The sequence below is a fragment of the Phocoena sinus genome, chromosome 1 (genome assembly GCF_008692025.1).
Source record: "Phocoena sinus isolate mPhoSin1 chromosome 1, mPhoSin1.pri, whole genome shotgun sequence".
NCBI lineage: Eukaryota > Metazoa > Chordata > Mammalia > Artiodactyla > Phocoenidae > Phocoena > Phocoena sinus.
Genome location: NC_045763.1, coordinates 152,188,643 through 152,329,704, shown reverse-complemented (window position 1 = coordinate 152,329,704; position 141,062 = coordinate 152,188,643). Strand labels below are relative to the sequence as shown.

Genomic DNA, 141,062 nt, shown 5'->3' with positions numbered 1-141,062 from the left:
AGCCCCTTCACTACACTGAGTCACACTGCTGGAGTATCAGTCACTTCATGAGGCACATTCAAAAAGTGGGTAAGTAAGAACTTTTAGGGTTTAGAGTACCACATGCAATTGCCTAAGTGCCAAAACTTTCATGACATATAATAATTAGATAGGCTAGAAGAGAATCCCAAGAACTGAAAATTTATAACAAGATAATTACAGATGACAGTGGTTTTTAAAAATATTTTAAAAATTGCTTCTGACTTAAGTAAATATCTTTTTAAAGGTATAAATCAATCAAACTTATTATAGAAATATTAAGGGAAGAAAGCCTAAATATTCAAAACCTAAGTTAAGTGTTGTTTAGAAAGTTTTCAGGAAGAATTTTGTCGGCTTGTTTATTTGATGGATTTTCTTAAAATTCTAAAATAAGCTTCCAGGTTTTCCTCAAAGGACCATTTTGTGTGTGTAACACAACCATCAGCCAAAGCTGCCACGTCCATTTGTAGAACCAATATCCTTCGTAAGGGACAGTTGACTTTATTTGCTCATAGTTGCCAATTCATTTTTTAAAAAATGGATTCAGCGGATAAAGAAGATATGGCATATATATATACACACACACACACACACACACACACACACACACAGTGGAATACTACTCAGCCATAAAAAGAATAAAATTTGGCCGTTTGCAGTAACATGGATGGACTTGGACAGCATTATGCTAAGTGAAATTTGTCAGAGAAAGACAAATACTGTATGATGTCACTTACATGTGCAATCCAAAAAATAAAACAAACTAGTGACTATAACAAAAAAGAAACAGACTCACAGATACAGAGAACAAACTAGTGGCTACCAGTGGGGAGAGGGAAGGAGCGAGGGGCAAGATAGGGGTTATGAGGTACAAACTACTATGTATAAAATAAATAAGCTACATGGATATATTGTACAATACAGGGAATATAGCCCATATTTTATAATAACTATAATGGAATACAACCTTTAAAAATTATGAATCACTATGTTTTATACCTGTAACATATAATATTATATATCAACTATACTTCAATTTTTTAAAATTCCCCCAAAATGAATTCTGATGGTAGGTACTGCCTGGTACATTGGCACCTAGAAAGAAGTTGTCTACTCCTAAATACATCTTGTACTAAACAAAAATGGATAGAAAACAAGTACCATGCTCTCTCTTCTCCGTTCCCCAGTTAATTAACTTGTGCAGTCGGTCTCACTGTTCTGACTACCAAGACTGTTGGAAGACAGGCAAAAAGAGCTGCTGGCTGAGACCCTGGCAGCAGTACAAATTAGACTGGAATGTGATATGTGATTCTGCAATACTCACGGCAAAGGGATGACTCATGCCTGACGGTTATAAACAAAAAGGGAAGCCATCACTGTCTCCTGGAGACAGGGAGTGAAAAAAATTCACAGAGAGGATGAGCCCTGTTCTGGGTCCTATTATGGCCACCTGAGAGGGAAGACTGACCTCAGACTGTTTCATGGAAGGCTGTGTTCCTTCCTGGCACTTAGAACAGTGTCTGGCTCTTAATGAGCATGCAATAAATAAATGTGCAGTTGGACTTCCCTGGTGGTCCAGTGGTTAAGACTCTGTGCTTCCACTGCAGGGGGTGTGGGTTCGATCCCTGGTCGGGGAACTAAGATCCCACCTGCTACTTGGCGTGACCAAAAAAACAGTAATAGTAAATAAATAAATAAATGTGCAATTACTGGATGAATAAATGATGCCTTTACTACTTGCTCAAAACCACTTTCAATCATCCTATATAAAATTTTCTATTTTTAACCCATATCCCACACATTTATCTGGAACTGCTATTTGCATCTACTCCAAGAATGAAGCAGTGAGTAAGCATTTTGCTCCTAACTCAATCAAGGAAGAAGAATCCCAGGGAGTCATGAGAGTATGCCATAATTCCCATTTTGAGTCACAGCAAATTCCTAAAGAGATTTCTCTTTTAGAATACATCTGCACAAATCTGTCGAATCTACATAAGTTGATATATTACCATCAATTTTCTTGGCAAGATTAAAAGAATGTAATAGAAAAGAGATTGCTACTCTGCAAACACCAGAATTTACCTCTCTGGTTTTGTTTTTTATGTAAAAGCTTTTTATGTAAAATGACACTACCTTAAGTGCCAAGAAGAAATGGCTCAATCACTGAAGCCTGACCATTTCCTAAGAATGTTGGCTCTTACTGGTGAGGACTCCTTACTCTGTGGCTCATGGCACATTACTGAAACTCAGTGATAGCTAAGGATGATTATCTTAACTGATGGTTCAAACAGAAGATGATCACGTACTCAGGTAGGTCATAAATATCTTTGTTTTCCCTATAGTTCTGAAGCCTCATTACATCACACAGAAGAGAAGTACATAACTATATAAGAGTCCTGCCCTTGCCCAGCAACTGACACAGCCTCGACTCCAATCCCTGTCTCTGTATTCTACCTATCGTCACTATCAATTCTCCTCCCATGCCCACTCTCACAGGGCAATGGGAGGTTTTTCCCATCTGTTTTTACACAGGATTGATTTTTCCTCATTTTTATACAGTTCCCTGAACTATCACTCTTAAATGTCAATTACATATAAAGGCAAATACTCCCTCTTCTTGTTACACTGTAGAAAATCCCTTTACTCTTGGTACAAACACTCTCCATTGGGGAGCTGCGACTGACTGAGCTGCTTTCTAGAATATAACAGGCCACAAGCAGCTGTGTCAACCCAGAGCTTCACCCCAGCAGTCAGCATAGACCAGATACAAGCTCATCTCCCTACCTAGCAAAAAGTAGGGAGTGGTAACTCAGAGGCCATAACAAGACTTGGGAAAAACCATAATCCCAACCAAAGCCCTGAACTAGCCACAGAAAACATGAGGCCATCATGCTAAAAGTGGAAATATGTTTACAATCCCAAACACCCCAAAGTAAAGGCTTTAGGTCTGCGTCTCAACTCATAAGCATGAAGCCCTTAAGGATCAGAACTATCTGATTTCATACTGTGATGAATGAGATAACAGACAAGTTGACAAGAATGTACTGAACAGCCTCTGTGTGGGCTATTGGGTTGGCCAAAAAGTTCGTTCGGGGAGGGACTACATTGTTTCATAAAATTCTTGGTGAAAATGAAAAACGTGTCTTTTATTTTTACTTAAAACCAAACAAACTTTTTGGACAACTCAATACCTTGTGGATATTCAAACATCCAGGTACCCACATATACAGATAAAAGTAGGAAAGTGAAGCTTTATTCTCTTATCACTTACTAGACCCAATCAAGAGAGACCATAGTAGAATGGAGAAGAAGGAAGAAGGGGAAACTTTACCTTTTAACTTTATAACTTTAACTTTTGTATTTTTTACCTTTTTATAACATCTCTCATTTTATTATAAAAGTACTTCATAATAATTATGAAGAACTTTGCTTCTCACTAGAGCAGAATAACTCTAAGTAAGCTGGAACCAGAAGGACTTAAGTTTGACAAAAGGAAGGAGGCCCACCATGGATGGCTGTCAGGGAAGGGACAGGTGACTGAGAGAATAGGAAATCCTCTTCTCAAGGACGCTGATTAATTCATTCAAAGGGAGACTTGCTAAGTGCCTGACACTGTTCTAGATGCTTTACACTTAGTCTCTTATTTAAGCCTCACACCAGTCCTAAAAGATACAGATTACTACTTCTATTTTACAAATGGGGGACACCCCAGCACCACAGTCACACAGTTAGTTAAGTAACCAAGCCAGGATGTAAGTCCAGGCCCACTTAACTACAAAGACAGTGTTTAAACAGTAACTGAAGGTCCACCGTGTCAGGAACTGTCTGGGCTGGTGTTAGGAAAGTTCTGAAAGAAGAATAAAGGATGGACAAGATGATTTCAGGGACCCTAACAGTCCTACTGTCTATATTAAAAAGTATACGCTGGCTATAAGTAAAAGCCCTGCTCTGCTATGAAACAATGCTGCAAAAGAAGTCAAAAAGAAAATATTTTTAATTGCCCGAATAACAGAATTTCTGCCTGCTGACAGTACTTTCAACCTTTGCATCTCTGAATCAGGGAGGATTCCCTACCGCCACCATCCATTACCGAAAGGGAAACACAAACAGATCTTTGAGATAGTGAAACTAGAAAGGGATGCCATTTGGTGCAGGAAAGAGGTAGATAGGATCCTTAAAAAAGGGAGAAAACAAGAGAGGAAGACTAAGACCATAATCTCTTGCCAGATTTTCCCCCAAAGAGCTAATCTTAGAAGGCCAAAAATGAATCAGTGGTGGTGAATTGAGAAAATATAGCCTCAGCTTTAAGCTGTTCTTTTTAAGAGGGATCAAGGCTACTACAGTGAGCATAGGGATTTTAAAAAGAATCTTGCCTCTAAACCACATATATCCTTAATAGGTAAAATTAACCTATTAAAAGTATTACCAGGTTTCTTGGCAAAGAGCAATGTATCGGTTATATTTCACTATGTATGTTAGTGTGTGTTAGGGGAAAGGCAAGAGCGATGCTAAATTCAAAGAACATAGAATTACTGCCTAGAAGGAACTTATAATTTAGCATTTGCCTGAACTTCCCATATCCTTTTTTAACACATCACTTTAGTTCCCCTTTCTTTTTGCCCCATAAAATCAGGGTTTCTTTAATTATGTTTCTAGAATAGCATTATTTCTCTTATACATATTACCCCAACTTTGTTTCTTTTCCCTTAGAAATGGCCATCTTTGACCTAATTCCATCACTCTTTCCTCCCAAAAGTATCTGCTTACCTTGAAGATAGTCACCCAAGCTTCTTTCCAACTTTTTACCAGTCAACTGTTAACTTTCAATCTAGATACATTCAAGAGAAGACACGGTATCTAACTAAAAGTAAGCAACGCATAAATTTAGTTTCATAAGGCACCAAAACAAATACTAAAAACTAGACAAAAATTGAGAGAAGCTAGTTTTCTAGCCACAAACAATGTTTAGTAAATTTGGGGGTTAAAATGTTGCATAAATTTGTGATTTTTAGTAAGATACTTTGATTTGGGGTTATGAAAGTATTAACTGCTGATAAATTAAAACTAACAATGTCTGTATGGATCAACAGAACAGAATAGAGAGCCCAGAAATAAACCCACACACCTACGGGCAATTAATTTCTGACAAAGGAGGCAAGAGTATACAATGGAGAAAAGACAGTCTCTTCAGCAAGTAGTGTTGGGAAAGCTGGTAGGTCAGTCACCCAAGGCAATAGAAATAAAAGCAAAAATAAACAAATGGGACCTAATCAAACTTATAAGATTTTGCACAGCAAAGGAAAGGATAAACAAAATGGAAAGACAACCTACGGACTGAGAGAAAATATTTGCGAATGATGTGACTGACAAGGGCTTAATTTCCAAAATATACAGACAGCTTGTATAACTCAATAACAAAAAAACAAACAACCCAATCAAAAAATGGGCAGAGGGCTTCCCTGGTGGTGCAGTGGTTGAGAGTCCACCTGCTGATGCAGGGGACACGGGTTCATGCCCTGGTCCAGGAAGATCCCACATGCCGCGGAGCGGCTGGGCCCATGAGCCATGGCCGCTGAGCCTACGCGTCTGGAGCCTGTGCTCCGCAACGGGAGAGAACACAACAGTGAGAGGCCTGCGTACCGCAAAAAAAAAAAAGGCAGAAAATCTAAATAGATATTTTTCCAAAGAAGACATACAGATGGCCAATAGGCAGATGAAAAGATGCTCAACATCACTAATTATTAGAGAAATGCAAATCAAAACTATAAGGAGGCAACAGAGGAATGGATAAAGAAGATATGGAACATATATATAATGGAATATTACTCGGCCATAAAAAAGAACAAAATAATGCCATTTGCAGCAACATGGATAGTCCTAGAGATTGTCATACTGAGTGAAGTAAGTCAGACAGAGAAAGACAAGTATCACATGATATCACTTATATGTGGAATCTAAAAAAATGGTACAATTGAACTTATTTACAAAACAGAAATAGAGTCACAGATATAGAAAACAAACTTATAGTTACCAGTGGGGGAAAAAGGGGGGAGAGATAAGTTGGGAGACTGGGATTGACATATATACACTACTATATATAAAATAGATAACTAATAAGGACCTACTATATAGCACAGGGAACTCTACTCATTACTCTGTAATGACCTATATGGGAAAAGAATCTAAAAAAGAGTGGAGATATATATGTATAACTGATTCACTTTGCTGTACACCTGAAAGTAACACAACATTGTAAATCAACTATACTAAAATAAAATTTATTTTATTTTATAAAATAAAAATTTTTAAAAATAAATGAATAAAATAGATCACAACAGCAAAACAAAACTGTAATGAGGTACCACCTCATACCAGTCAGAATGGCCATCATTAAAAAGTCCACAAATAACAAATGCTGGAGAGAGTGTGGAAAAAAAAGAACCCTCCTACACTGTTGGTGGGAATGTAAATTAGTACAGCCACTATGGAGAACAGTATGGAGGTTCCTTAAAAAACTGAAAAGAGAGTTGCCATATGATCCAGCAATCCCACTCCTGGGCATATATCCAAAGAAAACTATAATTTGAAAAGATACATGCACCCCAATGTTCATAGCAGCACTATTTACAATAGCCAAGACATGGAAGCAACCTAAGTGTCCATCGACAGATGAATAAAGAACATGTGGTATATATACACAAGGGACTACTACTCAGCCATAAAAAAGAACTAAATAATGCCATTTGCAGCAACACAGATGGACCTAGAGATTATCATACTAAGTGAAGTAAGAAAAATAAATACCATATGATATCACTTACATGTAGAATCTAAAATATGACACAGATGAACTTATTTATGAAACATAAACAGACTCACAGACAAAGAAAACAAATTTCTGGTCACCAAGGGGGAAAGAGGGTGGGGGAGGGATAAATTAGGAGTTTGGGATTAGCAGATACAAACAACTATATATAACACAGATAAATAACAAGCTCCTACTGTATAGCACAGAGAACTATATTCAATATCCTGTAGTAAACCATAATGGAAAAGAATTTGAAAAAATATACATATATGACTGAATCACTTTGCTGTACAACACTGTAAATAACTAAAAAATTATAAATCAAATTAAAAACTTTAAATTTTTAAAAATTAAAAAATAAAAATATCAATGTCTGTATGAAATTACAAACAGATTATTTCCATTGATGGCTACTGACTGAGGGTTATAAAGAGAAAATTTTACTACTCCAAATGGTTAAGAGTTCAAAGTAGTAAAAAAAAAAAAGTTTATTTGCAAGTCATTAGACCTTTCCTGGAAACATTAGTCTACTTTAGTTCCCTGAAATACACCCTACCAGACATCACCATGAGCCAGTAACCATGACAGTGTGTGGCAGCCTGGCTGCCAGGTGACATGTACATTTGTCCAGAGGGCCAGAAAACACCTGGTAGGGATAAACAGGCTATGATTAGAGCAGAAAACTGAGAGCTATGAAACTGCCACAGAAAATGAAATGCCACTGCTAGGCTGCAGGAATCCCATCTTAGGCTGAGGAAGTTTAATCATCTCTGCTTCTTTTTATTCCTTTTCTTAGAGGTGTTCATAGGGAAAAACATACACACTCACGCATCAGATTGAGGCAACTCTAAGGCAGACAGCTGTGTTCCACTGGACTTGTAAAAGGAACAAAAAAGAAAAGGAGGTGCTGTATGTACCAGAAAGGGGGTGAAGGTTAGGAAGGGGAAGTATGTAAATGAAGACAGAACTAGTGAATATGGTGAATGGCAAAATGTGTTGCCAACTGGAAAATGACTATGTTTTAACACTAAATGAGGTTTCAGAAACTAACAGCTTGATAGTATTCCTCTATTATTGAATTATGAACTGAGAATCTCAGGGGACCCAGAGCTAAAAAGCCGGGAATACTGTGGTATTCCATGCGGGTACCATGTGAGTTGGCCTATTCCAGAACAAACTGAAAACGGCTAATTTATGAGGCCTTTAAAGTAACGTATTAGAAGAATGACCATTGTATAAGAGGGTAAGGGGAAATTCTGTTTTAATAATTTGACAGTTAAAAATGAACATCTCACTTCCCCTATTTCAATCTTGGTTTCCTTTAGCTAAATGTTTCCTTTCTTTACCACTCCCTTTACAAACCAAATGGAAGGGCTGTTTAGAGCTAACTCCCTGGCCACAGCCCTGGCTGTTTAGAGCTAATATAACTGGAGCTAAAAAAAAAAAATCTTTCTCACTGGCACAAAGAATCTTCAAGGTAGTTAGGAAATGCTCCCAGCAGTAAGCTGAGCATCCCTGATACACTAAATGGAGACAGGAGCCTGACTACAGTGACTGAGCAGGGCCTGAGGGCCCCAAAGGCTGCTAAGGCCCCTCTGAGGCTCAGCATCAAGGGATTCTAAAGTTAGAAATGCTGTTTCCACATCAAAACCAGTGGAGAATAAAGCAGATCCGGAGAAACACTAGCTAAGGAAGCCTCACAAACCACGTGAAACAGAACAATGAGAGGCTGGAGAATTCCACAAGAAAAGAGAAGAATATTTCTCAAGAAAGAGAATATATATTTCAACTGTGCAGACAGAAAGTTAATTAGGGGTCTCAACTTCCCTCCCAGCCAAGTAGCCTCCTCAACTGTTAACTCAGTTTGAGTGCTTACTTACTACATATACCTGGAGCAGCGATGGGAACTCTCACCAGTAAGATACGTGCTCAGGTATGCACTTGGGAAATGGCTCTCACTTTCTTTTCTGTGACTTTACTTTATCGCCTCAATTCATGGGACCAAAGTAAATGAGCATTAAAAATTAAAACCACTAAAGTGAAGGGACACAGAAAAATCAATCAGATAATGTGCCTGTCCTGCAGATGGCTTTGTTCACATTCCAAGACTTTACAAAAGGCAAGAACAGGAAAAATCACCACCCAACCAATAGCAGTCATTTCAGCTATTTAACAGTGTTTTTTAAGTTGCAGGTCACAATACATTAAGTCAGATCATCAATTTAGTGGGCTGCTACCATCATTTTTTTAAAAAAGAAGTCAAACAGAATAGAGAAGAAAATATCAGTGTGTTTTGCAAGAAGTAAAAGTATTGTCTTATGAAACTTTATTTCAAATGTATGTGTGTATATATGTACTGGGTCCTGATAATAAAATGTTATTTCTTAGAGTGAATTAAAATCTAAAAAAGTTTGAAAACCACCTAGCTATTGGACACTGAAGGAACTAGACCAGAGCAGAATACTATACAGATTATGTATGGATCAAATACTTATGAATTGTGAAGAAGTTTGTGGGTCAACTGAGCAGGCTCAGTCAATAAACAAAGATCACTGTCAGAGTTATCCAAGAACTCTAACATCGTCCTGGAGATAAGCAGTGCACGCTCCCAGTCTGAACACAGAGGAAAGCCACCACTGAAACTGAGCTGAGAGGAAATGCTGGCTGGTATACATAGCCCCCTCTAGCATTTATCAAGATAAAAGAAATCTGGACTCTGGAAGGAAATGAGATGACAGTTTCTACTTCTAGAGGATCATAGGCCGAGGCCACAACCAAAGGACTCACTCACTGACTGAGATCAAGTCTTCTAGAACAGGGGTAGGTGAAGAGAAGAAGAAACCGTTCTCCTAGTCCTGCCAAACTAGCCCTTTCTTCCTGGCACAGCTAACCAAGGTGATGGATGCTCTGTTTTGAGCACATCTGCATTCTTTTATTCCTACCAGCTCCTGATCCCTGACATAGTCACCTTCCCTGCCCATCCCCCCCATTCTCCTGACCGCCAACATAGTCACATCCTCTGCTCATCCCCATGTGGCCTAATCAAAGAGCCCAGTCCTAGCTATACAGTAGCCCAGTCCTAGCTATACAGAGACGAGTCCTTCCTAAATGGAGATCTGAATACCAGATAGACAATATGATCTTTTAGGAGATGCCGCAAGACCTATGTTCTGTTTGGGAGTTGGAAGAATATCTTTGAGAAAAGCAAAGATATTCTTCAGATGACGGGATCTCCATATCTCCTTACATTGAGCCAGACCTGTCCTCAAGTTCTGAAGTCCCTTAGAAAGTAGGAGACATGATCTGTCTCACTTAGTAAATAATGGCAGGTCTAAGGAAAACTTCAAAAGTTCTTCACTTGTTCTCAACTCAAGTAAGAACATTAACCATCTTATCTGCACCTTTCAGAAAGGGATGGCTAGAGACAATTCTAGCGACACCTTCCTGCTAAGAAATGAAAAAAGGATTTCTAACCCTGATCCTAATTCTGTCAAAGCACAGTTGAGATGCAACTAACACATTCCTTCAATTTTAGACAGGAATTAAGCAAATTGCCCAGGGCCTTGCAGCATGGTAGTAGAGGCAGCGATGGGCACTGCTACAGCCTTGTCTGGTTTTCAACTTCCGAGATCATGTTCCTTTGACTCTGAGCATCAGCTGATGCTCAGAGCCCAGAGTACATATTGCCAAATTATTTTCTGAGAAAGCTCAAATACAAGGAAAGCTGGTATGTATCTGTGCAACTATATAAGTATGAGTTTGGTACCTGTAAGAGAGCATGGTGCATCGTCACCTCCAGTTCGGCTAAAACATGGGCAGCATTCTCACTGTCCTCTTGGACCTCCAGGTCCTCCTCAGGGATGGTGTCCCAGTTGCCCTGGTGAGCAACCAGCGTGTGCACTAGTTCATACTGGCCAGGGAGTGCCAGGCTGACCCGAGTCTGAGTCCCATAGGTGAAGCGGAGGCGCCGAAGCTTACAGTTCTCCTCACTGCCCAGCTTGGTGGTGGGAAGCACCTGCACCCCCAAGAGCAGGTTCAACAGCTGGCACTTGACATTACAGTCCTGGCCGAGGATCAAGATGCAGGGGAGGCAGTCCACAATCTGCTGGAGGTACTTCTCTTCCTTAGGTGGGAAGGAAATGCAGCTCAGCTGGCCTGGTTGGGGAAGGGGAGGGTGGAGAAGGAGAAAGGAGTACAGAGAGAAGAGTGAGGAGGGGTAGGGAGAGACTTCCAGGGAGATCCCATTAGGATGTCAGGCTCCTAGAAAAGAAATTTCTAGGAAGCTCTTGGCTGAAGGAGGTACCAGGAAAACATCCCAGTCAGAAAAGGTTCCTCAAATATCAAACAGGATTCCCCTCTCTGGCTCATTCCCAGAACAGTTGTTTCTATCCAGAAAGGTGGCAGTGACCTGATCTACCCTCCCCTCTCATTTTTCAACCAGTGGAGGGACAGCCTAAGGAGTTTACAAGGACTCAAGTACAAGATCATTAAATTGACAAAGCCAGAAAAGACTACACTAACTGGGATGTGAATCCAAGAACCGAATATGTCAAAATGAAAACCTTCCTTGTGACACAAGACCTAATACTTGAACATACAAAGGCCCTTTAAAATGACTCTACCACATGCAGTTTTAGCTTATTTTCCTCACTTATAACATATTTTATAACTAAATGTATCAGCCAGTCTTTAAGTACGCATGTATTGAAATAAAATGTTATTCAGGTGTGTATAAGCTCTAGAATCTTTTCTGGTTCATTTCACTGATGGCTGGTGACAGCATCCCAGCTGCCAAGTCATCTGTTTTCTTAAAACATTGGGTGCTCAATTAAGATCAATATCTCCTAATCAAATCACATTCTTTCAGTTTATGGAGGATGAGACCCTGAATAAGACAAAGGGAAAGAACTACCTGTTAGGATAAAATCCAGGCAAATCTAGGAAGAGATGTGATCCATCTCAGAAATATCCTTTCAGGACACCATACTCATCTAAACAGATCAAATAATACTCAAGAGAAAACAAGGGACTTCCCTGATGGCACAGTGATTAAGAATCTGCCTGCCAATGCAGGTGACACGAGTTCGAGCCCTGGTCTGGGAAGATCCCACATGCCTCAGAGCAACTAACCCCGTGCGCCACAACTACTGAGCCTGTGCTCTAGAGCCCGCGAGCCACAACTACTGAGCCTGCGTGCCACAACTACTGAAGCCCACGTGCGTAGAGCCCATGCTCCGCAACAAGAGAAGCCACCACAATGAGAAGCCCGTGCGCCACAATGAAGAGTAGCCCCCGCTAACTGCAGCTAGAGAAAGCCCACATGCAGCAACGAAGACCCAATGCAGCCAAAAATAAATAAATGAAAATAAAAAATAAATTAAATTTTTTTTTAAAAAAGAGAGAAAACAAAAGTCTTCCTAAAGTATGAGAACATCTATTTGGGAAAAAGAACCAGAAATTAGTTGACTAGAACTCTCATATTCTGAACTCGATCACTCCCCAGCTTGTTCAGTGCCAGTGCCTGCCCAAGTCTAAGATTCAGGCAACTTTGTGTTTGTCCAGAAAGGCACAGACACACAGTTCTTAGGCTGTTAGAAGTCCAATCTCCGAGCCAAATACATACATCTTAATTGAAATTTCGGGTGGCACCAAGTGAAACAGTATTTGCTTTAGTCACTTAACCATGAGCTATTCATTTCGTTTATGTAATTGAAGCAAGAGAGACCTGATTCATTTAAGAGGTTGTCCTACTTCAGACTCTACCTATCCTGCTTCAAACTCAGTATTTCAAATCCTCAAATCTTTTTCTCTCCCACAAATGGCACCACCAAAAGATTTAAGGAAGTTGGCTTTCACCCAGCCCCCTTTATGAATTTCATTAAGCCCTTCCTTTCACATCGGCCTATAAGTACATCACCTGGCCAGCACATGTAAACCAGTAATACGAGACACTGAAACAGGAAATCTGTTCTCCTGGGACAGAGATGAGAAAGCAAAGTGTTAACTGAGTGCCCAATTCTGTGCAAGGTATTTACTAAGCTCGAGAGTAAAACACCAGACCACTGGTCTAATTTTTGACCCACTGATACAATCTAAAAGCAAGGGGACACAGCCAATTGCTGTGCTACCACTTAGCAAGTAGTGAGTCCTGAGTCCCTTCATATCTTATTGACAACTAAACAACACTTACCACAGTTGTCAGGGAGGAAAAACAATTTTCCTCTACCCTTTTAGTTTCCTCTGGCTGGGTCTAAGAATTAAATTGACATGAGACAGATTACCAGGAGAAAATGAAATTTCATTAGGTACACATGGGGAATCCGAACATGCGATTCCAAAGACGGGTTAAATGAGATACATATGTCATCCTGGACTAAGGAGAGGGGGTAGGGGGCTCAGTCTTCAAAGGGAAACAAGGCAATCCACAGTAAGAATGAAGAGTAAATGTTTGGTAAAATGTTTGCTGGGTCATCCAGAAACAATGGGACATAGAGAGGACTTTGACCAAACAGGCCTTGCTAGGTTCCTCCCCTGACTACTACACCTGGTTCATATTACACTGTAGCTAGCCCTGGTGATAGCTCTCTTTCTAGGATAGACCCTCTATCTAAATTCTTTTAGGCAGTTAAGGCACAGGAGATAAAAGCTCTTCCTGAGCCTTTTGTTTCTTTAAAACAACGAAGCCTAAAGTAATCTTCATACCACAGAGACACATTTTGAGATGGCAAATTTTGCTCCCCTTATACAGACTATTCTAGTTGTATGTTTATAATTACCAAAAGCAGGAAGAACCATCATATTTCCCTCTGTATCTTCAACACCCAACACAATGACTAAAAAATAGTTAGTGCTTTGTTATACGCTTTCTTGCTTTGTGTAAGAATCCATTTACCATGGAGAATTGTCTACAGAAAGCCAGAAGTGGTTCTACTAAGTACTCAGAAAAGTCCAGTAGCATGATGAACAGTCCGGTACCATGAATAGCATAGGAGCAACTGTCATTCCTAAAAACCTCCTTCATCTCAACATGGAGAGTAGAGGTGGACAACAGAATAGTACCTCCCCATTCACCTGCAGACCACAGTCCCAGCCTGAGCAGTGAGAAGTCCAGTTAGATTCACTCTTATCTACCCTTCCTGTTCTTTCTCTTTTCCCAGTCTTCCTCAGATCTCAGACGGGTGTCCAAACTCCTATAACAAAAGTTATAAAAATAAGTCTAAATAAAAACCATAATAAAAATAAGCTTAAATGAGTTTTGTGACTGGTGCTGCTGGGAGAGCAGGTAACTGAGAACAAAAACCAACTAACCATTTTTCAGGACCAGAGGGAGAGATCTTAACACCTCTGAGACCTCAGGGTCAACTATAGGAAAGCCAGTAAACCATGCTGCGTTGGCCAAAACCACAGCGGACATACCCCATTACTCATCTGGTCCAAATTATCACACCCCCATCTCTGTAGTGACAAAAATAGTCACTTATAAATAAACCCGCTAGAGTCTAACAACCATAGGCCAGTGCAATGGGAGAGGGGGCTGACAGCGAAACCAGTTCTAATTTTCGTTTCCACGCACTCTGCTAGCGTTCTGCATGCAACCCACTGGACTGAGAAAAGGTCTTCAAAATGGATATCGCCATCTGTTTTTCAAAACGTCATTATCCAAGGCTTTTGCTTCTCCCACCAATCTTTAGCTTTTTCATTGCTCTTCAATGTGTCTACAAGATTTGAACAAGAGCATGGAGAGAAATGAAGCTGAAACGAGATCGTTTCACTCCTTGCTACTCTCGGCAAATGCGTTGGTGAGGGAGGAGGGCAGCGAGGGAGTGGGCAGAGCACCAGCCGAGGGCAGACGCTCTGATCCCGGGCTTCACCACTTACTGGCAATCTACTTGCTTCTCTCAGCCTTGGATTTCTCATCGGTGAACTAAGGGACTTGGATTAGATCATCTTTAACACCCCTTCCAGTTCTGAAATTCCAGGATTCCATCAGGTTTTAACTGTTGAAAGAAAAATAACTGAGGGGGATGGGCAGTTGGTCTGATTGTTTTTATTTTAAACTGTACGTGAATTTAATTACTCGAGCTCTCCCTGGACTACTATAAGGGCAGATCAAAAGCTGACTGAATTAGCCAGGGGCTCTGAGGACCTACCAGGCAGTTTTAGCAGTTTTCTTAAGAAGAGATTAAAAACTGTAGACTGAAGGTAGGAGGGAGGAAGAAAATCTGTTTCAGATTTGAGCAGCTGCCTCACGGACAGTTAAAGGACTTTCGAGTTAATCAGGTTTTCTTTTGTAATTAATATAACAGCATCTGCATATGGGGCTGCCGGAAGGTAACAGCACGGCCTCTCGGCTGGAGCGCTTTAACCCTGCCAACTCTGGCTGCAGGAGAATTCAGATTGTCTTCAATGCAAGCCAAGACTTCTTTTTTTCTTGACGATTCTTAAAAACAGATTATCTTGATTTGGGTTACTTCTAAACAAACGTTTCAAACTACAAGGAGGAGAGCAGCTAAAGCAGCAACGCATTTTATCTGTTTTAGATAATGAAGGGGAACGAAATATATCATCCCAAAATATGCCTCTTTGACATATTATTTTGAACAGGTTATTTTTACGAAACAGCAGACACAGGTGAAGCTCTGGAAACTGAGAAGTCACCCTTTCGTAAGAGACATATTTAAAAGAGAAATCTCCATTTGTAAGGGGGTCTTCCTCCAATACCAGGAAGAGGAGGGCTCAAAATCTCTAGAAACTCTTATCAATGCAGAAAGCAACCACTTAAAACTGCATAACCACCTTACCCTTCTTTACTGTGCTTTTCCTGATAAACGCCCATAAATGACTCCCCCCACCTCACCCTACCCCAGTAGTGTTTTATCTTTAGCTGGAAATCGTATTTAAGGTAGTGGCTTGGGCCATTTTGGAGTCACGCTGTTTTTCCAGGGTATCTCCCACGTGTACAGGAGGCACACATGTTATTAAATTTCTGGTTGTTTCTCTCCCATTAATCTTTTTATAACGGGTGTCTCAGCCAAGAACCTAGAAGGGTAAAGGGAAAATTATTTTTCCTCACCCACAATAATATTTACTGAGCCCGTTCAAGTACATCACTTTATTTGCCCCATTTCATTTAATGCTCACAATTCTACCAGACATAAACTATTATTATCCCCATTTGTAGATGAGGAAGCAGTAGCTTAAAAGGCAAAACAGAACAAAAAAGAAGCCATGTTTCTCCATTTCGCTAAGCAGATAAAAAGTGGAACACAGGGCAGAGCAGGAACTGTTCTTAAGTCTCAGGGGGCCAGGTGAATACTTAATGGTAAACAATGTCCCTGAAGGGTGGCAGAATATGCCATCCCCCCAGAATGCCACTTTGGCATAAGGATTATTTTGAGCTAAAGGCACTCGACAAACAGCAGGTATAAGAAGGGCACTCTGACCTCCCCTTTATCTTCCTGAAAGCAAGATAAAACCCCCATTGGGAAGATGTCCTCCCTATAACAGAAGGAAAGCAAACTTCGTTATCACCAGAGACTGGGAGTCGAGATCAAGAAAAATCTGTACAAATAAGCCTTGTTAAACTAGCCAGTACCTTCCTAGTTACTTTCCCACCGTTAACTTCCCTAGCTCAAGCCCCTCTGTCTTGTCACGCTTTCATAATTTACTTCTTTGTCCACTTCAACTCTGTTTCTTTGGGTCTTCATTCTTTTGTGAGGACTCCCACGTACATGTAAAATTTAACAAAGTGCTTATGCTTTTCTCCTGTTTATCTGTCTTATGTCAGTTTAATTCTTAGGCCCAGCTGGAGATAATAAGAAGACAGAGGAGAAATTCTTCCTCCTCCACCCGCCCTACCACACTTTCTCCCAATGTGGGGACAAACACAACTCAGTAGTTGTAGGACCCCAATTTAAAGCAGACTGACAGAGTCCTTACAAAAACTGCCCAAGACGATGAGGCCTGGGAGAAAAAAACAGCATTACCACTAGCGGGTGAACACTTTTAAAAAATGTTATTGTTATTCTACCCAACAGCTCTAGAGTCCCTTTTCTAAAAGAAACAGTAGGTACTTTTCAGAGAAACTTTTAATGTTCCCCTCATCAGTTAGTCTGTATTACCCTTTGGGTTGAGGTTAAGATTATTCTAAAGAGGAAGAATTGGCAGGAAGTAATGTTAATGACTTTTAATTTATTTATTGAATTCTTGAATTTTATTTTTTTATACAGTAGGTTCTTATTAGTCATCAATTTTATACACATCAGTGTATACATGTCAATCCCAATCGCCCAATTCATCCCACCCCCACCCCCACCCCCGCCGCTTTCCCCCCTTGGTGCCCATTCTTTTGTTCTCTACATCTGTCTCTCAATTTCTGCCCTGCAAATCGATTCATCTGTACCATTTTCCTAGGTTCCACATATATGGATTAATATACGATATTTGTTTTTCTCTTTCTGACTTACTTCACTCTGTATGACAGTCTCTAGATCCATCCACGTCTCTACAAATGACCCAATTTCATTCCTTTTTATGGCTGAGTAATATTCCATTTTATATATGTACCACAACTTCTTTATCCATTCGTCTGTCGATGGGCATTTAGATTGCTTCCATGACCTGGCTATTGTAAATAGTGCTGCAATGAACATCGGGGTGCATGTGTCTTTCTGAATTATGGTTTTCTCTGGGTATATGCCCAGAAGCAGGATTGCTGGATCATATGGTAATCCTGTTTTTCGTTTTTTAAGGGACCTCCATACTGTTCTCCATAGTGGCTGCATCAATTTACAATCCCACTAACAGTTCAGGAGGGTTTCCTTTTCTCCATGCCCTCTCCAGCATTTTTTGTTTGTAGATTTTCTGATGATGCCCATTCTAACTGGTGTGAGGTGACACCTCATTGTAGTTTTGATTTGCATTTCTCTAATAATTAGTGATGTTGAACAGCTTTTCATTTGCTTCTTGGCCACCTGTATGTCTTCTTTGGAGAAATGTCTATTAGGGTTTTCTGCCTATTTTTGGATTGTGTTGTTTGTTTTTTTAATATTGAGCTGCAAGAGCTGTTTATATACCTCAGGGATTAATCCTTTGTCCATTGATTCATTTGCAAATATTTTCTCCCATTCTGAAGGCTGTCTTTTCATCTTGTTTATGGTTTCCTTTGCTGTGCAAAAGCTTTTACGTTTCATTAGGTCCCATTTGCTTATTTTTGTTTTTATTTCCATTACTCTAGGAGGTGGATCAAAAAAGATCTTGCGTGATTTATGTCAAAGAGTGTTCTTCCTATATTTTCCTCTAAGAGTTTTATAGTGTCCAGTCTTACATTTAGGTCTCCAATCCATTTTGAGTTTACTTTTGTGTATGGTGTTAGGCAGTGTTCTAATTTCATTCTTTTACATGTAGCTGTCCAGTTTTCACAGCACCACTTATTGAAGAGACTGTCTTTTCTCCATTGTATATCCTTGCCTCCTTTGCATTGACTAGTTGACCATAGGTGCATGGGTTTATCTCTGGGCTTTCTATCTTGTTCCATTGATCTATGTTTCTGTTTTTGTGCCAGTACCATATTGTCTTGATTACTGTAGCTTTGTAGTATAGTCTGAAGTCAGGGAGTCTGATTCCTCCAGCTCCGTTTTTTTCCCTCAAGACTGCTTTGGCTATTCGGGGTCTTTTGTGTCACCATACAAATGTTGAGATTTTTTGTTCTAGTTCTGTGAAAAATGCCATTGGTAATTTGATAGGGATTGCATTTAATCTGTAGATTGCTTTGGATAGTATAGTCATTTTCACAATGTTAATTCTTCCAATCCAAGAACATGGTATACCTCTCCATCTGTTGGTATCATCTTTAATTTCTTTCATCAGTGTCTTATAGTTTTCTGCATACAGGTCTTTTGTCTCCCTAGGTGGGTTTATTCCTAGGTATTTTATTCTTTTTGTTGCAATGGTAAATGGGAGTGTTTCCTTTATTTCTCTTTCAGATTTTACATCATTAGTGTATAGGAATGCATTAATTTTGTATCCTGCAACTTTACCAAATTCATTGATTAGCTCTAGTAGTTTTCTGTTGGCATCTTAAGGATTCTCTACGTATATTATCATGTCATCTGCAAACAGTGACAGTTTTACTTCTTCTTTTCCAATTTGTATTCCTTTTATTTCTTTTTCTTCTCTGATTGCCTTGGCTAGGACTTCCAAAACTATGTTGAATAATAGTCGTGAGAGTGGACATCCTTGTCTTGTTCCTGATCTTAGAGGAAATGCTTTTAGTTTTTCACCATTGAGACTGATGTTTCCTGTGGATTTGTCATATATGGCCTTTATTATGTTGAGGTAGGTTCCCTCTGTGCCCACTTTCTGGAGAGTTTTTATCATAAATGGGTGTTGAATTTTGTCAAAAGCTTTTTCTGCATCTATTGAGATGATCATATGGTTTTTATTCTTCAATTTGTTAATATGCTGTATCACATTGATTGATTTGCGTATATTGAAGAATGCTTGCATCCCTGGGATAAATCCCACTTGATCATGGTATATGATCCTTTTAATGTGTTCTTGGATTCTGTTTGCTAGTATTTAATTGAGCATTTTTGCATCTATATTCATCAGTGATATTGGTCTGTAACTTTCTTTTTTTGTAGTATCTTTGTCTGGTTTTGGTATCAGGTTGATGGTGGCCTCATAGTATGAGTTTGGGAGGGTTCCTTCCTCTGCAGTTTTTTGGAAGAGTTTGAGAAGGATGGGTTTTAGCTCTTCTCTAAATGTTTGACAGAATTCACCTGTGAAGCCATCTGGTCCTGGACTTTTGTTTGCTGGAAGGTTCTTAATCACAGTTTCGATTTCATTACTTGTGATTGGTCTGTTCATATTTTCTATTTCTCCTGGTTCAGTTTTGGAAGGTTATACCTTTCTAAGAATTTGTCCATTTCTTCCAGGTTGTCCATTTTACTGGCATAGAGTTGCCTGTAGTAGTATCTTAGGATGCTTTGTATTTCTGCGGTGTCCGTGTAACTTCTCCTTTTTCATTTCTAATTTTATTGATTTGAGTCCTCTCCCTCTTTTTCTTGATGAGTCTGGCTAACGGTTTATCAATTTTGTTTATCTTCTCAAAGAACCAGCTTTCAGTTTTACTGATCTTTGCTATTGTTTTCTTTGTTTCTATTTCATTTATTTCTGCTCTGATCTTTATGATTTCTTTCCTTCTGCTAACTTTGGGTTTTGTTTGTTCTTCTTTCTCTAGTTCCTTTAGGTTTAAGGTTAGATTGTTTATTTGAGATGTTTCTTGAGGTAGGCTTGTATAGCTATAAACTTCCCTCTTAGAACTGCTTTTGCTGCATCCCATAGGTTTTGGATCATCGTGTTTTCATTGTCATTTGTCTCTAGGTATTTTTCGATTGCCTCTTTGATTTCTTCAGTGATCTCTTGGTTATTTAGTAATGTATTGTTTGGCCTCCATGTGTTTGTGTTTTTTATGGTTTTTTCCCTGTAATTCATTTCTAATCTCATAACGTTGTGGTCAGAAAACATGCTTGATATGATTTCAATTTTCTTAAATTTTGAGTCTTGATTTGTGACCCAAGATGTGATCTATCCTGGAGAATATTCCATGAGCACGTGAGAAGAAAGTGTAATCTGCTGTATTTGGATGGAATGTCCTATAAATACCAATTAAATCTATCTGGTCTATCGTGTCATTTAAAGCTTGTGTTTCCTTATTAATTTTGTTTGGATGATCTGTCCATTGGTGTGAGGTGTTAAAGTCCCTCACTATTATTGTGTTACTGTCGATTTCCTCCTTTATAGCTGTTAGCGGTTGCCTTATGTATTGAGGTGCTCCTACGTTGGGTGCATATATAATTGTTATATCTTCTTCTTGGATTGATCCTTTGATCATTAGGTAGTGTCCTTCCTTGTCTCTTGTAACATTCTTAATTTTAAAGTCTATTTTATCTGGTATGAGTATTGCTACTCCAGCTTTCTTTTGATTTCCATTTGCATGGAGTATCTTTTTCCATCCCCTCACTTTCAGTCTGTATGTGTCCCTAGGTCTGAAGTGGGTCTCTTGTAGACAGCATATAGGTGGATCTTTTTTTTGTATCCATTCAGCAAGCCTGTGTCTTTTGGTTGGAGCATTTAATCCATTCACGTTTAAGGTAATTATCGATATGTATGTTCCTATTACCATTTTCTGAATTATTTTGGGTTTGTTTTTGTAGGTCCTTTTCTTCTCTTGTGTTTCCCACTTAGAGAAGTTCCCTTAGCATTTGCTGTAGAGCTGGTTTGGTGGTGCTGAATTCTCTTAGCTTTTGCTTGTCTGTAAAGCTTTTGATTTCTCCATTGAATCTGAATGAGATCCTTGCCGGGTAGAGTAATCTTGGTTGTAGGTTCTTCCCTTTCATCACTTTAAGTAAATCATGCCACTCCCTTCTGGCTTGTAGAGTTTCTGCTGAGAAGTAAGCTGTTAACCTTATGGGAGTTCCCTTGTAAGTTGTGTTTTTCCCTTGCTGCTTTCAATAATTTTTCTTTGTCTTTAATTTTTGCCAGTTTGATTACTACGTGTCTTGGCGTGTTTCTCCTTGGGTTTATCCTGTATGGGACTCTCTATGCTTCCTGCACTTGGGTGGCTATTTCCTTCCCCATGTTAGGGAAGTTTTCGACTATAATCTCTTCAAATATTTTCTCTGGTCCTTTCTCTCTCTCTTCTCCTTCTGGGACCCCTATAATGCGAATGGTGTTGTGTTTAATGTTGTCCCACAGGTCTCTTAGGCTGTCTTCATTTCTTTTCATTCTTTATTCTGTTCCGCAGCAGTGAATTCCACCATTCTGTCTTCCAGGTCACTTATCCGTTCTTCTGCCTCAGTTATTCTGCTATTGATTCCTTCTAGTGTAGTTTTCATTTCAGTTATTGTATTGTTCATCTCTGTTTGTTTGTTCTTTAATTCTTCTCGGTCTTTGTTTTTGTTTTTGTTTTGCGGTATGCAGGCCTCTCACCACTGTGGCCTCTCCTGTTGCGGAGCACAGACTCCGGATGCGCAGGCTCAGCGGCCATGGCTCACGGGCCCAGCTGCTACGCGGCATGTGGGATCCTCCCACACCGGGGCACGAACCCGTGTCCCCTGCATTGGCGGGCAGATTCTCAACCACTGTGCCACCAGGGAAGCCCTCTTGGTCTTTGTTAAACATTTCTTGCATCTTCTCGATCTTTGCCTCCATTCTTTTTCTGAGGTCCTGAATCATCTTCACTATCATTATTCTGAATTCTTTTTTTGAAAGGCTGCCTATCTCCACTTCAGTTGTTTTTCTGGGGTTTTATCTTGTTCCTTCATCTGGTACATAGCCCTCTGCCTTTTCATCTTGTCTGTCTTTCTGTGAATGTGGTTTTAGTTCCACAGGCTGCAAGACTGTAGTTCTTCTTGCTTCTGCTGTCTGCCCTCTGGTGGATGAGGCTATCTAAAAGGCTTGTGCAAGTTTCCTGATGGGAGGGACTGGTGGTGGGTAGAGCTGGCTGTTGCTCTGGTGGGCAGAGCTCAGTAAAACTTTAATCCACTTGACTGCTGATGGGTGGGGCTGGGCTCCCTTCCTGTTAGTTCTTTGGCCTGAGGCAACCCAACACTGGAGCCTACCTGGGCTCTTTGGTGGGGCTAATGGCAGACTCTGGGAGGGCTCACGGCAAGGAGTACTTCCCAGAACTTCTGCTGACAGTGTCCTTGTCCTCACGGTGAGACAGAGCCACCCCCCGCCTCTGCAGGAGACCCTCCAACACTAGCCGGTAGCTCTGGTTCAGTCTCCTCTGGGGTCACTGCTCCTTCCCCTGGGTCCTGATGCGCACACTACTTTGTGTGTGCCCCCCAAGAGTGGAGTCTCTGTTTCCCCCAGTCCTGTCGAAGTCCTGCAGTCAAATCCCAGCAGCCTTCAAAGTCTGGTTCTCTAGGAATTCCTCCTCCTGTTGGCAGACCCCCAGGTTCGGAAGCCTGACGTGGGGCTCAGAACCTTCACTCCAGTGGGTGGACTTCTGTGGTATAAGTGTTCTCCAGTTTGTGAGTCACCCACCCAGCAGTTATGGGATTTGATTTTATTGTGACTGCGCCCCTCCTACCATCTCACTGTGGCTTCTCCTTTGTCTCTGGATGTGGGGTATCTTTTTTGGTGAGTTCCCGTGTCTTCCTGTCAATGATTGTTCAGCAATTAGTTGTGATTCTGGTGCTCTCGCAAGAGGGCGTGAGAGCACGTCCTTCTACTCCGCCATCTTGAACCAATCTCTCGTTAATGACCTTTTGATGTCTCTAGTGACCCATTAGGTTAGATACGTTGCTTAAATTGTTTTTGGAGTAATGGATTTATATCATCACACTCTCCTTCTTGCCTGTTTTCCATCCCAGTCAATAATATGAGTGAAAGCCGGGTAAGGTATAGTCCGTGGCCAAGGAGGGAAGGCACTATATGGAATAAGTGAAGTGGAACTCTATCTTTGCCTTATCCTATTCTTGAAACTCATAAGGTTGATGGGGCTTCAGAGTCAATTCAGGTCTCAACAGAGTTACTACTGCAATACTTGTTCCTGATACCCAAGGATTTCCCTCCTTCAGTAAAATTTTTTACCTCACCTTTAACACTGAACTTGAAGTCCTCTCTGAAAGTGAGTTAAATACAAAGGATTTTATATAAGTCACTGAAGTAATCAGTGACACAAATATGCATTTCCACAAATAAGTAGTGATGTTTTATTTGTTATTAACTACATGTGCCAAGAGTACAGAACAAATCCTAAATTGAGAAATGAACGTTATACAGTCTTTCTACTACAATCAATTCTACTACAAGCTTCAAAGTATTGAGCTACAAAAACCCCAGGAGCTGAGAGAGAAATAATTCTGCCAAGAAGCATTTATTTATCATTCCCAAACAAGCTCTCTGACCTTCAGCTAAATTTAAAGGATTCTGAATTTTAGAAGGGGCATCCCCATTTAAGGAAAACATATGCTTAGGGAGTCTGGGTTTCAGAATCTTCAGGACCAAATAATACAAGGTATTTTGGTTGAAGGGGATGGTTTTTGGAGATTAGAGATGGAAATGTACTCAAGCAGCTAAAGCTCTTGTTGGAAGCTGAAAGTCAATCTGGCAGAAATGTCACTCAAGTTATCCTACCTGGTGGTCATGTTAAGATCTTGAACAGCTTTTGGAAAGCAGACTGTACTGGTACCTGGGAAGGGGGACATAACCTCCCCCCACCCTTTCCCCTGCCCATACCACCCCCCCCCCAGGGCTTATATGTCCTAGGAGCCATGTGACATGAAGAGACCATACTCAGCAGCCTGCTGACAAGTTCCCTTCTGGGAGAAACTGCTCCTGAGGCTGGTCGAGCTGCAGAGGGAATAGAAAGGCAGCTGGCAGCTGAAGCTGTAATTTACGGGATGCAGAGATGGAAGCGGTTCTTCGAGGAAGCCAACCCCATGCTTCACTCAGGGCTTAGTTTCCGTCATTTGGAAGGCAGCTTCTTTCAGCTAGTTACATTAAGAATGATCCAATGGTGGGAATGTGTTAAAAATGACACAGGAGCCACCTCAAAGGGGGGCTTACTCACCGGACTGGGGACAATTTAAGCATAAAATTTTTTTAAAATGATAATAAGAAATTATAATCCATTGAAAAAATTCAGAAGTCCCACACTGATATAAATAAATAATAAACAAACAATGGAAAAGGAATGCTCTAACTTTGCAAATACCAACTAAGAAATATAGAAGAAATAGTGGATAGAAAAACCACCACTGAGGCAGGTGGGCGCTGTCAATGGATGCTAGGTCTAGTGGAGGGAGGCATTTTCAGGAACAAGATCATCCGTGAAACCTTAGAACACCTTCCCACAAAAGACTAATCAATTGCAAAAGGAAAAAGTGTGACTTTAAGGTGGCGAAATCTAAAGGACACCAACATGACCAGAGATCAAGCTTAACATCTCCAAGGGTGGGTGGGCCGACAACATGTACCCCTGATGTGACTGCACATCACGTCATTTCTGTGCCTAGTCCTGCTGAGAGCTCACGACCTGAGTCTAGTCATGAGGAAGCAGCTAGATCCAGGCTGAGGGTCATCCCATAGAATGTAAAGCCTGCTCTTTAAACCTGCCAAAGATATAAATGCCAGGGAAAGGCCGAGAGACTGTCCACATTCAGGGAGTCTGAAGACACATGATAACTAAATGCAACATGTGCTCCTGGACAGGATCCTGGATCAAAAGAAAAAGACACAACTGGGACAGTTGGCAAAACTTAAATGGGGTCCGTGGACTGGATGGTAATACTGACTCAATGTTGATTTCCTGATTTGGGAAGTTGCATGCTGATAGCATGTCCTTGTTTGGGAGAAATGCACACTGAAGTGTTTAGAAGAGATAAGACAACCTATCTAGAGCTCACTTTCACAAGGCTCCAAAAAATATATACATATATTATAATAGAAAGAGAGAGATTAGGTGATGGGGCAAATGCAATAAAATCTTAACAACTGGAGAACCTGCGTGGAGTGGGAACTCTTTGTACTGTTCTGGTGACATTTACATAAATTTGAAATTATTTCAAAATAATTTTTAAAATATTGGCTAAAAAGATAACCAGCAAAATGTATCCAGGTCTGGATCTCAGAGAAAAGAGATAAAGAGACAGAATTTTATTCATCAAAAAAACCAGGCTTCCCTGGTGGCACAGTGGTTGAGAGTCCGCCTGCTGATGCAGGGGACACGGGTTCGTGCCCCGGTCCGGGAGGATCCCACATGCCGCAGAGCGGCTGGGCCCGTGAGCCATGGCTGCTGAGTCTATGCGTCCGGAGCCTGTGCTCCGCAACGGGAGAGGCCACAACAGTGAGAGGCCCGCGTACCGTAAAAAAAACAAAAAAAAAACCCAAAAAAACCCAAAAAACCCAGCAGGTAAAAAATACATCATATACAGTAATAATATAATTTAAACAATAAGTTTCTTCACTGTCCCCACTTCTGCCCTGCACATTACCTTCTTTCTCCTCAATCTTCCTGTGATCATTTTCTGATGCCAGTTCTGAGTCTGGGGAGTCCAAGGCACTCATCTAAACAAGTAGTTCAGGATCAGATTTAGAACCCAAGTCCTCAAGACTAAGCAGTATAGACAAACACCCACTCCAGGACAGGTCACTTTGATGAAAGTTACCTATAACCATCCAGTTCATTGAACAAGAAGCCACCAGAAGAAGCTTGACCTTGCACTGCCTGAAGCGGCCTCCTGATGACTCAGCGGCAGGGAACACACCTCCACCTCTTCTGCAGCTCAGGCCTCTTTATCACATGCCAACTAACTACTTTTATCCTCGACTAACCAACCACGTTTCCAAGTTGCAACAGCAGAACTTCTCCACTTCTCTCCATGGAATATGAGCCAGCAGAGCAGGCCAATTGTTCAATCAGGAGAAACTGAGATAGGTTTCCCCAGGGGGCTTCTTATATGCCAAAAGAATAAGAATGGCTTCTCCTACTAGCTGTTTTCCCCCAAGTGCTCCATTCCTTTTTGCCCCTACATATCTCCATAATATTAAAAGTTAAGGCTACAGAATATTGCACAGAATATCCCTAAAAAGTAAGCTCCATATTGGTTCAGTCACTGTCCCTCTAATTTGAATAAAAACAGAGCTTTTATTCAAATGAGTCTTGTTATCCAGTTGCTTTTATGATGCGGCCTTACTTAATCTTTAGTCTGGAAAGCTTGGCTTAACCAAGAAAATCCTGGGAAATATAATTCTCTCCCATTATATAAACTAGAAAGGGTAAAATCTGTCTGGCATAAATAACACACTGAAGTCTTAATCTGATGAAGCTAAAATTAGACCTTTTTTTATATCTGAGTAAAATAAAAGTGATAAAAGCATTTTTTTAAAAAGAAGTATGAGGGTTTTTTTTTAAATAGTCAAGGGCTTTTATGAATACATAAGCTATTACTATTCTTTGGGATAGTTTTGATGTCTTATTAAACAAGTGAAAAGCAAAACAATCCTCAAGTTCTACTTCCCATCTTCCTGCCCAGAGAACACCACCCCAGGGAATGGAAGCACATTATAAAGCCCAACTCCAAAGACTTGTGGTCAAAAGGTTCCCGCAGCCACATGGCACCCCACAGGCTGGGGACACGTCCAAACCACTCACACTGCACACTGCCTACTAAATACGACAGAAGAAGGCACCGCATGTGATGGGCAATTCAACCAGGGTCCCACAGGGGATTCTGATGAGTCCCCATACTCTGACCAACTTTCCTTCAGAGAGTTTTGGTTTGGACTTTGGAGGAATACTATCTATAAGGAGACTTTCTCAGAGAGGCTGATTTATAGCTTTAAGCAAGGGGGCACATAACCACTGCTACATCTGTTCTCCTCTGTTAAAGTGTCAAGTTCCAGGATCCCCAAGATTACCAGACTCCCCATTTGGCAAAGAATGGAATCAATTTTCAAGCATGGGGTGGCCTATACTTAGACTGAAAATCCTACAGGGGACTCCAGTCAGACCTCTGAGAGTCATGAAAGAAAAGCTGCATCTTTCACAGGGACTCTATACTCTTGTTATGAATGACACCATTCAGATTCCCTGGACCACGCAGGAAGCAAAACCCACTATCCCTAGAGGTGAACTATTTTTCTACAAAAAGTAAGGAGCAAATTCACCTTAGGTCTTAAAACAGTTAGGGAAAAAACCGCATCCACCCACACTCCTCACACGCTTCATATTGGCATCCCTGTGAGTAAGCTCTGATGAAGATAAAAGATACTCTAGCAACAACCTTCATGAATGCATTCTGCTTTTGAACCATGCAAACAAGACAATTCTAGTTATTCCATCCCAGAGACAGACTGGGGCTAGTTTTCCTGTACTGTCAGAAAGTTAGTAAAGCATCTCAACTACTGTTTTTATCAATGCCATTTAATCTTAGAATTTCTCATATGCCTTATCCTCCTGTCCTCAAAGACTAATGGTTAAGCAGGAAACCAAAGTGTAGGAAATCCTCTAGAGGGAACATGATGAAACACTAATCCTTCTTTCTTTCATTCTAACATTCTAACATCTAACATCTAACAACATTCTAACGTGTTAGAGTTCTAACAATTCTAACATCAGCTTAGAATTTAAAATATCAGTTAGTTGGACAATGTTTCACCATTGTGTGTCCTGTACCCAATACAAAGTTAGGCATTAATAAAGATTTGTTGAGTGAATGAATATTTACTTCCCATATCATGGTGAAGCTCCGGTATTGCATGCAACTCATTCTTTGGGACATGAAAATCATTCTTTGGGATACTGGCAGCTCCAGCCTAATTAGTCATCTATCAAATGCTTATCATTGTTCTGTTTTAGGGGCCCAGAGAGGAAAATCTTGGCAAAGATACAAAATCCCATATCTTTCATGGGGGAAAAATTGCCCTTCTGGAGTGGAAAAAAACATCATTCCAATATCTACCAGATATGTAAACGATCTAACAGATACTTGCCTGTTACGTACAAAGCACTATGGTAGGCACTGCAGGGGATACAAAGATGAGCAAAACACTCTTTACCCTTAGGAGTTCACGATCTAGTAAGCGAGATAAGACGAATCTATCCATAGCTATCACATGAATAAATAAATAAAAACATGACCTGTATGTCCAGAGCCTGTAGGAATTGAGCAATAGGTTTAAGGTGAAATTCATATTTCCCTTTACTTCAGTAACATATTTTTTGAGGTTTTAGTTTCAAAAGATTGCTTTTGAGAAGTCCATTTATTGCAGGAAGATTCTTTGTTGACTTAACATAGTGAGACAGAGAAGCATGGAGAAATAAATGCTGATGCTTGGAAAGTGGACAGAGCATAACAAAATCTAAAGACCAGATGGATTTTTATTTAAATCCATGCTTTCTTTAAATGCTACTTGCAAAGCTGAAGAACTAACCATATTGAAATCAGTAATGCCTTTTAAGACTAAACTAAACATATTGTAAATGATAATAATCTTAAAGGTAATAATGTCTTTTCTTTCAAGAGCAGGCAGAATTATCCAAGCCTTTTTAGTAGTGCGCTGCCCCGTGCCATGGGAAACAGATTATCCTAGCAAAGGAAGATTAGGAAGGGGAAAGGAAAGGGACTGGAAATTGGTATAAAAGGCTTGAGTAGGTAGTGTCACATTATACTCGCTCAATCAGAAAAAATCTCCCACTGAAGTAGATTATGGTTCCATGTCAAGGTATGGAGCCTGGGTTATGACTCACTTGTAACGTAATCTCTCCATTGCCAGGGTGCATTTTCTATTCCCATGGCCAGATCAGGAAAGAACAAGGGAGGAGTCACAGAAGCAGAACGGGACTGGGAGCTTAAGAGACCTGGGCCTCAATCTGGCATCAGCTCAAAACTGTTCTGTTCCTCATTCCATTCATCACTCCTCTTATTCTCCCCCCGACCCCCCTGTTCCAGCCTCCTAATCTAATGTTCACCAAGTACATACACACACACATTCAAATGTCACGTATGTTTAGAACTAACTATATGCCTGTGCTAAGTGCTTTAATGTATATTATCTCTAAATATCACAACTTTGTGAGGTGACACTATCACTCCCATTCTATTTATTTATTTAGATATAATTCACATATCATAAAACTCACACTTCTAAACCACACAATGTAGTGGTTTCTAGCATATTCACAAAGTTGTACAACCATGACCACTGTCTAATTCTAGAACATTTTTATTCCCCAGGAAGAAATCCCATACCCATTAGCAGTTAGTCCTCATTTTCCTCTCCCCCCATCCCCTGGCAATCACTAATCTACTTTCTGTCTTTATGAATTTGCCTGTTCTGGACATTTCAAATAGATGCACTCATATAATATGTGGCATTCTGTATCACTCCCATTTTACGTATGAAGAAACCAAGACTCCAATAGGTTAAGTAACTTGCCCCAAGCCCCACGGCTGATAAAAGGCTGCACTAGAAGAGGGACTCAGGTCTGACTCAAGTGCTCATGCTTGCTTTTGACTACTTTTCTTTCCCCACTTGTTACACGAGAAAACAATGGTGGTTGAAACTTTTGACTACTATATGCTGCTTCCATACAGGAAGAAAGTTGAGAGAAAGTGAAAGTTTTAGATATAATTGGGGAAATGGGGTTTTGTTCATCTAAGGTAATACAAGTAACAAATAAGAATCACAGTTATAGCACCATCTCTGCTAAGCTTCTGTTGAAATGCTGAGGCAGCTCTTCTAAACAGATCATGGCAAATTACTAGAAAGCACACCCATCCCAGTCTCTGGCTGTTTTACCCCACAACCAACTTCCCTCCACCCCTCAGCCCCATGAAGATGGCAACTATAAGAAACCAGGCTGTAAAGAAAATCCTCTCCCCCAACTTTAAGACCAACGTTTAAATTTGCTTTTTTTGTTTGTTTGTTTGTTTGTGGTATGCGGGCCTCTCACTGTCGTGGCCTCTCCCTTTGCGGAGCACAGGCTCCGACGCACAGGCTCAGCGGCCATGGCTCACGGGCCCAGCCGCTCCGCGGCACGTGGGATCCTCCCGGACCGGGGCACAAACCCGCATGCCCTGCATCGGCAGGCGGACTCTCAACCACTGCGCCACCAGGGGAGCCCTGTATTTACTTTTTAACCCCATTACCAGGGGCTCAAATGTTTATTGACTAGTAATAGCTAATACTTACACAGCACCTTACCAGGCACTGTTCTAACTCCCAACAACCCTAGAGGCAACTACTATGATTATAATCCTCATTTCCAGATGAGAAAACCGTGGCACAGCACCGTTGTGATCTGCCCAAGGTCACTCAGTTAGTAAGGAGCGGAACCAGGAAGAAAGGAATGTGGCACAGATTAAAGCATTCCAACTAAATACATTTAAGTCATTCCAATTTCTTAAAATTGAGAGGTTTATGATACACTGCAACAGCTTGGAACTCTACTAGATCATAGAACAAGAAAAATACTTCTCCCTCTGCTACTCTGTAGTACTCCACTCTGCCTGTCTTCAGAAGTGGTCAAAGCCTTTATCTCATTACTTCTGAACCCTCTGACAGAGGAAAATCAACAGATAGACGGGCTCTCATTCCCTATAGTTAAGTGAAAAGAAGGTCAATGCTTTGGAAAGAAAAGGAGGAACTGAATCAAGGCGGTTTCACTTATAATTCAGTTTTCCCTGTACAGGCCGAGCTACTCTCATTTTAGATTCCACCTACTTTTTAACTTCTAAAACATCATGTACATTATATACTCACTACACTGCCCTCAGTGAATTCAAAACTGTGAAAATTAAGAAGGAAGCATTATTTGGGGGGTCGTTCCCATCTCTTTTGTGGTTAAAAGTGAAATAATAAAAATTTACAGTAAATCCATGATCTTCAATTGCTCAAATACCATACTACATCCAACCTAGAAGACACTTCCATTCTGAAACGATAATTAAAACCTTCAAAAGAGGTTTTAAGAATTGAGTGTTCCTTCGCTTAACATTTCAAGTTCCTATTAATCAGAAACCAACATTCACAGAAGAAAGTTGAGACAGTCTCTGAATGAACTTGACCTTCTAAAGATAGTCTGTAAAGGGAGAGAACAAGAGCTAGTTGTCTTTTTTTTGAGCTAGTTGTCTTTTAAGGAATGGTTTCTACTTTCTAACACAATCACCTAAACAGCTGGGAAAATGGCATCCCTATAATATACATAGTAAGTGCCACCTCACTAATTTCTCCTGATGTTCCTTTTCACCTCCAAAAACTAAACTGTCCACACTAAAGGAATGGAAGCATTTCATGGAACAAAATCAAATGGCTCCCAGTCCTGTCATCTGTACCCTCTCCTGGTTTTTATTTCAGATGGACAGACTCCAGAGGGTGAAGAGAGTTAAATACGAAAAGATTAGTTCATGATGCAGTCAACTAGAAAAGCCAATGAGGCAAAATACAAAGGTGCATTTGTATTTCTTAAGTTGGCTTTTAAAGAATAAAAACAAGAGCCAGCCAAGGTGCCTTGAAAACCTCCATCTCTCTGAGGTGAATCTACTGTCTGATTTTTTATCAGTAGTAATTCTAAAATAGTTGTTAAAAAATTACAGCAACAGAGGGCTTTTTAAGATAAGCTATAAGAAAAACTTGTAAGCAGCAGGGAAAGCCGCTGGAAAAGCATTGCTGAGGGAGAGGGTGAAAGTACACGTTCTGGGGCTCATCCCTGAAAACATCTGCCCTTCTCACCAATTGTTTTTGATAGCCTCACAGAAATTAGTCCCCTCTATGGGTCCACTTTAAGAATAACAAATCTAAAAAAAAAAAAAAAAAAAGAATAACAAATCTCTGGGCAGAAGATGGCAAAACCACAACTTCAGAAAAGCTGGTCATCCCCCCTCGTCCCACTTATCCCATGAGGTAAAATAAAAGCTTTTTTATTTACATCCAGGCCAACTAAGTGGAATATCACCAATCAGAATCTTATTTTTATCACCATTTCTGGAGTCTCAGACAAATTTAGGATATTAAACATGCAACTTTGGAAATACAGGGCCCAACACACAAACTCTGAAGAGTTTAAGAATTCACTGTATTCTACGCCTCATGTTCAAATTTGCTGTCAGCATCTAAATTAGTGTTTCTGAAAGTGTGCTTGCTGGCCCACTTGCGTCAGAATCCCTACCCATGGCTTGCGTTTAGATTCTTAGGACCCACCCACTAGACATAATCAATCTGTGGCATAGAGCCTGAGATATTTTCAACATTAATCTTAATACACACTTTAGTTAGAGAATCACTCAATGAAACCCACTGACTGCTATACTGTCCCAAGGTATCTGTCTGCATGGGATGCCAGTCCCTTCTTCCATCCAACCTGTTATTTCCTAATTAGACCAAGTAGTTATCAAACCCTCCAGTTCCCCACCAACAGCAGTTTAAGAGGAAGCAAGAAATTAGGAAAGGTCAAAAACGCTGCACGATTTTAAATGCTTTAGGGCCTCTGACACATCCCAGAGAGAATCAAGTCAAGTTCCAGGACCAAAAAACGACCCTTTCCCTGTCTAACTTCTTCACCCTAAACACAATCCGCATCTCTGGCAATTCCCTGGCACCCATCAGACATCCTTTCCTTTAGCGACCCCAGCCCCACTCCCCAGTACATTCCTTTCACAGAGTTGCCAAATGATTGATGCAAGCGTATTTCACATACATAGTCAAACACACAGACGCGCGCGCACACACGCACACACGCACACACGCACACACACACACACACACACACACACAACGGACACACAAAATCCACTACAGTTCCCTGGCCTCCTAGGGCTCCCTGCCTACCGCCCGTCCTCCATCCCTCCATTCCACCATCCCTAACTGGGACTCTGACCACAACTGCTCATCCCCGAACTCAGAGCAACTTTCCTCACTCTGAGGCTTAACCTCCGCCCTCTCAAACTGGGGCCCTCCGCGCTCCCGCCCGTGCACAGCCCGGTCCCCTGGATCCTGCTCCTGGCACTCCTGCCTTCGGGCGCCCCTTGCCCTCTGGTCCCCGCGGCCGAGTCCCTGGAGCCCCTCCCCTCCCCCACCCCGAGAGATGCCCTCCCACGGCATCTCGGATCCGGCCAGGTCAGGCCCGGGGGCCCCGCCACGCGGCCCTTCTTCCACTTTCCGCCTCTTCCCGGGGTTGTTTGCAGGGGCAGGGGTGTGGCCCACCCTCAGTTTGCCTCTCCAGCCCTGTCTTCCTCACGGCTACCCTCCTTACCCGCCTGCAGCCCGATCTCGGCGACATCGCCGGCAGGGCCGCGCTCAGCCCCGCCGCCTTCCGTGGGGGAGGAGGGACAGCTGTGGTTGTGGGAGCCCTTGATGTCGCGGAAGAACTTCTGCGTTTCGCGCAGGTTCTGCCTCAGCCGTCCCAGGTAGCGGCGGTAGCGGCCAAAGCCCCGGCACAGCTCGCGGATCATTCCGCCGCCTCCCGGGCCGGGACCCGAGACCGGCTCGCTCCCCCACGGCACCCCGTCGCCCTCCATCGCCTCAGCCTGCTCTGCCTTCGCGGCTTGGTGCCCGGCCCTCTGGTCCGGCTCCCCTCCTCCCGCCCCGCAGTGCTTAGGGCAGGAGGAATCCGCCTCCTGACGCCCCCGCCTGCAGTCGGCCGGGTTCCCAACCTCCGTCACCGCCGTTGAAAACAAACCAAACCGCAGTGCGTTGCGAACGGAACCTTTATCTCCACTATCCAGAGGAATGAGGGAACGATCACCGGAGCACCCCGTCACTGCGGGGTCTCCTGGGACTTGTAGTCTGGGCCGGGGCCGAGCTCCAAAACCTGGAGACTGTAGATGCGACCGACCGCCCTTTGGTATACATCTCCCCCGTTCTCGCACAGAGCTCACACGCTCTTCCCGACTTAAAAACATGTTCCTGCCCCCTACAGAAGTGTCCCTGAGGAGAGAGAGCACCTGCAGAACCCGGACTCCTGCAGAAGTAGGGGTGCCTTACTGAAATCAGAGGGAAAGATTTTAATAGCAAAGAAAAGTAAGGAAACAAGACTGAGGCTAGTACTATCTCCATGGCTACCCTAAATGACTCTCACTTTCCAATACAGTAGATACTGGGGAAGCGGCTGAAAATACCACGGAAATAGGGAAACCCCTCATGTCTGCATTGCATTCTCCTTTTCAGACTTTCCTTCTCCAGGTGTGGAAGGGGGGTTGTAGAAGGGTCGTTAAAGAGCTGTAAGCTGAAGTTTAGTTGGTTTCTTGAAGTAGAGAGACCGAGCTGGGTAAGGGGAAGTTGAGGTTAGTAGCCTTCCAAACCAGTTCTGATTATCTTAATTTGGCTTCTGCTAATATGGAAAACTTCTAGTGACATGGACTGTGACGGAGCCTGGGACACAATTAGGAATAAAACAAAACTTGACAACCACTTCTTTTTCACTTCCTGCTTTCTTTCTCCTCTTCTCCAGGCACAGAGCCCTCCTGTCTTTCTTGCTGTGGAAAGACCCCATCTTCTACCCGGGCCAGATGTCTTGTCCCACAGGCTGGATAGTGTAGTCCCCCAGCAGAATTTAAGAGGAGACTTGAGTTTGAGTCTGAACTTCTCCAATGCCTTGCCTTGAGACCTGTGAAGTAAGGGTTTGGGCTAGTTGATCTTTATGCCCTCTAAAATTTTGTGAGTTTTGCTTCAAAATGTTTGCTTTAGTCTTCCAACCTCTCATTCCTTGAGTGCAAGTGCTCTTAGCTAATTGATGTTGTGATAATTGGGTTAATTCCATGTAAAATGGGAAGGTTTTACCTATCCAGGGGCTTTTAGTATTGTATAAAAAGGGGTCACTGGCTCACATGAATCTCTACTTGGTAAATGCATGTGAAGTCTCCCCCTAAGGAGGAACTTCAAATTCCTTCTCGTGTTCTCCTTCCCTTTTACTTGCTCACGTATTCTCCATTTGTCATTCTTTATCTTTGAAGACCCCTTCAAAGACCATGGCAACCCCTAAAAGGCTCAGTGAAACAAATGAAAATACAAAATGAAAAGTTTAATGCAAGATGGTTTATACTACTTTTTAGAAGAAGTGGTGTAACAAAGCAATGTGTGATGATTTGCCACACACAGTAATTTCTAGCAAAGGAGATCAGATGAGAGAGTAGTTGAGCTGGAGTTGTCCATAAAAGGAATTGGGAATTAACATCTTGAAGAAGGGGTGAAACATGGCTAGGTGGAAGTAATCAGGGAGAGCATTCTATAAGGTAAAGTTCATGGGGCTCATCCTTTTAAAAACTATTCATTAGTTCTTTATTTCTAAAGTAAGTACAGTAAGTCCCCTACATACCAACGAGTTCCGTTCTGAGAGCACGTTCGTAAGTCCAATTTGTTTGCAAGTCCAACAAAGTTAGCCTAGGTACCCAACTAACACAATCGGCTACATAGTACTGCACTGTAATAGGTTTATAGTACTTTTCACACAAATAATACATAAAAAACAAACAAACAAAAGATAAAACATGTTTAATCTTCCAGTCCAGTACCTTGAAAAGTACAGTAGTCCAGTTCAATAGCTGGCATCCAGGGGCTGGCATCGAGTGAACAGGCAAGAATTATTGACTGGAGGAGGGAGAGGAGGTGGGAGGTGGGAGATGGTAGAGCCGAAAGATCATCAGCCATAAGAGACGGAGGGCAAGCTGCAATGTCACTCACGCCTGACATTGATGGAATGTCACATTCGCATCTTTGAAAGTTCACAACTTGAAGGTTCGTATGTAGGGGACTTACTGTAATATAGGACTATGGTATAAAATTCAAATGGTGCAAAAGGTATGCAAGGGAAAACTAAGTCTTCCTATTACTCCCTGTCTCCCAGCCACTTAGTTCCCCTCCCAGGAGGTAACTACTGTTGCAGATGTATACACTATATAAATATATTTTTTAAAACACAAATATAGCATACTATACTTACCCTATTCTGCCCTTACAGACTCTTCCACAGCAGAACGTAAAGATCTGCCTCATCCTTTTTGACTGTATATTATACTACCATATGGATTGGGATGTTTTAATTAATAGGTCCTCTGTTGATGGACCGTTAGGTTTTGTGCAGTCTTCTGGTATTATGAACAATGCTGCAGTAACTAACCTTTTACATACATAATTTTTAATATGTGTATGTCTCATCTCCATTTTTGATATGCTGGGGAAAGTGATCAATTTTTTCCTGCTGTTTAAAACTTTAAAGGGTGTGAATGACGGTGAACTCTTCCTAAATTACAATCACCTACAAGTAAAAATACATGTTTTATTCCAATATCTAATTCTAAGGACAAATGTGGGAGAATAAGGGTTTGAATTACGAGAGAGGATTTAAGTAGTTAGTGTAGGAAAGTGTTTCCTGCAAGCGATGATGTTAAACACTTAAACACACAGAACTACTTTTGTTCCCTCCTAGGACACCACTAAAATGACAGTAATGGAATTTTTTAAAAAGCATAAGCACCCAATAATGAGAGGAGCCAGCAGCAAAAACAAAAAAACAAAGTAGAAGCTGGGAAGCAAATGGACAAGTGTTAACTAAGTTACTAGCCTGGAAAAACCTGAATCCGAAACCCCAAGTGGGAAAAGCTGAGACCCAACCTGATGTAAACTGCAGAATCCCTCAAGTCTCAGGAATTGGTAACAGTAGTTCCCCTCCTAGCTACTGTGTAGAGGACAACAGGGCTGCCATGTACATCTCGTACCATGGGCAGGGATTAAAACGAGGATTTTGAAAGTTGTTTAAGAGCAGTTAGATCTCCAAGTCACCTTCCCCTTCTTCAACTGTCCCCCTGACCCCACTCCTCCAAAAGAAGACTGAAGTATTTATTCTCCAGAGAGGGCTGAATCAGAGGTCTCTGTATAAAATGGGAGGTTAAATGAACTAATGAATACCAGATGTGAAGATTCCCAACCCTTCTCCTCCATTGAATTCCTAGATCTCTAGCTACAAAATGTTTACTCTCCAGGGAGGAAACTTGCAGTGTCTTCTTTAAGGAAGCTGACCAGCCCAAGAGGAAAGGCCCAAAGATATTGACATCAGAACCAAGATTTGGGGTTTTATTAAGGTATAATTAACATACATTACATTAGTTTCAGGTATACAACATAATGATTTGATATTTGTACATATTGCTAAATGATCACGACAGTGAGCCTAGTTAACATATGTCACCATCCATAGTTAAACAAATTTTTTTCTTGTGATGAGAACTTTTAAGATTTACTCTCTTGGCAACTTTCAAATGTGCAGTACAGTATTATTAACTCTAGTAGCCATGCTGTACGTTACATCCCAGGACTTATTTATTTTATAACTGTAAGTTGGTACATTTTGACTCCCTTCATCCGTTTTGCCCCTGACCCTCATCCTCACCCTCACCTCAGCCTCTGGCAACCACCAATCCAGAAGAGAAATTTTTGTCTGGCTTGTTCATTGCTGTGTCTCCAGCACCTAAAAGAGTGCCTGTCATTTAGTAAGTGTTCATTAGATATTTGTTGGATGTTCACTCTAGATATTTTTGAATATTGAGAAAAACACAAAGGAGAACATGGCTTAAAAACCACTCATATTTCTATTCGGAAAGAACCAGTAGGTTATATTTGTATCTATTAATGTTGATCCTCAATGCCAATTATAAATCTCAAAGTATTTAGAAGGAAGAGGAATAGGTGAGACATACGTTATCCTTTCTAACTTTACTTTCCTATGGCAAGTTCCTCTAGGTTAGATGATTTCTAGAGAGATTCTGAAGACTTGATAGTCATGTTCATATAGGTGGGAATCAGGTGCTTTTTGTGGAACACCAAAAGACATTAACATTTAATTCTGTAATGTGAGTTAGGAACAAGTTTATTATGAGAAAACATGACTATTCTCTGTTATGCACCATAAAATCACAATCACAAGTCCAAGAATTAAAAAACCCACAAATTAAAGAAAAAAATACAACAAACAATTAAACAACATTTCTGAGCTTTCCATAGGTATTTCTCTACTACTGTTCAATTGTCATCGTCTAAACTTACTAACAGGCAAGTGATATTCAACTCCAAAGAAGAGAGGAAAAATTATGGAAGATGAGAAAATATAATTCATTAACTTAATTTTATTTATGAATTGGAAAAGATCACCATTACCAAGTTGAGCAGCAGAACATACCTCTTTCCAGCTCAAAACTGATTTCCAAGGGGACTTGTTTGAGAAGCCCTATTCTAGACAATTTTGCTCCCTTCTCGGCTTATTCTGTATATTGCTGGTGTGTTGCAGAGCAGTGCCTCTCAAACTTTAAAGTGCACAAGACTCACGTGGGCATCTTGTTAAAATACACATCTGATTCAGTAGGTCTGGGGTAGGGCTTGGGATTCCACATTTATGACAAGCTCTCAGGTGATGCCAATGCTGCTGGTCTGTGGACCACACTTTGGGTAGAAAAAGTGTACAGAGACAGAACAGGAATCAGCAAAGCCTGAGGATTAAGGAAGTAGGATTGGAATCAAAGAAACCTGTGTTCAAATCCTAGTTCCCCTTCCCTTTGTTATGCCCTTGGAGACATTACTTATTATCTATAAGTCTTAGTTCCTCATCTGTAAGATGGGAATAATAGTGCCTTCTTCATAGGGTTATTGTGAGTATTTAAAACAACAATGCCGGGACTTGCCTGGTGGGCCAGTGGGTAAGATTCCACACTCCCAATGCAGGGGGCCTGGGTTCGATCCCTGGTCAGGGAACTAGATCCTGCATGCATGCCGCAACTAAGAGTCCAGACCCGGTGCAGCCTAAATAAATGAATAATTTTAAAAATCAATGCCAATTATAAATCTCAAAGTATTTAGAAATAAAAAGTCTTTTTAAGAAGCAGTATCTGACACATGATGTGTTTAATAAATGACAACTGCTTTTATCAGTTGTGGTATCATTTTTACAAACCCGATTTCTAGTCCTAACTTGCTACTGTATAGTCTTGGGCAAGTCATTCGCCCCTCGGAGTCTTGGTTTTCTCATCCATCAAATGGGATAATAATTATGACCACCTCATAAGGTTATTATGAGAATTGAAACAGGGAAAAAAGTATAAAAATGCTTAGTACAGAGGCTTGCACATAGAAAGCATTCAATAAAAGATAACTGAGATGCTGATGATTGCTACAAGCTTACGTTCTTATCCTGGCTCTGTGACTTGCTAAAAGGGAGAATTCTATGATTGTGTTTAATCTCACTGTGTTTTGGGGAGGATGGAATGAGCCAGAGGAAGAGAAAGTGCTTTGGAAATGAAATCCTGTAAAAATTTAGGAAAAAGCACGGGAGTCAGAATCTGACCTGAGTTCTGGTCTGAGCTGTGATGCTACTTACTTTGTGATCCTGGGCAAATCACTTAACTTTTTGGAGCCTCAGTTACTTCATCTGTATAGTGAAGCTAATGCCTACCTCACAGGGTTGGGAAGACTAAATGACATAATGTGTAAAGCAGTTAGTAACTCTCCTGGCACATAAGAGTGTTTAATAAATGTTTTCTTTCCTCCCTGTAGTAAATACATTCAGGATTATGTATTTTTCCAAGGAAATTATGTATTTCCAAGAACGTTTTGGTTTTGTTTATGAGATTCTCTACATGTAGGTTTATTAACTTGAAGATTAAAGGTCTATAAAACAGAATTGCTAAATGTATTCTATTTAATTATACATCAAGTATCATTCCAATGCTGAATATTTCATCAGTGGTATCCCTGGCTGTTAGGATGCAGAGCATGGGAAGGAAAAACAATCAAAAGAAATTTAGTATAACCCCAAACAGAGGTAATCTTTGTTTTACTGCCAAGAAAAAGAACAAGTAGAAGAACAAAGTAGAAGAAGAAAGTAGAAGAACAAAGTTTCCAGAAATTTTTTAGAGTAACTGACCCAAAGCTTTCCAGAAGAAGCGCTGAACATTGCTTTGCCACAATTCATTTCTCATCAGTAAGATTGGAAGACTGGTAATGCTTTTCCAAGTCTAAATGTTTTTGATCCTTTTTCCACTATGTTGCCTGGCATTTTGGTGGAACTCGTTTTTGGTTAATTTCTTTACCTGCCAAGCATAAGACCTTGTAACACATGTTTTTATCTTTCTGGGCTGATCCTGGAAGGAGAAAGATGGATAGCTGAAAACCTATCAACACCCTTTTCTTTGTCTATATTATCTTTTTATTTTTTAAATTTTTATTTTTTGCAGTACGCGGGCCTCTCACTGCTGTGGCCTCTCCCGTTGCGGAGCACAGGCTCCGGACGCGCAGGCTCAGTGGCCATGGCTCACGGACCCAGCCGCTCCGCGGCACGTGGGATCTTCTCGGACCGGGGCACGAACCCATGTCCCCTTCATCAGCAGGCGGACTCTCAATCACTGCGCCACCAGGGAAGCCCTAATTTATTTTTTAAAGCATTTTTAAATTTTTATTTATTTATTTTTGGCTGCTTTGGGTCTTTGTCACTGTGCGCGGGCTTTCTCTAGTTGCAGAGAGCGGGGCTACTCTTCACTGTGGTGCACGGGCTTCTCAATATAGTGGCTTCTCTTGTTGCAGAGCACACGTTCTAAGTGCGTGGCCTTCAGTAGCTGTGGTACACGGGCTCAGTAGTTGTGGCTTGCGGGCTCTAGAGTGCAGGCTCAGTAGTTGTGGCGCACGGGCTTAGTTCCTCCGCTGCATGTGGGATCTTCCCGGACCAGGGATGGAACCCATGGCCCCTGAATTGGCAGGCAGATTCTTAAACCACTGCGCCACCAGGGAAGTCCCTGTCTATATTATTTTGGTAGAGGTTTTCTGGAAAATTCTGAAACCTGAGTTCCAAAACATTTTCCAGCTGGCTTAGTATGTATCTATCCACATGTGCCAAACACAATGCCTGACACACAGAGAATGCTCAATATATTTTAGCCAAAAGAAAATATTTCATATCATCCTCCTGCCTATCCCCTTTCTCAGGAATCAAGCTCTGCAAGGTGGAGGTTTAAGGCAGGTGAGGGTTAGGATTCTGAAGCAAAGGCGGATGGAAGGCATTCTGGTCATGAGAACATTCCCCATCCCCAAACTGTAGAGGAGAGAGGGAGCACTACCCAACAAGCTTCACATAAATCTCTACATGCGAAAAGGGAACCCTCTTGCACTGTTGGTGGGAATGTAAATTGATACAGCCACTATGGAGAACAGTATGGAAGTTCCTTAAAAAACTAAAAATAGAACTACCATACGACCCAGCAATCCCACTACTGGGCATATACCCTGAGAAAACCATGATTCAAAAAGAGTCGTGTACCACAATGTTCATTGCAGCTCTATTTACAATAGCTAGGACATGGAAGCAACCATCAACAGATGAATGGGTAAAGAAGATGTGGCACATATATACAATGGAATATTACTCAGCCATAAAAAGGAATGAAACTGAGTTATTTGTAGTGAGGTGGATGGACCTAGAGACTGTCATTCAGAGTGAAGTAAGTCAGAAAGAGAAAAACAAATACCATATGCTAAAACATATATATGGAATCTAAAAAAAAAAAAAAAGGTTCTGAACAACCTAGGGACAAGATGGGAATAAAGATGCAGACCTACTAGAGAATAGACACTTCAGGATATGGGGAGGGGGAAGGGTAAGCTGGGACGAAGTGAGAGAGTGGCATGGACATATATACACTACCAAATGTAAAATAGATAGCTAGTAGGAAGCAGCCGTATCGCACAGGGAGATCAGCTCGGTGCTCTGTGACCACCTAGAGGGGTGGGATAGGGAGGGTGGGAGGGAGGGAGGCGCAAGAGGGAAGAGATATGGGGACATATGTATATGTATAACTGATTCACTTTGTTATAAAGCAGAAACTAACACACCATTGTAAAGCAATTATACTCCAAGAGAGATGTTAAAAAAAAAAAAAAATCTCTAAGTGCCTGGAAAGCAGGCCTTGAACCTAACTGAGTGACCTTCCTGTGTGTCAGTGTTTAGGGTTCCTGTCATTTTCCTGGAGCTGATTTCAGAAGCACTGATCTAGAACTTTCTCAAAATAGAGCTTAGTGATCCATTAGCAGGTTTCCAGATGACACGGACACACATATCCTGTGTAGGGAGTATGACCGTTTTTTAAGGGTGAGGAGGAATAAAGGAAAAAAAATAGTATTAAATTTAAAATATCACAAAAATAATTCATTTCAAATAAAATTTTCAATAGTCCCATATCTTGGCTTAAAATGTATGATTATTCCTTAGCACTCCCCTCCCATCTTTATCCAGGCTTTATCCAAAATTTTATCATTTCATTTATATCATCTTTAATTCTTACAACAACACTGGAAAGATATATATTTCTATCCCTATTTTATAGATGAGGAAATTGAGACTCAGGTTAAGTGACTTGTCTAAGTTCATCCAGCTAGTAACACAGGTTCATCCAACCCCAAAGCCCTTATTCTAGCTCAACACAATTTTGCCTTCTAATGCTTTCCTTTTATATTAGTTAAAGAAGGCTTTTCGTGTCTCTAAATACTCTCCATATTTCTCTCTGTTAACAGCAGCTTGATATTCCATTACAGTGCTATGCCACTGTTAGTCGTTCACTCCCTATCCTCGGGCATTTAGGTTGCTTCAGGTTTTACACTGTTATAAACAGTTTTTGGTGTGTTGTTGCCTGTTTTCTTCTTTTGAATTATTTCCCAGGATAATTCCCAGGAGGGTTTTACTGGGTGAAAGGGTACACACAGTTATATGGCTCTAGCTATATATTACTGAATTGTGCTATGTCATTGTATCTTGAAAGAGAGTACTGTCTTCTTTCACCAGCACCCTGTGAGAGGTTTAAGGCACGCCTGGAAGATTCACCGATGAAAACAGCCCTTTGTCCCTCTATCTGCTTGGATATGCCCCAAGGCCATATGAGACTCCCTGAAAATGATTTATAACACAAGCATGCATGCTCCAGAATAAGATCTCATATGAAAAGGTTTTAGGAACTGTCAGGACGAAGTAAAATTGAGGAAAAGTCATACTAGAATAAGAAGCTCTGTTCCAACTGGTGGAAGGTAATTTTGAGATATATATTAATATCTCTGAATCTTAGTTATCTTACAATGCAAGAGTACCATTGGAGGGTATTGAAAGGTTTAGACTGAAATTATATGACATATAATAGGCACTCAATCCCAAAATAACAGTGCAGTAAGCATTGTGGGAAAAGTACACACATTGAAGTAAAAAAAAAAACTGGTTTGGCTAGCTCTTTCTAGCCAGGTGACATGGGGCAAATTTTTAATCCTCTTTGAGCCTCAGTTTCCTTTACTGTAAAATGGAGGTTGATACTTAACTACAAAGTTTGTTTTACAGACTAAGTAGGAGTGTGTTCCAAACATATAGTAAGTGCTTGATAAAAAAGGAGCTATTACTAATTCACAAATCTATCAATAAATGTGATCAACCAAGTCTTCCCCTACATCTGTGGTTCTCAAACTTAGTGAGCATAAGAACCACCTAGGATACTTGTTTCAAGTGCAGATTTTCAAGCTCCACCCCTGGAAATTCTGTTTCCATTAGTTTGGGGTGGGGCCCAGGAATCGGCATTTGTAACTAAATTCCACGGTGATTTATGTTGCTGATAGTCCATGAACCATACTTTGAGAAACACTGCTCTATGGTCTCAGGGAATAAAAAGAAAAAAGGGGCTTCCCTGGTGGCGCAGTGGTTGAGAGTCCGCCTGCCGATGCAGGGGACACGGGTTCGTGCCCCGGTTCGGGAAGATCCCACATGCCGCGGAGCGGCTGGGCCCGTGAACCATGGCCGCTGAGCCTGCGCGTCCGGAGCCTGTGCTCCGCAACGGGAGAGGCCACAACAGTGAGAGGCCCGCGTACCACAAAAAAAAAAAAAAAAAAAAAAGAAAGAAGTTTTTCCCACCACTAATGTGCCATAAAAATTCTATAACATGCAGATGTAAAATTAAAGAGTTTCAAATATTGAGTGATTCTATATTCAAGATGATTTATATAGTTCTTACCTACTTAAAGGCTTCAGAATCATTCTAAAGTGACATTTTATCCTTTTAACACTCGTGATATGGATGAATGTGCATATCACTCTTCCTTGGAGTCGTCTTAATCCCTCACAGAGATCACTCTCTGTCTGGACTGTGGTACTTATCTCCCCCTTGGAGTATTGACAGACATTACCACTTCAATCTTATGCTGTTGTTTTACATTTCATTTGTGTCTCATTTCCCCAGCTGGACTTTAAGTCCAAAGGCAGGGACCAATGTCTTTTTTTGTTCTCTATCTTCCACAAGCATGTTGTAAAGCCTTTGTAAATGATATTTATTTCATAAATATATTTGAATGAATGGAGATACATCTAACTGTAGCCTAATACTCATTGATAAATTCTTTACCACAAGAGTGGCTCAAAATTACAGTTGTGAAAGGACTATTAGGCTATTAGGCTTTTAGCTTTAGAGTCAGACAGAGCAGTGTGTAGCTCTCAGGCCTATGAAAGTGCTATAATCTCTCTGAGCCTGTTTGCTTAGTTGTAGAGTGGATAACCCTTACCTTGCAGATTTGACATGGGGATTAAGAGAGAGTTCACAGGGTTCCTAGCAAAATGCCTAACATGGATGGTTCTCTTTAAACACCTATAGTTCTCTGTGCTTGCTCTTATTATTATATTTAAAAGTACCGCATAGAATAATAGATGGAACTGCCATAGATATTTATCTTCAGATGTAAAATAATAAAGAACCGATTCTCTCTGAGCAAAGCTGATATCTTCTCTTCTCTTTTTCTGATTTTTTAAGGTCTAGCATTTTCAGCTTTAAGTCACAGACTGTCCAGAGGTTTGTATGGGTTCCCTATGGAGATGGAAAAGGACACAAAGCAGCCATTTTACCAGTCCCAGGCTCTCACAGAGAGCAGTACAATCAGGGTTTAAGTTTATGCTTCACAAACCTCCTCTGTTCATGGCCATGATGCTTGTGACTTTTCTCCCATTACTAAGAAGCAACCAGCACCCAGAATGAAGAATATGCATCCTACCTGAAATGAGAAGCAGGAACTTCCCCTTTTTTGTATTACAGATAGGAGATTCACCGCTCCAAGGAAAGAGTCAAACTTTGGATCGCCCATGCAAGTCTTAGGAAAGCCGCTAGAAAGATGTTGACAAAAGTGGCAATCTGGGTTTGTTTACTCCTTTATAGCGTTGCTAGTCAGGTGTCAGAGAGTCTATGCTATGGAGGAAATAATATATATTATTTCTCGATAAAAATAGTAACTACAGTTTTATACCTGAAGGCAAAAAATTGAAACAAATAGCTAAGAATAAAGTGGATAGTGGTTAAATAAACCATGATACATTCACTTGATAGGATGGTAAACAATCATTTACAATGTTTACCAAGACATATGGAAATATGTCTAAGTAACAGCATATGGAATAACATGGAAAAATATAATAACATGTTGGAAAATGCTTCTGAATACATTTTAAGTAAAAAACAGGGTAAAATTTAGTTTAGACTCAAGAGCTTTCTCCAACTCACGAGTGATGCAGAGCCTTCCCAGTCCTGCCTGCCTCTTACAATAGCCAATAAAAAGCCTGTACTTAGGTGGTGGGATTGTGACATCAGCAACAATCCAGCCAATCTCCCTGACGATTATTTGCGTGGTTTACACCTCCTAATCCAACGGAACCCAGTTTCTTTTAGGGAGAGCATTGAGTGGAAGTGGAAATCTCCAAAAGAAAGGGAAGAAAATTACATTAACAAAGGAATACTTGTAATGATGTTGGTATCAAAATACAGTGATCAAAATTATGATAACTGGTTTCTCAAGAGAGTACTTTTACCTTCTAAGCAAAGCACTCTAGTTAGTATGTTGTCTTAAAATAGCTCTCTGACAACCCATTTGATGTTTAAATTTTTTTAAAGAATTTTTGCAGAATAGGATAATTAATTATCCTTGGATAATCTACAAGACTCTTGCTATTGGAAAAAGAGAAGCCTTTTATTTCTTAGAGTTAATTGACCTTACAAAAAGAAAAAAAAATCTACTTTATGCTTACCTGTTGATCTTGGCACCTTATCTTCTACAATTAAAGCTGCATCAGTTTTTCAAGGTAAATGAAGTGGCTGTCGACAAGGATAACAGGATTCCATAACCCTAATCTTTATCCTCCTTGTTTACACACTTATTGGTTTAGCAAATTTGATATTAGCAGGATTGCCCCCCTTCCATTAGCCTAACTGGCTTTCCTTTCACAAAAAGCATTAAATTTAGTGGGATAATCCCGCCTTTCCCATGTGGCAGACAGTGGGCTTGGACAAGTTTGTTAATTATTTTTGTTTCATTCAGGTTTACTGAGCACATACCATGTGTCAAGTGTTTTCACATGCATTGTCTAATTTAATCCTTAAAATAACCATGTGAAGATAGATATTATTAGCCCCTGTTTACAGATGAGAAACCCAAGGATGAGAGATGTTAAATGATTTGGTTGCCCAAGAACACACAGGGAGTAACAGAACCAGAATTCTTACATGTATTTTCTAACACTAAGACCAGTGTCCTTCCCACTACACCATGTTATTTAATTATAATTAACCAGTGGTGCCAAAGCAAAATGGAAAATGCTACTCCTACATATTGAATATAATCTCTTGTATTGTAAACCTGTAAATTTTTGTCTTATCTTGAACGTCAAAAGATAGTATGTGCCTATATTTTCCCAAGAAACCTAGAATGATAGAATGATTTAATCCTTTAAACAAAATTTCAAAGTATTTTCAAGTTCTCTTTATTTTAGGTACTCAAGAATCGACTATGACTAATGAAAATTTGTCATCAGCTTCAAACTGGTGGTTGCAGGTCACACAGCTCTCTACACAACTTCTCACCCAAACTTCTTTGGCAGTAGCATATTTTTTCTATAATATGACACTCATTGAAAGTCAGGAATGTGTGAGACACATTTGAACTCCCAAGGATAGAACCACTGGAGTGGAATGTTCAATTATTTGAAGCTGGATGACATCTCTGTTTAAAACCATGGACCTCACTCTGTGCCAGGCAATGTCCAAGTGCTTTACATATATTACCCAACACCCTATAAGGTTGGTATCCCCACTTCTCAAAGAGGAAACTGGGGCTTAAAGAGGTTAGATAACTTGCCTCCAATCACATGGTCAGTGGAGAGCAGAGCCAGGATTTGTCCCCAAGCAGTCTGGCCACAGAGTCTGAGCTCTTAAGCTCTGCACAATGCTGCCTCTCCAAAATGGAATGTAAAGTATTGGCTGATTTCATGAAACCCACCACTTTTTTGTTGACCTGCTAAATATGGCCACAAACAGGAAATCTGTCCATCATGCTATGGGTACATGAAACCTAGTATGGAAATGAGACATAATTCAAAATGATTATGGTCTCTGCTCCCTTAAAGCTTCACAACAACTGCCTCCACTTTTCTTCAGCCTAGAGTCAGGTCATGAACATGTGTCCACATGTGCTCACCATTTGCCACCCAGGGTCTGTAGGGCCCCTGCACTTCACTGGGGCGAGTCAGGCAGGGGGCAGTAGACTCTGACATCTTCCACTGAGGTCATCTGCCCCCACTGGTTCTATCTACTCCTGCCACCGACTTCAAAGGCACATTCTGCCTTTCCCTCACCATTGAAAATGCTAAAGCCTTGTGGCCTTGTGTTTCCACATTGTGCCTGATACTGTGTAGTGGAGGTGGGGGTGGTTCTACATTTCCAGCCCATCCTAAATTCCTGTTTTCTAGAAATGGAGCTGCCTTGTTTAGAAAGTAGCTGCTAGACTGAAGTAAATTCTTAACAACTTAGGCTCTTCTAGGACACACATTAAAATGAGTGGGAAAAAGACAGAACAGAGTCAGGAGACTTGCAGACTAGTAGGACTGAAGTGAGGCCAGAATGGTATGATGGGTGTGAAAGAGACTGGGAAACTGTGAAACACTTTAGAGATCACTGTGACTCACTGACTGAGTGGCCCCTTCACTACAGTCTAGGCCAGTGCTTCTCAAATGTTAGCTTGCATCAGAATTACCTGGAGGACTTGTTAAAACAGATTTTGGGGCCCACTATTTTTGATTCAGTAGGTCTGGATGGTGTCCAATAATTTGCATTTCTATCAAGTTTCCAGGTGATGCGATGCTGATGCTGCTGGTCCCAGGACCTTACTTTGACAACTGTTCGTCTAGGCTGCTGGGTGGACAAAAACCATGGTATCCACAGCACAGGGTAGGCACTCATATGGGGTTGTTATTATTACTAGGCTGAATATTTTGGTAACCCCAGTATTTGCTCTCTTGTGCCTCCAGATTAGTCGGCGCAGTTTGGCTGAGATTTATGGGAAAAAGAGATTGCATTCCTTTCCTCTCTTCCATGTCTCAACCTCCTGCCATAAATACCCCTTCTTAATTAAAAGCTGCTTCACAGTTTGCAAAAAACTCTCACATACATTATTGTGTTCAAAAATGAAATACATTCTCATTTCTGAGCATAAAGCTGAGACTCATAAGATAGTTTACTTAAAGTGGGGGGAAGGGAAGGGGCGACGGGGCAGAACACCCGCTTTCTTCTGCTTGCATTCGCAGCTCTGAATGTAGGCATTGGTAGGTGTTTCAGGTCAAGTGTCAGAGGGGATCCGCGTCTTCCTCATTGAAGAGATGTTATAATGTGCAAAGTTAGAGCAAAAAAGCAGCGATGATAAGCATCCCTATTCGTCTCCTCCCCGCCAAATAAAATGAGTGGGTGGGGGGAACCCCGACAGAGTCCTTCCTGGAAGACTCACGCATCTGAGTGAGTTTTAGCAGATCCTCACGCATCTGCTAAAACCGCGTTCCATTGGCCAGCCGCCCCTAGTCTCTAGTCCGCAGCCCGCTCTCTGCAATGCTAAAACACAGCAGCCTTGCCCTCCAGACCTCTCCTGGGGGATTGCACGATGCAACCAACCCTAAAAACGTGGCCGCGCGACGCCCCCCTCAGCCCTCCGGGCTTCCCATTGGCCCGTTGCCGTTGTCACTCCCTCCTTGCCTCGCCTTCCCCCTCCCGGGCCGAGGCACTGGGCGGGGTAGGTTGCGCGCTTGCCTCTGGCTCTGGCGGCTGTCGAGGCTTTGCAGCAGGCGGCGCGGAGGGCGGGGAGTGGGTCTAGCGCGCGCGCGCGGGGGAGGGGCGGGGCGCGGCGAGCTGCGGGCTGCGCTGCCGGCCAGTGTGGGGCGGGGGCTGGCGGCAGGGCTGGGGGCCGCAGTCGGCGCCGAGGGCTGCAGACGAGGACCTGCCCGGCCGGCCGCGCCATGCCTGCCGCGCCCAGCAGCCCGGCCCGCCGGGAGGGATGCGATGTGCCGCCCAGCTCCCCTCCGCCCGGCCCTTGCCCTGAAGCAGAAAGTTTGGGGGCTGGGGGCTATCTCCTCCCGCTCCAATGACTGCCCAAGGACTCCTGCTGCCCAGCCTCGATTGTGATCTGTCTCCGCTCCCCAGGTCGTAATGAACTATTCCAAGCTGTAACCAAGGCTCCCCTCCTCTCCCCTCTCTCACCCTCCTTTAAAAAGGTTTATTTTTTTAATTCAAGAAATTGTGATCCGCCGACTCCCCTCCTCGTTAATAATTAGACCCCGAGCCTCGTTTCTGAGTGTAAGAGGGGGTGCGGTCTCCCCCAAGAAGGCGCGCTGGAAGGACAGATTCCCCTTGCCGACCCACATACACCATGAAGAGGTGCAAATCGGACGAGCTGCAGCAACAACAGGGTGAGGAGGATGGAGCTGGGCTGGAAGATGCAGCTTGCCACCTGCCGGGCGCGGACCTCCGGCCTGGGGAGGCCACGGGTGCTAACTCTGCTGGCGGGCCAACTTCGGATGCGGGCGCTGCCGCGGCGCCCAACCCGGGTCCCCGAAGCAAGCCTCCCGATTTAAAGGTGAGCGCAGACCCTCCCCTTACGAGTCCAGCCGGCGACTTAGCTTTCCCCGCCCCACGCAGAAGTGCTTTAACAGGATAAAAGTGATGGGGAAGCCAGGCAAAGGTCAGAGAGAATGAGCAGATGTTGGGCCAGACCCTGTGCTGGACGTCAGGTACCATTTGTGCCTCTTTCTTTCAGCTTATTTCGGGCCTCTGTGTTCCTCATTATTCAGCAGACATTCTAGTGACTTAGGCATCCGAGATTGTTTGAATAATGTGTGTGAAGTGCTGTTCGCAGACAAAGGGCTGGAGAAATCCAAGATGCTAACTAAAAAGTTGACATCACTTTCCCTCCTGTAAAATGGCAGGGGAAGACAATGACAGCGTGGGAGCCCAAGCAAAAGACCGTTAGTTTCTTTTGCTGAATTCGTTTCCTCCTTTGGGGACCTTCCTGGAGTGAAGCTCAGTTTGTCCATCTGTGAAAGGGGAGTGTGGGTTTCTTGCCGTTAGGTGGAGCCAGAGGTTAAGCTAGTGCTTGGAGATCCCTGCCCGCTTGCTAAACCAACCCCAGCGTGGAGAACTGACAGGTGGCCGCTTGGTGCTTAAGGCTGGTTTGGGGCCTCGGTTCAAGTTGCACACACGCAGAGCCGGCATTTAGAACCAGGATCCAAAAGAGGCGATTGCATGCAGCTGGGAGTCCTTTATTTTCCAGCCTGAGGTTGCCGAGACAATTATTGAGCTGTATTGGATGTCTCTATATTAATTAAAACAGCAGGTGTGATAAATAATGCACCTTTGCTGGAGCTGCCACAGGGACTGCAGGCTCAGGCTTCTCAAGCCAGCTCACCACAGTGGTGAGAGAGATGTCAGCCCAAGGAAGGAGCTTAGATGCATCGGAGATTGATGCCTGGGGTCATTTTCTCCAGAGAGGGTGCAAGGTCTTAGCTAGGGGAGCAAAAGGACTCCGTCCGTTATGTTAAATAAAGCCTGTATCCTATGGCAGCAGCCACTAAGGAGCTCACCAGAATAAACCAATGACATTCCTCATTTGGCCTGAGCGGCACAGAGTCAGGAAGTTTAGAGCGCAGGTGAGTGTGCTCTTACCTGTGTGTTACCTGTCTGTGTTTCTTGGGGAGGGGTGAGAAGGTGACTGCTACCTCCATGTGTGTACTTTAAAAATTTGTGGTAGTTATTGGAATGTGACCTCTGGTTTTGCTGCTGTCCTTTTCAGAGTTTTGGGGCTAGCCTTATGTCTAAGATGAGCTCCACTGGGTAGGCTGTGCGCAGGAAGTCCTTGGTACCTGGCACACCTGCCACTTCTGAGCCCACCCTGTGTGGTCAGGAGGTGTGGTTCCTGTTTTAACTGAGATGGTGAAGGAAAAGAGCTGCTCTTAATGCTGATGTGGGGAGGGGGCCAGCCTTCTGCTGCAGACTTCATCTTCATTCTGGGCCGATCCAGATGGGTCTGGCCAGCGAACCCTGATTCCTTGACCAGGTGGGATTCTCACGCTGAGTCCACGAGCAGCAACCTTGGAAACTCCCCGACTCTTCAGCTCAGGCAGCACTGGAAACGGCCAGCTCCATTCATTCCCCCAGCTGCCTTCGTGAGGGAAGGTGGACTGGTTGTGGTATGGGGCTGCAGTGTCTTTGACTCTGTAGATAAAGCTGCTTAAAGAAGCTCGTTCATCTCCACCCTCTCATACTCCCTCTCTTTTTCTCTCTCTCTCTCTCTTTTTTTTTTTTTTTTTTGTGACACTCTCATTCTGGTTGGGGCAGACATAGCAACAACTCTACATTTGATGTTAAATGCTGACTTTCCCCAAACCAAAATTGAGATCAGGTGTGAGAAAAGATGTTGTCCTTCCAAGTTATCCTCCACCCCCACCAGAAAGCATATCACCGAGGTGACCACCACCGCCATGTGGACCCAGGCTGGCAGCCCAGAGAAAACCTAGCTGCTGCCTGCTCAGTGGGAGCACAGGGAGACAATCAGGGCCTTTTCCTGTTTATCTCTGTCAGCTTTATCACGTGTTTACAGCGTAGGGACTTCAGAACCAGGCATGAACTTGGGGGCTGTCGCAATTTGATTTGCTCTGTGATCTCAGGCACATCACTCAACTTTTCTGAGCCTTTTTCTGGGGGAAAGGGACCAGGAATGTTGAAGTGTGTCCAAACTTGTTTACCAGTGCTGGCACAGTTTTCCAATGATGGAAAAATTCCATCTTTGGCTCTAGCGCTGGGTAGAAGCTAACTTGTTTTAGATTTGATGGTGGTACCAAAACGGGGTAAGTTTGATTTTTAACACACCCCCTGTCTCATACCTGTGTTTGGCCTGGAGCAACCAGCAGTTCTGGCTTGCTTTTGTTTTCATTTTAAACTTTGGAGATAGGAACTTTTGGTCCCTTAAGTCCCACTTCTGTTTTCTTGTGACAGCTCCAGGCATTGTGATGGATTAGGTGCAATGGAGGAAATCCTCTTGAGAAAAAAGGGGGAAAAAAAAAAAGGCTTTGTGTGAAGCACCTCCGAGGAAGTTGTGCAGAGGGAGAGGAGAGAATTTTGGTCTGAATGTGCCCTAGCTAGTGGCAGCCAGAGCTTTCAGGGACTCCCGTGGTCTCCCTCCATGGTCCTTCAGTGTTGTGGAGAACCTCACTGTAAATTTCTCCTATGGTGGCCCTGGATCCGTGATTATGGGGTGGGGGGGGACCAGTGAAAAGAAGGAAAAATAATTAAGCAGCAATCTTAAAGGAGCACTCATAAAACTGTAACTGTGTGCAGGTACTTTGGGGGCCTTCTCAGCTACTCCACACGTTTGATGTGACGTTCAGGGGTGATCTCAGCAGACACTCCTGCAACAGAAGCCCAACAATTCAGAGTCACATCCCCTGCCCCCTGTGGCTTGGATTCCTGTTGAACCACTTGAGTTCATGTCTTGATTCATTTGTGATCATTATCCAGTCCTTTGCTGCTGCCAGGATCCTTGTTAATTGGGAGGAGATGCTAGATTGCTGGTCACAGAGAGTGTCGGCTGACCAAAAGTACACCAAGATTTTCCGGCAAGTAAATGCAGTACCAGCGAGAGTGGGAGTGGGAGGGGCTCAGGGAAAAACTGCAGAAAGAGACACGAAGCACACGTTCCTGTTAAAAATACAGCATGTGGTAGATGTTGCTGAGGCCTGGGATGAGTGGCTAAGCACGAGAGTCAGCTGGCTCTGTCCTGATGCCTCTTAGAATCCCGAGGGCAGGGGAGGAAATCGCAGACCTCTCCACCTCTCCCCAGCCTTTCCTGAAAGGAAGGCTCTGGGTTTGCTGGCTGGAGGCCTTCCCCTAGACTTCCCCTGAGGTTCTCTTTCCCCTCACAAAAGCCCCTGCAAACAAATTCTCCAGGGATTTCTGAACCATACTAATATTTTTTCCTGGAAGAAGAAGGGGGTGCTCTGAGTTGCACCATTCCAGTCCTGGTTCGAAGTGCTTTTTGTTTTTAATTTTTATGTATGTATTTATTTATTTTTGGCTGCGCTGGGTCTTCGTTGCTGCGCGTGGGCTCTCTCTAGTTGTGGTGAGCGGGGGCTACTCTTCGTTGCGGTGCGCGGGCTTCTCATTGAGGTGGCTCCTCTTGTTGCAGAGCACGGGCTCTAGTCACGCGGGCTTCAGTAGTTGTGGCACACAGCCTCAGTAGTTGTGGCTCTGGGGCTCTAGAACGCAGGCTCAGTAGTTGTGGCGCACGGGCTTAGTTGCTCCACGGCATGTGGGATCTTCCTGGACCAGGGCTCGAACCTGTGTTACCTGCATTGGCAGGCGGATTCTTAACTACTGCACCACCAGGGAAGCCCCTTGAAGTGCTTTTGACTCAGGACCCATTTGGGTTCTTTCGTCCACACCATTCACTGGTCTTCCTGTCTGCTCGGAGTGAAGAGCGATTAGAAACCAAAGAGCTGAGGGAAAGTCGCAGCTGAATCCTGTATGATTCTCCTTGCTGGCTCGCAGCCTGTGCTGATCACAGATGCGTCACCTGCGCCTGATGCCCCTTGTTCGTTCAGCGGTCCAATAGAGAGCCTGCCGGCAAGGGGTTCATGGGTTATCAGATACTGATGCCTTCAGCGGGGAAGGCATGTTTCAAATTGTGAAACACGACATCCACGTAAAAGTGTCTGAAAACATATGTACCCCTTAAATAACAACAGCAAAACAGACACCCTGTCTACCTACCACCCAAATTAAGAGAGAGAACATTGACATTCCCAAGAAACCCCTGCTTATTTTTCTCTTCTTTTATTTATTTATTTTTAAGGCCCAGGGTTTTAGCAAAATTAATTGGCCTCAGTTTCTCCACTTTTTCAATGGAGAAGACAGGGGACTTCATGGGAATGTGGGCGGGATGGAGGGTTGTGTGTGCTCTGGGACCCTGGGGAAGGGTTCCGATGGTAGGGCAGGGCTCTATGTGGCCTTGCTGCGCATGAGGCCCCCAGCTCTCCTTCAGAAGTGATATGTTCAGGTGTGAAGATTCCCACAGTCTCAGGTGGGAGCAGGACCCCTGGGAGAGGTTTCATCAGGGGAGGTAGGATTGCGGTAGACCTAAGCACAAGGAAATGGGAAATCAGTTCTTTGGCAGCAGGCGCTGCCTCTGCCTCCAGGCGAACAGGGTGAAGCACTTGCAGGGAAGTCATCCATTGAAGCACATGTAAGTTTGAGGGTGCTTCGAGCATCACTGATGGAATCAGAAACATACGGGGTTTATCAGAAGAGGTGCACTCAGAGCAAGTTTTAAAGGGTGGAGACGTTAATTACCAAAGAAGAGGAGGGCACTTTCTAAGTGGGGGAAGTGAAAGGGCAAGTGCCAGGTCCCTTGTAAGGTCAGTGCCCTTTTTTGACTGGACAGCAGTTCCCCAGCCCTGTAAATAGTCAGGGACAGTGGAGGGTGGTGAAGAATGCAGAGGGTGCCTGTTTTTGTCCCACCTGGACCTAATGTGAGGAGGGCAGAGGGTCCTAAGGCCTGGGGTTGTCCCTCTCCTACCCCCTCTGCCATCAGGAATTTTCAGAGCAGCACTGGATATGGGCTTGGGAGGAGGAATTGGTGGCCGATGGGAAAGCATGTGGTGAATGAAGCTGTCTGTTCTCCTGCCACATGTTGGGTTCTAGATGAATTCCCAGCTGCCCTTGTTCCAGTGGGAACTGTCGTGCAGGCTCGGCATTTACAGAAGGTGCTGCTTTTTGTGTATTTAATTGTCTTAACTGCCAATCCCATTAACAAGAATCTCTCCGTCAACAAGGAATTGAAACATTTGATAGGACCTGAATTTGGGGTTGAAGTTTTAAAAAAGTGTGGGTGTCAGGAGCTGGGGGAAAAATCTCAGGTGGCTTCTCAGTGGTGGTCTTGAAGGCCAACTCAAAATTCATGCCTATTTACATCTCTCCTCTAAGAAAGACATCTCGCTTTGAAATGCTCATGGATGAGGAGGGTGCATTCTTAGAATGAGGCCATTACTGGACAGGGTCCACCTTTATCAGCCAAACACTTAAGCCTCTCTGCATGTTGAAAAGTTAAAACAAAGCTATTGAGGGATTGCAGTTATGTTTTGTGATTGTGTGAGAAAGACAATATTTGACTTTTCAAACCAAATGGCTAAAAGCTTCCTTATTCCAGCCAAGCTGGCTGAATGATGTCCACCTGGAAAACAAAGCTGGCTGTGAGAACATTAAGCCTTGACCTAAGCCACTTGTGAGGACAGTAAACACATTCAGGCTCCTGGGTCTGTGTTCATCTTTTTTTTTTTTTTTTTTTTTTTTTTTTGCGGTGCGCGGGCCTCTCACTGCTGTGGCCTCTCCCGTTGCGGAGCACAGGCTCCTGACGCGCAGGCTCAGCGGCTATGGCTCACGGGCCCAGCCGCTCCGCGGCATGTGGGATCTTCCCGGACCGGGGCACGAACCCGTGTCCCCTGCATCGGCAGGCGGACTCTCAACCACTGTGCCACCAGGGAAGCCCTGTGTGCATCTTTTTCCAGGCAATTACTAAGATGATAGACTGAGACGAGGTTTTAACTGCAGCAGGAGGGATCTGGGTTAGACACAAAAAACTGTGTGAATGAGCATTTTAAATCTTTGGAAAAGATAGTTGTCTAAGGATTAAGTCGCCTTTTTAAGATGGTCTTGTAGATGCACACAGTTTCCACTCAGAAAATAATTAAGTAGCAACGGCCATGTTTGTGTTAAGGTCTCTCCCCCTACTATTGGGGCCACAAAGATAATAGATGTTATAGCTCCTGCCCTCCATTTGCTCATGGAGGAGTCCATCCAGAAGCAGGTGAAAAGTTGGATAACAGTTTGGCAGAGCCGTGTCACGAGGCAGGACATGATTAATTGTGAGATGAGTGGTGCAGATGACGAGTTCAGAGCAGGAGTTCAGAGCAGGGTGGTGAGGTCGCTTTAGACCGGCATGGTCAGACAGGGCTGTATGGGGCGGGGGGCAGTGAACGGGGTGTAGGATAAGAGGCAGAGAGAGGGCACACCGCGAAGATAACTTTAATCAGAATCTTTTAGGACTTCCCTGGCGGTCCAGTGGTTAAGACTTCGCCTTCCAGTGAGGTGGGTTTGGGTTCAATTCCTGGTTGGGGAGCTAAGATTCCCACATGCCTCGTGGCCAAAAAACCAAAACATAAAACGGAAGCAAGGGCTTCCCTGGTGGTGCAGTGGTTGAGAGTCCGCCTGCCGATGCAGGGGACAGGGGTTCGTGCCCCGGTCCGGGAAGATCCCACGTGTTGCGGAGCGGCTGGGCCCGTGAGCCATGGCCGCTGAGCCTGCGCGTCCGGAGCCTGTGCTCCGCAACGGGAGAGGCCACAGCAGTGAGAGGCCCGCGTACCGCAAAAAAACCCCCCAAAAAACGGAAGCAATACTGTAACAAATTCAATAAAGATTTAAAAAATGGTCCACATCAAAAAAAATCATTAAAAAAAAATCTTTTATGCTGATAAAAGTTGAGCCGATTCTGCCTTAAGATCCGCTGCATGAGGTCACCTTGCCTGACTTGCACTGGCTCAGGCAGAATTCTCTGAGCCTAAAGGAATGAGGAATTAAAATAAAATTGAGAATGGGGAAATCACTTGCCCCTGAGTTGAGATCTGTTTGTTTAATGTCAGCTGGGATGCTGGGGAAGAAAAAAATGCTTCCAAAAATCTTTCATCACTGTGTTTCTAAGAGAAACAGTTGCAGCCGCTCACTCTTCATCATTGTGGCCATCAGCGCCAAACCTGGGGTGGCAGTTCCTCTACTGCTCCAACCCCAGGCTCCCCACCCAAGGCCTCCTAAGGGCAATTGAAGACTTCTGCAATCCACTTTGTATCTCCAGAGTAGGACTCTGTGGGATTTTTACAGCGATTAGCTCTCTAATGCTGGCCCTGTTTCCATAGAGACCCTATAAATAGAGGAACGTTGGCGACCTAGGCTTGCTAAGGCTCACGGTAACCCAATCACCCCTGAACCCTCCCAGCCGGACCTGTGGTGGGGCAGAGGGAGTTTCAAACCCAGGCAGGAGGAGGGGATGTGCAGTCAGCTCTGCGGTCAGCTGCCAGGTGGGATAATTAACTCTAGGTTAGTGTCACTTTTAAAGATCCTTTCAGCTCTAATGGGAGTTGTTAAGAACACAGGGACTTGGAGGAATTAGAAACTGCTTTTGGCTATTTTAAACCAGATGGTGCCAAAGCCACTGCACCCCGAAGCATTTTACTTTTGACCTCATGCAGCTGTGTTTGCAGCTTTTGGAGCAGACTTCCCCTTTGGGGGACCCACACCCAGGGAGGAAAGGGGATGAAGCCTAACTGTTCAGAGACCACAGCCTTCTCAGGAAGGATCTTTCGGAAACCATCTAGTCTACCCTTTCTTCCTGAGACGATGATGGCACTCCAAGGAGATGGCGCCCTTTAAGATAGTTCAGGGAAAGACAGCAAACTTCTGTCATTTACCTCCCCAGGTAGAGGCACCTGGCCTCAAGATGCTCTCCATTCTGCCTTGCTTCTGGCCTCTGGGCAGTTCTGGGACAGCCCTTACTTGTTCTCATGGATCAGGAGAGCTGTTTGTGTCTCATCTCTAGCTCTGAAACCTCTCAGCTCTCTTTTCCTAATAAATACATGGCTTCATTTGGCCACCAAAATGGTTTCTGGCAGCTGGGGAAAAGCAATAGTCAATGTGGAGAAGCAAGTGACATTTAGTAGCTGGAACCTGTTAGTCAGAGCAGGTGGTGCTTTCTGCCGCGTTGGTGGCTGAGTTCCCTCAAGCTAGTCACCATGGTTTTCCTCATTTCCAAAACTTGTGGCTGGTTATGTGTATGTGCTGGTTTCTTTTTCTTTCTTTCTTTTTTTTTTTTTTGAACACTTACTCACCATGTTATGTCAAAACTCCTTAACTCTCTCCTCCCTGACACCCACATGCAGAGACAGCCCAGCCCATGTCTTATAAGTGAGGAAAAACCCCTGCATTTGGTGCCATCTCTCTCCCCCCATTATTCTTTGTCTTCTTTTTTGTTCTTTTCCCTCATCTCTACCATAGACTTTAGCAGACTCCTCAGCGCTGCTGGGGCAAAGGTCCCAGGGTCACCCTGGCTTTCCTTTATCTGCAGAACAGATGGGAAGGTGGGAAAGGAAAACCCACACTGGTTACAGGTCTTGTCCCAGTCCTACAGTGTGGCACGGGAAGATTTACCGCTGCACTTCAGGGGGCGAAACCCCCCGTGGCCCAGGCATTTTTGTTTTGTTTTGATCCTGCCTGTGATACTGTTCTGGGACACATGTAAATACTGTATCTGCTTTAGTCTCGGAATTAGTGTGTGAGCCAGTGAAGGTAACTTAGACTAGAAGTTGGAGATTCTTCTGTGTGACTGGGATGAGCCCCTTAACTGTGCTGTGCTTCAAGTTTCTTCATCTGCAAAATGAAGACACTGATGCTCTGTGACATCCTGCCTCCTGGGGTTAGGCTAGTGTCAGGTTAGAGTGACAGCATACATTGGAAAGCACTTTGAAAAACGCCGTTGTATGATATTAAAAGTAATTTGACCAAGGATTTTAGGATTCAAAGCAGTATAGCAGACAGTGGTGGCTGCTGTCCCCAGCGCCTGCCCCCTTCTCCTGGGGCTCAGGGAGAGGAAATGCCCTGGGACTCTGGTGCCGTCTTTTGAAGGGAACCCTGTATCTGAGTGGATGTGGAAGAGGGGCCTCAGTGTTGGAGAAACTAGGCTAGGAGTGGTGGGGAGAGGAGAAAGAGGCTTGGAATAGAATGCTAGAAAGACAATTTGTAATATGGAATGTGACCATTTGGCAGAAGTTGCTGGGCAAATGCCAGAGCCAGCTGGCCCCATCTACAATGCCTGGAGGATGGTCTGCTATCAGCTTGGGCCTGACGAGGAGGAGGGTGTCCTGGCCTGTCCCTGGTCCAGAGGCTGCAGGATCCGGCCATTTCCAAGTCCGGCGGAGTGCACTCCTCAGTCCGGCCTGCCTTGGACCTGGTGGTTTTACCCTGAGCAGACTCGGCCTCAGGCTGGCCCCGAGGAGATGGTAGCTCCCATCGGGAGACCTGGCACTGTGAAACCTAGCATCTGCTGGGCTGCCCCGGGATTAAATTCTTGAGAAGGAGTAATGGTCACCTTAATTTCCTCACCTAAAAATGGAAAAGTTGCTGCTGTTGCCTTTATTAGTTTCTGGGAAAATCAAGTGAGAGAATGCAGGAGAAAGAGCATATTGAAAACTGTAAACCGTTAGTTCACGGTGAACTGTGATGATATAACTTATCTGGCCTGTAAAATGGGTTGTACAAGGGCCCCACCTACTTTGAGGATTGTGGGGCTACTCAGACGAGTTGAAAACTGAAAATCCTGCACTTTGACGTAATCCGCGATGGTGTGCGTTGTTTTTGACATCAGATGGAAGCGCAGCTTACATCTTAACAGTAGTGTCTGCACAAACCGCACTGAGGTGTAAAGTTAACAGTGAGAGTGGGGTCAGCTGACTCAGAAGATCTGAGGATGCTTTTCTCCTTGGTGTCTGCATGGTTCAAGTTTTCTGCTCTGTGAGTTTGTTTCTAGAAAAAAAAGAAAAGCCAGTACTTGTAATCCTTGGCAAGGTTTCGTAGATGACCGAGGCTGCCTCCTGAGGTGATGAGTTGTTTCTTACAGATGAAGACATTGAACCCCATGTGGCTGGGTTCTGAGTTTCCCTCTCAGGAGTTACAGAGTGGGCGTTCTCACCTGGTCCTCAAAGTCCCACCCCTCCGCCTGTTGGCTCTGAGGCTTTCTGCCGAGGGTTCGGCTCCACCACATGAGCCGACCCCCTGACAGAAGCAGCTGTCTGGAGTTATCCCACACGTTGCCTCGCCCTGGCCGGGTGGTTGGGCCACCTCTCGCTGAGCAGTGCTACCTGGGGAGCAGGTGGAACATCTCAGCGGCAGAGCTAAGAGGGAAGGCTGGGGCCAGTGCAGCACTGGGCTCCAGAGCCCCTTTGGTTTGTTCCAGTCTGAGTGGAAAGACACTGAGACTGTATTCTGATTGTATTCTAAAGAAGTGGTCACGTTACCAACCGCACTACAAGGTATGCCCATTGAGGTAGTTTATTTACTTTTTTAACATTTACCAGTTTATTATACAGGATACAGATGAACAGCCAGATGAAGAGGCACATACGGTGAGGTTTGGAAGGTCTTGAGTACAGGAGTTTCTCGGGCCCTTGGACTGGGTTGTGTCACCCTCCTGGCATGTGGAAGTATTCACCAACTCAGAAGCTTCAGTAAAATTTATTTTACTGCTATGTCAGGAATGAGATTGGCTATAAATAAGAGGAAATTATTCTAGAGTTGTACAGATAAAGATAGACTTGTTTATTTCATGAACCAAGAATCCCAGCGTAGTCATTCACAGCTGGGTTGGTGATTCCATAAGGCCTTCAAGTTCCCAGGCCTGTTGTTGGGGGCTTTACCATCTGTGTGTAGGTCTTCATCGTCGTGCCAGTTACTTGCAGTCGCAAGACGGCTGCTGCATCTCCGGGCGTTACCTCCACGTTCCAGATGGGAAAAGTAAAAAGGGCTAGTACCTTTATTAGGTAAGCAAAAGTTTCCCCAGAAACGCTCACCTTGCTTTTCATTGGCCCAAACTATGTCACGTGTCTACTCCTAGCTGCAAGGGGGTCTGATGAAGCAAGAATTTTTAGCATGGCACAATAAGGCCATGCAATTTGGAAAGAAAGAAAGGAGAATAGTTATTGGTAGGTCATTAGCAATATCTGCTACGATTGTATAACCTGATTGTATGACCCTGATTTTCCCAGGGAGCGTTGCAGTGAGGCGTCTTTGGAAATAGATGCTTGGTGGGCCAAAAGAGCATCTGGAGGAAGGACCTAATTGGAAGGAGAAAGGGACTAGGGGATGGAGGGAGAATCAGTCCAGAGGGATAAACCTCATGAACCAAGTGCTGCCCGCATGTGCCACTGAGCCCCAGACTATAGCCACAAGGATAGCATGACCAGTAATCCTGAACCGTGTGTGGATTTGGAATGTCCTGTGGGAAGCCATACAGGTACATTTCTTTGTGAATGAGAGGAATTGGTCTGGGTTGCCACCTTTCTGCAAGGTGACCTTTAAGGCATGACAGGACATTCACGGGGATCTTCCAGATTCAGATGGCTGTAGGAGCTACACTCTTATCCCAGGAAGGGACCCCTCACCTCTGCCCGCAACCGACTAGGCATTCGAGAGCTTTCCGCTCACCAGATTCTTCATCTTTCCTCCTTAAGAAAATCCAGCAGCTCTCAGAGGGCTCCATGTTTGGCCACGGCTTCAAGCACCTGTTCCACGGCCGCCGCCGGTCACGGGAGAGGGAGCACCCGACGTCTCAGGATTCCCAGCAGCAGCATCAGCAGGGCATGTCCGACCATGACTCCCCGGACGAGAAGGAGCGCTCCCCAGAGATGCACCGCGTCTCCTACGCCATGTCCCTGCACGACCTGCCCGCCAGGCCCACTGCCTTCAACCGCGTGCTGCAGCAGATCCGCTCCCGGCCCTCCATCAAGCGGGGTGCTAGCCTGCACAGCAGCAGTGGGGGTGGTGGCAGCGGGGGCAGTAGCCGGCGCACCAAGAGCAGCTCCCTGGAGCCTCAGCGTGGCAGCCCCCACCTGCTGCGCAAGGCCCCCCAGGACAGCAGCCTGGCCGCCATCCTGCACCAGCACCAGTGCCGCCCCCGGTCTTCTTCCACCACTGACACGTCCCTGCTGCTGGCTGACGGTGGCAACCTCTTGGCCGAGGAGGCCGAGGGTCTGAGCGACAAGGTGAGGCGGGGCAAGAGGAGGGCCTTCCGGGTCGGGGCTACTCAAGAGGCAGGAGCCACCTGCGCAGGGGCCTCTGGCCTTGAGGACCTGAGCTGGGGCCTGGCCTGGTGGGTGTGGACACGCTGCCATCTGCAGAGCTGTGTGTCTCGTTGAAGGAGCCAGAGATAGGACAAGCCAAAAGCAAGAGATGATCCCCGAAAGGCTGATTTTTGTTCGTTTGGGGATTTGTTTTTGAAAATTATCTTTTGCTCAGGCTGATAGTAATTTTGGTTTGTTTTCCTTAAACATGCTCTCAAGAGGTGATATGTGCAGTGGTTGAGAGCACAGTCTAGCATCAACCCTGGTTCTGCCATTTACTGCCTGAGTCACTTAATTTTTTTGTACTTCAGTTTTCCCAGTTGGCGATGGGGATAATAATAGTAGAACTGCTCTAGGATTAAATGGGTTCATATACGTCAAATACTTGGAATGGAGCCTGGTGCGGTATGGTTTTTAATATTGTTACCAACCAAAGAAGATAGAGGAGGAATCCACGAAGGGCTGTTTGGTAAGGAGAAAATCTAGTTTGGTACTTTCTGAATCTCTATATTCATTCTTTTATTCATATAATAAGTATTGATATTTCTTGCCTACTTGTTATGTGCTATAAGAACGAATAAGCCGGAGGTACTGTTCTCACTGAAAAGAGGGGAGACAGACTGGTGAATGGACAAGATAGGGTGATGAGGCTGTGTTGAGGATATGGGAGCTTGTTGGAAAAGACCTTCTAGAGGAAGCCATCGAGCTGAATCTTGAAGAAGGAGTATAATTTAGCCAGAGAATTGGGAGGAAGGGTGGGGGCAGGAACCGTATAGTGTGTACAAAGGCGAGCGAGCTGATGCCAGGGACTACCCGGGGTTCATTGTCGTTGGAGTGTCCAGCGCTTTTGGGGGCTGACAGGTAGGTAGAGGTTAGATCACAAAAGGCCTTGCCATGTTGAGTCTGAGGTAGTGTGAAGTTATCAAAGGGTGTTAGGCAGGAAAATGGCAGGAGGAGGTCCCTTTGGGTCTTAGTGTAGACAGTAGGTTAGGAAGGGGGACAGGAATGGAGTCAAATAAACCGTTATTGGAGCTATTGCCGGAGTCTAGGCTTCAGCAGTGAGGATGGAAAGTCAGAGATAAATTCAGAAGAACTTTGGCAGTTCTCATCGATAGTATAGGCGAGAAAGTGGACATGGAAGACGAAGGAAGAGTAGAGGAGGACTCTAGTTTCCTGGCTTAGCAACTTTAGGAATGGGACATTCTTTAGTTGAGGAAACACAGAGGGAGCGTGTTTTGGGAGCCAAGTGATGCATTCACTTTTGGACATGTTGAGTTGTGGGTGCCTTTGAGAGCTGTCCATCTAAAGAGCACCAACTGGCAGTGCCTTGGGGGAGAGGTCTGGGCTGGGGCGAGCACTCTGGGAGCCAGTACTGAGCTTGAAATCCTGGGTGTGGATGAGATGGTTGAAGGGCATGTGTCGAGGGGGCTGAGACCAAGGACAGAGACGACGTATAAGGGGCAGAGCAGCCAGGTCTGCAAGAGTGAACCTGGAGAGAAATGATGCCGAAGTATAAGGAGAAAGGAGTTTCAAGAGGGAGGAAGTAAGTATTCAACAGAGTGAAATGCAGCAGGAGTGACAGGTCAGATCTGGATTTGGAAATGTACGTAGATAGTATCAAGCAGTGGGGGTCATTGATAACTGTGGCAAGTAACCAGTTTTAGTAGATTGAGGAGATGGTGGAAGTGGAGGGTCAGCTCTTCCGGGAAGGAGAAAGGAGGCCAATATTCGTTGAGGCAGTCTGGTTTTTGTTAGTTTTTAAAAGATGCGCAGGGAGGGCTACAGATCACTAGGAGGCCAGGAAAAGGGCTATTGACTTTTTTCTCTAGTGAGATGAGAAGTCATTAGGTTTTGTACAGATGAGTGACACCCTTGAAGAAGACCGCTCGGGCTGCTGTGCGGAGACTAGGCTATGAGTCACAGTGTGAGCAGGGAGTCTGGCTAGAAGCTGTTGGAAGCCTCCAGGGGTGAGGTGGCAGGGGCTTGCTGCAGGGTGAGAGTGGGGGAAGTGGCTGGATTCTGGATTTGCTTCAGAGATCAAGCTACAAAGGTTCCTGATGGATGTGGGGCACAACAGAAGGGGAGCAGGCAGCGATGGCTTACAGGTTTTTGGCCTGTCAGCTGGAAAAAAGAAATTGCCATTAACTGAGTTGGGGAAGACAGCACATGGACCAGATATCTGGAGGGGCTGTGGGGCAGCAATAAGAGCTAGTCTTTGGACATGTTACGTTTGAGATGGTTGTTGAACATCCACACGGAGAGGCCAAATAAGCAGTCAGATGTTGGAGTCTGGAGTCTTGGGAAGAAACCCAGGCTGGAGGCAGACACTTGGGGGTTGTCAGCATATAGAGAGTATTTAAAACGATGGCACTGGACCATCTGCAAGCTTAGTTTCAACTGCAGAGAAGTCTGTGCTAAGAGTGAGATCTGGATGTGTCGGCTAAAAGGGAAACGTGGCCTTGTGGAGGGAAGGGAGACCCAGAGGGACCCACAGGGTGAGCCAGTTGTTCAGCCCTTAATGAGCAAGTTGTTTTTTTTTTTTTTTTTGGCCACATAGCCTGGCTTGTGGGGTGTTAGTTCCCCGACCAGGGATTGAATCCGGGCCACGGCAGTGAAAGGTGCCGAGCCCTAACCACTGGACTGCAGGGAATTCTCAGTGAGCAAGTACTTTGCAGCAGCTGCCAAGCCCGCCTCTCACTGCTGAGTCAGCGGATACATTTTAAAAGTCAAATTAGTACAGTCCTGTCAAGCCAGGGTCTCTGGTCCTAGAGCTGTTTAGCCAGGGGGGAGAATGGGAACCTTGTAGTCTTGAGGCTGTGCGAGCGGGTGCGCGGTGGGCACTTTCGGAGGCTGGTGAGGGGATGTTGATGTCCGCTGACTGGGAATGCAGGGGGGAGGGGGTGGGGAGCCCATCCGCTGGGGAGCTTCTCTGCAGGCTCCTGTTTGGTCTTTACACCGCCCCCACCGTATCCAGGAGGTGACAGTGGCAGGGTTCTGTTCTTGTTGCTGGTGGAAGACAGGCCAGGAGACTCTTGGGTGAGCACGCTGGGGGAAGGGTCCCTGGGTTCAGGCTGGGAATGGGGAAAATGGTTATTCCTATGACTGTTTTATATCCTTATTTAGAAATTTCAACTTTCCGAAGCTTTGTCATACATATACTCCCCGGTTACTCCTAATAACATCCGTGTGAAGTTGTCAGAGCACGTACTGTTATCTCCATGTTACACATGAGCAGACTGAGGCCTATAGGAATCAGGAAGCCGCTTGCTTAAGGGCACCCAGCCAGTTCATGGCAGAGAGGAGACTAGACCCTATGTTTCTAGCATGTCCACAAGGCCAGACTGAGATCTGAAGTCACTAAAACCACCAGGGACCATTTTATGCAATTTCCATCATGAGCGGGTTGCCTCAGCCCAAGGACGGTGGTTTTATCTCTTGGTTGCAATTTCCCCTTGGGTTATACATCCTTTCTGATCTGGCGCTGTCCCCCCAGGGATGGCCGTGGCCCTGGGGGATGCTGAGAAGAGGGGGTGCCTCCATGTCCTGAGGAAGGGGGTCTTCCAGCCATCAGTAAACCCTGCATGGTCAGCTGACTCCCCCAAACCCAGAGGCCGTTGGCTGGTGTGATAAGCTGGTTCCACCCTGGTCTCTGGGCATGAATAGAAGGGATTCTTCTCTCTCTAGTAAACATAGCCCCACATGCTCTCTGCAAGCTCCCTGGTGATTACTAACATCTATTTTTAATTCATAAGCCTCCCCCACTACCCACACCCCTTGCCATTGTTTAGAGCTTAGCAGCTGACTTTCAGACCAGAGCCGGCCCTATCAGGGGTTGAATTACTGAAACACCCGGGAGGCAGCTAAAGTTCCTTAGCTGTCCGGTGAGGCTCACCCCGGGCCCCTCCCTAAGAAAGTAGGGGGCGGGGGCCTGGAGCCCCACGGAGAGCAGGGGTGCAGCAGAGGCACAGAGAAGCGTTCAGAGTCCCAGGAAGCGGCTCAGTCTTAGTGATGTTTTTCGCCTGTCATTTGTTCCCTCCGGATCTACTTGGTTGTCTTCAAGGTTGTGTCTTAAATGATTCCCCTTTCAAAACAAAAACAGATTGTCATCTCAACCTTGCCATTCTGCTTTCTACTGTTTGTGTGACACTGAGCAAGGTAACCACTCTCTGTCTTATATCTATAAAGTGGAAAAATTAAGTCATCATTATTGGTGCCCTGGGGCATCGGCAGGTAAATAGAGAATGCAGGTGACATCTGGGTTCCCCATCTGTGTGTGGCCTTAACCTCTGGAAATCTGGGCCCTGGAGTTTTCAGCAGGGACCACTGGTTATATGTGCAGTGGCAGAGGAATTGGACCTCCTGGTTCCTCAGCAGATGAGTCTCACCCCCCTTCCCGGTCTCTCTTTTACTGAGCAGCAGTTCCTAGAAGACGTAGTGTACGCTCAGGAAAATCTAGCAACTCTTCTGTCCTGCCTTGATAACCTGCTCCCAGACTTTCAGAGAGTGGATTCGCCCCTGCAGGGGTCAGAGGCTTGTTTTCCCTTTCTCCCACGTTTGGCTTGGTCATTGATTCGCTCTCGGCCTTGTTCAAAAGCTCTCTGCAGCTGTCGCCGCATTCAGAAGGCTTGCGCAAGGTGCTCCAGCCGGAGGGTCTTGGGAGAGGAAGAGTGCAGGAGTGCTGAGTTCACAGCCAGCTCTACCAGCCTGGCCCCTGACCTTACCCTGGTCATCCTTCCCCGTCTGTGCAGTGTGGCTGGTCCCCAGAGGATGAGGAGCAGCGTGGGTTGCGGTGGTGGGAGCCTGAAGCTCACAGAGGATGTCCAGAGCCTCAGGAGACCAGCACGGAGTGCTCAGTGGCAGGAGGACTTTACCGACAGGCCAGCCTGCTGCCCCCTGGCTTCGAGGGTAGGCAGGGCCGGAGAGAGGACCAGGTGCTGAGGGGTGAGGGGGAGAGTGTGGAGGTGATGCCACGATGGTCGCTTCCCCGTGGCCTCATGGAGGTGTTATCTCCAGGCCCCAGACGGGGAGACCAGGGACGTTCCGCTCATCACGTAAACCAGAGCAGACTCTGGACAGCCTGTCCTGTACACTCCCCCGCCGGATTTCTCCAACAACAAGATTTCTCCTCTGCCCTAATAAATAAGGGGCATAAATAAGCACCCCTGTTTACTCTGAGGAATGGCAGGTGAGGGGCTGCCCTTAGCCCTAGGCTCTTGCCAAGAAGACAGATGCTGGCAGGTGCCGAGGAGCCTGGTTTTTTTTAATGTCTGGAAGCCTACCGGTTCAGAGGTGGGTGGGGCCAGCTCTGCTGAGAGAGGTTTCCAAACAGGTTCTCTCGGCAGCTGGGGGAGGCTGGACCGTCCATCTGTGAGGCCTCCTGATGTGTCTGAGCTTGTTGCCCAGGTTCCGTGGGAGGCCGACGGGGCCCTGTCCGGCTGGCCCATCGGCCTGTCCACACAAACGCATCCACCTTTAGAGCTGCGTTACACTCTTTCCGTTCAGTCGCTCGTGTACATGCGCCGGTCTGTGCCAGCCTGGACTCACACCCAGTGGCTGGGGAGGACAGCTGCCTTCTCTGTTCCCCTCTTCCACCCTCTCTCATCCCCTCTTCCCTTCTCTCTTCCTCTGTGTGGAAAGGCTCCTTAGGCAGAGGGGCAGCCAGCCCAGCGGCCTCAGGAGGGCCTCCCAAGGCAGTGCCCACGCTGCCAGCCGCCCACCAGGCCAAGGCAGGGCAGCTCTGTGCTTCGCCATGAGCTGCTGCTCCCTGTCTCAGTGATTAAAAGCCCCTGTTGCCCAGTATATCTGAGGTACCTGGTGAGTTAAGTTCTTCCTTTAGTCCGATTTGAGTTCCTCATGTTCAGGTGAAGCCACCTTGCTTTTTAGGGGTCCTGTCCAATCAGGAGAGGGGCCGAAGAAATGACTCTGCCCCTTACCTAAAGCTCTGACACCAGAGATCATGAACAGCGGAGCCTCTTGACTTTAGAGCAGGGTTTTGGACTCAGTTGCCCCAGCAGGCAGCTGGCCTCTGGAACTAGCCTTTATTTGTCTTTTCCCTACTGACATCCATGACTTTCTTTCTAGATAGAAAGTACCCAGTGCTCTCCGGATTAGCTCTGGCTTCTGGGAGTACAAAATTCCCCTAGGTACAGGGGGTGAAGTTAGATACCGTCCAAGTTACCTATCAAGACCTGATGTCATGCCTTCTCTACCCACCTGACTCTAAGCACAACCCCGGGGGTGGGGGGTGTGTGTGAAATATTACCAGCCCAGACACGGGTGGGAGACACCAGTCAGGCCCCCAGCCTTCCCGCCAGGAGCCTCAGCCCCCTCAGACACGCCCCGGTGGAAGGTGTGCTCGAGGTTTGGGTGATAACAGAGCTGATAAAAGCAGCAAGACGAGCTGTCTGTCATCCGTTCCAGATGACAAGGAGCCAGCGCTGGTGATGTGGGCATGGGTCCTGGCAGCTAGCACAGGTCTCCCCAGCCACCGGGCACATTCCTCTCTGGATTCACCACATCCCTGAGATGTGAAACGTGACCCTGGTCTCTTCTGGTGCCAGATGAGGCAATGGAAATACAGTATCACTTACCTGATCCCTGCTCTGCTTCTTTCTTTTCACAGGCACAGTTTGGGCTTTCTCTATGCGCCACAGGGCAGAGGACTCTGAAACAGGAGCAGTGATGAGTGCACACACCCCATTGCATTCCTTCTAGGCTCCTAGGGAACCGAGGGCTCCCCTGAACTGCAGTGAGGACTGGAGGCAGTGAGCAAAGTTCCTGGGAACAGAAGCCTTCTCTGACCTCCCTTCTCTCTCCAGTGGCAGGCGCTGGGGTGTTGCAGGCAGCTTGTCTGACTGTTCTTTGCCTCCAGCCCTCCCGCCGCCCCAGCTCCTGCGCCCACATCCTCTGCATCCTGAGTCTGATGCCCCTGATTCTTTTGTCCCTTCAACCTTCCTCCAAGTCTGGATTTGGGGAGTGTGCTCACTTCAGGTACCCCACCACCGGGACCCCAGAGCTGGGCCAGTATCCATAGCTAGTGAATAATTCAGCATGATCCGCAGAAGCTAAATCAGATCCTAAGTGATACTGTGACCAGGAGGCCTCCTTTGGGTGGCCGGAAAGGTGAACCCTGCCCTGGAAAGAAAAGTGCTCTGTAATATTAACTTCATTATATAAGGTTTCTTTGCTGCCTGAGAAGGCAGCTTCAGACCCAAATATTATCTGGGTGCCATGCCTGTCTACTGGCTCCTCAAGGGTTCAGGGCATTGTGGACACCCCCAGGCCATGCCAACCATGGCCTTTGACGTGTCCCTTTGAGCCCATCGGGCAGCATGCTGCAGTTTGCAGACCGCTTTGCTTTCACATACATTTCTCGTTGAATCACGTCAGCTCATGGTAAGCTCTGAGCCCTTGAGTCAGCAGGATGCCCTAAGGGTTCTATGTTTCAGTCCTCTGCTTTTAGAAGGGAGTCATTCTACATTATTCTTGGCAGATAGGGTGGGGTGGAGGGCGCTTTGCTTCCTAAAAACTGCCCAAAAAGGAGACACTGCTTCCTCTCTGGGTCACTTTCTCCCAGGCCTGTTCCCAATGTCGCCTCCCCCAGGGAAATAGAGTGGCTATAGAAGGCATGGAAATTGTCCCTCTTTCCTACCCAGCTGGCACCAGATTTGATTTTCCTAAAAGGGACCTAGGTGTGGTCCTCTCCACTGCCCGGCGTCTGGCTCACGACCATGAACTCTGTAACAGGAGTGTCCGTGGCATTAGACAGGCCGAGGACCCATGGGCGAAAGAGATGGCCTCCTCCCTCCCCGGAAGCAGCTGCAAGGTGGTGTGGTGTGTGCACGCCCCGCAGCGCTCTCTACTCTGGCCTTTCCTGTCTGCTCTTCCAGCTCATGTGGCTGAGCCTCTCCACATGCTCCTAGGAAATGCGCCCACCTTAGTTGCTCTAGTTCACCCTGAAGAAGATGGCCCTTCCTCCTGTGTGTCCCCAGAGGGAAGCCGGGCTCTTTGGTGACATGAGTTTCTAAGAAAATGCACCAACTGGCTGGCTCTAAGAGTGAGTGTTAGGGGAGGGACCTCTGAGTACTGACCAGTTCCCAAACCCCCATTTCCAAGAGGTGAGCGTTGGGGCAGCTGCCAGCCTTTCATGGAGGAATGCTAACCGGGAGATTTTCACAGCACATTTGGAGCCTGAAATTTTTTGAAGACATCACCTTGTATTTGAAGCTACTAAATTTAGCTGCTCTTCAGCATTAGTCTTTGCTCCTGAAGCCTATGACTTCTCAGGTTTCCCACCCTTCAGAATGAGTGTGTGTGTGTGTGAGTGTGTGTGTGTGTGTGCTTCCCCCCACCCAGGAGAAAGAAAAATAAGATTTTTTTAAAGAATGTGTGTTGTGGGGGGTGGGTGTGGGGACCTGAAGAGTAATAACAATGGCAAAGGAAGAGACAAGAAAAAACTTAATATTTAAGAGTATTAAAGAAAGAAGGGGCACTGCATGAGAACGAGGGGAAGAGGAAGAAAAAACTAAATTAAGGGGAACCCGGGGAAAGAGAGGGCTGAAACCTGCTGGGCATGCAGAGGAGAGCCTGGCGTTCAGGACCTGGGCTTCCTTCAGGGTCCAGGCTTCCTTCCGGGGTCCCCTTCCAGGATGACGGGAGCCCATCTGTCGCCCTGGACTCGGTAACTTGCGAGAGCGGAAAGAGGGTGGCCGGAGACGCCTGCCTCGGCTCAGCTGCCTGAGCCTGCGAAGGGCCAGCAACTGCCCTGTCCCCCTGCTCAGATGGAGCCTGTCTCTGCCAGGCCAAAGAGGAGGTGGCAGGGCAGCCAGGACTTGCCAGGAAGCACACTTGGTGGCAGTTACCCAGCAGCACTTCTCTTTGCACAAGGCCAGTTGCTTGGTGGCTAATGTCTTTCCATAGCCTGTCGCTTTAGTGCAGCTGCAGGTCTTCCTGTGTCCGCCTGCCACTCTCAACTTTGCTCCGTATGTAGCTACTTTTTGGCTTTTTCTGTCCCAGGCGGAGTCTTCCAGGCACCTCCTAGAGTAACTGTGGTCTGTGTGTGTGTACGTGTGTGTGCATGTGTGTGTGTGTGTACATACGCATGTGAAGGAGCCTCAGGACTAGTCATTTCTTTCTTTTTTTTTAACATCCTTATTGGAGTATAATTGCTCTACAATGATGTGTTAGTTTCTACTTTATAACAAAGTGAATCAGCCATACATATACATATGTCCCCATATCTCCTCCCTCTTGCATCTCCCTCCCACCCTCCCTATCCCATCCCTCTAGGTTGTCAGAAAGCACCAAGCTGATCTCCCTGTGCTATGCGGCTGCTTCCCACTAGCTATCTGTTTTACATTTGGTAGTGTATATATGGACATGCTACTCTCTCACCTCGTCCCAGCTTACCCTTCCCCCTCCCCATGTCCTCAAGTCCATTCTCTATGTCTGCGTCTTTATTCCTGTCCTGCCCCTAGGTTCTTCAGAACCTTTTTTTTTTTTTTTTTAGATTCCATATATATGTGTTAGCATACGGTATTTGTTTTTCTCTTTCTGACTTACTTCACTCTTTATGACAGACTCTAGGTTCATCCACCTCACTACAGATAACTCAATTTCGTTTCTTTTTATGGCTGAGTAATATTCCATTGTATATATGGACACTTAGGTTGCTTCCGTGACCTGGCTATTGTAAATAGAGCTGCAATGAACATAGGGATGCATGTGTCTTTTTGAATTATGGTTTTCTCAGGGTATATGCCCAGGAGTGGGATTGCTGGGTCTTTAGTCATGTATTTCAATAAAACCTATGATGTGTCAGGCATTTTTACTCATGTTCCCATTTGATCTTCCCCTCTCTACAGCCCTGGGAAATAAGGATCATGTGTATGATTTTGCAGCTGAGCTGCAGAGAATCTCCAGGGCTCAGCTCACCCACCCTCTCCTCCAGCTCCGGATGCCACCGGTCTCATCCCTGAGGCCTTTTTCTCCAGACTGCTGCTTTGTGGGTGCTGCCGCCTCCTCTTGCAGTTGTGAAGAGGCGTGTACAGGGCCTGTGGAGGCCGCATTGCTAGCGAGTGGTGGGGTGAGGAGTCACAGCAGGCCTTCTGACCCGAGCCCTCTGCCGTGGGCCGAAAGGTGTAACCTGCCCCCAGGGAGCGAGGTGTCTTCCTGCAACACACTCCTCTCCTGCCGGGGCTTTCCAAGCCCCCCCCCTCCCTTCACGCACCCCTCCCAGTGCAGTGGTAGACACTGAGTCACAGAGCCTGTGCTCACTCGACCAAGCTCCCATAGCAGGTATGGAGCTGAGACCCACACCCTGGTCATCACCTTTTCCACCACGTCATGGCACCTTGGGCTCCTGCTTCCCACCCCCAGGGCAGGAAGCTCTGCATCCTTGGCAGATTTGGGAACATTTCAGACATGTTAAGACAAGAACATACTCTGGAGGAAAAGGGACCTCTCTGCTGCTGGTTTGCCTGGCAGACATCCCCCTGGTTCCTGTTTGTCCCTTTTCTCTCAGCAGACTAATGGCTCACCCTGAGCGCCACCCCGCTTTTTCCTACTCTTCCGTTATTGTGCTGATGGGTGAGTTGTCCCTGGAGGGGAGCCGAACCCTCCCATTAGGGAGACGCCAGATACCACCTCAGGGTCATCTCAGTGGTGCGGTGAGGCCTCGAAGGAACCTCTTCATGGTGCTTCTGAGCCTTCATGATCCTGGGCAGCTGGGGAGTGAGACCTTGTGAGGTGTCATGAGAGCCCCAGGGCTCGGCTTACTCAGCCCCCTCCTTGCCTCTGGGCTTCTGCTGCTACTGCCTTCTCCTTTTTCTCCTCCCCGCACCACCCCCCCCAGTTTTGCTTGGAAGAAAAGTTTACATATGTTAGCTTGGCGGAGCCTAGAAGGGGGTGGGGGGCAGAGGAGGGATGTCTTGAGTGTGAGAAGACCAGGCTGCCTCCGTGGCTACCTAGGACAGACTACAGTAGCTGGACTGCCTTCCATCTCAGCTCAGTGGGATAGATCAGGCAGTCATCTACAGACGTCAATACCAGGGAGGGTCAGTCTTACGCTAGACACAGTGAAGTGCCAGGATATAGTTGAGATCCGATCCCTGCCTTCCTGGGATCATTAAGACTTAAGACTTGTTTATGCAAGAGGAACAGTGCACATGCCCAAAGCATGAAGAAAAAAATCAAGTGCCGTAGGCGGGAGGTCATTTACAGGTGTGGGAAGCTGCCGGAAGTGTCCCTGACCCCACATGGCCCTGACTGCTTATGCTCGAGCCAGCCCCACAACTTGGGACCTCAGTGTTGTGCCCTTGCTAGGCCCCTGTCCTCACAGACCCCAAGTGATTGCCACCACAAATGTTTGTAAAGTTTCCATGAGCCTAGGGTGTGGGGACTTCTGCTCTTGGTGTTCTGGCTGAGGGCCCTGGCATTGGGCCCTAGAGATAGCACTGGGCCCTTATCTCCGTGCACCTTCTTGAATTTGGGCCGCCCCGTCAGCGTGATCCATGCCGATCCTTAATATTTAAGCCCTGAGTCTCTCACCAGGCTCAGGTGGGTGCAGAATCTGCGTCGTCTTTGGTGATTCTGCTGTGAGAAACTGCCCTTAGAGAGGCCCAGCAGATCCCTGAACTCTGCTGCCCACCCCGGCACCCTCCTTACAGCTAGCTCTCCGCAACTGTGGGTCTCTCGCCCCCTCTGCTGGCCGCTCACGGGATTTCTTGCTGGGACTGTCAAGATGAAGTCCAAGGAGGAAGAGACGGCTGTGAGTTTGCCATCCATGTTTTATCTTGGGTGTTTTTGCTGGGGGGTGGTGGAGGGGGGGTGTGACGAATGGGAAGTAGAAGCTAGCGGGGAAGTAGCTGGCAGCGGTGTCCAGAGCAGAAAGTCGATTTCTAGGATCTCAGAGAAGAGGAAATCCCCTGGTGAGGCTGGCTACTGTCTGCTTCCTCCAGGCAGTTATTAGAGTAGGGAGGAAGCCTTGGGAGTGATGGTGCCTTCAGCCTGTGGGCAGGGCAGCGGGGAAAGAGGCAGAAGACTGCAGGCTGAGCTGGCTGTGTTAGCATCTGCCAAGGAGTCCCCTCCAGGCTCCAGCCTTTTTGGCTTTGAAGAGCTCGCCTCCATCCTGGAAGCCTGGCTAGGAGGTCCACTTCTGTTCTGAGGCTGAAGAAGGGAGTTGATGGGACTGTGCCTGTTTGTGAGAGGGGCTTCTGACGGTGAGAGGCACTTGTGTGCGAGGCATTTGTGCGTGCATGAGGGGAGCGGCGGGGAGGGGAGAGGGGGGGAGGGGAGGGGAGGGGCGGGGCATCCATCCGGTTGGGTGAAAGATGCAGGTGCACGTGTTGCCATGTGCTTCCCCAACCTGCCCCCAGGCAGGAGTTGCTGTCTGTCACACCTGGATGTCCTCATGAACACTGGACTCATAGTGGCAACAGCTGGACTTGGGGATGGGCAGGGTAGAGGAGGGCACCCGCTTGGTGATCCTCCCTTTCTCCTCCCAGATGGGAAGGTGCAGCCGTGAGCCCCAGGGAGGGAGAAATCTCCCAGCGCAATCCGCCCCTAATCCCCAGGCTGGGCGTCAGACTGGAGATGGCGGCTGCAGAGCCTGGGAGCTCCGGCACACCTGCTCGCAGACCCCGGCTTTCCTTGGCGAGCCCAGTGCTGCCCAGGGACTGTGATCCCGGGGGCCTGGCACAGCCTGCAGAAAGCTGGGGCCTCAGGGCCCCTGGTACCCCAACACCAGCACGGCTTTGGGAAACGGTACCTACACAGGTGAGGCCCTGGTAGGGATGGGGGTGGGGTTGGGGGATGGAAGAAAGCCATTTCTGGAGTTCGTCAGGTGGGCTGTGCTCCCCTCCAGTCTCTTGGGTTGTGGCCCCCTCTCCTCTTCTCTCTCCATTATAGAGATGGGAGAAGGGAGGAGGGGTGAACACCAGGCCTCCAGGCTTAGGCTGACGGGTGCTGGCAGGGCCCTTGGGGTTGGGTGAGGGAGCCCTGGCAAAGAAACCTACAGACGTCACAACGCGTGAGGCCAGAGGAGCTGACATGAAATTAAGCGGAAGGGGTGTTCCCGGTTGTGGCTGCCTCTGTCTACAGAGAAACAGTGACCGCGAGGGAGGAATGTGAAGGGCCAGTGAGCACGATCCCCGTAGGAGGGTCCGGAAGGAGCAAAATGCTGGGTGCTTGGAGCTTTGGGAGAATTTGGAGGATTGAGAATAAAGGAGGTGCCAAGGTGGGAGGGCAGCTCCGGGGTTCCAGCCAGGGTGTGGGTATGAGGAGGCAGAGGGAACAGCACAGCAGGGCATTTGTGTGGACAAAAGGGCATTGTTCTCAGCAGGGCAGGGAATGAGGCCGCTGAGCCGAGGATGTAGTTTTGACCAGAACCAAGGGGTGGACCTATCAGAAAGGACTGGAATCCGAGGGCTAGATGAGAGGAGTGTCGCTCTGCCAGGAAGAGTCACTCTTAGGCTCAGGGCGGGAGGAAGCACTTGCTGGCTGCAGGAGGAGGCTGATTGAAGCCTCCACCCAGTGCCCGGCTGCCTGGAGATCGTAGGTGCTGCATGAAAGGATGCGAGAGTGAGTTTCCTCATCTGTTTGGACTCTGCACCCTGCAGTCCCTCGTAGCAGTGTAAAATTCCTTGTAAAGCCGCTGAGGGCACTCATGCAACGAGGAAGGGGCACTGCAGGAAGAGCCAGGTCCCTCACGCACCTGCCCTTGAATCCCTCGTGTGGCAGCTGGGGTCTCACTGCAGGAGTTTTTCATCTTACTCTTACCCAGTGAACAGCCCCAGGTGTATATATGTAATATATCCTCCTCCACGTGTACCCCTTTATCTAAGCATTTGCCTCCCTGCCCTCTGGAGAAAAGCCACTTGGGCTCCCAGACACCAATGGAACCACTGGATGGGCTGGTGCCTTCCCCTCCCCCACCCCCTGCCTGTTCCTGCCCCTCCCTGCCCCTCCCGCACCTGGCTTGGGTTAGCCGTGATGATGCCTCCAGAGCCGGGGTTGAGCGGCTTCATAGCACCTGCATTATCTGGGAGAATGGGAGCAGCCCCTGGCTAAGGACCAAGGGTTGGCGTAATCTTCCCCATCTGCTCTGGCTGGAACATCAGGTTGGTGTGGGAGATGTCAGGTTGCCTCCCTCCCAGCTTCATTGTAGGGTCACACTGCCTCTTTGGGCAGGGGGTGGGGTGTTTGCTGGCCATGGCTGTTCCTCTCCATCCTGGCCTGGCTTACCTCCCTTTCCCTCGAGGAAAGAGGGGAATCTGTGTGTTCTCCATCCTGAGAAGGGTGCTCAAATCAGAGTCACAGGGCGAGAAGTCAGCAGATGGAAGCATCTCTGCTGACTCACCCGGGCCTGACAGGCCTGTCACACTCACCTGTGGGGCTCTTAGTCACTGCAGCCCAGGAGCAGCACCCCGCACGGACCTCAGCCCATCTGGTCAGACCCACAGACAAAGCAGGGTTGACACCTGACTCCATTGCTCTCCACCCTGGGAGGGGGCACACAGGCCACCTGACCCGGGATGACAGGGCCACCCTGCTCTCCTAAAGGGAAGCATAGGAGCCCCAAAGCTCTTTTCTTTCCTCTTTTTTTTTTTTTCCAAGAGTGACCTTAGTGTTGGCTTTCCAACCCCTGAGCAGGTAGCTAGGACAGGAATCATCTCTGCAGCTTGCTCTGGGGACCCTAACAGGAGAGCACTTTGTAAATGTAGGAGGAGGCTGCCTGTCCCTGGGGGAGGGGAGTCACAGGCTGGGGGCCATCTCCGGTCTCCTGGGAACCTGGGAGCGCAGGTGTGGAGCACGCATTCCTTGCAAGTGTGATTGTTGATATGGTCCATCTTGAAGCATGTTTATAATGTGTTTGTACTGTTGCTAGAGAAATAGACCCATGATTCACATCTCACAGTTTACATGGCTAGCGTCCTTCCCCTTTGCACTGAGGAGCTTCATGTAAGCTTGCATGCTTCTGTCCCAACAGTGTCTGCCTCAGGGACCCAGGCTGCCGGGCCAGTGTGTGAGAGGAAGACCCATGTCCCGTGTCTGGCCGGGTTAACATGGAGATGTGAGCTCAGGCCCCGGAGGAGGTGGGAGCCCTGTAATCTGGCAGAGCACCTAATCCGGCTTCGCTCAGCTCTGCTGGAAGCGGGCAGGGAGAAGAGTCTGAGGGGCTGTGAAGCCTCGTGGAGCGGGTGCTCCCAGGGGTGTGTGTCACCAGAGCAGGGAGACGAATAGGGAAAGTTGTGCCCCGGACACTTCTGACAGCGTCCCAGCTCTGGCTCTTCCAGAACATTCGTCAACACTTCTCGGACATCACTGTCTGTGTAGAACAGTGTCAGTGACCTCAGCCCTGGCTGGTGGGCACCCTGAGCAGGGAGCGTGACCTGGCCTCTGGGTTGCCTTGTGTGGATAGGGGTCATGGAAGAAGCATGGGCCACTCTCCATGGTTCTCCTCTTCTTAGAACTTGCCCCCCCTGTGCACAGGGATTCTTCCTGGGGTCAGGTGCCTGCGGAGTGTCTGGCCCCTCTCAGGCAGGAGAGTGGGGCGAGGAGGCCGTGGTGTTGGTGGCTAGGCATGGACAGAGGGCTGGGTGGCCTGGGCCGTGTGAGGCTCTGTGACAGTTTTGAGAGAGGAGCAGCAGTGCCTGTGTAGCCCACCCACTGCCGTGTTCCAGGCTGGGGGACCCTGGGAGTTTTCACCTGCTGGTGACCGGGAGTTCAGTGATCTGTATTGCTCCTCTTTTTAGTGAGTGAGTTAGAGCTGCTTCTTCCCTTTTTTTTTTTTTTTGTCTGTGCTGTGCAGCACGTGGGATCCTAGTTCCCCGATCAGGGATTGAACCTGTGCCCCATGCCTGCAGTGGAAGCACAGAGTCTTAACCACTGGACCACCAGGGAAGTCCCAGCTAGAGCTTCTGCTGTGTTAAAAATGTGCCCATAAGATGAAGGACTCAGATACCGTCCCGCAGACCCACTCTGTAATAGGACATGGGCTGGCCCTGCAACCTAGGCCAGCAGATTGAGGGCCCTGGTCTTCCACACCCAGGTTGTGCGACCATCACCTCTTTCTAGTTCCGGAATATCTTCATTATCCCTAAAGGAAACCTGTACCCATTAAGCAGTCACTCCCCATTTCTCCCTTCCCCAGCCCCTGGCAACCGCTAGTCTGCCTTCTGTCTCTATGAATTTAAGTATCCTGGACATTTCATATAAATGGAATTGTACAGTATGTGGCCTTTAGTATCTGTTTTCTTTTACTTGGTGTACTGCTCTTGAGATTCATCCACGTTGTAGCCTCTATCAGTACTTTATTCATTTTATAATCAAATAAGATTCCGTTGTGTGACTCTACAGATTTTGCTTACCCATTACCCAACGATCAGTGGACATTTGAGTTGTGTCCGCCCTTTGGCTATTGTAAATAGTGTTGCTGTGAACATATGTGTACGAGTACTTGTTTAATACCCGCTTTCAATTCCTTGGGGCTGCACCTAGGAGTGAAATTGCTGGGTCATAAAGTAAATCCATGTTTAATTTTTTAAGGACCCTCCAAACTGTTTTCCACAGCAACTGCGCCATCTTGCATTCCCGCCAGCAAAGGTGTGAAGCTTCTGATTTCCCCACATCCTCGCCAACACTTGTTATTTTTCCCTTTTAAATTATAGCCGTCCTAGTGGATGTGAAGTGTCAGTTGATTGTGATTTGTTTTTGAGCACCTGCTGTGTGCCCTGAGATTGTACTGTGATCATTGCCTTCATGGTCTCATTTTATCCTCCTGACAATCCGTTGAGGTGGGTAGAAATACCCCCTTTTTCTAGATGAGAAAGCTGAGTCCCAGAAAAGTTAATGACATATCTAAGGGCACACAGCTGGTAAGTGACAGAGCCAGGATTCTAAACCGGTGTTTGCTTCCACACTTAGTGCCCTTTCCATTGCCCTGCATGGGCCTTGTATCCTGTCTCATTGCGATTCTTCTTCTTTTATTTTTTGTGAGCAAATCTCATTCTCCTCATGCTCTGCTAGATTCATCCCTCTTAACAGCTTTCTCATCTTTTTTCTTCTAATGCTCTAATTTTCCTTCCTTTGTTAAAGCATAATCCCTCTTTGTACCTCTGCCTGTCTGTCTGCAGCCTCCTTGGCTCTTTTTTCCTGGTCACCTTGTCTCCCTTTCGTCCTGAAAGGGCGCTGCAGCCTTGGGGAGGGGGGGGGGGTGAGCTTAGGGAGAGGAGGGAGTGGAGAACTCCCTGGGGGCAGGGACAAAGAGGCATGTTCTGTGACTGGAGCCAGCCAGAGGCTCCAGGCATTGTAGACCCAGTGGAGGGGCAGGAAGGAGCTGGGGTCCTGCCGCAGGAACCCCAGGCTTGAGTCTGGGCCCCAGGGCAGAGAAGAGGGGCGGGAGGTGGGGAAACGGGTGGGACTGCAGCCCACTTCAGCTCACCACCAGGCCCTCCTGCTGATTTTCCTGGAGTGCCTGTTCTCTCATTCATGGGGATTTCACAGCCAGCTTCAGCTCTGCTTTTCTATTTGTAAGCCAGACAGCCACCAAATTGAGGGGGAAAAGGCTCTAAGCTGCCAGACTGGAGCCCGGACGGGCAGGGAATTTGCTCTTTTACACTCCCTTGTAGTCCAAAGCACTTTTGCTTTTCACAGCGAGTCCGTGTCTCATTAGGTCCTCCGACACTCCTCCAAGTAGGTGGGACCGACGCTCTCCTCTTTATAAAGATGAGCCCGTGACCTAGCTGAGCATCAGGCAGTGAGGCCGCCAGATCCCAACTCATTTTCTGAATATTCTTTCTCCCACGCAGAGAGTGGAAGAGAGGGAAAGTGTTGACTCTCTTTGGAAAGCACAGCGGCCTTATAAAGGGGTCAAGTCCTTTAATCTTAAAAGCTGTGTGTTGCATATAGAATTAAATTTTGCCTCATAGTATCAACGTTGAGCAAGTTTTTTGGTATAATCTTTTAAATAAACTTCATTTCCTCCGCGGCACCGACGAGTGCCTCTGTCTGCCTGTGCTGTGCCAACTGCTCACTACACATCCTCTTGTGTTACCCTCACCAAAGGCCTGAGAGGAGATGTGATTATCCCCATTTTACAGGGGGGGATACTGAGGGTCAGGAAAATCGAGAGATGGGGTGTTTGCCATCACTGCAGGAACAGCACAGGAAGAAGGGCTTTCACTGCACGATGCACTTTGAAGTCAGATTGCTGCAACGAGTAGACCTTGGGACGGGTCACTAAGGGAGACTGTGGAATTGGCTCCTCTGATATACAAGGTCCTGAAGGTATCGGTACCCGGCAGAGGGCAAAGGGACATGCGGGGAGACCCAAAGCACATGTCAGAGGAAAGTCCTGACTTCAGGAGGTATGGAAAGGGATGGGTTTTGTACCCAGCATCCCCAGTGGAACGGGGACCTGAAAAGGCTGAAGGGGAAGCCCACAGAGGAGACACCCTCCTCTGGCTCCTGAGTTTGGCAGGGCTATTGTTTTTAACAGCGTTTGCCAATAATTTCGCACCTCGGCAGAAATGGAGCCCAGTGACTTCTGCCTGTAATTGGCACGGGCTGCTTCCGGTGCGTGAGCTGTGAGCTGGGGCCACTTTCTTTGTGTTTAACCCCTTCCCCCATGTGTACCTCACCCTGCCCCCACCCCCACATACACAAAAAGAGCGACTATCTGACCGGCCCAGGGTGTGCTGTGTGTAAAAATACAGGGGGTTGAGCCATTTCCTGCTGCTTCCGTTGTTGCATGGAGATAAGACACTGGGACTCGGCTGTGGACAGCGGTCCTTCAACAGGCTGAGGCGGGTCTGGCCCTGGGAGAGTGGGGCTCCAGGCCCGCCTGCTTTCATCCGACCTTGCTTCCCATCTTTCCTATCTTCTGTGACCTTTCCTTCCCCTCTCTCCCTGCCCCCTATCCTCTCTCAGTCTCTCTGCTCCATTCTCTGTGCCACCCTGATGCACTCAGGAAGCCTGCCTGCCTGCGAGGAAAAGGCGCTGTCCTCTCCCTCCTCCACATTCACCTCCTTCCACGCTGGATGGCTGGTACCCCCAGGCCCCCAGCCTGGGCCCTGCTTCCCTCAGCCTGTGGGTTACTTCTGGGACTCGAGACCTTGGGGACCCAGCCAGCAGGCAGGTGGGGGTGTGCTCCTCTCCCTGTCCTGGGAGACCGGGCAGGGCCGGGCGCTCCCGCCATCATGAAGCGGAAGAGGTTGCTGACGACCCCAGGGAGCTGGAAGGTAAGGGCAGGGCTGCGAGAGGTGTCTGCGGAGGCAGGTGGCCCGCTGCGCTGCACTGGGGAAGCCCAGGTGGGGAGGGTGCAGGGAAGTGCTTCCTGTGCCTGCATGGGGCCCAAGTGTAGGCTCTGGTCAGCTCTGAGGGAGCGGCCTGCTCCAGGCAGGAGCCTTCTGGAGGGCTGAGTCCAGAGGGACAGCGTGTCTCATCCCCGAGAAATAACCCCGTGACTGCAGTGAAGCCTCAGACCTGCTTGGTCCATGTGATGGGGCAAAAAGAGTTCTGGGCTGCCAGTTCTGTCTTCCTGAAGCTGTTTGTCCCTGAGCAACTTGCTTGAACTCTCTGGGCCAAAGGAGGAGCAGGTCTGCCTAGACTGCCTTTTAGGGTGTTGTGGGGATTGGGTAAATAGCAGCTGTGCAAGCCCTTCCTAAATGGCGGCTGTGAGGGAATACTGTTGTCATTGCCATTATCCTTTCGGACTCTTTCCTTAAAGTTTCCTGTTCAACCTGCATCCGTTTTCCAGGCGGTGAAAACCAAGTCCAGAGTTGCCCAGGGACACACGAGGGACCCCTGTGGGCCCCCTCCCTTGGTTTCCTGATTGACTTACGCTTCTTCTGCTTGCCTTCTTCCCCAGGTCGACAAGGGGGACCTCGCGGCCCTGAGCCTCCCTGGCGGCCCTGGCCACGGTGATGCCGATGGCCCCATCAGCCTGGACGTGCCGGACGGGGCCCCGGACCCCCAGCGGACCAAGGCCGCCATCGACCACCTGCACCAGAAGATCCTGAAGATCACGGAGCAGATCAAGATCGAGCAGGAGGCGCGGGACGACAACGTGGCCGAGTACCTGAAGCTGGCCCACAACGCCGACAAGCAGCAGGTGTCCCGCATCAAGCAGGTGTTCGAGAAGAAGAACCAGAAGTCGGCCCAGACCATCGCCCAGCTGCACAAGAAGCTGGAGCACTACCGCCGGCGCCTGAAGGAGATCGAGCAGAACGGGCCGTCGCGGCAGCCCAAGGACGTGCTGCGGGACATGCAGCAGGGCCTGAAGGACGTGGGCGCCAACATGCGCGCCGGCATCAGCGGCTTCGGGGGTGGCGTGGTGGAGGGCGTGAAGGGCAGCCTCTCCGGCCTCTCACAGGCCACCCACACCGCCGTGGTGTCCAAGCCCCGGGAGTTCGCCAGCCTCATCCGGAACAAGTTTGGCAGCGCTGACAACATCGCCCACCTGAAGGACCCCCTGGACGACGGGCCCCCCGAGGAGGCGGCCCGGGCGCTGAGCGGCAGTGCCACGCTCGTGTCCAGCCCCAAGTACGGCAGTGACGATGAGTGCTCCAGCGCCAGCGCCAGCTCGGCTGGGGCGGGCAGCAACTCGGGGGCCGGGCCCGCCGCGGCGCTGGGGAGCCCCAAGTCGAACATGCTGTACGGCGCCCCCGGAAACATGGATGCCGTGCTGGAAGAGCTGCGGGAGATCAAGGAGGGCCAGTCCCACCTGGAGGACTCGATGGAGGACCTGAAGGCTCAGCTGCAGAGGGACTACACCTACATGACCCAGTGCCTGCAGGAGGAGCGCTACAGGTGTGTGCCGCCCGGCCCAGCCCTGGGGAGAGGGGCCGAGCACCGGCTTTCAGACTTGGTGGTAGCAGCAGACGGGGGAGCATCTAGAAGGGTCCTGGGCTGCTGGAAGGGGCCAGGAAGAGGCTCCGAGGACCCTTCCACCAGCTTCCAGGGCAGCTGGAAGTTAGGATTATGGGGCCTGTGGAAGGAAGGCTCTGCCCGTCTCAGGAGCTTTGAGCATCTCTACTTGATGATTACATGGTTGTTGTACAGAAGGGGAAACCGAGGCAGGAGCCAGATACATGGCCTTTTACCTGGAGAGAGTCTGGCTAAGAGCACTGACTCTGGAGCCAGGTTACCTGGGTTCAGATCCCAGCTCTACTCTTTACCCTTTACCTTGGACAAAGTTCTTACTACTCTTCGTACCCGGCGTCCTCATCTGTGAAGCGGGAATAACGTGAATCCCTGTTCACAGGGTTTGTGAGGATTGAGTCCAAACCTGTGAAGTCACCGTATGGAGGTGTCTGGCATGGTCCGTGTGAGCGTCCAGCCGAGGCTGCTGGGTCAGCCTGCCCCCTCCTTCCCTTCTGTCGGCTCTGCTTTTGCTCTGCGCCTCCCGTGTGCCATTTGGCACCTGCTCCTTGGGATTCTTCGGGATCTTTTCTTTAGTTAGCGCTTCTTCTTCTTTATATATGTGAAGAAGGTTTGGAAAGTTGAGGGGGAAACCTGCCTGAAAGCTAACTACACCCCCTGCCCGCCATAGTAGTCATCTTCTCTATTTTATGCCTTTAGAGCAGGGATTGTGTCTCTATATATCCCTGGGTCCCTGGTACCCAGGAGAGCATTAGCCCAGGGCTTAAGGGCCGAGGTTGTTGAAGTCAGTCAATCCTTGACTCCTCCATTCCATGAGCTCTGTGATCTCAGGCAAGTTCCTCAACCTCTCTATGCCTCGGTCTTCTCGTCTGTAAAATGGGGGTGACACTAGTACTTACCTTGAAGGTATGTGGAGGAGGATCCTATGGGATAATGTGGCTAAAGTGCCTAGCCCAGGGCCTGCATATAAGAAGTGCTGTGTACGTCGTAGCTTTCATTGTTGTTGCTGTTAAAATTGGACAGGGCTGGACACCTGGGGTGGGTTGAGTCATTGTTGAGAATGAGTGAAATTGATCCTGCGGGGAGACAAGAGGCTTGGGGAGCTGGGACTGGTGTCATACCTTCTCCCTCCGCCAGATATGAGCGGCTGGAGGAGCAGCTCAACGACCTGACCGAGCTTCACCAGAATGAGATGACCAACCTGAAGCAGGAGCTGGCCAGCATGGAGGAGAAGGTGGCCTACCAGTCCTACGAAAGGGCCCGGGACATCCAGGTACAGCAGCCTCAAGAGGAATCCGGGAGCGGGCTGGTGCCGCCGCTTCCCCTTAATCAAGACTTCCACTTGCCACCGTCCTCCCCAAATAGTCATCATTAAAGGACTCGGGCCCCTAGCTGCAGCTGACCACCCTCTACCCTGCCTGGCCTTCGGAGGGGGCACCCTGTGCATTGTCACCTCCTCGGAGGGGCAGGTAGGGTTTCGGCTGGGGGCCTGCCCGCCCCGAGCTCCAGTGCACCCACCCCTGTGTCCCTGCAGGAGGCTGTGGAGTCTTGCCTGACCCGGGTCACCAAGCTGGAGCTGCAGCAGCAACAGCAGCAGGTGGTGCAGCTGGAGGGCGTGGAGAACGCCAACGCGCGGGCGCTGCTGGGCAAGTTCATCAACGTGATCCTGGCGCTCATGGCCGTGCTGCTGGTGTTCGTGTCCACTCTCGCCAACTTCATCACACCACTCATGAAGACCCGTCTGCGCATCACCAGCACTGCCCTCCTGGTCCTCGTCCTCTTCCTCCTCTGGAAGCACTGGGACTCCCTCACCTACCTCCTGCAGCACGCACTACTGCCCAGCTGAGCGGCCGGCCTGTCCCGACCCCGTGCTCTCCCCAGCCCCCAGCTGGCCATGCTTCTCCGGGGGAACCCTGGGACTCCCGAGTCCTTGGACTTCATCATGTGTCCAGTTTGGCCTCCTGCCCAAACTGTCCATTCCAGCGACTTCTGCCCCCTTCTCTGTCCTTGCTTCTTCTGGCCAGTGCCTCCTCCCTGTTGGCCTGAAGGGAGCCGTAAGTGTAGCCCTGGCTGGAGGCGGTGGGGGCGTCGGTGGCCAAATGGAGCAGAGGACACCCGGATGGACTGTTTTGATTATTTACAGTCACACAAGGGCTCCTCCCAGCTGACGCAGATGCCGTGGGTCAGGAAGGCCAATGAGAAGAGGGGCAGGAGAGGGCCATGCCTCGGCTTTCCTAGGGAAGAGCCCATGCTTCAGGCAGCTCCGGCTCCCTCTTTGTGGAGATGGTCAGAATGAAGGCAAGAGCTTCCACTGGCCCCGGGGAAGCTCCCCAGCTCACCCCTCCCTCCTCCAGAGCTGGGTTGAGGCTGGGTTCTGGGTTGGGCCCTTCTGGGATCTGAAGGATGCAGGCTCTGGAGGCCAGTTAGGTGTGGCTTTGGATTTGTGTGTTCCCTGTTATCCTTTCTGCCTGTCCCTGGATCTGCTCTTTTCAGGGAAAGAGGCCCCAGGGGTCCCAAGCCTCAGCCCAAGCTCTTAGGGTTCTGTTTATTTATTTATTTATTTGTTCCTTTGTCCCTTATTCCCCTGAGCTCCAGGGAGAGGTCCCACCCCCACCGCCCTCTCCGGTCCTCTCTCTGAAGCCAGGGCTGCTGCTTGGCTGTCAGGTACTTCCACGCCATTTAGATCTGGAGACTCCTGGCTGGGGGAAGCGGGGCAGAGCCACCCAGCCCCACTCTCCTAGGCAGCGCCTCAGCCTCTTTTATATGTCTGTTTATTCTGTATGTGTGTATTTGTGTGGGGGAGGTTGTCTGTTGCTTTCTTTTTTTTAAGGCTCTGGAGTGTTGTGTATGGTTTCTCTTCACATCCCAGCCTCCCCAAGGGCACTTCCAAGAAGAGAGGGGATTTGTCGGAAAAGGAGAGAGAAATCCCCTGGAACAGGGGAGGGCAGTGCCTGCCAGCTGTTGTGGACCTTCCCGAGAAATAAATATCCTCTAAATTTTCAAACCATCCCGTCTAGCGTTGGTTGATTAGGCTGTTTCCATGGAAACCACCGAGTCTCTCCCGACACTCAAGCATTCTGGGTAACACAGACTGGGCCTCACCTATTGGCCTGTGGCCTTCGTCCTCCAGGATCTGACATTGAACAAAGCGTCATCCACCCTTCCCATTTGCTTTCCACAGCCAAAGCTCTGGCCTGGGTGATAGGGAGGTGAGATGATGTCCATCCCATCCAGCCTCCCTGGAGTGCTTTCTAGGAGGAGGGAAATTGGGAGAGATTTCCTTAGTTTGGAGAACATAAGCAGCTGGAGGCCTCGATGACAGCAGTCATGCCCAGGTATGGCCACAGGAGGGCAGCAGAGTCCTTATTCAGCACTTTCTTAGGGTTCAGCTCCAAAGACTAGCATCTGTTGGCGTTAGCTTGGCCTTTCGATTCTGTCCAGCCAGAGCAGAGATCACCTGCCTTGAGCATAGAGGCCCTCAGTGTCTGCTCTGTGACTGTATTTCCCACCCCTGACAGTTAAGGGCACCCACAGAAGGCACTGGATTCCCAGCAGGAACCCTGTGGGAGCTCACTTGGCCCACCTGAGTCTCCCTACTGCGAGGAGATGCCCCCAGTTCGTGAAAGCAGGAGGGCTGTAGGGAAAGCACCTACCCCAGAGCCCTGGCCCATAATTAGCGCACCTGTGTGGCCAATTCCCATCTTTCTGGGCCTCAGTTTCTACATCTGTAATATGAATGGATGCAGTAGCTGCTAATTTCAAAGGGCTCTGACATTCTGTGGTTCTGTAGGCCTGAGAAGTCAAGTTACAGATGTATCCGTGACCTTGGGCTTTAGGGGACTTTAGGAGTCAGGGACTGTGCCCTTAACTGGATCAGAGAGGGTGCTGCGCTGGCGCTGGCAGGAGGGCAGCATTGATGGTTCATCTTCACCCTCTATAACCGGGTAGGAGTTTCACCAGGTGACCTTACAGGGCCTTCCAACAATGTCACTCCTGGGCCCTGCACCCCCCATTTCTTCCAACCACATGCACACCTCCCTTGGGGGCCATGGGCTCTGGGCCAGGAGCCCACATTCCTGGGCCCCAGGTGGGGGTGGCTGCTCCAGGCTGCAGACATTTCCCACATTCCTCCCCAAGGTCAGGTGCCTTCCCTGCATTGGTTCTTAAATGTCACTGCCAGCCACAGTCCACACTGAAAGGGAGGAGGGAAGAGGGAGGCTGGGGCGTGACATTCTCAGCTGATCCTGAGGCTGCAAAGTAAACAGCCCTAGGAGAGGGGAACATCAGCCCCGCCCCCACACCCACCCCCGGCTACAGAGCCCTCTTCTGCAAAAAAGGACGGAACAGGCAGACCCTATATTTGCCTCTTTGTGACAAGGGGCTTCTCGCTAAGCCCAGGCCCCGACTAGGAGTCGGGTTTCATTCCTCTGACAGTCACTGCCCTTCCTTGTTCATGTCTGAGCCTCTCTCCACTCTGTAAAAAGGGGACAAATTGCTCCAATCTGGACCTGCCTGCCTCTCCCGCCAGGGGTCACAGGGTGAGACATTGAGTCAGGGTGGCCTCTGCAGGGGACCACCCTCCTTTAGACTGCAGGACCAACAGGCAGGCTTTCTCCCCGGGGGTCCGTCCTGCAGGTCCCAGCCCCACACCTGGGGTTCGCAGGGCCCAGCCAGGCCAGCACCCTCCCGCAGCCTCAGTGGCCCAGGCTGGGGGCAGCTGAGAACCCATCTCTGCTTGGACTTGGTGCGGTAGTGCTCCAGCAGCACTTGGCGGGCAGCTGGCTGGCCTGGAGCCGGCATATTTGCTGTGCCATGTTTGCTGTGCCCGTGCAGAGCTGGTGCTCCCTGCCAGCTTCGTGGAAACGGTGGCGCTGCAGCAGGTGCAGCCTGGGCCCGCACCAAAGCCTTCAGACGGCACGGGGCAGAGGGCAGTGACCTGACCCCCGCCGCTCCAGGAGACTCAAGGGTGATTCTGGGGGGAAGGGGAGGGAAAGGAGGAAAGACCTGGGGCCACAGGGTGGGAGAGGAGGGGAGCTTTAGCCGGGACGCCTGGATGGATCCACGTGGCAGGCCCCCCGTCAGTGACGGCGCCCTTAAGTGAGGTCAAGTTTCCAATGTAAGAGCCTGGGCTTTGGAGCCTGCAGCTCTGGGCTCCAGTCCCAGCGCTGCCACCCACCTCAAACAAGGTTCCAGTCTCAGATTAGCCTCCTCCTCTGCCCATAGGAAAGCAAATGGCATCTGGCTCACAGGTTTGGGGTGCAGGAGAGAGGACATTCTGCGTGTCACACCTCAGCCTGGCGCCTAGAACCTAATAAGGGACTAACCAAGGCAAGTTATGACTCCTCCCCCTTCCTGAAGCCAAGGGGATGTTCAAGTGCAGAACTGCTCAGAGACGTCTAAGGCAGACCCTAAAGAAACGAGCAAGGCTGAGGGTGACTGAGGAGGTCTTGGCCTCCAACTCCTGAAGGCTCAGTAGAGGCCCTCACAGCTCCCCTTCCCTGCGAGCTGAGGGCCTGCTTATTCCAGACACCTTTCCTCCAGGACTTGCAGACAAAACCCGCCCAGTCCCAGGGAGTCGGGCCCCAGCTTGAGACAGGACTGGATGAGGCCTGCCTGGCCCAGGCTGGCTGCCTCCACCCGGGTCCTGTGAGTATATCAGTGCTCAGGGCCCAGGTGTGTGCTCAGGAATCGGCATCAGGAGGCCCAGGTTTGGGTGGAGGCTCAGCCACTCAGCGCTGGCTGTGGGGTTGCAGGCTCGCGTCTCCTCGTCGAAATAAGGATGCCTGGGCTGCCCAAGTGGCAGGGCATTCGTGAGGCTCAGAGGAGATGTCAGGTATGGGTGCCTGCACTTCAGGTCCCCAGATCTCTCTCCCTAAGGGAGACAACTGTCGGGCTGCTGCTGGGCCATCTGGCGTCCCCACAGAGGGCTCTGACCTGCTCGGGGCCAAGCCTGGGGCAGGGCTTGAGAGAGTGGCTGGCAGTGGCCCCTCAGGCTGAAGGGTTGTAGCCAACCCCCCAGTGGAGCTGGAAGGAGGAGGCTCGGCCTCCACCAGACGTGCTGGGACAGAGGTGGAGAGGGAGGGAAGGCTGGGACTTGCCCCAGCACATCCAGACCTGCCAGCGGGACCTGAGTCACCCAGCTAGCTAGAAGGACAGTCTAGGTTGGTGACGGCGGCACTGCTTCCCACACTCGGGTCCTCCCAGAAGAGCCCTCCCTCCCCGGTAGCCGATCCAAAGTCTAACTCAAGATGAGGGGCCCAGGGGTGCTCGATAGACCACCTTGGCCATGCCCCTGCCCCCAGGCAGCCACCCACCAAGTTGGCTCTGCTTCCAAAAGCACCCGGAGGAGATTCCACAAGCTCTGGGTGCCTGAACCCTGCTGCCCGCCCACCTCCCAGCCTAAAGGTCCTTTGATTGCCTTACTCTGGCTTTTCTTGTAGCGATTTCAGCTCACTGAAGAGAAGACTAAAGTAAACCCTTTAGAAAGATCTGGGTCTCCAGCTGGTTTGGGCGCTCTGATCTCTGGGCTCCTGCAGGAAGGCTGAGTTCTCTCTGTACCACTCTCTTGGGTCCCTTTGTTCTTTTTCTACTTGAGCCCAGCCCCAAGCACCCAGAGTTGAGGTGGAGGTGAGGAGGAGAAGATTTCCCACGAAACTGGGCATTAAATAAACTCATGCAAGAGACAAGTCACAGGCACAGACCTGTTATATGTCTCTGGCTGGTCCCTTCTCCATCTTCTCAGTCAGGCAGGGCCACGCCAGGCCAAGGATGGGAAGACCTGAGTGATAGCAGCGTGGATGCTGAGGAAGAAGGGGCTGACCAGGGGTCCCGTTCCTTCCTCTCCATTTCCTTCTCTGCTGGTCTTGGAGCTCTCATCAAAGGTGGGCAGCTTGTGGTCCAGGTAGCCTGTAGCCCAAACCACTAGGCTTAGGTTCAATGAAATTCAAGAAATGCAGTTTTGAACACCTGCTCTGTGCCAGGCATGTAGACACAAAGAAAAGTAAGACATGGTCCATGCCCTCATGGAGCTCACAGCCTAGCGGGGACACACACACACACACACACACACACACGCACACACAGCTCTCTAACAGAGACAGGAAGAGATAAGTGCTGCAGCAGGGGACGGGGTGGGAAGTCCAGGGAGGGAAAGCTCCACTCTGATAGGGACCTTTGGGGAGGCTTCTCAGAGCACTGAAGGACGGGCAAGAGGCAAGAACGGAGAGTGTCCCAAGCAGATGGTTTTGGTCAGGTTCTGGGCGCGCAGGTGAGACAGAGGCATCGTTACATGGTTTGAAGGGATATGTGGTATTTCAGGCATCAGTACTGCACAGCCTACACCCCAGAGGGCGGGATACCTGGGGAAGGGGCTTCTAAGGCCACTCCAGTGAGAAGGAGAGGGAAGAGGGGAAGGGAACCCCCACTCCAGAACTTATGGGACTGGGGGGTTTCAGAGGGGTTGTTTGTGCTTGAAAGAGAAAGGGAAGGTGAGGGGAGTTTGGGGAGAGAAGGGAAAGGGTGAGCATTCTCCTCAGGAAGATCTGGGACCATCCGGAAGTCTAGGGACTTGGGGGCTAACCCTCAACTATGCTGTGTGATACTGAGAAGGTCATGCAACCTCTCTGGGCCTCAGGGTCCCCACCTTCACACAAATGGAGAATTTAAGATGGAGAGATTGACGAGGCTAGTGAGTTTCTGGGAAATCCAGAAAGTATCTCTGAGAAGCCGACTCAAGTGCGGGCTCCCAGTGTGGTGGAGAGGCGGCTTGGTTTGGTGAGGTCTGTGAGCAGGAATGCACGCAGACAAAGGAGTCGGGACCGGTGTTCTAACCGTGGGGAGTCCTCACTGCTGGATGCCCAGGTTGCGAGGAGGGCATCTGGAGGTGAGTAGGAGAGCAAGGTTGGCTCCAAAGGCTCTCCTGGCCTCCCTCTCACCTTCCCCCGGAAGCAGGGCAAAAGATGAGAGAATGCCAGGGTTCTCTTCTCCACTTGGCAGCTGTGAGATTAAAAGGGAGGTGGCTTCCACGCACAGCTGTCATCTGCTCAGGTATGATTTTGAGGGTGTGGGGAGACCCCTCCTCCCTGGCCCAAAGTCATGGCAATATCAATCCCTTTTCCTATCCAAGACCTCACAGCTAACAATGCTTTTTGTGTACATGGATTCATTTTATCTCCACCATCACCCTAGTGGGTAGCTAGAGAGGTGACATAAGACTCCACTTCCAGATAGCAAACCGAGTCTCAGAAAGATGAGGGGAACTTACTCGTGGACACAGCTGGTGAATGGCTGCCCCAGGACAAACCCAGGCTTGCTGACAATGCCGCCGCAGCTGTGGCTGAAGCCTGACACCCACAGGTAGGCTAAGTGTTGCTTGTTACATGTACAAATGCAGGTGACCTACGGAGGGGTAAACCTTGAGCCATTCACACCTTAGTATGAATTTGTTTTTCCCGTTGAACACTTTCTTTACTCTGCCAGAGAAAGAGAAGGTTAGGGTTTGAGAGGTTGAAGAAAAAACATTTTCAAGGAGGCAGAAAGGGAAAAACAATTTTCTACAAATTCCATTGACTTTCTATTTTTTCCCAAGGCTAAGTCCTTTGAGCCACAGAGCTTAATGCCAACCCCAGAGGGAAAAGCCGAGGGAGGGTCCAAAGGAACAATTTATTCAGCTGTTCATCAACCCTACATGAACATCTGTTTTATGTAAGAGATGGAGGATACCGAGGTGAACTAGACAAACTCTTTCTCTTCGAACATCTCAAAATCTATCCAGGAAGACAGAGGTAAAAAAATGACAGTGGAGCTTGGTAACTGCTAAAACGAAGTTATGATCTAAGAAAGAGAAGCTAGCTGCTGGAGGGGAGCTGGATTAGCAAAGTTCTCTTCCCTCCATGACACATCTTTCATCACACATTTTTCGCCCGTCCCAGCACCTCATAATCCTGACAGCCAGACAGTCCTTTCTGTCACCTCACTTAAGTACCTCTTGCTCAGCAGTGCCCAGTACCCCTGGCCATGCCCAGTGATCCCAGCCTGTGACCTCAGCAGCTAGGTAAAGGGCCGTGAGGCCTTTATGGAATCTCTGGCCAAGACTCCCATTATACATATGAGGAAACTGAGGCCCAGATAGAGGCAGTGACTTTCTCGAGATTGCTACAGGGAGGCGGTGCTGAGCCTGGGCTCTCACCTGCAGGTGTGCACATCACGACAAGCACAGCTGGAGGGATTTGACCGAGGAACCCCTGCGCTCTGTATAGGGTCAGAGAAGGAAGGTAAGGTGGCTGAGGGGGAGGCAGTAGCGGAAGGTAGAGGAAGCTCTGAAGCCGGGGAGGAAAGAGAGGGCAGGGAAGAGGGCACTCATCAGGAAGGGTTCAGATGGTGACAGGGCAGCAAACTTTCTTCTAGAGGCCAGCATCAGGAGTTCCCTGGTGACCTAGTGGTTAGGATTCCAGGCTTTCACTGCCGCAGGCCGGGGTTCAGTCAATCCCTAGTTGGGGAACTGAGATCCCGAAAGCCGCGTGGCGCGACCAAAATAAATAAATAAAGCCCAGCACCGTCATCCACAGTCTGTCTTATTGAACCCTCAAAGGCCAGGCCTACTTAAAATTAAATGTAAGTTAATTAAAATTCAATAAAATTAAAAATTCATTTCCTCGGCTGCACTAGCTACCTTTCAGGAGCTACGTGTGGCTGGTGTCTGCTGTACTGGACGGCACAGACAGAACGCGTTTCCATCACGGCAGAAGTGCTGTTCTAGACACTTTACACGTATAATCTCATTTAAATAATATTTTCTGAGAGTGATTAATACATGTTTGTCGTAGAAAATTTGAGGGAACTTCAGTCACAGATGATGCCCTCCACCCACTATTAGCATTTGACATACATCTTTCTAGCCTTTATTTTTCCTTTACAAGAAAATTCAAATAATGCACAGTCGGTGTAAAAAATGCAAACAATATGGGGGCTAGAGAGTAAAAATGTTGTCCCTCCGCAGGGGAAAGCACTGTCAGCAGCTTGGCACCTGTTCCTCCTGAGTCTGAGTTTCCCTCAGCCCCACGGCCTCAGGAACACTGAGGGGCTGCTTTAACCACAGAATCTCTATTTCACTGGCTCTGCCCTCATCCACCTTCGAGAAGACTTCCGGTCCCTCCCCTTCCGCTAACCCGAACTGCCACAGGCCCGGGACCCTTGCAGTGGCCTCTGCTTTGGACCCAGAAGCCCCTCTCTCCTCTTCCCTCACCCAGCCCTGCTCCCTGCGACACCTCATCAGGGCCTGGGGAAGGGGCGCTATATCCTGTTACTTCACCCCGTCATTTCTCCCAGCCATCCTCCAAGGCCACGGCAGAATGGCAGAGTGGGCCAGAGCACGGGCCCTGGGATCAGACAGTCACAGGTTATGTCCCAGCTCTACCACTCATCAGGATTCCCGAGATCCTGCACGATGTATCTGAGCCTCAGTTTTCTCATCTGAACGTTGGAGATAATATCTGCCTCAAACTGTTTGCTGTGAGAGTTAAATGAGATAATAGATGTAACACATTCTGCATTTCTAGATAGTAATTATTGTCATTTTGCAGATGAGAAAACTGAGGCTCAGCGAGACCTAGGTACTTCTCAAGGTCCTGCTGGCAGGAGGTGGCAGCAACCAGGGTTCTAACCTATGCCTGTCTGGCTCCAAAGCCCACGTTGCTGACCCCACAGGGTCATCCCTTCCCTGACCTCGCTCCTACGCTCCAGAACACCTTCATATGGGTCCAAAAAAGCAAAGAAGCAAGGGAGGCAGCAGGAGAACTGTCAGGTGGCTCTAAACCTCAGACTTTTCCCAAGTCAGAGGCCTGCCGGGGCCAGGAGAGCAGCAGTCCCCTGCCATGCAGTCCCCCAGCTTCCCACTGCAGACTGGGTGTCCTGCTGCTTGTGTCTGCTCTCTGCAGACCTCAGTTTCCCCATGTATATAACAACCCTGACAGTCTATCATTTTGCACTTCTGTGACCCCCCAACCCCGGAAGTCATCAGGGACCCAGAATCGACTGGAGGCAGGAGGCCAGCCCTGCCCCTCAGACCAGACCAGGCCGTGGTGAGGGGCTGACCCACAGTTACCTCACTCTCCCTAGGCTCCCCTGGGGCCCTGAGATGGGGCGCGGTGCTCGACAGGCCTGCTGGGTGAGAGCAGGTTTGGAAGGAGGTTTAGGAAGGGTGTGGCAGGGAGGGCGCGCCTGGCAGGCTCAGGTGAGGTCACTAGAGAGGGGGCACGCCTGCCAGCCTCCTCGGCTGTGCCAGACAGGGCCGGGCAGCTTCCCCCTCAGACCACGTCTCTGGGCTCCTCTGTGGGACCCCCATCCTTCGTGAAGTGTGAGCGGAGGTGGACAAACTCCCCTCAACATCCATCCAAGGTCAACTCACGGGACCTGCCCTGCTGGGTGGTGGGCCAGGAGGGCCCCGAGAGCTGTGAGGACAGGAGTGGGAAACCTGTGTGCAAGCTGTGTGCAAGACAGCAGGGTCCATGGAGGAAGGGATTTGACCACAGTTGATCCAGGCAGTCAGAGAAGACTCCTTTGTGAAAGCAGGCAGAGGCCACAGGGGCCCAGATCTGGCTTGCTGTTCCCTGCCCTGCCCCTTCTCCCCTCTACAAGGCAACACCCATTCTCCCTGAGTCCCAGGGGAGGAATGGTCATTGTCTCGTCTTCCTCTTCTTCTGGGATAGAGCTTAGACGCTGTAATTTATTCCCTTCCAAAAGACCAAATATGTGGGGTAGTGGGGAGTTCCAGTCCATCCACTCCACGAAGCTCACTGTTAGAAAGTATTTCCTTTTACTAAGTTACTATCTGCCTCCCTATAGAATCCACTAGAGAGCATGTCAAGAATTTAATGTCCACTCCCAGTCTCCATCTACTCTGTAATTCTTTGCTCTGAGCCAAATACCCTCAGTTCTTTTAGTCATTCCTCCTAAGACTGGTTTCAAGACATTTTGACAGCTTGGCCTGTGTCCCCTGGAAATATTTCCATTTATCTGCATTCTTATAGTTACATGGTATCTAGAATGGGACTTGGCCTTCCAGTCAAAATCAGGCCAACACAGAGACTAGTACAGAGCAATCACCTCCTAGACTTTGGCATGATATAGATCCCATGAGCTCTATTGTCTTGCTGGCCTGCATAGAACTTGGGCTCAGCAAACACCTCCTTGGCGATTTTGGACTCATGTGGCTGTTTAGACATGTCCTTGTTGAGTGGGTACACATAGGTCACTCAGCCTGCATGACTGTTGCCTCCAACGATTCGGAGGCCCCTCGGCCTTCCTGGGTCGGGGTTCCCTGGCAGATGACCCCCAGGGATGAAGCCCAAGGCTCAGGCAGTGGCTCTCAACAGGTCTTCACTTGTCCACTCTCTTGAGGGTCTGAGGAAAAGCTCTGCATCATCTTCCCAGAAAATGTACCTTCTCATAAAACCTACAAATGCCACCAGGACTCCCTGCAGAACATCGGGACCCCAGGTTAGGAATCCCCATGTGGAAGATGATGCCTGAAAAGTAAACTCTGAGACAGCCTCCCTGTTCTAACCATGGGGGGCTCTGCACTCCCACAAAGTAACAGCCTTTCACACCAGTGCTGTGCTTTACAGCTCACAAAGTGTGTTCACACATATTGCCTCGGACAGACCCTAGAGTACAGATTATACTTGAACAAATAGGAGGTCAACGTCCACTGACTTGCCCAAGGTCACACAGCCAATCTGGGCAGAGCCAACACTCTCCTTCTCACATGGGGCCTCAGAGGAGCCAACACAGTCTGTCTGACGGTGGGGAAGGCACAACAGAGAAACGGCTGCACTTGGCTGCAGGGGAGATTGGTCCTGACGGCTCCTGACCGTGCCCAGCGGGGTCCTGCTGCAGCTCCAGAGAGACACACCCAGCCTGCCCCCGTGCTGAGCTGTGCTTCTAACAGCCGCCCTCCTGGCACAGCAGTGAGGGGCCAAGTTACCAGGCTGCAGCTTGTGAGAGAGGAGAGACAAGGGCAGAAACCAGGCCTGGATCCTGAACCCCAGGAACCCGGGGGACAGAGAAAGAGCCCCTGGACCTGCCTCTCCCTACAGAGCAGACACCTTACTTGGCAGGAGCATATCTGAGGATAAAATGGGGCTGGAGCGGGGGTGGCAGTTGGGATATGGAGCACAACTGAGTGAATGAGGTTTACATACAGGCACCAGACTTGACTGTCTGAAGTCAGTGTTTAAGTTTTCAAGGAATTCGTGCTCCTTAAAAACCCCTCTACTTGACCCAGAAAACTCAGCCTGCAACACGCAGCTCACTCCCTCCATGAAGCTTTCCCCAGTGTCCTGTGTAATGACGGTGCCCCTAGCAGGCTGGAGCTCTGGACTCGACATCCCACCCTGGTCCCTGGCAATAGGGGCTCAATCCATGTTTGTTCAGTAAGTGCTAGACACCAGAAATGAGGCTGTCTTTTGTCTCTACCTGTTCTGTCACTTCGAACTGGGTCCCAAACCTCCATGGTCAACGAAGGGCAGCCTGCCTCATACACACACTCACCCACTTTAACTGGAAGCCAATAATGGCCTTTAGAAACCCTCTCAAGAAGCATCTAACAGGTTTTCCCAGGCTGGGATGGGGTGAGGGAGAAGGTTCAAGACAGAAAACTGTCATTTTTATGTCTTTCCCCAAACTGGGTTATTTTCCTTTGCTCCAAACAGTTGGCAGAGATGTGTGGGCAGAGAAAGGGTCTGGAACTTGGAGTGTCGCTCTGCAGGCATCTGGGTGGTTCTCCATCCTCAGCTGGTTTGCAGCCCGGGCTGGGGCTGGGGGTTGCTAAAGGGAGGGGCCTGGTTTGCAGTGGGTGGGTTGCTGCTCGGGCCTTTGATCATTAACCCTTATCAAAAAGAATTCATAAATTTGTGTTGGTTTTATGCATCTGTCTCCTCCACCGGACTCTGGAGGGTGGGAACCACATTTATTCAATTCAGAATCCTCAGGGATGGGTACAATGCCAAGTATAGAGTAATGTTAAATACATGTTGAAGGCAAAAAAATAAAATAATTTTTTAAAAAAGCACCAAAACCTCCCTGCTAGTCTTATTTCTGGGGCACCCCTGTCTCTCTTAAAGGAAAGAGCTTCTTAGAGCTTCCCTATGCTGATGGGAGGAGGGACCTGTCATTGGCCTCCATTCTAGCTGGAGGTGTGGGCCCTTCTCCCCTGGGCCGCTCCTAAGACTAATTCTTTGTCTCTGTTATTTCTAGCCCCAAACGTGTGTCTTAGGTTTCCTGCCACCTGGCCTGACGGCCCAACCGCCCCAGCTATATCTCTGCACAGTCCCAACCAGACATGGAGATTCACCCCTGGCTTCCTGATAGCTCTCACCCCTATGGCAACCACAACTATTTTTAGCAGAGCTCAGGGGCAGCCGAATGACCTCACTGCCTCATGTTTTTGACATCCTTCAGAGACCTCAGTCCTCCCAACGTTGGGTTTCACTTTCCACTGCTTTTGCTAATCCTCCAGCTGCCTGGGTTTCTTGGAGTGTCTTGGGCCCAGCTCAGGGAAGACCCTTTGTCCCCGCCCCACCTCCTGGCTGTCACCCCTAGCCCTAAGCATTTAGGGCCCTCAGAACCATTCGGTTTTTCTCAAAGCTGTCAGAAATTCTCCATCCTTTCCTGGGTCAGAATCCCAACATCTGACTCAAGTTCTCAGCCTAACCTAAATCTTTCCCGCTGTCAGGGTTGCCAGATTCAGCAAATAAAAATACAGAATACCCAGTTAAATTTGAATTTCACATAAACAACAAATAATTTTTTAGTTCAGCATGTTTTAGGTAATATTACACTAAAAAATTTTTCGTTGTATATGTGAAGTTCAAATTTAACTGGGAATCCTGCATTTTATCTGGCAACCCTACCTGCTGTATTTCTTCTCAGTAGAGCAGCAGTTATTAAATGTTTTGGTCTCAGGATCCCTTTATACTCTAAAAACTTATTGAGGACACTCAAAGAGCATTTATGTGGGTGAACTGGTGTTTATCATATTAGAAATTAAAACATAAATTTAAAAATATTTATTCATTTATTTTAAAATAAGTTTTAAAAAGTGACAGTAATTACACATGTACACATATAAAACATTTTTACAAAAACTTGCTATATTTTCCAAAACAAACAAACAAAAAATAGTGGCATTGTTCTACATGTTTTGCAAATGTTTTTAAGGTTTGGCTTAATGAAAAAGAGACAGATTCTTTCCTTTAAAATTAAAAAATTTAATTGTGGTAACAAGATACATAACATAAAATTTACCATCCGAACTGTTTTAAGTGTGTAGTTTGATTGTACTAAGTATGTTCACATTGCCGTGCAGAGTTGGATTCTTATGTCTCCTTCAGCATCCGGTCTGTTATAAGGTCACACACCATGAAGCTTCTGGAAAATTCCACTGTGCACTCATGAGAGAATGAAAGTAAAAAGGCAAATGATGTTTTCATATTATGATGAAAACAGTTTGGACCTTGTTTTCGTCTGAAAGGACTTGGGGAACCCCCAGGGGTCCCTGACCACACTTTGAGAGCTGGTGTTCTAGAGCAACACCAGAGACTTCAGTGCTGATCAGTGTCAGCACCTTGCCCCTGACATTGATTTGGGGTGGGCATATGACACACTGCACACATAATTTAATGTGACTCCAAGCTGGTGCTTATTTCTGAGATAGGTAGTGGGGGTGGGAGGAGGCTGAGGCCGGATCTCGTCTAGTGCCTTAGCAGGGATGAAAAAAAATGGGTCTAGAAAGACTCGGACCCAAGGGCCCTAGGGGTGGCACACAAGTTATGAAGTGGACCAAGCTGACTCAGAGAGAGAGTTACAATTCTGCCTCATCTTGAGGCTCTGAGAGGCTCTAAAGGAGGTAAACTCCTCCAGGCAGTGAGAAAAGAATGGATGGGCTGCTGGGGACAGGGTCAAAGAACCAGTGTGCTCGCTGCCCCAACTGGCCCCATACATAGCTGGCAAGGAGGGAGCTAACCACCTTACGCCCCCGTCCCTCGCTGGTGTTCATCTGCTCGTTCTGACCCTCTCTCTCATTTCCTGCCACGGCTAGTGGTTGTGAGGAAGGACAGCTGGGCCCTCACATTTCAACTGAGTGGACTCAAGGGAGACCCTGCCTTGGGGCCTAGACACCTAGAGACTTTAGTTAGTGGGGGGCTTATTCATTTACTGACCAATCTAGTGACAAAAGAGTGGGGACCCAAAACAGCCAGTGGTCCATCCCTCATCCACACAAGTGGTCCCGTTACAACCAAGTCCAATAGAATATAAGCATACTACACATTTTTTGTACCAGACATACACCATTAGCACACTCACCTCTGGGCTGTTCACGATCATCCTGTAGATGTTATTTTATAGCTTCAAATGTATTATATACAAATTCCTTGAGGGAGGGAACCATGCCTTTATTGCTTCCGTATTTTCCACAGCACCTAGAACAAAGTAAGGTCTCAATACACATTGATGGGTTTATTAGGGGATGGCTTTTCACTGATTCAACTATCAGATTCCCATTTCTAAGGGGCTGGGGCCAGGAGAGCAGGTGGAGGCCCTTTATTAAACATTTATTGAGTACCTTCTCCCACTCCTTAGTTTCTTTGGGGAGGTGTTGCTTACAAAGCACATTCATGAGTCATCCAGTTTAATCCTTGGGGCAACAGGACTGGTGTGAGGGTACTGTGAAAGGGGCTCTCTAAGTGACTGCACTGTGTTCTACCTAAAGGAGGAATGTGCTAAGCCAGGAGCTTGTCTCTGGGGCAACAAATACATGTGTGGGATGTCCTCCAGAGCTGTACTGGGGAAGCGCGTCCTGAACACGGCCACCTGGAGCGTCCTGGCTGAGAGGCTGGTACTCCACGAAGACCATTCACGGCCACAGCGTTCCCTGCGCAGCTCTTGTGCTGCCCGAGCAACCGTCCCACTGCACTGAATCTCGGCTTCCCCTCGTGTGAAATGGCCAACAGATAGCGAACGTGCTCATCGGCAAACCCAAGTGTCTGGTGGGTTTCACAGCAGTTCTATTTTTCATTATAAATCAACAAATTGGCATTCTGGCTGTGTCTGTTCATCTCCTGGAGGTTTGTGAGTCTGCCCCCTAGTCTCCTGGGCCTGTTGCAAGCAAGGTTTCTAGAGCAGCCACGTGAGGCCCAGACCCTGAATTGTGAAAGGATCTCAAGGGAGACCTGGCCACTGTGTGAGGTTCTGAGGAGGAGACAGCCAGCTCTCCCCAGGTGCCACCTGGCCAATGGCTTTTCCATTCACAGAGAACTGAGCACTGGGCTGGGAGGCAGAGCAAGCCAGGGGTCCCTTAATAGAGGGGGGCTCCATGCCAGCGGCTCGTCTGCTACCAACCAGGGGCCCACCTGCTTGATGGGCACAGCCAAGGATCAGGAAGACACTGCAGGCCAGGCTGGAGGGTGATTCAGAATCCAGCCAGGGAACTTTAAAAGGTCACAGCACCCTTTCCCCAGGGTCTGGGTGAGGCATATGGTCAGCCCTGCTGGGATAGCTGAGAGCCTGTGCTGTCCAGAGCCCGGGTCAGCACCGCCTGGAGCTGCATTCTTCTAGGAGGGGAAAGCAGTGAGGAGTAGGGAGGGGGTGGTGTTGGCTGGGCCCTGGTTTCCGCCCGGAAATGGGATTTTGGCCTCTTGGGCTGGGAAAATCCTGGCCGGCACTGTCTGTTTATCAGGGAAGCTGAGTCAGTCTCCTATCTCCTAAAAAACTGCTGTTTCTAGAATTTCATTGGTCAGTACCTCTCCCAACGCCTTCCTTTTCTCTGGGGAATTCCTTTGGGGGCGGGGGACAGTGGGGAGAAATTGGCTCTTTCCTAGAGACTGAGACCTGAAATCAGAGTTTTTGCCCATTTATGGACTTAAAGCCCCCCTCCCCAACCCTAGGATGACTCATTCTCCCAACTTGACCTAAATGCCCCCAGAGGGGAAAAGGTGAAATTGAGAAGGTGGGATTAGCTGGGGGAGAGGACTGGTGCCTGGAGTGAGGAGGGAAGAGCCTGAAAAGCATGGGGAATTCTACCGAGAAACAATCAGTGATGGGAGCATTTTAGAGCCAAAAGGAGGCAGAATAAGAGTGAGAGAGGGAGAAAGAGATAGAGGTTTGTATCCCAGAGAGAAGCTGTGTGCCCAGTGGCATAAAATTCCTCTAAAGGCAGCAGCTCTGTAGAGGCAAGTTAAGGCTCTCACCTGGAGTCAGTTCTCAAACTTTGGTGTCATCAGAACCAATCAACAGGCCTGTTAAAAATGCAGATTCCCAGGCCCCTGTGGGCTGCGCTCAAGCTCCCCAGTGATCTGAAGCAGGAAGCTCTGAAACACAGGAAGAGAACTGGGAATCCAGGAGCCCGCTTCTTCTCTGGGGCCTGGGTTGTACAAGGCAACTCCCATCCCCTCTGCCAGTGTCAGAGGCAGAGCCCTGGCCCAAGGGTGACATTTCCCATGTTCTTATAAAACCTGTAAAAGCCTTAGAAGATGCACAGTCGTAAAGTTTCAGAGCGGGAGGGTCTTGAGAAGTCTTTTAGTACAGCCCTCTCGTACAGGAAGACCGTTCCCCCCCCCCAACCCGCCCCCCAGCCCTCTCCCAAGGATGGGAGAAGCCCCGTTGTGTTCCTCAGGACGAGAAAGCCAGTTGCAATCAGGCAGAACTGCCTCCCCAGCTCAGCAACACCCACCTCCCCCGCTGTCAAGGCTGTCAAGCTTTCACAAACAACTGATCAGCTATACAAATAACTGCTTTCCTATTCAATAAAATCCTAGAACCTTTAGAACTCAGGGACTTCAGAGATCAACTAAGGTGATTTTCCACCCAAAGCAGAAATTCTTTCCTAGCAACTCCTAAATCTCTATCTCCAACTCACATCTCTTTCCCAAATTCCAGACTCCTTATACCTCTTATTGCCGCTGGAGGTCGAAGTGCTCCCTAGCTTCCCCCACCCCCCTCCACCTGCCACCTTTCCCACTCTCGAACAGTGGACGCAACATCCCTCAAGTCCTTCAGGCCACCCCCACCCCCTGGCTATTCTCAACAAGCAGCCAGAGGAATTCACAAAAAAAATCCTTAGTCAGATTACGCCATTCCTTTTGCTCAAAACCTCCCACTGGCTCCCCATTTCACTCAGAAAAAAACCATAACCTGTATAATGGCTCACAAGGCCCTAGGTGTTCTACTGCTCGACCCCTGCTACCTATCTTGACCCTCTCTCTGCTACTTTCTCCTTCACTCACTCTGTTCCAGCCTCAATGGCTTTTTTTGTTTTAAAGTGCCATACAAAGGCAATTTTAATTTGCTAAAACAAACAAACAAAAAACCCAAAGAGAACGAACTTTTTCTTACTGCTACATCTACCATCTTAAAAAAGCGATACCCAGAATTTAAATAACCTATTTTCAGGTGTTACTTAAACAAAAGCATTTGAGTAAGTATTCTTGTAAGAAAAACCAGTGGCAAACAAAACCAGAGCCCAGACGCATAATTCTGGCTATGAATTTTAAATTAGGTTTTATTTTTCTGTCCTGAAAATTCTGTGTACTAAAACTTCATAGTATAATAGAAACAGACACATAAATCCATTGAGCCTCTGCATAAACGAACATTTTCAGACTTTACTCCTGATGCATTCTTCAAATTACCCGCAAAAGAACTAACTGCTTATAAAGAATGCTTTAGGCTATGCTGATGATTTAAAAACAAGCACACAACCAACATAAAAACAAAGAATCTTCCTCTTTTTCAGGAGAAACGTCTTCTGTGAAGTTATCCTCTCGAAACATGTTTGGTGTCAATTCTGGGTGAACCAGGATGGCCACTTCTGTTCTCTCTCAATGATCCTCTTACCCTGATCTTGCTCGGAGGGTGTCTCCCCCAAGTGCAGCACCATGATCTCCATGGTAGGAGCCTTGAAAGGGGCTCCCTCTTGCTTCCCTATCTGTCGTCTGATTTCCGCTGTCTCTTTACACACCTTCTCATAGCAATAGCCACAGAGGACGTGTTTCTGTTTCAGGTGACCGCATTCAGGACAAACGTCTATATTGTTCTTAACTTTAATAAGCTTATGAGGGTTTCTTCTCCCACACCTGTTAACTTCAATGCTGCGTCTGTCTTTGGGAGCTGCCATCCAAAAGATGCTCTCCAAAAAACTGGAAATCTCCTTCCTTCCATTGGTATCATTTGCTGGTTCTGTAAATATAGCTGGACCTTGGACCGCTAATGCTGGTCCCCATCGAGGACTGGGAAAGCCTGGCCGGCTCTGCCGAAGTTTCCGTTGCAGTTGCTCCCAACAGTTCCAGAGGAGTCCCTGGGCTGCGGGCCACGGCGGAACCATTAGCATAGGCATGGCAGGTGCCATGTTGCTCGCCGAAAACCTCAATGGCTGTTTTAGAACTAGCCTGACCTGCTCCCACTTAAGGCATTTCTATTGTCTGTTCCCTCCACCTGGAACACGGTTCCCCCAAATATCTATGTGGTTAGCACCTCCCTCCTTCAGGTCTTTGCACAAATGCCACCTTCTCGATGAGCCCTTCTCTGATCACCCCAATATAAAACGTTATTCCCTGTCCCCTTCCCATTCTCCTCATATGCTTATGACCTGTTAATATACTATATAATTCACCTATTTATTATATCTATTGCGTTGTCTATCTTCCTCCACTAGAATGGAAACCCCGTAAGGGTAGAGATTTTTGTCCATTTTGTATACACATGTATCCCCCCAACCCCAGTCTCCTCTTAAAAATGCCCAGGCTCCTCAGCTCGCCCTTTGTCCTGGCTTCATCACAGTCCAGACATGCTCTCTGGCTGTCAGTGAGTCTCTGGATTCTGGCTTGCAGAGCTGAGCAGAAGCTCTAGTGGGATGTGGGTGCTGTGCCATGCAGGGGACTGTTGCATTGCCATTTCCCCTTCCCACCAGCCCATCAGAAGGTCCAAGGCAGCCTGACTGGGATGGGGTCTGGGGAGAAGGGAAGGGCTGCTCCTGACATGCCTGCTGTGGGGGTCTCCCCGCTCTGCGCAGAGGAGCCTCGGTACTACCCAGTGAGGGGGTTTCCACTCAGGGACAGCCTGGATGGACTTGCCCCAGGAAAGGGCTGAGGCTAAGGTGAGAATTCTGACCAAGACTTTCTTGCCTTGGTTTCTGAAGGCCCTTTCCTGTCTCCCAAAGTTGCCCCCGGTGGTTGTCTGGGTTATTCACATTCCAGAAGCACTGACGTGGCACTAAATATTCCTAGGGCTTCAGCCTTCCCCCCTGGGGCCCAGAGTCATCTCTTTGAGCCTGCTTTCTGGAATGTTTTTGGTATGAAACATCCCGGCAAGTGAGGGGAAGCATCCTGGCAAGTGAGGGGAAGGAAGCTCCGTGCAAATGGAATCCCCGAGCCTGGGTCTCTAGGGGCTGGAGTAATAGACATTCTCTTCCCACCCAGAGTCTCTTTCCCCAGCGGGCTTCCGCCACATCCATCCCCTCTCCTGCCCACCCCTCCCAGGCCCTGGCTTGGAAGAGGTTAAGCAAACAGACCTCAAAGAGGACAAAGATCTCAGGACCAGGTACCTTTGCGTCCCCTCCTCTTCCTAGAAATCCGCCCCGCCAGCAGTGTTAGTAGGATGGGCTGCAGGGGCTTGGCGTCCCTTCTCTCCTCCTGTCCTGTCTCCCCACTCTAGCTTCTCCGTGTTCTCACTCACCCTTTATTTCCCAGCTCCCTTTTGGGGCTTTGGAGGTAAGGGGAAGGCATCTGGGGCAGAAGGAATTGCCATACTCCTTGTGCCTGGACAAGAGTGTGGCATGTAATAGTGTCTCAATAAGTATTTGTAGTTCCATTCACTGATATTCTCCCAACTCTCCAAACCCAATCTAGTTTAAATGAGCGCCCCCGCCCCCCCCCCCCACCCCGTCGCCCACTCCGCTAAGATTTGGCATCCCTCAGACCTGGATTTGAGTTGAGTTTTCCCACCTGCTAACTAGGCAAGTTACTTTATGTTTTTGAGTCTCAATTTCTTCCTCTGTGACCCGAGAATGATAAAAATTGTGCCGAACTAACAAGGCTTTCCTGGGCATTACATAACATATCAAGCGTTTGATACATAAGCACTTAAAAAATGGTAGCCCTGTTACCTCCTAAGTTGCAATTCTTCTCTCTCATCATCCCAACTCCCCTTCAACATTCTCTGAACTAAAAATTTTTCTGTGGAATTTTACTTATTTTTATGCATGCTGGCTTGCTGTTCAGTCTGCAACCTCTCTGAGGTTAGGATCTTATGCGCTGCACCAGAAACAGAGCAATTACCTCTATCTTCCACGGAGCTTAGCACACAATAGGGCTTGATTCCTGAGTCAATGAATAAATGAACACAGTTAACTCCACATCTGAACTCTGTGCTTCTTGGGTAAAGACCCTCCCTTATATTTTTCCTGTGTCTACCCACAGTCTAGCCCAGAGCTCCAGCACTCAGTTGGACCTGCCTTGTTTTCAAGTGGTGGAGCCTCGGGGCTGGAAGAGCTTTGAAAAGTCTCCCTGAAAAGGCTGGAGGTGGGAACCCCATCACCAGGAGACGTGGAGCCTTTTCAAAATTATCAGACTGAAATACCCCATTTGTAGCCTAAACGGTTTCTTGTTTACTCTCCCATCCTGATCCCATAGTTGCCTGGCCTCCCCACTTCTTCCCCAGACTCAGCAACTTTGCCAGCTCCCCAGATGCGGGGGGGGGGGGGCAGTGCAGATGCTCCAAACCGGCAGGCACCGAAGGCCGGTAGGAGGGCAGGTGTACGGGGAGCAGACTGTTTGGGGGCCTGCGAACACCAGAGCCGGGTGAGGTAAGGGGGAGGGAGCCTGCTTGAAGCTGGAGCCAGCCGGCTGCCTGCCTGCACTTTGTCCTTATCCTCCCTTTCATCCTAGCCCTCAGAGCCTGGGAGTTTCTCAATGGAGCGGGAGTCCGGGGAATGCTCTGCAGGGGGTGGAGAGGGACGGCCAACGAGGGGGGCATTCCAAGCATTCTTTACTTCCTCTAAGAGTCAGGCGGTTGGGGGGCGGAGTGGGGAGCAGCTGCCTGCACTGGAGGGAAAGGGATTTCTTTGGAGGGAGAGAATAAAGGCGGTGGAGGTGCCTACAAGCAGCAGGGGACGGAGCTAGATGGGGGAGGGATGGGAGAGGAGGGGGAAGGGTGGGGGCAGGGCTGTATAATCTGCCAAACCCAGTCCTTTAGTGCTAAAGGCAGGAGGAGCAAATTGGGACCCTTAGCCCAGGGCACCCTCCCCGCTGGGTGTTTACAAGGGCAGAACCGCTGATGGAGGTGTAACAGGGAGTCCTTTGGAGCTAAGAGCTCGGTTTTTGGTGTGTGTTTTGTTTTTATGAAGCAGGTTCTCTTTTTTCCATCTGTGAGAGCCCAAGGGAGTGTGTGTTAAGAGAAAACTCGAAGACCTGTGCCCCTACTTCCCCAAAGAGAACCACAGAAGCTATTTTCCAATCATCGTTCTGGTTTTTAATGGGGTGGCTCTTTCTAGCCACCACAGAAGGGAAGAGGGACCATCAGGTAGATGGAATCAGGGCGTGGAGTGAGGGAGCCAGAGACTCCTTCCAGATAGAGCGATGGGACATGTAGATTTATAAAAGGCCCCCGGCTTCCCCTTGATCAGTAGGGAATCATTGCAAAAATATCTCCCTGTACCCAAAACTTAGATGTCATAGTGCATTTCCCCAGAACACAGTATTCACATTATTGAAAACAGTAAGATTCACTATTTTAAAAATGCAGAGCTGAAAACATAAAAATAAATAAGAACATTCTAGGCCCTGAAAGCCCAGAGAAACAGACACATCCGTTCTCAGTAGCAGGAGCAGCCTGGAGGCTAGAGAAGTTCAGAGTCTTTGAGGTCCAAGGTGGGGTCCAGGGGCATCCAGGCCCCTTGAGATGATGTCCAATAGCAGCCCGAGCCTTTTCAAGTCTTTTAGATTCATAGCAGCGACTCCAGGAGGCTTGGGCCAGGTTTGGAGGATGCGAAAGGGGAGAGAACCTTTGAGGAAACAGAGGCTGTGTTCTCTTCTGCTCAGATAAATAAGGAAGGGCACACTCTAGAAGACCATTCCCAGGACACCCCAGGCACATTAGGGGGTTGCCACACTCCAGTTTGAGTGGTTGGTGGAGATGGGAATGTGTATGTGAACTTAAAGAGTTTCCATCCCCACCTTGGCAGGACGGCACCATGCACAAAACTTACTCTTTATAGGAGCTGGGTGCTGGGAGCGCTCTTTCTGGCTCTCTGCGGCCCTACTATGTGTACAAGAAACAGGCAACCTGGACTCAGCCTTGGGCCTTCCTCTCTACTTCTCTACTCGTTTCCCCTCTACTACCTTCTTGGTTCCATGCGGCTGAAGACATTGAACCCTCAGTACACTTCATTTGCCCACTTCCCACATCCAGCCCTCCCCAGGGCTCAATTGCAAACCATCCCAGCCTTCTGGGCTGGGATGCTGGTCCTGGGAGGCAGGGAAGAAGGCAGTTTCCCCTCAGCATGCAGCCAGCTGCATCTTAGAGCCAGCCGGGATGGGGCAACACCCCCCCCCACCTTCAGCTGAGCTTTGAGCAGACCCCCAGTGCCTGTTGGGAGGCCTCTGTCACCTCCTGGCAGTCCATCAGGGAAAAGCAGCTGTCCCCCAGGGGGTCCTGCCGCCAGCACCTCAGGGCCCTGTTTCCAGGGCCCTCTGAGGGGGGCTCCTCAAGCCCCACGAGGTTGTCCACAGACACACAGCCCCGCAGTGGGGGCTCAGGGAGCCGTTCGGGCAAGTCCAGCTGGTCAAAGGACTCAGAGGACAGGATGCTGTCCTCACTCACTGCCCCCGTGGGGCGGCTGGCCCGGGCTGGAGGGTGAGGTGGAGCCAGTTCATCCAAAGAACCAAAAGCGGTGTGGGCTGTGAGCTCCAGGGCTGTGTGGGAGAACTTGCTGTTGTGTTTGAGGATGCCCTTGCGATGGAGCAGCAGCCCTGAGGTTTGCGGGGGCGTGTGCCCCATGGCATCCCCACTTACAAACACATCCCCTGCATCCAAGAGCTCCCCAGACTCACTGGGTTCAGGAGAGGAGTAGTAGCCGGATTCCCGCTGGCGAGACTTCTTGAGGATGCCCTTCTTGGGGAGCGGGGGGGCAACCTGTCCTGGGCTCACAGGGACGGGGCCAAGCTCAGGGCCCTCCCTTGCCCCTTCCGAGGAGGTCGATGCCTTCTTCTTGAGAATGCTTTTTGGCAGCTTGAGGTTGCCCTTGCCAGGGCGAGGGGAGGCGTCAGCAGCTGGGTCCCCCTGGAGAGTCTGGGCCATGTCATTCTCTCTGCGGGACTTCTTGAGCGAATGCTGGCGCTCCAGGCCAGGGGCGAGACTCCCGCCTCCCGGAGCATGCTGCTTGAAGAAGCTGCAGACCTTGGCCCCGTTCTCCAGGAGGGGGCGGGAGGACCGCCGGAGCCAGTCAGCCACGGAGGCCCGGCCAGAGTCGCTGCCGGTGCGCCTTCCCTCGTGCACAGCTTCCTGCTCCCCGACACGGGTGGCATAGCCCCAGTTTACCCACCAGTGACTGGCCACATCCTCCAGGGTGGCCCGGCGGGTAGGGTTCACCATTAATAGCCACCGGATCAGACCACAGGCATCTAAAAGAAGAAGAAGGGTTTCAGATCCATAGCCATTAGCGTGGGCACCCACAGTCCCCCTCACTGGCTTACCCCCCCCCCATTTGTGCTAAGACACTGCTCACTCCTGTGTCAGATATGCCACTCCCACCTAGGGCTCCATACACGCTGCAGCCCGGGCCGGCCCCCCAGTCTCCAGCTTCCCTGGATTGACTGTCGGATTTCCTCTTCCATCCCACCACCCCTCAGGACCACAGCCATGTTTATGTGTTAGTGTGTATCCTCCTTTGCTCCACTGACATGCAACCCTCTGAGGGTAGGGACTGTTCAAGAGTAAACCAAGGTCCTCACACCTTTCTTCTTGCCTTACACATCGTACGTGAAAGGACAAAAAGACTTCTAAGGACAAGGACAAAAGCAGTAGGAAATGAGACAATTGTAGCAAAGAGGATCTAAGCTAGACCTTAGGAAGCACTTTCCAAATATGATAAAGCTTGCCCATAAAGGAAGGAAGGAGCTATCTCTTCCTTCCTCAGAGGTCACAGACATAGGAGGCAAAGAGATGACAGCAGGAGCTGAGGTGGAAGGTACACTCCATCCACAGTGGGCCGCCCTCTTCACTTTACTGTCACTGTTTAACTGCTGCCTAAGGAATGAGCAAAGGACACCCAGCACCTAGATGAGAACACCTACACCTCTCACTCACCAGAGGGTTTAGGCGGCTGCCGGTAGGCCCCATTGCTGATCTGTTTCACCAGCGTCTTATGGTCCTGCCCATCAAAGGGCATGGAGCCATGCACCAGGATGTACAGGAGAACGCCGAGGGACCAGCTGTCCACCTGAGGGAGAGAGAGGATCAGCCAGGACCTCCTCATGCCACAGGCTACAGGGCTTCCAGCCTCACCTTCATTCAGTACCATGGGGAAAAGGGAGCCCATGTTGGAGAACCCAGAGCCCAGTGTATCTGAGGACCACCTCTTTCTAGTACCCAGGGGCAGAGAGGGTGACGCTGCAGAAGGGACTGAGGTTCACGGAGAGCTGCTGTCATTTGCCTCCCCTTGGGAGGAGCAGCCACAAACACAAGATCAGTGACGAGGTCATCCCTTCTGGGCCAGGAGTGGTGGTTGTGACAGATACCATCCCTCCAGGGAGGCGGGCTGGGGGCTGGGAAAGGAAATGGGAATGTGGAAGGTGAGGGGCACAGAACCAGACTGGGGGTCAGAAGACTTCAGCTCTTGTTCCAGTTTTGCCACTCCCGCTAGAGACCCGGCCACACACTACTTTGGTGGGGAAGTGAGTTTTGTGATCTGAGAAAGGGAATAACTAGAAAAGTAGTGCATCCCTCTCCCAGGATCTAAGCTGAGGCAGGCTGGCGGAGGAGTCCAGACACTTACCTCTGGGCCCGTGTAGGGCTTCCCGTTGACGATTTCGGGCGAGGCATAGAGGGGGCTCCCACAGAATGTCTGCAGGAACTTGCCTTGGTGGTAGAGGTTGGAGAGGCCAAAGTCAGCGATCTGCAGAATTGGGTCAAACACAGGCAGGGGTCACACCAAGGCCTGTGTTGTTCTATAGCTCCTGGTCTGCCCCCCGCCAGACCCCGGGGAAACCCAGGCCCTAGCAGCAGGAAAGGGTGCCCATGACCCCTACCCCATACCGGGCACCACCAACACAGCTCAGGCCCTGGAAGAAAGAGCCCTTTGGAGGTTGTGTCAATGAGGAAAGCGTAGGTAGAGGTGTCGGGGAGCTCCAGGGTCCTCATTGTTCCCCAGGCCCCTTTGCTCACGCTGTACTCTACTCCAGGGATGCTCTCTCTGCCTACACACATCCTCCTGACCCAGCAAGCCCACCTCCTCCAGGAAGCCTTCCATTGCCCTGAGATCTCCTCCTCCCATGAAGCCCTACAATTTGCAGTGGCTCACAGTAGCCCCTGCTTGTCAGTTCCGTCTCCTCATACTGCCACATCAATACGCTTCCCACGTTGACCTCCTGTCCCCACCCCTCCTGCAACTCCTAGCACAGCTGTGACCCATGGGTGGGACTAATGGCCACTTATTGACTGAAGGAAGGGTCTACCAGTTGGAGGGGGACAGACAATGTCTCATGCCAATGCCATGAACCTCAGAAGCAAGCTACCCCATGACTTGGGCTTGGGCTGCCCTTCCCAGCAAAGAATGCATCTCTCTGCCCACACCCGGGCAGGAACGTGGTGGCGGGACTGGGGTCAGCCCAGTATAGCTGAGAAGCGGTACTGAAGGAAGAACAAAGATTACGGTCATGGTTATAGCCCAGTAGAAGGGATCTTCTTACAGGACTTCCTGAGCCCTCTGATATTGAGGGTTTGAGGGGCCCCAAGCCCATCTTCTCATTCCTCAGAAAGACCCTTTCACCAGCTATCCTCAGACAAAGGCTGAGGCCAATGCCCTTTTGCTCCCAACCTCTTCATCCCCAGCAGAGGGTCATGTGTGCCCAGGGTGGGGAGAAGTTGTTTATGAACTCTGGCTCCTTCATCTATGGGTTTTATTGGCCTCCTATCAAGCAGTTACCAGTTGAAGCCTATAACGAGGCAGATGACTGGTGCAGATGGGAAAGTTCGTGCCTGCCTGGGTTGTGTGCATTTATTGGCTCTGGCTTCTCCCTCCCTGGTCAGCATCAAAGAGAGCCCCACCTACTCCGGGAACTGGTAAGGAAAATGAACTCAGTGCCAGGGCGCCTCGGGGCACAGGTCAGGGGCCACTGGGGAAAGGACTATGCTCTGGGTTCGGGAAGATTCTGACGAGGGTCCGACTGCAGGGTCAGAGCCCTTCCAGGTATCCGCCGGAGCCAGCCCTTGCCGTCTCCCCTTCCAGCCCCAAGACCCGAGTTTATCACATCGACCTGAACTTCTCAGGCCTAAATTTAACTACTTAGACACGGGAATTCAGCAGCTGCAGAAAGCAGGAAGCTGGCTCTGGAGTGCTTGCTGTGGTGAAAGGTGCTAAAGGGCTGCCTAACAGCGGCAGATTGAAGTGTGCATGCGTGCGTGCACGTGCGTGCACGCAGGTGGGGAGAACTCAGGCCATGGCCTCTCCGTGCCAGTCCCAAGGCTGTGAGCAGAAGCCAACCTTAGATCTAGACTCCTTCAGCCTGTGACATCAAGAGCGCTGGTCAGGGAGTCAGAAGACTCTGGTTCTAGCTGAGGCTCAGCCACTTGCTAGCCATGGGACCTTACGCAAATCACTGCTTATCGTAAGGCCTCAGCTTTCAATCCATAGAATGAGGTACTGAAACGGATGATGGCTAAGGTCCTTATCAGTACCCATATAAGAGTCTGAGCTTTGCTCAACTCCTTCTGGAACCCCCTAGGGGCTTAGAGATGCTTGGCAAGGGACAGTGCAGACAGGCTGGGGAGGGGTAGGGAAGCAGCTTTAGACAAGAAGTGAGGCTCACCTTGATATTTCCATTGGCATCTAAGAGGATGTTCTCCAGCTTGAGATCCCGGTGGACAACCCTGTTCTGAAAGAGGGAGGGAGGAGGGTCAGGGGAAGGCCACCAGGGAGGGAAGGACATGAGGACCTGGTCTGGACAGTGAGGGAAACACAAAGGGGGCCGCGTGGGGGTGAGCACAGGTAGGCTGGGAGGCCCATCTTTACTGGTACATACTACAACAAATCATGGTCCTTCCAACCCCAGCCAAGAGACTTGAAGCCAGAGACACCAACATTCCCTAGGCTGAGTCCAGAATTGAGCCTTGCCTCTTTCGATCTCCCTGTGTGATCCTGGACCAGTCATGGAATCTCTCTGGTGAAACCAGCCCCCGAGCCCCAGGGACCACCCCCTCAGCACAGGGCTGAGGCAGGTGCCGCTCACCTGGTGGCAGTAGTGCACGGCGGAGACAATCTGCCGGAAGAAATGCCGGGCTTCGCGCTCGCTGAGCCGCTGCCGTTCACTGACGTAGTCGTATAGGTCACCCCGGCTGGCGTACTCCATGACGATCACGATCTTGCTGCTGTTCTCAAACACTGGGGCAGAGCAAGGCAGGAATGTCAGGCCCCTCCAGAGTGCACTGCTCCCCACTAGGGAACACGGATCACTCCCAGGCCCCCAAACCAGACAGGACCTCCCACCAGAGACATCTGCTAATGAGGCAGGACAGTGCCCTTTGATGCTCCCAACACCTTCCAGTAGCAACGGATTAAGGCCAAGGGAACGGGCTCACCCTCCCTTTCCTTGGAAGTTCAGGCTTCCGAGGATTCTTAACACCACCCTGCAAATTCTGAGACATCACTGGATGAGAATGAAAAACCAGGCTCTCTGGTTCAGTACTTTTTTGCCTCGTGACCTTGGGCAAATCTCTTCTAGATACATCAGTAAGAACGTAGGTTTGGGATTTGAATCCTGCCCCCATCATTTACTAGCTGGGTGACCACGGCAAGTTAATTCAATCAGTGTGCCTCAGTTTCCTCATTTGAAGAGGGATAATGATAGCAACGTCACAGAGCTGGGGCGAGGAATAGATAAAGGTTAGTCACAGCTCTCAGGCTGGCGGAGCAAGCTGGTGTGGGCTCTGACATACAAGCAAGGCACTCAATAGACTGGACCTACTGTTATATTTATTATCAGCATCCTCATGCATAAACTTGAAAAATAATGCCCATAATAATGCCTGACTTGAGGATCAGAAGAGGAACAAAAGTATGAAAGCGCTTTGTAAACTGTAAAGTGCCACGGAGAGCTGAGATATTGATCACCCTTAACATCTTTGACTTCCCGTCCAGAATATCCAGGCTGGGGCTTTGTACATAGAAACGATCAATGAATATTTGGTAATTAATTGACTGGCTGGGCTCCTGGCAGCCAGCCTACTCCAGCTGGCTCATCTCCATGTGAGGAAGGGGCCCTATTGCCACCTCAGGCCTTGTCTTGCCTCCTGGAAAAGTAGGGAATGGCTGGTTCACCAAACTGGCCCTTCAGCAGGGTGTGTATCAAAACATGTGTCTGTGATATTGCATCTTTGCGTCAAACGAGTCCTATGAGTTTGGCTTGCTCAGCCAGCCCCAGAGAGATTACTGTCTAGCCTGTGAGAAGGAGCTAAGAGAGGAGGCTTCTCCCAAGAAGAGTCCCAGCTCCCAGGCAGTTGGATACATGGTCAGGAGGACTGTGCTTTTTCCTAGGGGAGCACAGTGGCCCAGAATGCTGGGGGGTGCCTAGCTGAGGCTCCACCTCTGTGGTTCTCCACATCTCTGCAGGATGTGTGCAAACTTTGTGCTGTAAAATTGGGGGTCAGGAGCCAGCCAGGGCACATTCTGGAGAGAAGCTATGTTAGAAGTCAGTTCCCAGGACTGCAGCCTTCCCCCGCCCCAGTCCATATCTCTTGAAGTCTGTGGATGGGGATGGATGTGGGGGAGGTCTACCAGATACACAGTAACTATGACACCCCAACATTTGCTGAATCTGAAGGTGCAGTAAGTAGCAGCTACATCCTAAGCTTCAGAGCTCAGTTCCCAGACCTAGCTGTAGATAATGGGTGCGGGGAAGAATTCACACACACACACACACACACACACACACACACACAATCACCAAGCTTAGCCTGGCTTAACCAATACTCTGTCATCTGCCCACTCCTCCCTGGGGGAAATAAACAGAGAAACAAGTAGCCTTCCAGCCACCTGCTAGGGCTCATGGGAAAGGCTCAGGCTTAGGGCTCAGGCCCTAAGTCTTCCTCTGAACAGAACTTAAGAGAGGAGACCCCTCTTTCTTCCTATCAGGAATATTCAGACTGAGGGCAAAGTCACAGGCTCCCTTTCCGCCTTCCTGCTGTTCCTGCCGTTCCTCACTTCCTGTCTAACTGATATTATGTAAAGGCTGGAAGCAGACAGGTGTGTGTGGGAGGCTGCTCCCCCTCTTTCCCTCATCACCCTCTCTTGCTCACTTTGTTGTCTGGGTCACAGGGAACAGGGCAGCTGGAGTGGAAAGCCAGCACCGATGTCAGAGCAAGAGGAGGCTTCAAGAGACGAGGAGAAGTAGAAGCCAGCCCCATGGCGGGAATGATTCAGAGGACAGGAGGTCTGGCTCCTGTATATGAAGACAAACAGCACCCACACACCTGAGACGCGTGCAGGTCCCCGTATGTTTCAGCCTCCCCCAGATTGCTAAGGATCTCATTGGTCTGGGGAGACAGTGTTCCAGTACGGAAAACCTAAGAACAAAAACGCCTACAATCTGTGGAGTTCCTCCCATGAGCGGAGCACTTGGTGACATTTAATTTGAATTTTTTTTTTTGGCAGTGCCACAGGGCATCCAGGATCTTAGTTCCCTGACCAGGGATCAAACCCGTGCCCTCTGAGGTGGAAGCACAGGGTCCTAACCACTGGATCGCCAAGGAATTCCCTGGTGACATTTAATTTGATCTTTGCAACAACCCTGTGATGTAGGTGGGATTATCCCATTTTACAAATGAGGAACTGAGGCCCAGAGACTAAATTAAATTAGTTGCCCAAAGTCATATAGCTGGGTTTCAAATCCAGCTTTTGCCCAAGCCTAAAGCCTGTGTCTTTTTTACCTCTGTGTCATCTGTTCCAACTGGACACACACACACACACACGTACACACACACACACACACACACACACACACACACACACACACACACAGCTTCAAATGCTCCGCCTCTGTACCTTCGTGGATGGCAATGACGTGGGGGTGGTTGAGTGATGACATGATCTCAGTCTCTCGCCGAATGTGCATCAGATCTTGCTCGTCTTTGATTTTGTCTTTCTGGATCAACTTGATGGCCACCTGGGAGCAGAGAATGCAGGAGAGTGAGGAGAAAGGTCTGGCAGGTAAAGGCGTCCCTGAGGACACTCTGGGAGCCCTGACCCTGGTGATCTGCCTACAGCTGCTACAGAGGCCACAGCATGCACCCAGAGAAGCCTCTCCATCCTTCACTGGGGCGGGCGGCAGAGAGGCTGGAGGGAACCTTTTATGTTACATATGCTTTACCATACACAAACAAATCACCCAAAAAAGTTATGAAAAAAATGCTAGTCTCTTCGGTCTAGGTAAGTAATGTCTCTCCCCCAGCAACAAACAAACAACTAGACAGTTAAACAGAGACCTCTGGGCTTTGCTATCTTGTCTGTAAAGGTGAAAATGCCATTTAAGGATTAAACTCTCTGGCTGGTACATGTGGTGGGTTCAGGAAGGGTGGAGGGAGGCAAGAGGAAGTGGAGAATGAACTGCCAAGAAGCAGCTTAAGCAAAGCTCTTAGAGACTGAGGCATCTTGCCCCCTTCTCCGTTCTACCGCACTGAGCAGCGATGGTGACAGAGTACCAACAGCGCATGCAGTGTGTGGGGAAGACACCGCGTGGTGAGTCAGGGGACCTGGGCCCTCCAGGCTCTGTTGCTGTGCTCATGGGCAAGGCCCAGGCTAGACTAAGATGTCTGGGGTGCTTTCCTGCTTTGACTCTGTGAAATGACCATATAAATGCCCCGGGGCCCTCGGAGGCTACAATGCTGGCATCAGGTGCCGGGCGGGTATGGGGTGGGGTGTCACAGGGCTGGTCAGTTCCTGACAAGTCCTGTCCAAAGACACAAATGGTAAATACAAGACTTCCCCTTCACAGGAGCCGGGCAAGTTATGAGAAATCCCGAGGCACAGGCTGAGGAAAACAGCTCCTCGTTCATTTCCCAGGAGGGTTCGCCTCCCCTCAAGGTTCAAAAGGAGGTGGAAAAAAGGGAACCCAGAGCCCAAGGGGTGGGGCCTCTAATCCCCCTTTCACAGGGCTCTGGAGGCAGACAAAGGCTTCCGGCTCCGCTGCGGACCGCGGGCCTCGGGCCTCTGTCCCCCTCAGACAAGAATGCGGAACAGCCGTAATCCTGTAAGAGGAGCAGCTCACAATGCCCTGGGCCTGGTCACCCCGGCAACAGGCCAGGGATGGCGTGCCCTCCACCCCGCTCCTCCCCTGGAGCTGCATCCATGAAAGAGGGGAGGCCCGGCTCTCTCGCCCTCCCAGAGCAGGGCAGGGAGGACAATGGCAGCAGGAGGGACGGTCACCATGGAGTCTCCTGCCCAAGCCCCTGGAGGGGCCCACGCTGCAGCTGCAGGGGCCGGGCTGCACCTCAGGCGCTCTCTTCACGCCCCCCACCCCTTCTGCTCCAAACCACCCCAATGAGCTAAGCAGAAAAATCCCTGGCTTAGAATTGCCCAGGGGGTGGGGATGGGGGGAAGGGGCTTAAATCCTCCTCCAACCAGCCTGGAGCTTGGTTCCTGAACTCCTCACCTCTCCATACCCTTTTTCTCTCCCTGAAGGGGAGACTTTATGGACTAGTTCTTTTCTCTCTGAATTCTTTGTTTTAAAAATCAGGCAATACAGTGAAGCTTCAAGACAGCTCTCGTTGCTCCTAATTCCAACCCACTAGAGCCATTAAAGTCTCTCCTACATAGAAACTCCAGAGCTGCAACTGTCTTGATATATCAGATAATGTTCTAATAATTTTTCAGTTATGAATTATCACTGCAGAAAAGAATTATGGTCTTAAAACTGCAAAAAATGAACTCTAGGTACAAATGAAAGAGAGTTGTCGCTTGTACATGAGGACACACCAATCCAGTGGCAACTAAACATGTTTGCCAAGACTTTAAAGGTTATGATGATTATAAATATGAACATAAATGCCCGCACTGAAACGTAATTGCATTACTTGGTGGTGGGGCTCAGGGCAGGCTACCCCAGACTGTCACTTTGGCATGTGGATGATTTTGAGCTGAAGACAATGAAGGCCCAGCAGACTTCAAGAAGAGCTTTTTATCCCTCCCTTAACTGCATTAAAGAATTTAGATAGGAGGCTTGTACCAGAGAGAGCGCTATTAGCAGAGATAACTTTTTTCATCAGGAAGACTTATCTGCATGGCCCAGCAAACATTTATCTACCAAGCATTCGCTCTTCCCATCTTTCTGTGAATTGCCTTCCTCCCCTTTCAAATGCCAGACCCCTACCCCCTTCTCCTTAGCTCAGGATGGCAGGTAAGCCTCAGTTGCCTGACTGCTGGGGAGCCACATATTTGGGGGGGGGGTTCCTGTACATGTGAAATTAAATTTGTTTTTCTCCTGTTGAAAAAAAAAAATCAGACAATAGATAAAATGCCATGAGCTCTTCAGATGAAGGCCCATAAAACTGAATTAATAGATAGCAAAAAAAAAAAAAAAAAAAAATCACATGTAAATCACATACCTAGATAATGAAACAAATATCTGAGAGCTTAAGATACACACATATGCAAAAACTAGGCATATCTTGGATGTACAATTGTACACACACAAACATATACAATGAGATAAATCATCGTGGGCTAGGGAGCAGAGCTCTAAAGAAGACAAGGCCTAAAAGAAATAAGGTTTCAAAAACATAAAGGGCTCTGAGGGGTGCTAGAAGGAGTCCCTGCATGGGTAGAGGGTGTACAAGTTGAATCCTGAGATCTCTTTCTTTCAACTCTGGAAGTCTACTGTTTAAAATCAGAATTGTTGATCCTTAGTGGACAGTTGTCCTCCTGCAAGTTCATGCTCTGGCCTCATGGGGTGAGGTCAAGGACCCCCCAGCGCCCCCCCCCCCCCCCCCCCCCGCCGCATTGTCTATATTAGGTCTTAGGAGACCACAGCTTGGCTGGCACTTCCCAGGAAAGAAACAACTTAGGTCATCATGCCTCCACCAGTCCCCAAGCAGGTGACAGACAAGAAGAGCCATGTATCACTGCCATGGTGGGGCTGGGCCACTGTTCCCCCATCTATCCTAGTCCCACTGGACAGACCTCAACTGTTTACTGGTGAACACAAATCACAAATAAATATTTATTGGTTAAGTCATTGGGCTGATCCCTGACTGATGGGACCAGTGCCCAGATAAGACTTTCTGCCCTTTTTCCAGGGCATGGGTGGAGAGTCAGCCATGTTTATGAGAACTCATTTTGAGGGACCTTTGTTCTCATCTGCAATATAGTTGAGCAACCATTCGAATATAGTGACTAGAGGAAAGGAAGAGAAAAGCAATCGCTGAATGGATCACCCAGAGGTAGGAAGGCCACCTCCCTGGGGACAATCCTGGGTCATCCCGTATAATTATTAACAGTGCCCCTTTTACTCCGCAAAGTATTCGAGTTGAGATGTTATATTATGCGGCCACCCTACTCAGAGGGGGCGGGAAACAGAGGCACAACAATGACAGTATAAATGTGAACACCCGATAGGTGGAGGGGTGTCAAGAGCCCAGGTATCTAGTCTTTATTTGTCCCTTTGGAGCTACATAACTCGAGACAAGTCACTTAAATGATCCTGTTAACTGGCCTGGCTAGTTTTAATGTCCTCATCTGAAAACTAAAAGGACATTTATCCTCCAAACATTTGCTGAATGCCTACTACGTGCCTGGCGCTATGGTAGGTGCCTGGCGCTATGGTAGGTGTTGGGGATTCAGACAAAAATTGGATAGCCCCTGCGCCAAGGCCCTTGGTCCAGTCTAGTGTGATGAACATGACGGTTGAGATCCCTGGCTGCCCAGGGGCTCCAGGAGCACTGGAGAGCTTCCTTCGCCTGGAGGAGCAGGGCAAATCACCCCTGGGGGAAAACTCTGTTTTAGATCTTGAAGGAAGAGTGGGGTTTGCCAAGCCGAGGTGGGCAGGCCTTTGAGGGGGGCAGTGCAACAAGGGCATTCCAGGCAGAGAGAAAGTTTTGAGCACAGGCCAGAAAGAAAGGAAAGGAACTATACACGAATTTGCACATTAGGATCTCTAAGCTCCCTTCCAAACTCTAGCATTCTCTGCTGAGCTTCTTCAGAAATGGGTCACGTGCTACTACGCCAGGAAGGTGCTAACCAAGGATTGTTATAATAGGTTTATTCAGAGGCCCCATGCTATATCTATGTTTACCTGCCTGAGCAAAATTCCTACTGATACCGGCCTCTGTGGCCCTGCATGCTGGAAAGGCAGCAGAGCTAACTCCTTATCCCATTTTGTAAATGGCAAACACAAAAGTCCAGAAAGGTGACTCTTCCGAGGTTCCTCAACATATCAAGGCTGTCAGGACCCAAGATGGAGGGGTGTTGCCTGGAGAAGCCACCACCTCAGAAGACAAAAGTTCCTTGCAGATGCTCTGCCTTGCCTCCAGCTCCCTGCCTCCTACCCCTGGAGAAGGGAATGCCCCACACCCTGCCATGGGCCAGGTTGTGCAGTACCACCAGCCACCCTCATCCCACTTACAGATATACAAAGACGTTGGAGAGATGGGCGCTGGGGCTCAATTGGTTAAACACTGCCTTCTCTCCTCCCAGTCCCCACAGGAACTCAGATCAAGAATAATCTGGGGCTTCCCTGGTGGCGCAGTGGTTGAGAGTCCACCTGCCGATGCAGGGGACACGGGTTCGTGTCCCGGTCCAGGAAGATCTCACATGCCGCGGAGCGGCTGGGCCCGTGAGCCATGGCCGCTGAGCCTGCGTGTCCGGAGCCTTGCTCCACAATGGGAGAGGCCACAACGGTGAGAGGCCCGCGTACGGCAAAAAAAAAAAAAAGAATAATCTGGATTCAGGAGAGGATGGCAGAAAGGTCTTAGAAAAAGAAGATCTAGAGGTACTGGTTTCAGGTGCCGGGATAGAGGGTACAAGCTGGGCATCTCTGGTCATAGCTATCACCCAGAGCTGGAGCCAAGATCCTTGACTCCTTTTTGGCCTTTCACGGAGCAGCTGCCTCTGGGAGGTGGGGCAAGGAGCTGGAGGATGACCCATTTAGATAATGCAGGAGAGGTTGGGCTGGGCTGGCCAGGGCTGGCAGAGTGGGGATGGCTCACCATCCCACCCAGCCTGCCAGAGAACCAGGCTGGGAGCAGGAATGGGCTCCGAGGGGAGGCTGAGCTGCTTCCCCTAAACCCCATGCTGTGCCCACCCTTTCTTTGCCCACTCTGCCAGGCTGCCAGGCAAGGTGCTTCCCTGCCCAGCCCTCTTGTGTGGTTTGGCCAGAGCCCAAGGACAAGAGTCACCTGCAGCTGGAGTCTCCCTCCCTGCTGCTGAGCAGGCAGATGCAGGAGGAGCTGCGAGGGCAGCACCACACAGAAGAGGCCTCTGGCAGCTGGCCAGGCGGGAGCCCTTCTCTGGATCAGGGGCTAAAGGAGAGGCTGGGACTTTGAACGATGTAGAGACCAAAGGGCTTAGGGAAGCTGAGCACGAGCCATTCTCTTGCTCAGGGCAGGACAGACCCAGGGTGGGGTGGACTCTCCCTCCCCCAGGAGAGGGAGGGTAGGACCTCAACAAAGCCAGCCTTGCTGGGATAGTAACACTGTGTGTGTCAGCTACTGTGCTGAGCACTTTACATATATTATCTTATTTAATCCTATGAGGACCCCACGAGGTAGGAATTATTATAATCCCCACTTTACAGATGAGGAAACTGAGATACACAGAGGTCACACAGCTGGTAGGAAGGAGAGCCAGGATTTTGAATGCTTGCACCCTGATGCTGAGCTGAGCAGTCTTCCTGACGAAGTAGAATGTAGTGTAGCTCACCTGCTGTCAGTATGCATGGGGGTGGGGGCTGTTCCCAGTGACTCCTCCCACCCTCAGCGCGCCTGGAGCTCCGGGAAAGGCAGTCGGAGCTAGCTGTTGGAATGACAAAGCACACTGAGGCAAGCCTGGGCTCAGCCCAAAGCCAACTCCCAGTCCAGGACTCAGTATTGGTCATCTAGCACCTGGGGTGGTCAAGTCAGGAGCCTATGTTGCAGGCATGCCACTAACCAGCCACAGGACATGTCACCTTCCCTCTCTGGGCCTCAGTGTCCCCATCTGTCAATGAAGGAATCAGACCATCTCAGTCATTTTCAAACATTTTGAAATCCCACGCAACAATCCAATATATGAGACAGAAGCACCCCTGCCCCAGATCACTGTCCCCTTGGACTCCCCTGTGCTCCTCATGGAGTAAAAATTCCATGCAGATCAACCTAAAGGTTTTGGGGGACGCCACCGTTCCAGGGACCCTAGCAGGTGTTTTTCTTTTTAGGGGAGGGGTGGTCAGGAGAGCTGTGAGAGTCAAAGGAGGAAATGCCATGTGGCTACCAGGAGTGTAGTCAGAGCTAGAAGATCCAGAGCAAATATTGGTTTTTCCTTTAGTGCCCTCCTGGAGGAGCCATTAGACCTGCTCCCCTGCCCCTCCCTCCGGACAATCCCATCTGGCCCCTGAGAATCCTATCCAGGCAGGGTGGGAATGCGAAATGTGGAGAGAAATTGAGATGGAAGTCACCCAGCGGGCTTTCCTCTGAACCCTCAGTTCACTTTGAGGGGAGGTTGTGGGCTGCTCCCACACCCCTCTCCCCCACTGAAGATCCTGAGGTACCAGGTTGGTCTCTCTTCAGGGAGAAGAGTGAAGAGACAGGAATGGGGGTGCGGTGGGGGGAGGATTCCTCTGCAGAATTTTGAGAAACCATTAGCAGCGCGTAGAGCTGCTCTCCAAGGAGGAGGGAGACCCTGAGCAAGAAGTACAGGGTGGTCTATGGATCAGGGAGCTTTAGGGCAGGTCCCACTCCTCCTGATATGGTCTCCCTGTATACAAGAGACATGAAGCCAGGGAGCACCTTCTGAATTCCCTCTGTTCTGATGTAACAAGAGCTGGAATCCCTGCCTACAGCCACTGAGGTTTGAAAACTGAAATCTGGTTTATCTCATTCCAGAATCAATGATCTCTCCTTTTCTCTCTTTCACACACACACACAGAGACACACATGCGGTGACCCAGGTCAAGAGCTTAATGGGATTTCTGAACTTCAATCTCAGTTTCCAGGCCACCCCAGTGCCCCCAATCCAGTCTGCCCCCCAAAAGAGGCACGAGCCACAAGCAGCTATTTTCCAGCTGAGCCCCTGACAAAGCCTGGGCCCAGCTGTCTCCAGCCTGGAGCCTCACCGGGCCCTCACACTTTATAGAAAGAGAAAGAAAAGGAAAGCCAGGAAGTACATGATTGCCCAATAGCTGTAACCTGGTAGCAGGCAACTGGGGACCGTGCCAGGTGTTAGCAGGAAAAACATACTCGGTCCTATTGATGAGGCCATAATCCATTCCCTTTCCCCAGCATCCACTCTCCTTCACCAATGAAATGACTTCTTGAATTTCAAACCAGCTACTGGCTGCAAAAGCAAACAGTCTGGGGAGGTAACTGCTACCATACCTGATAGGGCAGACCATGGCCACCCACGCAGGCACACACACATACATGCACATCTCGTAAACAGCACCCAACTGGATTTGGCAAAACAATCCCTAAACCACCTGCCCTAAAAGGCCTGTCAAAATACAGTGTATTTAGGGCCTTCCCTGGCGGTCCAGTGATTAAGGTTCTGCGATTCCACTGCAGGGGGCACAGGTCTGATCTGTGTCCTGATCCCACATGCCAAGCCTGCAGGGCGCAGCCGTCCCCCCAAATACAGGTTATTTGGCCCCATCCTACACCTTTAGAATAAAATCCTCTGGGTGTGGAACTAGAGAAGAAGTAGTTTAAACAAGCACTGAGGTGATCCCTATGCACATTAAACTCAAGTTTGGGGACCATTGTTAACTTTTGGCAAAACTGCTATCCCTTCGGGGCCAGCCTTTTCAAATATAAATACCAGTTCTCATGGCGGGTTCTATTGTCAGCAACAATTTAAATTCATATTTGTATCTCATTCAATCCTCATAGCAGCTGTGAGGGAGGCTCGGTTTTCTTCATTTTTGCAGAAGGGGAAACAGAGTACAGAGATAAAGTAAATTACACAAGGTCCCACAGATTACTACTACTATACACACACACACATCCCAAATTAACAGGACACATACCTGAAAAGGCCCCAAACCCAAAGGTATCTTGGGGCACAGTGGATCTTTCACCAGAGCCTAGTTTCACATTTACCAGAATTAAAAACCCATCATAATGAAACTCTGACTCAATCTTAGACCTGGAAAGGACCTAAATGTCAAACCCACCCGCACCCCCCGGGAGGGGGTGATATCTCCACAGTATGCTGGGCTGCCAGACTATTAGAACTGAATTGAGGAACTGGACACTTCACTCACTTTTTCTTTCAACTACACACATTTACTAACCCCTTGCTAAGATCAGGTGCCTTCTACTTCCTCTCCCCATCCCACTCTATTGGATAGTCTTGTTACAAGCAAAATTCCACTTAAGTCTCATCGTCTTTAGGAAGCCTTCTCATCTCTGGACACCTTTCGTCCTCTATGCACCCCGCCTCACTTATTTGGCAATCATCACTTGCTGACCGGAGTTGGTGGGGTTCTCAGGTCCACGACCACTGTCCCTACAGCCATGGACAATTTCTACAGTGAACACTACCAGCACCCCATACACATACGCAACCTCAGCGCGGTAAAGACTGAATGCGGGCAAGTCCACCAAGCAAGGCACTAGCTCCCGGCCCACCCTCCATCACCCGCCTCCTGCGGCTAACTCCCGAGCCTGACCGGCTGGCGCCGCGAGAGGGAGCCGCACTCACCAGGCGCCCAGAGCTCTCCCGCGCCTTCTTCACCTTCCCGTAGGTCCCCTTGCCCAGGGTCTCCAGGAACTCGTAGCGGTGTCGCAGGTTGTGCTTGTGGTGGTGCCGCTTCACTGCCTGCTTCTTCATTAGGGGCTTGGGCGACTTGAGGAGCCCGTCGGCCAAAGGCCGAACGAGCTCCGCGGCCAGGGCAGCGGTGGCCGAGGGAGCCGGGCCGAGGCGCCGGGGGAAAGCCAAGGACTCCATGGCGAGCAGGTGAGCGAGGGCGGAGGAGGAATCGGCTCCGCAGAGAGAGCTAGAGCCCGGGTCGCCTGCCCACTCGCGGCGCGAGAATCCACAGCCGTACCAAAGCGCGCGACCAGGCGCCGAATTCCAAGTTGTTATAAACGCCCTGAACTAGAGGCTCTGGCCACACCCCCCGGCACCCATTGGCCTGATCGCCGGCTGCGCGTGACCAGGACCGCCAGCATTGGCTTGCCGGGTCCCTGGCTCCGCCTCCTCCCAGAGCGGCTGGGAAAGGTGTCAATGGAGCCCCGCCCACCTGGGCCCCCGAGGGTCAGGCAAGGGGGAATACCTTACGCCGGGGTCGGCTACGCGGGGCGGGGCGGAGATGTTGCGGGGGTGTTGAGGGGGGTTGGGTGAGTGGCGGCGGGGGTTGATACCACTGGGGTCCAGAAATTTTCAGGGTCTCTGGAACAGCTCTTGCCCCTGAGAGGCTCTTGGTCCTGGTTAGAGGCCCTGTTGTCTTTCCATTGTGCTGTTCTCATTTAGCAAGGGGCAACCTGACAGTACTAGAGGTCCCCAAAGTATTTCCCCATCCTGAGTAATTTGCTTCCCTCAAATCAAAATCTGTAAAGGCACTTGACCACTTCTTTAAGACTGTAAGGAGGAAGGAGGGATGGAATGGGATGGAGACCGACTCTCAAGTTGGAGGGATAGGGGAGAGCTGTTTCAGGGTTCTGAATTCAACTGTCTTCAGTTGGATCAACCTTAATTGTATCCCAGAAATGCAGTTCTGGAAAGTTCTTACTTCTTCAGCAAATAAGGCTTCTAAATTTGAGTGGGTCCCTCAAGATGTGGTGGAATTTACAAAGCATTGGGAGGAGGTGGAGAGAAACAAAGGGAAACACTCATTCATTAAAAAATGTATTATACTCCTACTATGTAACTTGTGTCCCTAAACCTGTAAATAGCTGCCCACTCAAGTTTTCCTTTCTGTGATTTTGGAGCCAGGTAGGGCATGACATATGGCTTCATTTTTAAGGCCTGGAGCAGAATCCCCAGGTCCAGAATCCCCATACTGAGTGTCATTTAGAGTGAAATGAGAATATCCACAGGCTCTCCTGCTTCATCTAGATGTGGAGTGTAATGGGGAGAAAGGAACATTTCCCCTTGAGTCTTCATGGTAGCTCAATCCTGTGCCCAAGGCCACACAACTGGTGAGAAACTGGCAGAGCTGGGATTCAGAGGCCTCAGGAGGATGGTGCCTCCAGCTGTGTATTCAGGACATGCTGAAGATCAAGAAGGATGTGATCCCCAGTGACTGAAATTTATATTTAGTGTCTGCCCACTTTCCCACTTCCACTGATTCTTTCTATTGTGAGTTAGGGGTGGAGAATGGGGCCGTTGGCTTCCTTTATAGCTGGAGAAGATCCACTTATGCAGGAAACCAACACTGCTTCCCCAAATCTGGAGGATCACAGGAGGTGGTAGCCAGTTTGGCATTCTTCTCTCTGCCGGCCTCCCCTGGGTTATCTGTGAAAATAGAATGAGGCCCAGGTGAAAGTTCCCCCCCCCCACCCCCGACTTCCTTTCCCCAATGAGATCTGCATCCATTCCTGGGGCCCAGGTAGCTGGGGCCATCTGGATAGATTAGGGCTCTCAAGAGGAAGCATGGGTAATATAAGATCAAGCATAGGGCTGAGTGTTAGGAGCCCTGAGTTCTAGTTCTGACTGACACCAATCATGTCTGTGGCCTTTTACCCCATCACTTAGTCATTCTACAAATACTGGTGCCCACTAGGTGCTGGCCTATGGATATGATGGTGCCAGGGTGGACATGGTCTCTGAGAGTTCTCAGTCTAGTGAGAAATAAGCAAATCCTAGACAGAGGAAGATGTGTACACAGTGGGGGAAGAACAGAATGCCCTTGGGGTATATAACAGGAGGGAGCCCCTAGCGCAGAGAGGAGGAGGTTGGTCTGGGTCAGTTTCCTGCAGACAGAGCTTTTTAAGCTGAGACCTGAAGGATGTGAGACAGTTAGCCAGATGAATCAATATTTTATCATAAGTATACAGATGAGCCTAAAATTCCCTTTCAAGCTTAATCAAGACTTCTATGAAATCTAGATTAGTCTAGACCTAATCTAGATTCCAGGTATCCCTAACACTTAGCCCACTGCTAGGCACAAAAAAGGCACTCAATAGATGCTTATGAACTAAAGGAATGCATGTACAGTGGAATTCAAAGGCTAAAGTGATTTCCCTCTGTTCCCAGCTGAACTGACTATTGCAGGGGTGGGGGGGTGGGGATTTGGGGTAGATCTCCCGTACCTCTTGGACCTTCCCCGCCCTCACTTCAGATTCCTTTGATCAGAATGTGAATCCCCATTTAGGGGGCAAGCCATGATAGCCAAAGTCTGCAGAGAAAAGAGATCTCAGTTCCAGTCAAGATGCAGCCTGCTGGCCTCTAAGGAACTACAAGAGAGGGCTTTAATGATGAATGGACACTGCTGCTGTCTGCCTACAGCAGACAGGCCAGGGAGGCAGACAAACAGACACAGAGCCGGAACAGCATACAACTCGGAAATGATCATAACTGCTAAAACTCAATGCTCAGATTCCTTAAAGGGAGACCTGGTCTGTCTCAGAGTGAGAATGCCTGACAGAGAATCTGATTACGTCAGGGGACTTGGCTGCCGGCAGGTATTGGGGAATTCCTGGGTCATGTGCTCGGATGTGCCCAGGAATCTGGGCTGAGCTGAGCCATCTCAATCCTGCCTGCCCCACCAGCCAGTTGCGGGGTGTTGGGGGGAAGCCTACTATTGGTGATCACTGTGTGAGGGGCTCTGGGATTAACCATTTATTGAGCCTACTAGGTGCCTCACTGGGGAGACAGTTAGGAACAAATATCTGTGCCTGTTCTTGCACACTTCACAATCTGTGTGTGTCTGTGTGTGTCCAGACCAGCAGAAGAGAATGTTAATGTGGCTCAGAGTAAGGACTGCTGTGATGTGTGAAGTGCAGGGTGCTCGTGGGAGGGCAGGTGAGGGATACCAAGGCCACGCTTTGGGGTGTTTCTGCTGAAAAAGAAATACATCTAAGATGACTCTTGAGGGGCAACTAAGAATTAGCTCCCTGCTCTCAGGAAGTTTACAGTTTAGTAAGGGAAATAAGATAAATAAAGTACCATGTAATCCAAAGCAGGAAGTGGGAAGGCTGGGCTTCCCTGGTGGCGCAGTGGTTGGGGGTCCGCCTGCCGACGCAGGGGACACGGGTTCGTACCCCGGTCCGGGGGGATCCCACGTGCCGTGGAGCTGCTGGGCCCGTGAGCCATGGCCGCTGGGCCTGCGCGTCTGGAGACTGTGCTCCGCAACGGGGGAGGCCGCGACGGGGAGAGGCCCGCGTACACAGCACTGTAAGTCAACTATACTCCAATACAAATTTTTTAAAAGTAAAATAAAAGCTAAGCAGAAGGTTAGATAGGTGGTTTGGTCAGTAGCACAAATTTAGGGCACAAGAGACGCACTTAAATTCTTGAAGGAACTTCCCTGGTGGCGCAGTGGTTAAGAATCCTCCTGCCAATGTAAGGGACACAGGTTTGAGCCCTGGTCCGGGAAGATCCCACATGCCGCGGAGCAACTAAGCCCGTGTGCCACAACTACTGAGCCTGCACTCTAGAGCCCGTGAGCCACAACTACTGAATCCCGCACAATGAGAAGCCCGCGCACCGCAACGAAGAGTAGCTACCCCCAACCCCCAGCTCGCCCCAACTAGAGAAAGTCCATGCACAGCAACGAAGACCCAATACAGCCAAAATTAAATAAATAAATAAATTTATTTTAAAAAATGCTTGAAGAAAATATGAAGGAAAAAATTTTATGAGTGTTAACCAAAAAATAAGCAACTTCTTGCAACTACCCTATGTCTGGTCTCATACCATAAATTTCACATCCCCATATCTACACTGTTAATCCAGTCTTTCCCTTGGAGAGATGAAAACAAACTATAATAAATTTAAACTATGTATGTATATATAAAAAAAAAAAAGACAGGTACAAAATGCCACGTGGGGCTGAAAGGATGGGTCTTATTCTGGCTCAGGGGTTTGAGGGAGGGCCTCACAGGAGGCCAGTTGGACCTTGAAGGGAGGGTAAACTGTGATGAAAGACCTTCTGGGATGGGGTGGGGGTGGGGTAGGAGTGAGGGGAGATGCTGAAGGAGTAGTGGGGGCAGGAAAGTAGAGGGCCAGCTGAGCACTTTCTGGATCTGATGATCTGCAGGGGAGCTCCCAGGCCCTAGAGCATCTCCTGCCTTGGGATTTATCTCAGTATAGATGCCTGGGCCCCTGTTTCCTTTTCTCTGGAAAAAGGGCTGCTGCAGGCTAAAGGGCTCAGCTTACCACCTCTTTGCCTGAGACCTCAGCCATTATATTTCCCTTTCTCAGAGCTCTGAGCTACAGCCCTCAGTAACTGACACTCTCGGGTGGTGGACAATATGGCCTTGAAGGTGCTGACCTTTCTTCCTCAGGGGCTGGTGGAACTGCTTGGTTAGGAACCTACACGTTAGAAGTGGCCCTCCAAGATTGGGAGCCGGGCATCCGAAAACAGGATCGTGAATTCTGCAAGTCTCTGGCAAATTGAGATGCTTGACTCAATGCTGTCCTCTGCTGACCGAACTAAGCCTAGCAAGTTTTATGGGATGCCCGATGCTGTGACCACAAGTGGAGGTCAGCTTAGGCAATTTGTTCATTTAATGAGCAATTTGTTCATTTCATTCATTCATTCATTCAACAAATATGTGCTGAGCAACTACAATAATAGGTATAACGTTATCCGACATTTATTGAGCCAGTCCTGGTTCTAAGCATCTTAGATAAAGTGTCATGTCCAAGACCACTCAGTCCTAGCTACGAGTAACACAGCTGGGAGGCAAACCCTGTCAGCCTTACATCACAACTCAAGTCCCTAAGAATCACATTGTCTTGTGGTGCCCACATGGGCTTCGGAAACACAAGACGGAACTGGTGAGCCGCTTACAATATAAATTTAGTAAGCCTTACCGGGAGTTTGGGGAATTTTGTGCTGCAGACGCTGAAAACAGTCCCCAAAGCTCTCAGTTACAATGGGAAATTGAATGTTATTCACGGGCCAGGCCTGAGAGGGATGTGACCAAGGAGAAGCTAGCTCTTCTCCCCAAGCCAGAGAGTTTGCACTGTCTCCCACCTGGAGCAGCAGGGAAATTACACACAGACGGACAGGAGTCACGAGTCCTGGGTTCCAGGGAATTCCCTGGTGGTCCAATGGTTAAGAGTCCTTGCTTTCACTGCCGAGGGCCCGGGTTCAGTCCCTGGTCGGGGAACCCCGCAAGTTGTGTGGTACAGCCAAAAAAAAAAAAAAAGGAGTCCTGGGTTCCACCTCCTCTTTCACCACTACCCACATTGTTGGTCATGGCCAAGGACTTTCTCTTTGGGGTGCAGTTTCCTCGTCTATAGAAAGGGATTTGGATAAATCAACTCTGAGTTGCATTTCAACTCTGCTGTAACTTCTCTGCAATGTTTAAGTAGGGACAAATTAGAAATCTCAGTCATGCCTGTTCTTTTGCCCACCTGGCAACTGATTCCCTCACTACAGGACACTCAGGAGCCCCATTCCTGCTCCCACCCCTGGCATGATGTTTTGGCTCAGGAGTTTGACACCCTGGGCTCCTGGCTCTGCTCTGCCACTAACTGACTATGACTATCCCTTATCTCTCGGCAACTCTCTGGATAAGAATTATTCTCTTTTGCACAGCTAACACACTTGCTGTGTGCTAGTCACCGTATGAATGAATTCAGTCCTCACCACAAGTCTATGAAATAGGTTCTAACATACGAGTATCCCCATTGCACAGATGAGGAAACTGAGACACAGAGAAATTAAATACCTGCCCATGTGGGGTTACAGAGCTGGCAAGTGGTGGAGCCAGATTGGAGCCTAGGCAATCTGGCTCCAGAAATAGCATTCTCAACCATCATACTTTGGCTTGGAGAGGATCCTTGATTTACCCAAGTCTCAAGTAGACTAAGCTCTCTAAGTCATAGTTCACTCAACATGAAGCGTGCCTCAGGACCCCTCCTGGGCTTGCTGTGGGACGAAACAAGATGTGAAGCTGTCAGACTGATGGTTTCTTCTCAGTCTGCTTGGGGTTTTGCTGGGCTCTGGTCCTCCCAAGTCTGCTCCCCCAACCCCCATTCTGGCTGAGACCGAAGTGTGTGTTTGTGTGGATGGGAGCTATGACAGCAAGGGGCTGTCCCCCTGAGCTACAGCTGATCTGATCTGGGACAAAGGACTGTTAAGATAAGTTCAGCGCTAGGAAGTGGTCATTGAAACCACCCAAGGCTGGAGCTCTGTGCTGGGGGAGGGAGGGAGCAGCCTCACTTGGGGGAGAAAAGGAAGGGCCTTTGAATTACTCTCACTGCTTGTTTTTTTTTTTTTTTTTTTTTTTTTTTTTTGCGGTATGCGGGCCTCTTACTGCTGTGGTCTCTCCAGACGCACAGGCTCAGCAGCCATGGCTCACGGGCCCAGCCGCTCCGCGGCATGTGGGATCCTCCCGGACCCGGGCACGAACCCATGTCCCCTGCATTAGCAGGCAGACTCTCAATCACTGCGCCACCAGGGAAGCCCTCACTGCTTGTTTTTTAATGCCAGACGAGGGTTCTTGCTGAGAGTTGGGAGGTGGGGTGGGTGGATATTTGTGTAGCTTTTAAGTCTAGGGCTTCTAGTCAGTACTTTGGAAAGGGGTCTCCTTACCTCACTGTTAACGGCAAAACAAAAAGAGCTCCTTTCTGCCCCTCACTTCTATGTTCATTCTCAGTCTCCGAGGTTGTGTAACTCCCATTGCTGTGGGGTGGGGATGTAGAGGGGCCGCCTATGCTTATGACTGGGACAAAAGCTTTCATGGGATTCCTCCACTGGGTACCCAGTCACCAAGTACTGTCCACCAGCTAACCCTGGTGTGTTGTTGCCATTAGTCATCTGAGATCCTTGATGGACTGAGATGGAGAATACGTAAATAAAAATAAACCCCTATCATTACAGTGGTCAATACTTTCATACCCACTGATCCTTCACTGACCCTGTGAAGTCAGGGCCTTGGGTTAGATTCTGGGGTACAAAGGCTGTTGATATAGATGAAGAAGGGGGTACATGAGGCTCAGAATGGCAGTCAGATAATGGGTTTCCATACCGAGCTCTGCCCCTTGCTGGCCACATGACCTGGGGTGGGTGACTCAGTCCCTTCAGGCCTCAGTTCCTATTGGCCAAAGGAGATCCTGAACGTGGAGCCTCTTTGTAAACTGGAAAAGGCTCTCCAGCAGCTGGGGATTTATGGCTGTGCGCACTGTGGCTTAGAACTCAGTACTTTATACTCCATTTAAATGCTGCTCCCTTGAGGGGGCTGAGGTCTTCCTCCTCCTGGTCCTGCCTCCACAGCTGCCACCCTGCACTCAGGGAGGTCCAAAGAGGTCCAGGCAGGACCAGAAAGGACAGGGCATGGGAGGTATGCCCAGGAGGGACGAGGGAGGAAGGTCTGCCCAGTGCCGCCTCCCTGCCCATGCTTGGCTCCCACTGGCAACCTAAGCCCTTTGCCTCCCAAACTGATCCTGGAATGTAAACCCCTAGCCAAGCACATTCTTTAGCCAGGTCACCAGCTCCTGGCCCTTGGGAAGGGAAGCCAGCATTTCTCTTGGCCCTGAATGACGCTAGCACAATCTGGTGCGGGGGCTGCTACCACCAGCCTGGATTAATAGGCTGGCTGTCACCCAAAGTTTATGAAAAGCCCCATTCTGACCTATCACTCCTGTCAGAGCCCGGGGAGAAGGGGAGAGAGAACCCACCTCATAAGCAGGGGGATTTGAAATACTGTTCATTTCTTGGCTCTGGTTCCTCATACCAGCCAGATGCGCTCACAGGAAGGGGGGCTTTGTAAAGGTTCCTCTCAAAGCTGGTGCTCTCTGGGCCCTTGGTTGTCTGACTTTCCTTCTGTTTGGTTGTTTGCTACGCATTTGTTCCATTCAGCCACTTATTACACATTTAGGCTCTGGTGCCCAGCGCAGTGATGCTCTAGGCATGAGGGTTAACGATCTCACCGTGTCCTGAGGAGCCCTGTGTGTATGGGGGTGAGGTGGGGGTACACAAGGAGGGGGTATTCTGCATTCTGCGGGGAGGGATGGGCTGGGGCGGGGTAGGGTGGGGAGTGGCAGGGACAGGTTAGGGAACTGCCTGCCCCGGTGGTCTCCCACAAGTCACACTTGGCAGAGGTAAGGAAGGGGGGCTGGAAGGGCAGGACTTTCGTGAAGGGTCTTAGAAGTCAAGACGGAGGCTGGGAATCACCTGGAGGACCGGGGGAGCTGAGGGAGGGTGTTTCAGCTCTGTGAGGGTGTAGGCAGGTTTGCAGATGAGAACGGTTTCTGAAAGGGCAGAGGAATCCAGCCGCCATGTGGAGGGGGCCAGAGGTGTGGGACGAGGCAGTCGTTTTCCACCCACGGTTGAGCTGCCTTCCCCGAGGTGCTGGGACTTGAGTCTGAGGCAGAGTAAGACCAGTTTGGAAGGGCAGCTCCAATCCAGTCCCTTCTCCTACAGATGGGGACGCTGCATGTGGAGTGGGGAGCCTGGGAAAGGGATTTGTAAATTATTATTACCTTATAAACGTTTGTTTTTAAGAATGTGAATTGCTAAACTGAGATTAGGACCAAGGTCCATTGTCTGTTGAATGGGAGGCCGGTCGCCCCAAAGTTCTCCTTCTGGTCCTCCAGATAAGGCAGGCAAGGTGGGCCACCTTCTAGAGACAGTGAATGGGGCCTCAGGGGTCCCTCACCTCCTGGCATATCCACACCCCCCGTTCCGAGGCTGACCGAGGCTGGAGCCTGGACAGCCCGGTTAGTGCCCAAGCGGGTCAGCAGGCCACCAACCGCAAGCCCAGAGTTCCTCGCCCGCCCGGTCTCCACACTGCAGCAACGTGGAGGGTGCGGGGAGGGGGAGGCGGACCCCACGAGCCTGGGGGAGACAGAGTTCTCCCTGAACCACCTACAAAAGCCACCACTTCTAAAGTGTCACCTCAGGCATCAAGTCTTCAGACACTTCCGGGCCTCCAGCCCCTCACCCCATTGACCTTCTGAGTCGTCTGCCAGATATTTCCTCTTCAGAGGAGGCAGGCGGCTGGGAGGTTTTGCATGAAAAAAAGAAAAGAAAAGTCTCAAGAGCCAGGAGAATTCAGTCTGGCTAAATTAGGAATGGGACTGGGGCACCAGGATCTTTTCCCCTGTCCTTTCCCTTCACCCATTCACTGTCTCAGTCCAGGTTTACCAAGTGCTGGCTGCGTGCAGGGCATGGACCAGGTGCTGAGCGCGTGAAGGTAAGCAGGGAAGCCGCAAACGTTCCCCCACCCCCCACCCCGCCCCGTTTACGGAACTCGTGACAGCTGGGGGAAGCCACAGGACTCCTTTGGGTCTCGGTTTCCTCCCCTGTAAAATAGATGGATCCCGGTCTTTCCTAAGGTCCTAGGGAAATGAGGGTGCAAAGGTCCCCCTGGCTGTTGCAGCAAACTGTGCACGAGGTTCTGGAGGGGCCGGCAGTGTGGATGTCAAAGCAGTGGATGCTCCTGAGCTGGCAACTCACCGTCCACACTGAAGGGGTTCTGAGCCCGGGCACCTGCTCCCAGTGTGTGTACCAGAGTGTAAGCGTGAGGGGTATATGTGTGAGTGTGAGGCGTGCGTAAGAGCGTAAACATGTGCGTGAACGGGTGTGCACATGCGTGTGAAGTGCGTGTAAAAGTGTGGGGTGTATTTGAAGTGTGTGGGTATAAGAGTTTAAGGCACGTGTGAGTGTGAGCTATATTGTAAGGGTGTGAGGCAAGTGTGAAGCATAAGAGTGAGGTGTGTGAGTTGTGTATGTGAACATGAGTGATTATGTGAGTGTAAATCTGCGAGTGTACATGTAAGGTCTGTGTAAGAGTGAGGGGTATGTGGGTGTGTGAGGTGTGTGTGTGAACATGAAGGAGAGAGGGGAGGGGGAAGGGAGAGAGGGGAGGGGGAAGGGAGAGAGGGGAGGGGGAAGGGAGAGAGGTGAGTGTGTGTGTGTGAGCGTGTGTATGTTTGTGAGTGTGCTTATGTGCAGGGGTCAGGCTGGCCCAGAGCATGCTGGATGGAGTCGCAGGAAGTTTGTCTGGTATGAAATACCAACTGCACATAACCTGTAAAGGGGTCCATCACTCTTGGAAAGCGGGACACTTTGGCCTCTGGGCTGCGGACGGTGGTTTCTTGGTGCTCTGCTTCACGCCGTCAGGAACACGTGGGCTCTGGGGGTCCTTTGAACCAGGCACACACCTGCCTGGGGAGCTCAAATGAACTGGATATTTGGGAAAACACCCCACAGTTTAAATTATTAAAGGGTCACATCCTGAGGGAGAATGCAGACTCTACAAGAACGTAACACAGGGTACTCTAGAGACATTGTGCACTTGCAGCCAGCTGGCTCACCGCCCTTTCCCAGAGATTGGCTCCTCCCCCCTACTCCCCACCCACTCCCCCGTCACTCCTGGCACCGCCAATGGAGAGGGGTGTGCTTGGAGAGGCGGCCACAACCATCATATCACACTGATGCTGACCTTCCTCAAACCCTTCTTCTCGAGGCATCGACCCACTATTCAGGGTCGGCACAGGCTCCAACTTGCCTTCTAATCATTTTTCACATCACTCCCCACTCCTGTGTGCATTCTGGCACCCAAGTCTCCCTTCCCTTGAGGCCCAGTTATAACAGCAGTCTCCTCCAGGAAGCCTTCCCAGATCAGCTCAGTCCTCAGAGCCAGGAAGAGGCAAGGAAGGTTCCCCCTCCCTCTTGATTTCAGACTTCTAGAATTGTGAGGCAATACATTTCTGTTGTTTTTGAAGCCACCAGTCTGCAGTATTTTGTTATGGCAGCCCTAGGAAACTAATAAAATGGAAGCTTATCTGTCCAACCTGCCTGGGTCCTTTTATGTGCCCGTCTCTTCAGCTCTTGCCTGTGCTCTGCCTCATGCCTTCACTTCTGCAGTCTAATGCCAACAGGAAGCGCCTGCCCACGCAACTCTTTGATCTCACCAAGCCTGGCCTGAGGCTTTGGTCCTGTTCTGCCGCCACCCAGGGGCGGGCATGCCATCTCTTACTGCAGAGCTCAGAATGGTGGGCGGTAGGGGTGTGCACTACCCTCCACCCCGGCAGCTGGATTAGAGTCTCCGTTCCATCACTTGTTAGCTGTGCCGCTTGGGTTAGTCATAGGGTTCCCGGTTCTGTTTCTTCTTCTACAAGATGGGGGTTGGAAAAGGCCGATGGTACCCCACCTCCTGTTCAGTGTATCTGTGGGCCAGAAAGCTCGACGCAAATGCAAGAGAACATTAGCAATTCTGGAGGAGAAGAAGCCATGGAAGGGAGGGACTTGTCCACTTTCTGTGGTTCTAAACCCTCCTGGCACTTTAATCGCCCAGCAGATGGACCTTCCTCCAGAGGAGGCCTGACAAGCTTGGCCCACGTGTTTTTCTGAGGATTCCAACCCCAACTGGGGTTCTTTCTTTCAAAAAAAAAAAATTGTTTACTTATTTATTTATTGGCTGTGTTGGGTCTTCATCGTTGCACGCGGGCTTTCTCTAGTTGCCGTGAGCGGGGGCTACTCTTGGCTGCGGCGCGCGGGCTTCCCACTGCGGTGGCTTCCCTTGTTGCGGAGCGCAGGGTAGTTGTGGCGCACGGGCTTCAGTAGTTGTGGCGCACAGGCTTAATTGCTCCACCGCATGTGGGATCTTCTTGGATCCAGGTCCCCTGCATTGGCAGGCGGATTCTGAACCACTATGCCACCAGGGAAGTCCCTGGGGTTCTTTCTCCTCTTAGATGGTGCCTTGGTGATTTTACTTCGTTTTCCTCAGAAGAGGAACTTGGCTGATCCAATGTGTTCCAATGGCACACATCTGATCATGATGCTTCTCCACTTAAAATCCTTAATCTGCTCCCAGTTTCCCATATGGATAAAGTCCAGACTCCTTAGCAAGGCACGTGAGGCCTCCTGATCTGCCCTGCCTGTACTTCCAGCCCATCTCCCTAGATTCTCTGCAATGTGCATGTGGTCCCTCAGTGGACTTGAGAACACCTCTGTCTCTCCCTCAACAACAGAAAATAATAGCGCAGCTACTCACCTTATATATGCAAATCATTTTGTGTATAGTAGGTAGCTCTTAAACTCAGTGAGGCCTTATTTTGTTCATTTTACAAATAAGGAAACTGAGATTCGGGGGTTAACAACGTACCCAAGTTCAATCCGCACATGACAATTATGATTTGAACTCACATTTCCTGCTTCAAAGCCTGGGGTCATCCCCCTCTGCCTGGCTGCTCTCCCTCTTCTTTCAAAGTGCAGTTTGAGATTTGTTTTCTGGAAACCTCTCTGATCCCCTCAGTTCCTCTCAGCTCTCTGTAGCCAGTAAGGATGGGGCACCTCTGGGTTACACTAGCAAAGGCTGACACTTGTCTCATCAAATACTAACTGCAGATTTAGTCCCCGTCTCCCTCCCAAGACTGCAGCTACTGGAGGGCAGGAATCCCAAGTCCAGGACCATGCCAGACACGTAACTGGAGTTCAGTGTCAGACAATGCTTTGCAATAGCTGACACAGTCAAAGAGCCAGAAGGGAACTTTCCTGGGATGTAAATTTAGGACTATTCTATGCTTGTTTCACGTTAGGGAGCCCTTCCCAATCTTTCCTTGCTAATTCTCATACTCATTCCTTGGGAAACAAAAGGACTGTTTGGAGCCCTCCATCTTTCCAGGTTTGACATTCTGAACCCCTACACATTACAGAGCAGCTGATTTTCTCCCCTTTCCTATGTGCTATTCCATTTGAGGCGATGCAGTACTGTGGTCACAGGTTTTAGAATCAGATTTGGTTCAGTCACTTAGTAGCTTGTGACCTTGGACAAGTTATATGACCTCTTGGAGGCTTAGTCGTTTCGTGTGCAAAATACGAGGATACTGCCTTCTCCACAGAGTTATCTGAGGATTGAAGCGGGTGCTTTGCCAACTTGTGAGATGGCATTGTCATTGCTTTACAGATTGGGAGATGAAGACAAGAGAGGGGAGGGGCCTTCCAGAGACGGATGGGGATGAGAAGGCTTATGGCAGGGAGGGGGTTGAGGCCCGGAGCCAGGCCATTGGACCCCAGATCCTGAGCGGCCTCTGCAGCACCACGAGGTACAGCCATGAGGTATGCCGCTGACACCCCCTATTTCCCTCGCTCCTCTGTGAGCCACACCCAAAGCTTCCCAGCATGGACCTCCAAGAGGTGAGTCCTCAGCAGATACCACCTTGAGCCCTGAGTGGCCCTCACAGGTTGCAGCAGTCAGTCCCCCATTCTCATAATGCGAAGAACCTTTAGGGCTGGCTACAGCCCTAAGGTACCCCAACTATTTAAAATGCCTCAGTCCCATCCACATGTCTGGTGCCATTCTGTGTGCTTGGAAAGCCTCCTACACACAAAGCTAGGCTTCCTGTTAGAAGGGGTGGAGGGAGCCCATTTGTAAATGCCTTTCTTGGGGAGGGGTTGGGGAGGGTGGGAGCAGGCAGTGCAGAGACAGAAGTGGAATGGAGGGCTGGGCTTCGCGATGCTTCCCCTAACCTGCTGCCCCAGCCTCTCTTTCTAACAGTCACTTCAGGGGGCTCAACGGAAATGGTCTGGGCGTGGGGGTCTGGAAGCAGTAGGGAAGGCCTCTCTGCAGTCTGCTCCGTAGGGGGCACCCGTGGCCACAGGATGCCAAGGTGGGAGGGAAAGGCTGGGTCAGCAGGTGGCAGTGTCCTTCCAGTGCCCAAGTAAAGAAAAAGATCAGGTACGAGAGAAAGGGAGGCAAAATGACTGTCCCGTAAAGACCCTGGTTCCACTTGTCTGTGAAGGTTCACTGGAGGTGTTACCTCCTCCAGGAGGCTCCGCGTGACCCCTCAGACGGGTGTTCCTGCTTCAGGAGAAATAATCATACCAGCACGTGGCGCGTGCTCCCTGAGCCCCCCACCGCCCCTCCAGGGCATGTATTTTTTTCATCTTTGTATCTCCCGTGTTAGCACAGCTTTTAAAAATAACTTGGGATCAGAAAGCGGTGCTATACCAGCTAAAAGGAGGCACGTCCTTCACGTTTTTACATTAGTGAGCAATTCCCTTTCTACTGTGGGCAAGACAGAAATGAGCTCGAGCTGAATGAACTGAGGCCAGTCACAAGACGTAACCCAACGAAGTCAGTTAACGAGCGCAGCCTTTCCCCAACGCGCCTGTGGGGCGTCAACGTGCAGGAGACGGGGAAGTGGGCTGTTTTCCTAGGAGTGAGGTGACTGGTCAGGGCAGGGTGGTTTGAAGGTGGAACCACCTCAGAAGGAACAGCCAAGAACAAGTGGTCCCTTGGGGCCCCGTTTAGCCTGAGAATGTCAGAGGGACTGTTTCATGCGGTCCCCTCTGCGCATCAAGACGCCGTCCACCCCACCCCTGCATCAGGGTGCCAGAGAAGGTAGGAATATAGAGTTTAATCATTGTGCTGCTGCTGTAAACCAGAGTGCAATTCATCCATCCTTCGTGGATTTTGATGCCACAGTGTAAATAAGAAGGTTTCACACAGAAACACTCTGGGGCTGTCGGTGACAAAGGGGAGCGGTGCCTCTGGTGGGGAGGGGTGACCGAAGGAGAAATGAAGTGAGGAGAAGAGTGTGAAGCAGACCCTGGGCTGGGCGGCTGCTCCATTCCCATCAGGACCCCGAGAGGCATGGGTCCTTCCTGGCCAGGGCTTCTGACCCGGACCAGTGCACGTGAACCCGACTCCCCTTCCAAATCAGCCGCCTCCAGCTTCAGGGCCAATTCTTGCTGAGTAGATGAGGTCCAGGGCAGGCCCACAGTTGGCCACCAAAGGGGGAAGGGATGTAGACCAATGGAGAGAATAGGGGTTGGGACCCCTGCCACCCTTCTCCATCTTCCATCCCAAGAGACCTTCAGACTAGCGCAGATCCAGGGAAAGGACAGCTACAAGTAGCTATCCTCTGGGTCAGAACTGCCCTGCGTACCCCCTATCCTGGAGATGGGAGAGGTAAACCCACAGGAAGGGAGGTAGCATATACTCCTGCTACCTACCTTTCTCTGCCTGAGCAGTAAGTGAGAACTCTCCCCAGAAGTCACCTGAGCCCCAACAGGGGAAGGGGGATGGCAGAGTCATCGAGACTTCTTACAATTTTCTCGGATTGGTAGGGTTTGGAGGTGGAGAGGTCACTTAGAGCCCAATGGCCTAACCCCACTGGCTGCTGACAGGAGCTGGCATCCAGGGAAGCAGCCCAAACTACTTTGATGAGATCATTCCTCTTGTCCAGAGTGGGGTGATCCGGTCCGGGACACGGTGGCTGGGCCCAGAGCCAGCTAGGAGTCAGAGACACACAGGGCTTCCACCGCATCGCTCAGACCCTGGTTGACGCCCCCCACGGCTAGGAGGCAGTTCTTGACAACGATGCTGGAGCAGGCACAGCGGGGTGTGGGCATGGCGGGGAGGACCTCCCACTTGTTCTTCCCCGGGTGGAATGCCTCTGCCGTCTCCAGGACAGTGGGTTGGTTCCCTGAAAGTGCCAAGGGAACCGGACCTTACAAAGGAGTCCAGTCACCAATCTGCCCCGGGAGAGTCCCCCCATCTTGCTCCCCGCCCCCCTCTGGAACCACAAGCAGAAGCCAATCAACCTCAACTTCCTTGGCTACAGAATTGCTCCTTCCCCACCCTTTTGTCAAACAGCTGCTTTGTCCTTCCTGCCTTCTCTGTCTTTTCATCTCAAGAGTAACTTTTTTTCCCCACCGCTGCTTTTACCAGAAGTTTCTAGACACTACTGCCTCTCTTCTGCCCTTTACTGAGAAAGCTGCTCACATGGTCTAGCTTACATCAAGCTGCTTTCCTGTGTGGGTAAACAGGGTGTCTGTCCACACTGAGTAAACTCTGGGTTCCTGGAAGCTCTGCTGCCCATCTGTCTCTCCCCTGTTGATGTTGGGGTCCTGCCTTCAAAATACCCTAATCTCTGGGAGGTCTTATACAGCAAATCCTGAATTCATTAGAATAACTGATTTGATCAGACTGCTTCTCTACTCCATGACAGAGCTGGGTATCCAGGGAGAAGAGAAAGAGGAC

At 48.7% G+C, this 141,062-nt stretch overlaps 5 protein-coding genes and 1 long non-coding RNA gene across 16 annotated transcripts in view; 2 read left to right on the top strand and 4 right to left on the bottom strand.

Annotated features, from left to right (window-relative positions):
• DSTYK (dual serine/threonine and tyrosine protein kinase) overlaps positions 1-34,028 on the bottom strand; it is a 61,829-nt gene extending 27,801 nt beyond the window's left edge. For 3 of the 4 annotated variants that reach the window (XM_032644324.1, XM_032644333.1, XM_032644348.1), the window contains exons 1-2: positions 33,594-34,028; positions 10,593-10,981 (exon numbers count right to left, since the gene is read on the bottom strand). In XM_032644324.1, coding sequence (XP_032500215.1) covers positions 10,593-10,981; positions 33,594-33,858 — 654 coding nt within the window. In that variant the 5' untranslated portion in view covers positions 33,859-34,028. Of the gene's footprint in view, positions 1-10,592; positions 10,982-25,833; positions 25,907-33,593 lie in introns of all 4 variants that reach the window. The other variant, XM_032644340.1, reaches the window with a different exon arrangement.
• A 15,411-nt stretch (positions 34,029-49,439) lies between these two features.
• On the top strand, positions 49,440-86,511 carry TMCC2 (transmembrane and coiled-coil domain family 2). Of its 3 annotated transcripts, XM_032647364.1 has the most exons (5): positions 49,440-50,272; positions 62,016-62,546; positions 82,492-83,432; positions 84,642-84,777; positions 85,039-86,511. In XM_032647364.1, exons 1-5 carry the CDS (start codon positions 50,066-50,068, stop codon positions 85,348-85,350), a joined length of 2,127 nt encoding a protein of 708 aa, XP_032503255.1. In that variant the 5' UTR covers positions 49,440-50,065; the 3' UTR covers positions 85,351-86,511. The 3 variants fall into 3 exon arrangements, with proteins under 3 accessions (XP_032503255.1, XP_032503270.1, XP_032503266.1); XM_032647379.1 differs by lacking the exons at positions 49,440-50,272; positions 62,016-62,546 and adding an exon at positions 74,172-74,391; XM_032647375.1 differs by lacking the exons at positions 49,440-50,272; positions 62,016-62,546 and adding an exon at positions 81,379-81,862.
• A 4,167-nt stretch (positions 86,512-90,678) lies between these two features.
• Positions 90,679-100,628, top strand: LOC116755019. The gene is made up of 3 exons (XR_004350224.1): positions 90,679-90,771; positions 92,698-92,776; positions 100,273-100,628. It is a non-coding gene; the product is annotated as an uncharacterized LOC116755019 (long non-coding RNA).
• On the bottom strand, positions 98,556-125,191 carry NUAK2 (NUAK family kinase 2). Of its 3 annotated transcripts, XR_004350223.1 has the most exons (9): positions 124,654-125,191; positions 115,810-115,930; positions 113,000-113,151; positions 112,580-112,645; positions 110,548-110,667; positions 109,860-109,992; positions 108,605-109,174; positions 101,750-101,869; positions 98,556-99,982 (listed from the first exon to the last, which is right to left on the bottom strand). XR_004350223.1 is itself a non-coding variant. In XM_032633855.1 (8 exons), the coding sequence occupies exons 3-8, from the start codon at positions 115,877-115,879 to the stop codon at positions 108,111-108,113; spliced, it is 1,605 nt and encodes a 534-aa protein (XP_032489746.1). In that variant the 5' UTR covers positions 115,880-115,930; positions 123,769-123,863; positions 124,654-125,189; the 3' UTR covers positions 107,486-108,110. The 3 variants fall into 3 exon arrangements, 2 of the variants coding, with proteins under 2 accessions (XP_032489746.1, XP_032489742.1); XM_032633855.1 differs by lacking the exons at positions 98,556-99,982; positions 101,750-101,869 and adding an exon at positions 123,769-123,863 and having other exon boundaries at positions 107,486-109,174; positions 124,654-125,189; XM_032633851.1 differs by lacking the exons at positions 98,556-99,982; positions 101,750-101,869 and having other exon boundaries at positions 107,486-109,174; positions 124,654-125,189.
• LOC116755008 (39S ribosomal protein L32, mitochondrial-like) lies at positions 103,033-105,397 on the bottom strand. Its single transcript, XM_032633885.1, has one exon. It carries the CDS (start codon positions 103,903-103,905, stop codon positions 103,339-103,341), a length of 567 nt encoding a protein of 188 aa, XP_032489776.1. The 5' UTR covers positions 103,906-105,397; the 3' UTR covers positions 103,033-103,338.
• A 13,831-nt stretch (positions 125,192-139,022) lies between the features above and the next one.
• Positions 139,023-141,062, bottom strand: part of KLHDC8A (kelch domain containing 8A) — a 7,578-nt gene continuing 5,538 nt past the window's right edge. For 3 of the 4 annotated variants that reach the window (XM_032633864.1, XM_032633869.1, XM_032633872.1), the window contains exon 6: positions 139,077-140,505. In XM_032633864.1, coding sequence (XP_032489755.1) covers positions 140,312-140,505 — 194 coding nt within the window. In that variant the 3' untranslated portion in view covers positions 139,077-140,311. Of the gene's footprint in view, positions 140,506-141,062 lie in introns of all 4 variants that reach the window. The other variant, XM_032633877.1, reaches the window with a different exon arrangement.

Coding starts and splice junctions, on each gene's coding strand:
- LOC116755008 (XM_032633885.1), bottom strand. CDS start 103,905: ATGGCACCTGCCATGCCTATGCTAATGGTTCCGCCGTGGCCCGCAGCC.
- TMCC2 (XM_032647364.1), top strand. CDS start 50,066: ATGAAGAGGTGCAAATCGGACGAGCTGCAGCAACAACAGGGTGAGGAG. Junction 50,273..62,015: donor GCAAGCCTCCCGATTTAAAG/GTGAGCGCAGAC, acceptor TTCCTCCTTAAG/AAAATCCAGCAGCTCTCAGA. Junction 83,433..84,641: donor CTGCAGGAGGAGCGCTACAG/GTGTGTGCCGCC, acceptor TCCCTCCGCCAG/ATATGAGCGGCTGGAGGAGC.
- NUAK2 (XM_032633851.1), bottom strand. CDS start 124,899: ATGGAGTCCTTGGCTTTCCCCCGGCGCCTCGGCCCGGCTCCCTCGGCC. Junction 115,931..124,653: donor GGGAGAGCTCTGGGCGCCTG/GTGAGTGCGGCT, acceptor CTCTGCTCCCAG/GTGGCCATCAAGTTGATCCA. Junction 109,175..109,859: donor GCAGCCGCCTAAACCCTCTG/GTGAGTGAGAGG, acceptor TTCTTCTTTTAG/ATGCCTGTGGTCTGATCCGG.